This window comes from Manis javanica, chromosome 17, assembly GCF_040802235.1.
Source record: "Manis javanica isolate MJ-LG chromosome 17, MJ_LKY, whole genome shotgun sequence".
NCBI lineage: Eukaryota > Metazoa > Chordata > Mammalia > Pholidota > Manidae > Manis > Manis javanica.
In genome coordinates, this window is record NC_133172.1 from 11,051,028 (window position 1) to 11,158,290 (window position 107,263).

The following is a 107,263-nucleotide window of genomic DNA, read 5'->3' on the forward strand; positions in this document are numbered from 1 at the left end:
GGGCGAGACGGAGGCTGGGCGCCGCGCCCGAGTGGCACTCGGAGTCCAGGACGGCGCGACGGCGGGAGCTGCAGTCGGGCCGGGGGGCCGGCCGCTAGCCGGGGAGCCCCTGGAGCCCCCGGGCCCCCGCCGGGGCGCGGCACAGAGGACGGGCACGCGGGTGAGGACCGCGGCGTGTGGCCGCTGCCCCCAGCCCGCGCCCCGTCCGCGGGGCTTCTCTGACTTAGCCCTTTCCGGGCAACCGGGGCCAGCCCCGCAGGCTCGCCTGGTTAACCAGGTCAGAGCCCTGGCAGCTGCCAGCCCCGCTGGGGTCTCCTAAAAGAAAAAAACTGTGCCACCTGGAAAAGGAAACCGGCAGGGCCTCCAATCTCCGTCCTCCAGGGAAACGCGCCAGAACGTCTGATCCTCCAGCGGGGGCCCGGCCGCGGCTGCCCCTTTCGTTGTTAGTCTTTACATCCCACGTGTGTGCCTACAGATGTTGCAGATGTGTGTTTGACAAAGATGTTCTCTTTCTTCCATTCAATATTAGTAATACTGGATATATTAATGATAAAAAACTGATGCCTGGAGGCCACTCTGTCTCACACTCCCCTCAACTGGTTTATTGTCTGCTTTCTCAACTTTTTCCTGTGCTTTTTCGGAGCCATATATGACATAATATGATATGATGTGATATATTTATATAGCAATATAAATATATAAGTGTAACCAGTTTATTGAGGACTTGATGGGATATGAAAGTGAATACAGTAATCTTGTTTACCAAAGAAAAACACCTCGCTACAAAGTAGGTTATTTTTAAATCCTTATCTTTTAGAGATAAGGTTGGTTGAAGTGATAGGATATCTGAGTATGCACTCAAACTAACATGGGGCGTGAGTGGAAATGAAACAGAATTGGCCACGAATGGGTGATTATTGGAGTTGGGTGAAGGGTACATGGGAGCTTATTAAACTCTTCCCTCTTTTATTTATCTTTGACCTTCCCCAGAATACAAAAAAACTGAAATGTCAGCCTCACAGCATGGTCTGTAGTTGCCTCGTTTTGCCCCGAACTGGAGTGTACTTCCTCCCAGAGCCATGTTTGTGAGTCACTGTCCCACGCCCACCCCATGCACACACGCCCACACACGCCCACACGTAAGTACATCTCAATCATGTACGGCTCCCCTGAGGCCCCCAGAGGCCAACACACAGTCCACAGAAACACACCCACCCATCTTGTGCGCTGGCATACCACCCCTCCCAGGAACACACACACCTGCACACAGAACACTGAGCGTACAAATCCGAGTTCCCTGCACACCCGTTCCTGTACGATGACTAAGGAAGGCCTGTCCAGTTCCCCCAAACCTCACACAACCTAATGATCACAACCACTGACACTGCATTTTTATCAATTCTAAGACATACATCCTGCCCCCCACTATTTTAACATCTCTTGAGTAGACCTGTCTTCCCATCACTATCATCTAGGACTCGCTGAAATGCCTCACTTCCCTATGTTCTAGAAATAGGTCATTCAATACAGTAGCCACTAGCCACACGGGACTATGGAGCACTAGAGTTGTGGCTGGTTTGAACTGAAATGTGCTGTGAGTATAAAATCCACACCAGATTTCAAAGGCATAGCGGGAAAAAAATGACTGTAAGAGATCTCATTTATAATTTTTTATACTGGTTACGAGTTGAAACAATAACTCTTGGGTTAAAAAATATATTACTCAATTAATTTATTTTTAAACAATTTCTAATGGTTACTTTTCACTTTTTTAGTGTGGCTACTAGACATATTTAAGTTATACAGGTGGCTCACATTGTATTTCTTTTGGACAGCCCTCATCTAGAAGTTTCATGGATTATGTTATTTAATCCTTACAACAGTCTTATGAGTTAGAGACTATAATTACCCCCTTTCTCAGATGGGAAAATTGAGGCACAGAGAGGCAAAGTCACCCACCCGAGGTCACCCAGCTCATAGGCAGTAGGTCCAGGATTTGAATCCAGACAGCTGCCTGAGTGCTGCTTTATGCCTTCTACTCTATCACCTCTCTCATAAACTCACTTCATCCTCATAAAACCATGAGATGCGTGCTTCCACCATCCCTATTCACCAGAATAGAAAACTGAGGCTCAGAGAGATGAAGTCACTTATCTTAGACCACATTAACACAGAGTAAATGATGGAGGTTGACTCCAAACTCAAACATGATCATATACAAAACCAGCGTGCTGAGGCTCCCTCAGGCACATGCACACGCGCACGGACACACGCATCCACGCGCATTACCTTCTTCAGGCATCAGGTCCAGCTGGTCACCCTTGGTCTCCCTGCTGGGACACTGCATGTACGAGGTGGCATTACAGGGCCCCGGGTAGCCCCCAGGACATGTAGGACACAGGAATTTGCTCAGGCTCGTGAGGCTGGCGTACAGGGAAGCGTGACAGTCAGCCGGGAGGACTCTCGGGATCTCCCAGGCTTCTCTGTGCCCTCATAGGCTCTACCACAGGGGAGTGAACTTAGTGGGATTTTTCCCACTGAGTTGGGGTCAGGGTGCTTCAGGGCAGCCTGGTTGAGGAATGGGGGTTAGTGATGCTCCTGTCTGCCTACTTTCCTCAACCCAGGACAACTTCTCCTCCAAAGTCCCCTACCACTTCCTTGGCCACCATCTGACTGTTTTCTGGTGTCAGCGTACCAAGAGGAGTGGGCTCTTGGCAACTGCTTGGCAACAGGTGGTGTTGACCCAGAAGCCAAAGCTGATGTTGTAGGTCAAGGAAGAGATGGAGTTGTCATATTTACACTCCTCAGAGGCCACACAGGAACCATTTCTCCAGGCAAAAGAGTTATTTTCCCCTAAGGCTGGAGAGGGGCAGAGGGCAGGCTTCTGAGGAAAGGTGGTTATGAGCCACCACCCAGCCGAAGCCCCCAGACCCCCAGCTGTCGTTGCTGTCATTCACATTATGTACAAGACCCCCAAAACACTCAAAGTCTGTCACTGGTCATCATGACACAGAATTCAGAAGGACTTCCTGCCCCCGCCTTCTCCCTTTAGGATTCCAGTGAGCAGGAAGGCTCTGGACCTCTGATGTCTCCCCAGCCTGTCTGTGAGCACCTCGGGGACTTAGAAACTTTTCTAGGATCCCAGACAAGCCCAGCGCGGGCCTCGCACTCTAACCTTACTGTTCCTGTTTATGCGTTGGAAGACAGAGCAGAGCTGGTTTCTAGTTCAACTCCTCTCCCCGCTTCTCCCTTTATGGAGCAGACTGACAGGGGCCTTAGGGGACTCCTAGCCCAGCAAGTTGCAGTAGATACTAAGATGGTTGCAACTGCGTCTCCCATTTCACATGCTTTCTTGCAGCATGACCTTGCCATTTCCACATCAAGAGGTGGAACCTCTTTCCTCATCCCTTAAATCTGAGCTGGCCTTGTAACTTGCTCTGATCAATAGACTGTGGCAGGAGGGACACTGTGCCGGTTCTGGGCTCCTCTCTCCAAAAGTTACAGTTCCCATTTCTGCCTTCTCCAAAGCCAGCCCCCATGCTGTAAGGAAGCTCAACCAGTCTACTGACAATGAGAGACCACATCCTCAGAGGCCTGGGAGGGCACAAGAGACTGTATCGAACACTCCAACCCATCAAGTTCCCAGCCAAATGTGGCCCCATAAATAACCGCAGCCTTCATCCCTCAGGGCAGAAGAGCTGCCCAGCTGAGCTGGGTCAGCCTACAGAATGGTGCAAAATAATAAACCATTGTTGTTTTAAGCCATGACATTTTTTTATTGTGGTTAAAAAATGCATACAATAAAATTTACCCTCTTAACCATGTTTAAGTGTACAGTTCAGTAGTGTTAACTATATTCATATTGTGTAACGGATCTCTAGGACTGTTTCCTTTTTGTAAAATTGAAACTACCACCCTTCTTTCTTTTTCCATGATTTTGACTCCTCTGATACCTCATATAAGTGGAATCATACCATATCTGTCCTTCTGTGACTGGTTAAGCCACCACGTCTTGAGCTGATTTGTAAGTCAGCAATAAATAACTATAACAAAGGTGACAGCAGATCTTATGCTTGCATGCTTCGCTGCCACCCAGCTCTGTCCTCCATGGCCAGGGAAAGGCTGACGGGACTGGCGTCAAGGCAGCCGACCAGGAGGGTGAGGAGAGGTTCTGGTGTGCCTCAGGCCCCGTTTCTGCCTCTCCTACCCAATCCTGTCCCCAGGGGCGCTCACCCATGATGCCTGCCATCTGAAGGCAGCTGTTCCTATCTGCCAGGCAAGGGAGAGAGCCGCAGTGGCGGGAGTCTGAGCAGGTGAAACAGGTGATGACCTTAGCCTCGCTGTGGGTCATGGTGGTTTGGGGACCTGACGAGAGAGGAAGAGGAGCTGGCTGCAGGACAACCTGTGTGTGTGCGTGCAGCTCAGGGCACATCAGTGTGTGCGTGTGACTGGGCAAATGTGCTTGCTGCATGTGCACACTCCTGTGATGGCGCAGTTTGTGTGTACAAGCAGGCAGGCCTGTTTCTCTGCGTGCACACATGGTTGTGCATGCCTATGCTGAACTCTGTGCATTCTGGAACTGTCTCTGGAAGGGTGGGGGATGTTGTGTGTGCACCTCTGTGGGCCCCTGTGCGAGTAGGTGTCTCTGTGCATCTCTGTGCGGGCAGAGCACGTGTTTATGTGTATATGCATAAGGCTTATGCGTCTGGGTGTGCTTCTGTATCTTGATGTATCTGTGTTTCCAGCAACGTTTGGATGGTTTGAATGTGTACACTGGGATATAGATGTAAATATTTGTGGTTGTTAGTAAAATGTTTCAGCATGCCTGTGTATATTTTGTACTTCTGTATGTGTGTGAGTGTTTGTACCTGTCCCTTTCCCAGTCTGTGTGTATGCATCTGACAACTGATGTGTCCCTGCCCAGATATGTTATATGTCCATAGGGACAGTATATGCAAAAGGGACAGTATATGCAAAAATTCCACGTACCATGTTCCAGCTATTAATAATCCTACTTTGCCCTTTTTCCTTTCCATATTGTAAATTTTGAGCTCCTGGGTCCCCCTTTTTTTTCTTCATTGTGATCATTAATTTAAGCCACTGCTTAGTTTTGCAAAGTAAAACTCCTAGAAGCTGGTAATCTGAGGAAATCAAAGTGATAATGTTCTTGCTTTGCCTGCAGATTCAATGAACAGATCCTCTTCTGTATCACAGAACTGTCCTTGCTGTGTGGTTTCTAACAAAAGAGGTGCGTCCCCAGAGGCCAGAGAACGCTGCTCTGTCCGGGTTTGAAAATTGCCTTTCTCACCTCTGCAACATTCGCAATTCTGTTCAGTCGTCTCACTTAAAAAGCTGTTGCCCTGGTAAATCCTATCTCAATTAGCATCTCTCTTTTCTGGATGGCAAAAATTGTGTTGTCAACATTCTTTGTTAAGTCAAAAGAAGAGGGTTGGCAAATCTGTCTTCTTTCACAAGGAAGGAAGTGAAGAAAAGAAAGGAAAGAATTGTCAGATTTCTTATTTAAACTGAGTTTAGATCACTAATCTTACTTACATAACAGGATGTTCTTGTTTAGAAATGCATGTTCCTCTGGGGGTGTGTCTTGGATGCTAGAATATAAATGTCGACGTTTGTGGATGTGTGAATATGTGTCGGTGGGAATTTCTGCTTCTGGGCGTGTCAGATGGTGTGTGTGTGTTTTTGTGTGTGTGCATACAGATAATCGCACTCCTGGGGGCATTAATGGCAAGGGGCAGAGGATACCCTCAGAAAACATAAAATTGGGATAGGGATGCGGGACCGAGGAAAGGCGGGGAGGTTGGGGGGGGCAGCCGCAAGGAGTCAGCATTCAAGGCACCTGGCTGGGTGGGGAGAGCCGCATAGTTGCATTCAGGTGCAGTGGTGAGACGAAATCCAGATGCTTCCAGACCAAGGGTGGTGTTCACTTGCAGGTCACAAACATCTGGTGTAGCACATCCCTTCAGGATTTCGGGACCCCCCTGCAGAAATAGGGGAAGCTGCATGGTGAGACTCAGACCCCAACCTTGATGTCTGCTTTTCTCTATCTAGAAGTTCCTGTCTCTCTTGATAATTCTCTGTGATTCATTTTCAAATCTGCCTGATCATTTCTCACAACCTCTTTTTGCCCACTCATTTTTGGATTCTAACTTTATTCCTCTAAAATGTATCACTTATAGTTATGTTACTCAGTGACTGGTAATTACAACAGTTGAGTTCCTAAGGGTCTACATCTTTCGTTCATTGCTTCTGCTATCAGAAGTCAGAAACAAGCCACTATCACAATCAAGCCACTATCCCTCATGGTGGCTTAATTCCTTGTACATTTCCTGAGCTCTGATTGTGAGTTTATATTTGATACATGTTGGTTTCTGGGAGTCCTGGAGGCCTTTCCCTGGAGAGAATTCGCATTTGCCTATACTGAGAGCCAGGAGGCGCTACCAACCCGGGATCATTCCCGTCTCCTCCCAAGGTCCTTGGTTTATGCGAGAGTCTAAGGATCGGCTCTCCAACTGCTGTGGACCCAAGACCCAGTCACCCATAGCAGGCTGTTATCAGCACTTACGTCAGGGTCGTTGTGCCTTTCATGTTTGCTCACTTCACTGCTCTGGTTCTGATTTCTGCTCACATTTTTTATTTTGTTTGGGAATTCTTAGAAATTTCCCAAACTTCCTATAATCCCCCAAAAGCACAGAACATATTTTTGTATAGCATCTAGTTCATCTATAAATAGTGGCATACCAAGGGGCGTAGGGGGGGTAGTGGCAGAAATCCATCCTGAGTCAGGCTATAAGGGGTGTAGAGCATTTAACACAATAATAAAACCAACTGAAAGTCAGTTTATCACCATATTTATCACTGCTATTTACCACCATATTCCAGCACTTCAAAGCAATGGCAGTGATAAAATACTGTCCCCTGCCAGGGTGCACCTCTCCCACCACTCCTGCACTCCTCCCCAGCTCTCTGGTATCCACTGTTTGAAGCAGGAAGATACTTCAGAGGATCTAGTCCACCAGACTGCCTGGCACAGAAGCCCAAATTTCTCTCTGTCACTTTGTTGGCTTCATAGTTAGTCTGTCCTCTGGTCAGTGTAGTTCTATTCTAAACCTTTTTCCCCAAATCTCTGCTTGAACCGTTTTCAAACAAATAGTGGTGATTGTTAAATATGTCTGCACATTCTCCGATACATCAAGAGGTAAAGGGATTTGCCTCTTTCCCTTGAAACCAGATGGACTTCTGTGACCGTTTCCACCAATACAGCATGACACAGTGATACTATATGACGTCCAGGGCTAGGTCAGAAAAGACCATGCATGCAGCTGTCACCTTGCTTGCTGGGACACTCACTCTGGAAGTCTTTAGCCGCCACGTAAAGATTGTGGCAGCCATGTTGTGAGGAAGCCCAATGTAACCAGGGTGGAGAGGCACAGGGACAGGCCTGGAATCTCCATGTATGAGCTGCTCAGCAAGCTCCTGGTTTCTCTCAGCCCTGCAGATCCAGCTCTGGCCTCCTGCTAATGGCAACCAGGTGAAACACCCAGAACTGTAGGCTGAGCTCTTCCTGAATTCCCAACCCACAGAAACCGGGAGACTTAATAAAATGGCTGCTGTAGCTTTAAGCCCCTATAAGAGGGAGTGACTTGTTAAGTAGCAACAGGAACACCCATGAGGAGGAACCGCAACACTTACCTGTGCAGGTGGGCAGGAGGCCCGCCATGCAAATGACCTCCTGAAGGGAACCCTTATCTCCGTGCCACGTCCCGTGGAGGGTGAGACACACGGTCTGCTTCCCAGTGCAGTTCATGACCAAAAGGGAGTCACACAGGACTGACGTGTTCCCGGAGCAGTAGTGACACTTCGCTCCACTGAACTGTGCTTCAGGCTCTGCGTCTAGGGGGACAAGGTGTAGTCAGGGCAGGATGGAGGCTGAGGAACACCCCCTGCCTCCTCCCCCCACCAGCCCTCTGTTCTTGCTCCCTGCCCCCCAACCAAACACCACAACCCAGAGCACTTTCCTCCCAAGTGGGACCAGCCTGATCTCAGCCACCTCCTTACGGTCCCTGTAGGCTCATTCTAGCCCCACACTCTTCATTTATTCTAAATGAACCTTCAGGCTGGATCCTAAGGGTTCTTTTATTCATTCCACGAACAGTTCTTGAACACCTACTGTAACAGGGTAAAAAAGCTCGCATCTCTGCCTTCTTATTGTACCTGCATCCCTGCTGCCTTAATCTCGGGGTCAAAGGCTCCTGCTCAGCCCTGGAGCCCTGCAGGTAGGCTTGTTAATCATCACAAGGAATTTTGCTCATGACTTAAGACTGATGCAACCAGCCCCTCACCCGAAACTTATCTCCCTGGAGCAGATAAAGAAGTATGTATAGAAACGATGACTCAATTGTCAAGGACTTACAGGAACATTGTAACTAGACTCATATCAAAGGGATCCAACCAAGAAAGGAAAGGACAAGTTTCACAACCTCTCAGACCTTTGCTGACGTCCAGATGTGTGAGGTCCATCTCCACCTCCTGACCTTAACCCCATCCTGTTCCCCTTCCCTCAGGTCACAGAACCTTAAAATCAAGTTCTTAAGGTAAGTCAGTGTTTAGGACACAAGACCGCCACCTCCGTCTGCTGGCTTCCTTACAAAGTCACTTTCCTTGCCCCAATACCTTGTCTCTTGACTTATTGGCATGTCACGCAGTCAGCGGCACGAGCTTGGACCCGGTAACACTGCTGTGTGCCAAGCCCTGTTCTGGAGACACAGCACTGAGTGCAGACAAAAGCCCTCCCTGAAAAACCTCGAATTCCAAGTGATTAAAAGGTGATCCTGTTACTTTAGGCTTTAAGATATTGTGGTGTTCTGCAAAAAAGGGGGGCCGAGGCTTCTGGGTTCTCCACCATCTGATTAAGTTTCAGAGCTGTCTTAGAAATCTGAAACATTTAAGAGGAAGTTGTTTAAGCATGTTTTTTCCCTGAGTCAAAACTAAATCATGAATTGTTTTAATGTGGATTTATATTGAGACATGGGCATATACAGAAAAGTAGACTTAAAAAAACCTGGCTATGGAACTGTGTTGGTTAACACGTGACTGCAGTCTACAGGGGGCTACTGAGCACACCAAGTGGCTGGTTCCTTCTGAGATGTGCTGTGAATGTAAAAAAACGCCCCAGATTTCAGAGGTTTCGTTTCAGAGAAAGAAAGCAAAAGATCTAATTAATAATTGTATATCAATTATATGCATGTTGAAATAATATCGCAGATATGTTACCTTAAATCAAAAATATTATTAAAGTGAATTTCACCTGTTTCTTTGTACTTTTTAATGTGGCTACTAGAGAGGTTTTCATTACATACATAGCTCACATTCTATTTCTACTGGACGGTGCTGCAACAGACTATCTATCAAAAGACAATTCCTGGAAGTAGTCTGAAAGTCCCTTCGATCTTTCTTTACACAGAGGGGTTTTGTTTGATGCCATTGTAATCATAACTGGTGTATCATTTACTGAATAGCACGTCCATCTCTCAGCTTGGACCTGGCTGTTTTGTGTGACTGATGTGCACAATTTGGCAGCAAGGAAAACCCGGTTGTTGGAAATGATGGTTAATAGCCCCACATGTGGAGCTGTCCCAGGTCTTCCCCATTGCTACACCTGTCAAGGCAAATTCCTTCTCTGGAAAAATAACCAAGCTAGAAAAGGTGATCTTTAAAGATCACCGTCCAGTGCCAAGTCTAGAGCGAGGCCAGCAAAGAGTCACTCACTCTCAAGGTCATGCCTGTGCAGAGTCAGCCCTGGAAGTGAATGCCTCCTTGAATTTTGCTCCCTGGCGCCTAGCCGGCCTCACCCTAGACCTGGGCCTCTTGCCACCCATAACACCTCTTGTTCTGCCTGCCTGGCCTTCAGGAGAGTTCCTCTCCTAAGGAGAAATGAGAGGTTGCAGCTTCTCTCTAGTCCCCCAATAACATGGCTACAAGTTTCGGAGAGCCTACTATATGCCAGCTGGACACACCCCTGCAACGTTTACTTCACACTCACTTTCCAGATGAGAAAACGGAGGTTCTGCTACTTGCCAAGGCAGCCAGGCAGAGCTGGAAATCGAGGCCGAGATCCCGTGACACCTCACCTGGGTGTGTGACCCCCAAATCCCGCCAACAAACCTTGTTGGGTAGCCCTGCTGCAATTGCTTTCACAACAGCCTGTGCTGACCTCAGAGGCGTTTGTTGGGGCTGTAGGTCAAGGTGTAGACGCGTTCCCGGCATTCCAGAGGGGCCACACACGACCCGTTCTTGATGAGAGTCCCATTTTCTGGGGATAGAGGTTGAAAAGGGGCGATGACAGATCCCCAAGCCCTCTTGGACCACTGCCCCCTCTGCAGCAACCCCCAGAGGTCAATGTCGTTGGGGTTGACACCACCCCAAACCCCACCCCAGCAGCACCAAGCTGAGCTATGAGGCAAAGCCTGGAACCTCCAGTCCCAGGATGGCTCATCTGCGTGTCTCCTCTCCACCCCTGCCCACCCGCTTAGCTCATCCCTGTGCCCAGTCCCCGCCCGGACACCCACCCGGCTGCATCTGGCTGATCAGGCAGGACTCCTGGATGGAAGGACAAGTTGTCTCCGTGCAGTTTCCCCCGCAAAGAGCAGGCTGGACATGTCCTGGAGGTCCCTGTGGGGAGAGAGGAGCAATCAGGCAATCAGACCTTGCAATCTGAGAAGGAGAAAGAGGAGAAAGACTGCACACACACTCACACACAGGATTCAAGAGGACTGAGGGCCGGGGTGGGAGGGCTGCCGGGAGAAGCCCAAGGAACGCTTCCCTGGAGGTGTGCGACCGGCATTCTCGGGGCTGACACAGTGTGGGCCGGGGCTTGGAGGTGGCACCCAGTGCCTCCCAACCGGCGCTGCTGGCAGGCTGCATCTCATCTACCCATTCTCAGCACGGAACCCCTTCTCGGAGCAACATTGCCCAGAATGTAACAGATAAAAGCGGAATTTCTCTTTTTTAGGCTGAGCTGAGGAGAAGCACGTCTGTCCAGCCAGTCTTCCTCTTGTCCTCTTTATAAAAGAGGCCCCTGGGGCTCCTCCAGGAAATCGCAAGGCTCTCAGAAGCAGTCTGAAAACTGCTAATCTTGCCTTGTACCTTCCTCTTATAGATGAGGAAGCTAGAGGCAGATGGGCTTAGAGCCGCCCCCAGATCGAGCAGAGAGATCCTGGTGGGTTTCTAGGCCACTTAATTCCCAACCTGGGCCAACAGTGGCAGAATTAGAGCCAAAGGGGAGATAGGCAGGCCAGGGAAGGGAATAATAACAACTCTTGCTGGCTATCAGTAAGAGCTCCCTTCAGACAGGGCTGTCTGTGGCCTGAGACTGTTCTAAGCTCTTAGAAAGCCTCTCAAACATATTGATTCAATGAATGCCCCCAACAGCCTCTGACACAGGGTCATTAGCACCCTTATTTCATAGATGGCAAATGGCACAGAGAGGTTAAGTGGCTTGCAGAATATCACACAGCTAAGAAGTAGCAGAGCTGGGATCTGAGGCCAGGCAGCCTGGCCCAAGAACTATGCTCTTAAACACTCGCTGCAGCTGCCTCTGCTAGGAAAAAAGCTGAGGCAGGAAGGGCTGGGACTCAGATGCTGCAGCCTGGTCCCCACCACCTGTGTGGCCACAGGCCCACCCTCCCACTCTCCCAGTGATCACACATGGGTACCTACCCACTGGGGCAGCCAGCGCTCGCAGGAGCACCCGAGCAGGGAGGAGCCGGAGCATGATCCAGGCCAGACAGGAGGAAGTGGAGCACACGTGCCCTGGCCTTTTATTCAAGGGCCTTGGCTAGGGTGGCAGTTCCGAAAGATGGAGAGCAAATACGCTGGGGAGATAGCGGCCCCTCCTGCCATCCCAGCCACTAGAACACCAAGGTGGGGAAGAGGGCTGAGGGGGCATGGAGATGGGGTAACTGAGTCCCGGGAGGCATGTGCGAAAGCCTGAGGCTACACAGCAAAGCCAAGAAGGACATATGGCCACATTATTATTATTATTATTGTCGCTCCATAGACATGTCAACTCATCAGATCGTTACAACAGTCTTACAACCCCTTATCATTAGTCCCAGGAGGGTTGTTCAAAATATCTGCCCATCAGTCCATATAAGCCAGGCTACGCAGCAGTGACAACTCTGCCCAATTGCTAGAGCAGTGATCTGGTGGCCTCCATGGACATGGGGTTTCCCTTTTAGTTGCTGGGACATTGGGTGTCTGGGAGGATGCAGACATGTCCTGGGGGGCACACGGGATCTCAGGGTAGTGGCCTTTTACCAACCAAATCTGGAGGTCTTTCAGTATTGTGACAACTTTTACCGTTGACATCAACTGAGCTTCTCTGTTTTAAGAGAGGGAAACTGAGGCTCAGAGCTGTTAAGGCCCTTGTCCAAAGCCACAAAATGAGGACATGTATACAACCAGGATGTGAACCCGGGCCTCTATGACCTGACATCCGGGCTCCCCCAACAGGGGAGAGGGAAGGCAGTCTTCCACCCTCACCTGGAAACCGGCCTGCCCCAGCCGGGCGAGGTCTGCCTCTGATTGGGCAGCCTCGATTTACACATTTGTTAGGTGGGAATAAGATCGACGTCAACCATGCAACAAGCAGCCTTCCAGCCCCAAAGCCTGAGACCTCTTCGCGAGCTGGGACTCCCCACTTTCCTCTCCTTTAAGGTATAACTCAGGATGTCCCTTCCCCTATTTTGGGCCTCAGCGTGTTCGCCCACTAAATTGGCACATCCAGGGTGTATGGTGTGTGCTTGATAAATGGTGGTTATGTTAGTGTTGGGGGGATTCATGCTGGTGATGCTCAGGGTTCAAGGAAACCACACACCCATCCAGAAAGCAATGAGCACCTCGGAGCCAGACAGCCTAGGTTCAAGTTCCAGTTCTGCCACTTTAAGCTGGGTGGCCTTGGACAAGATATTCCACCTGCCTGGGCCTCAGTTTCCTCATTTGTCAAACAGGGAAATGAGGGAGGAAGGCATACGTCAAAAGGCCGCCACGAGGATTAAATGAGTTGATGTGTGCAGAGCGCCGAGAGGAGCAGGCGTCGCAGATCAGCACCGTCCTCAAGCAGCGCGCCAGGCAAGTCTGTGGTTGGCCTTGGCTCAGAGGAGATCCCAGGCAAGGGAAAGGACTGATCCAAGGTCAGTCTGCAGGCCTGCCAGGCTCTGAGGCGAGGCCCTTAATCAGCAAGTACAATCAAGGAGCTTGTTCCCAAGGGGGAAAGACAGGAGCCAGGGGGTGGCTTTTCCTGATGGCTGCTGTGGCAGGAAAAAGTTTAGGGAGGGGGCCCACTTTCTTCCCAGGGAGACCCAGAACCCCTTGGTCTGGGAAGCATGGGAAGAAGGGAGAGTGGGTCCCCTAGCTTGGAGTCTGGAGCAGGGAGAGGCCCCTGGTGCTACGGAACTAGAAGCCTGTCTCCTCACAGGTGAGTTGATGACTTGGGCTGGGTCAACAGGCCAGGAGCTGCACAAACATGAGGCCTGCAGGGTAAGAGTGGGAAGGGCAGGCAGGCAGGGGAAGGACGTGTCCTGCCTTAATTTGAAACCAGGAGGCAAAAGGACATCAGAGGAGACGTTTTTATGCTTGTACAAGCAAATGCGGGCACACATCCACCTTTACTGCACCAATTAAAGACTGTGCCCCTTGTTTTGTCCACTCATCAATAAAGTAACAATAAAACAATAAATCGTTTCTGCTTTCTTTTTTCCGGTGAAGTTGCCTTTTTTACAGTTAGGTTATCTTCCCGTCACTGGGTGTCAAGTCCCAGGCTCCAGTGGAGAACTCAGGGCCTCTATCATTTCATACAGTCACCTAGTTGCCCGAAGTGGTAAGTGGTTTTGCTATGTCAAAAGGTTTTCCTACATCTGTAATTTTCAGAGCAATTGCAAAATGGCCTACCATGGGGCTGTGCCAGTTTACACTCACACCAACAGGGTAGGGGAGTGTCTGCTTGCCTACAGGCTCCCCAGCTCCGTTCAGTCTCACCAAATGTATCACCAGACTGTTCTGTTGTCAGCCTGGGGAAAGGTGACAGGGGTGTGAGTGGGATGCTAATGGTGAAGAATTCTACTGCTCCTTCCTTCAAGACATGGAGTCTGATGTTCCCCCTCCCTCCCTCTCAGCCCATCTGGGCACTTGCTCTGACCAGTAGAATATGGCACGAGTACTGTCCTGGCTGTTCTGAGCCTCGGCCTCCAGGGTCCTTGCAGCTTCCGTTGTTTCTTTCTCGCTGCTGGAAACCCTTTGCCACTGTGGGGGCGAGCTTGCCTCCTGCAGGATGGGCAGCCACTCAGAGAGGCAGCCCAGCCATCCCAGCTGAGGGCCTAGAGTGAGGCCAGGCAAGACCGCCCTGGCCTGGCCGAGCCAGCCCAGGCCAGAGGGGCCCAGCCAATGCAGCCTCTTGAAGCGTGTGTTTGTGGTTTTAAGTGGCTACATTTGGGGGTGGTGACACAGCAAAAGCTAAGTGATGTCCATGGAAAGTGAGTGTCATTTTTATAAGAACCATGTGCGCTTCCCCTTTTGTCCTTTGCTAATTTTTCTGTTGACTCATGGGAGCTCTATTACGTCCTGGTGGCTGCCGCAACCAACTACCACCACAAAGCAAGTGGTTTAAAACAACAGAAATGTATGGTTTCACAATCTGGAGGCCAGACGACCCAAATCAAGGTCTTGGGAGGACTGTGCTCTCTCTGAAGCCAGGAGGGGAATCCTCTCCTGCCTCTTGCCAGCGTCTAGAGATTTGCTGGCAATCTTTGGCCCTCTCGCGTCACTCCACGCTCTGCTTTCCTCATCACCTGGCTCCCTCCCTGTGTCTCTCTTCACGTGGTCCTCTTCTTATAAAGTCACCTGACACATTAGGTTGGGAACTACCTGCTCACACTATGACCTCATCTAATTACGTCAGCAATAACCCTATTTCGAAATCAGGTCAAATTCTGAGTTCTGGGAGTGAACCCTACAACATGTCTCTTTTTTTTTTTTGGATGGGGTTGAGGGTGGGGAGGGGACACAATTCAGCCCCAACAGGGGCTCTTTATATTTGCAATATCAGCCCTTGAGTTGCAATGGTTATTTCCGCCATTGCAGATGAGTGGTGGCGCTTGAGCTACAAAATGCTAGAGGCAGGGTTGCCTTTCCTCTTTGCATAAAGTCAGCACAGTTTTTGCTTCTGTGGATCCCCTCTTCCCCCAGGCACCCCCTAAACCCATGAAGCTAGAGAGTGAGCTGTGGCACAGCAGATTGGTGGAGGGAGGGATGGACAGAGGCTGGGGCTTCGAGCTCCTGGTTCTTGTCCCACCAGGGCAGCAACAGTCAGGGTGGTGGTTATGAGCCTGGGCCGTAGAGCCAGTGAGTGTTGGGTCCGAGTCCCAGCTCTGGGGGTACAGGTCACCACAGGCAAGTGCCTTAACCTCGTGCATTAGTTTGCTTTTGTTGCTGTTAACAAATTACCACCAATGTAGTGGCTTAACACAAAAATTCATCCTCTTAATGGCACCGGAGATCAGAAACCCAAAATGAGGTGCTGGCAGGGCCGTGCTCCTGCGGGAGGCGGTAGAAGCCCAGGACCTCTACCTGCAGAGGCCTTTTTCAGTAGCGAGAGCCCAGCATCTTTGTTCTCAGCCCCTGCCTCCATCCTCAAAGTCAGCAGCAAAGCTTCCCCTCGCTGGGAGCCTGTACTCTCTGCCCCTGTCTACACTCACGTGCCCACTTGCCTCCCTCTGCAAGTATACTTGTGACCAAACGGGGCCCACTCAGACCGTCAGGGTCGTGCTCCCACCTTAAGATCCTTGGCTTAATCGCATCTACAGAGACCCCCTTTTCACACAGAATAACATCCCCAGGTTGCAGGGCTTAGGAGCTGGTTGTCTTTGGGGGCCATTATTCAGCTGGCCACACCTCTGGAAGCCTGTTTCCTCAACCAGCCAGCAGGCTGCTGTGAGGACTCCCCCCGCTGGTTACATCGCTAAAGCCTCAGAGCAGTGCCAGCCGGGCACAGCACCCAGTGAAGTTGAGAGGGACAGCCTCATTTTTAAAGTCTTCCCTTTGGGCCTTAGTTTCTCTGCCTGGGAAATGGGGGTGGTGGTGTGGATTTCAGGGATTCCCCAGCTCTTCCACTCCAGGGCGATTCCTCTTCTGTCCCCCGTTTCTGCAGAGGGAAAGCAGAGGCCTTGGCAGGCGCTGTGCCGCACCCAGGAGGTGGCTGGGCCAGGGTTGGGAAAGCCACCTCAGTGTCGGCGGTGAGACCCCCTGGCCTGGGGAGCCTACACCTCCCGCAGGCGGGCAGCACGGCGCAGAGGGGGTCCCAGCCAGGCGCGCCCCCATGCGTCTGAAGCACTGCCTCTCTGGGTCTCTACTTTCTCACTTTGAAAGCAGTTGGGTGTCGGTCTGACTCCCTCTGTAAACCTCTCTCTCCATCCTTGTCCCTCTGTTTCGCTGTCTCTGTCCTGGGCTCTCAGTTGCTGTGTTCTCAGCCCCCACCTCTCTACCTCTCTGGTTGTCCCTGAGCAGGTCTCCCCTCCCCTCCTCCCATCTCTAGCTTCAGCTTCTCTCTCCTCCCTCATCTGTCTCTCCCCTCTCTGCTCTGTGTCTCTCTCAATCTCTCTCCATCTCTGTCTCTGCATGAAGCTCTCCCCTCCTCAGCCCTGGGAAGCCCCCGAAACCTGTGGGCCTCACCCAGGACCCGGCATGCAGGTAGGAGCCGGGCCAGGCCCAGGTGAGTCACAAGGAGGAAGGAGCTGACATTCCTGCTGTTTTTCTGGTGCGCGGGCCCAGCCCCCTGCCTGCCCCCTCCTGTAACACGTCACTGGGCCTCGCAGGAGTGTGTCACTTGGGGCAGAGACAGAGAGGACAAGTCACAGAGAAGCAGAGGCACAGAAACGGAAAGAGAAAGCTAGGAAGATGGGTGTAGAGGGACAGGAAAGAGAGAAGCAGAGATAGAGACACAAAAAAGATACAGAGACACAAGAAAAGAGAGAAGACACAGAGAGACAGAGTCAGCGAGAGACAGAGACAATGAAACAAGATAATAAAACAGAGAACTAGAAAAGGACAAAGACAGAGAAACACGGAAGGGGAGAGACAGATAGAGATTTCGGGAAACCACTAAAGTGAGGATGGGTGAGCTCCAAGATAATTCCTCCATTCCGTAAATAAAAGAGAAAATTGAAACTATGGCCCTGTGGTTTATGACAATGTGGTCATCCTGCTAGGACGTGGTAGCGCCAGACAACACAGCTCCAGGTGACCCCCAAACCTGGGCTTTCCTTTCACTGAGAGATGTCTCCCCTGATGCCCCAGCCCATTTCACAGCTGCGAAAAGCAAGGATCAGTGGAGTGAAGCCACCTGCCGGGGGCACCCGGGAGCAAGCAGCTGCCTGGACCAACACCTCATCTTTCTGTTTTCCCAGCTCATGTGCGTTAACATCTTGTTCAGTCAACCCCAAAAGGGGCTGTATTTTCCACACAGGGAAACCGAGGCTTGGAAAGGCGGATATCTGCCGGCCCAGGATGACCCAGCCAGGGAAGGAGTAGTCCAGTCCCACAGTCATCATCATATGACCTCAACTGCTGACCTCAAGCCATGACACGTCTCCACCTCCCTTCCCACCCCATGGAGAGGAAACACAGGGCCAGTGCCTAGGGTTCAGCACAACAATCACAGCAGTTTGCTTTTTATTGAGCACTTTCTATGTACCAGGCACTATGGCAAGCACTTTGCCTGTGTTTCTTTTTGTCTCTTGAATGCCAGTCCTGGGAGGCAGGCACTTTTTCCCTCTACTTCCAGATAAGAAGCTTGAGGCACAGGGAGGTTAAGTAACCTGCCCAAAGCCACACAGCTAACAAGTAGCTGGAATTTGAGCCCTCACAGTCTGCTGCTAGCCCCACACTCTTACCCCCAGGCTCTACTGCCTCTTTGAAGAGAGAATTTAGAGGGATTTTTCTTAACCTTATCTTAAAATTCCCTGTTTTGGCCAACCCCTCCTAAGCCCTCCTGTGGGCTAGTGGCTGTTTCAGGCATTTCACCTGCATTAAACTGCTCTGATTGATCAGAAGCCTCCTGAAAGGGAGAGACTATTTTATTTTGTTAAAAAAAACCAGAACATTATGCACCTTTGCAAACACACAGAAAAGGAGACAGAATGGCATGTGAGTTACCCTGATATAATTGGTACAAATACTTTGCTATTTGGCCTTTCTGTTTTCCTAAGGTATTTTAAAGTAAATACAGACGTCAAGGCTTCAGTGAATGAGTAAGAACAATGATGTATCATGATTAGCGTGGCAGAGGTAGCTGCTACTGCTTATTGCCTGTTACTCTCTCCCTCCCTCTTCTGTTCCAGCCACACTGGCCTCTCTGCTGTTCCTAGATCTCAGCAGGTACCTTGGGGGAGAAACAGAGAGAGATTTCAGGAGCCTGGCACTGACTCAGGGCCTTTGCACTGGCTGTTTCCTCTTCCTCAGACTCTTCCCAGACCATGTGCCCTACTTTTTCCCTGATCACATTTCCCCTCTGCTCAAATGCCACCTGCTCAGGGAAGCCCTCCTAGATCACCCCACCTAAGACTGAGCACACTCCACTTGTAACCTGTTACCTCCTCCAACCTGGTTTGTTACTCTCAATTTTACTTATTGCATGACAGCCACAGATTAAATAACGCTTATTTACTCCCTGCTGTCACAGGGCAGAGACTTCCCTTTGTTTTCTGCCATGGCCTCAGCTCCTGGACCTGTGCCCAGCACAAAGTTGAAGGAATTTGTTGAACCCTCCTTGTGGGCCAGCGGCTGTTTCAGGCATTTCACCTGGTTTGACTGCTCTGATTGATCAGCAGCCTCCTGAAAGGGAAAGACTATTTTATTTTTTTGTATTTTATTTTATTTTAAAAAAGAAAGCTCATTCTGGAACTTTTACAAACACACAGAAGAAACAGAACGGCATATAAGTTACCCTGATGTAAGTGAGACAAATATTTTGCTAATTGGCCTTTTTTCCTAAAGTACTTTAAAGTAAATGCAGACATCAGTGACATTCACCTCTAAACATTTCAATGAGCATTTGTAAAAAGTAAGAATAATTTTCCCCTCATAACCACAAAACCATTTCATACCAGCAGAATCTACTTTTTGGCTAAAGTGTTTTAAGGTAAATTAGAGATATTATAGTATTTCACCCCCAAATATTTCCGCGTGCATCTCTAAGTGATAGAACATTTTTTCCACAATATCGTTATTCCTCCTGACAAAAGGAACACAAATCCTATTATTTAATAATAAATAAAAGCCACAAATTTCCCATGGGGACAAATTTAATCGCAGAAGTGAGGTCCCTCGCCCAAGGCGCCGGACCGTAGCAGGAAGGAGAATTGAAATCTGCATCCCGGCAGCCTGGAGACAGCTGTGACCACAGCCACATGAGTCAGAGCACAGCCAGCCCCCCTACTCTCGGCCGCGCCCTGGAAAAGGAAGTTTTTGAGGAGGGAAGGTGACGTGGGGGAGGAGGGTGAGGCACACACGCATCTGGGGCTGACTCGCTCTTTGCAAAACCTCTGGGAGGAGCCCACGGGGCCACAAAACTCTCTTCTTTCCCCGGCCAGCCTGAAAGGTGCAGGGAGGCCCCGAATAGGAGCCGCTGCGCGATATGGGTCGCCTGCCACTGCTGTCCGTGCTTCTTCTGGCTCACGCGTGCGTTCCAGGTAGGGGCTGGCGCCGGGTCCACCTGCGCTGGCAGCCGGGTCTGATCGCGGGGAGGAGAGTGGAGAGAGCGGATTCAGGGTGTGATGAGTTGGATGAGGAGGGCTCAGCCCCTAGTCCCGCCACTCAAACAATTGTCTTGCTATCTGCAGCCCGATGCTGCACGGCACCTAGTACACAGTAGGTGCTCAGGAAATAGTTGAGCAAAGGCATTTAACAGCAGCTACGTTTCAATGGTGCACCCTTTACCCCTGGCGCTCTTCTAAGCACCTTCCTTGCGATTTCAAACTGGGAGGGTAGAACTATTTTACTCTCCTTGCACAGAGAAGGAACTGAGGCACAGAGAGGTTAAGTAACTGGTCCAGCTCACACAGCCAGGCCTGGAATCAGTGGGCTTCCGACCGCGCAGGGGTGTCCCACAGCGCTCTCCACTGTCGGTTGCTCGCTGTCCCACGGAAAACAGGACAGCGCCTCATTTTACGAAAGGTCTAAAGAGAGGCCGAGCGCCGCAGAGCCGGGGGCTGGGGATCCAGGCCTGGCCCTTGAGGAGCCTTCCCCTTTCACTGCTACTCGCCGACGCGGCACTCTCGCCTCACTTTCCTGAAAATGTACGGGAAAGGGTTGGAAAGGAGAGGAAGTTGAGAAGGAATTGAGTCAGGGAGGGGGTAACAGGGGAGGGTTTGCGGGGTGGCTTGGCAATGAATAACCCGGAAAGCTCTCCGGACCGTTTGACGCCGAGAATGAGTAGCGGCTCCCAAGGCTTCCGAATTTGGGGTTGGAACAGGGAGATCTGTGTGGTCTAGTGGGCAGGGACACGCTTTGGGGCGGAGCTAACGGGCGGGGCTAGAGCCTAGGAGGAGCCGGTAGGCGGGGACATGGCTTAAGGGCGGAGCTAGTGGGGAATGAGAGCCCTACTGGGGCGGGGCTGGGGCGGGGATAGAATTTCAGGGGCGGAGCCGGTGGGAGGAGAGCACCTCAGGGGCGGGGCTCAGGGGAGGACTTCAAGGAAGAGGACTTAGAGGACGGGGACAGCGGGCGGGGGAAAGGACTTCGGGGGCGGAGCTAGTGGATGGACCCTGGACCTCAGAGGAGGAGCAGGTGGGCGGGGAGAGAGACTAGGGGAGGAGCTAGTGGGCGGTAGAGAACTCCAGGGGAGGCTGGCTCCGGAGGGCTGGTGGGCGGAGTTAGAACTTAGGCCTGAACTGCGCGTGGATGGAGAGGCGGTGGAGGGAAGCAGAACGTGGAGGCGTCCGTGGGGGGTGTTAGTGGGGGGCGCGGGGAACCCGAGTAGGATGTAGATCAGCTGCAGTCGGTGGGGACGGAACGTCCTTAGGAGAGCTGGCGAGGCGGAGTAGACCGAGGGCCGGAGCGGTGGGGAGAAGGACCTAAATGGGTGCAAGGCTAAACGCCCAGATGCACAGAGAAGGTGAGGATTGGACTTTCTCGGCACCGTGGGAAGCGAGCGAGGGCAGGACTTTAGGGAAGGACTTGTGGGCGGGGATGGAACGTTGAGTAGGGGGCGGAGATAGAACGGCGGGCTAGAGAGATCCTGGAAGTACCGCGGGTCGGAACCCAGCGTGGAAGCCGAAGAGCGGGCCCAGCTGGGAGCACGAGCCGGACTGGGGGAGCGCAGGGCCTGAACACTTGGTCCTGGTATTGGGGCATGAGATGCCGAGAGCGGGATCCCGGCGTGGAGCTGTAACAACCTCTCCTCTCCTCTCCTCTCCCCCCAGCCTCCTGGGGCCTGCAGTGCATGCTATGTGGGAGTACAGGGAAATGCCACGTGCAAGAGTGTGCCCAAGGCCAGGACCTCTGCAGGACCACGGTCATGCGCATATGGGAAGGTGAGCTCCACTCTAGCGCGACAGGGCATACAGTGACCAGAAACTTATCTTACCAGTAATCAGGGGAATGCAAACGAAAAAGACAGGGAGACCCCATTTCACACTCACTAGATGACAAGCCTTCGAGAATCTGACAATACCAGGGTGGATGAGGATGTGGAGCTGCGCACCCTGCTGGTAGGGGTGTGAATTGGTGCTTCTGCACATGAGGATTAGCACACCCTGCAGCCTAAGCTCCTAAGTAGAAACCCCAAAGAACCCTGGCCACATGCACCCAGGGACACATGATGAGAATGTTTTTAGCAGTCATGTTCATATGGAAAATTGGAAACAACCTAAAGTCGGTCGTCAGCAGAGCCGGGGAGACGTTACGGTATAACCACACGACCCAGGCCTCCTCAGTAGTTTGAACGAAGAAATTAGAGTTGTAGGTGTTAACAAGGATACATCTCAGGTTGAGAGGAAAAAAAGCATGTTGCAGCATATGATACCTTTTAACATAAAGAGTATAAAACAATATGCCATAAGCAAATAAACAATACCCAAATATACAAATAAACAGTAGTATATATCGTTATGCATGCCTATGTAGTGTGAGAATTACCTACACCAGTGTTTGCTTCTGGACAGGGCATAAGGGGAATGGGTTTGGGGGTGTCAGCAGGAGGCTTTAACTATATGTTTTTAAATTTAGTTTCTTTTTAAAAACATCTGAAACAAATCTAATCGCAAAATGCTAATATCTTATAAAGTGGGGTGATGAACACACAGTATTTATTACATCACTCTTGTGCTTTTTGGTAAGCTTGAAGCATATGCCTTTATAAATTCCTATTAGAGGCATCTCCCTGCTAAAATCCCCAGGCTGGGATGGGAAGGAGGGGTGGATGGATCCAGAACGGAGGGAGTAAGCTCCCCGAGGGGGAGGAGGGGGAGGGGATAACTTGAGGAAAGACCGTTGGACCCAAACAAGAGGGAAGTCCTGGCAGGGATCAGCCCTGGGAGTGGAGGGCCTTCTGACCAGAGGTCTCAGAGGCAGGTTGGGCCCAGGGGAGCTTCTGGGGTGACAAACATACATTCGTCACAAGGAGGTGAAGAGCTGGAGGTGGTGGAGAGGGGCTGTGCTCACCCGGAGAAGACCAACAGGACCATGAGCTATCGAATAGGCATGCAGATCATCAGCCTGACAGAGACCGTGTGTGAGTCAAACATGTGCAACCAGCCCAGACCTGGTGAGTGAAACATCCCCAACCCCAGCCCCAAACCATCCCAGCTCAGCCTCATCACCATCCTGCTTCTCCCCAGTCCTATGGCACACCAGCCCCAACTCCGTGCCTTACCCCAGTGCCAACCCCAGCTCTCAATTCCTCCCTGATTGCAAACACATCTCCAGCCCAGCCTCCTCCCCACCCCCATTCCCAACTCAACCTCACCTTCAACCCCATCTCCAATGTCATTTTACCCCCAACACTTTCCAACTCAGACCTCTCCTTCTTCCAAACACCCCGCTGACCCCATCCCCAAATCAACCGCATCTCTCATCAAGCTGTCCACAATCCCACCCCCAGCTGCAAACTCATCCCCCTCTATACGTATGTTTGTTTCATGGTTGTTCTATGTAAGATGCCACACCTGCCCTAAGAAGTTACATGCCCATACACCCACTCGAGGGGTAGGGGAGGGATCTCACTGATGTTTTGCCATCTAATTTTTTCCATGGGACAGGAGATGCTTCAGGCAATAGATGCTAAGGGACCAAGATACAAAGCCCAGAGATACCAGACTCAAAGTTCTTAAGGGAAGTCAAAAGAGGAGGGGTTCAGATGGACTGCAGTGAACTTAGAAAGTTCCCTGAACAGATGGTCCTTGACTTGGCCAGTGAAAAAGAATGTGAAAAAACTTCCATAAGCCCTTTTGTTGAGCCTCATGGCTTTAGGCGCTGGTCAGTTTTAAGAAAAAGACTTAGAAAGGCTTTTTAGGGCCCTTGGAAAGGCTCAAATCCCCCCAGTTTCCACAGGAGGGGAAAGGAGGGGAGAAGTGGGTCCACGTTGCACGATCAGGCAGAGGTTCCTCTTTCTGGCCCCGGTGGGGAAGGAAAGTGGCTAAGGCTAGCCCAGTCATAATGACGTCAGCAAGCAGAGCATCTGTGTTTGGTTTTTGTTTTTTTTCCTTCTTCTTCATCCATCCTGATGCTGTTTGATCGTCATCCATCCTGACCTCAGACTTTCATCTGTGGCAGTGACTGCATCGGATGTTTATTTTCGAGGAAGTGACAAGAGAGAGGACATTGCTTCCTCTCTGTTAGATGTGCTTAAGGGAAGCACTAATGATTAATTAATACTTCTCATCAGAGATCATATTCAAAATGTTTAACAGTATCGGTCAGAGAAAAAGGCATTGACTCATCAGAGCAGACGCCTGGAGGCCCCTTGCTGGGCCTGGAATTCTGCCTTTAGCTGACGGAGCTTGAGGACAGGGGGATTCTAAAGAGAGAGTTGGACATGGTCAAGGGTCCACACCAGGGATCTTAGGGCAGCAGCTGCAATTCAGTAACTTAATAACTGGTAAACCTATGTCAGGCCCATTGCTCACGCCATTTTACCCTGCTGTGGTGACTACAATAGCTGGTTCAACTACATCCTGTACTTATGTAATACTGGGGACACAGCAGTGACCAAGACAGCCTCAGGCCCTGCTCCCCCTGGGGCTCGCCGTCCAGTGAGGGGCGGGGGAGTGGTGGTGGCGGCTACATGGTGACTTCCCAAATTATTCAGAGCCACAACCCTTCAGCACCTGCAGAAGGGTCAGAGCTGTCACAGGGAAGCACAGTCTCAAATTTTGGGGGCTGAGATAGGGACAGCAGAGGCCAGAGTGATCAGAGCTGGGATGAGTGAAGAAGAGGGCTTGGGGGACCCTAGAGGAGACCACCTGATTCAGCCCAGGGAAGGTTTCCTGCAGGAAGCAACAGTCAAGCTGGATCTGGAGCGATGAGTAGGAATCAGACTGTTGAAAAGACAGTGGAAAAGGTTTTCCAGACAAGGAGCAACAGATACAAAGGCCCATTGGTGGGTGAGGGTAGCATGGCTGGAGCTGGTGAAACTGGCAGGGTCATATTACACAGCGCCTTCTAGGCTGTGGAGAGGAATGTAGGCTTCATCTGGGGACCAGTGGGAGGTCATGAAAGGGTGATTTTTTTTTTTTTTGCTTGTTTTTGTTTTTGGTCAGAAGAGAATTTTAAGCAGGGAGTGTCATGATCAGATTTCTATTTTTAAACAAATTAATTCTGACCACAGAGTAGAAGATAGATGGGAGGGGAGACTAACTTGGAGGTAGGTGAGGTAGTCCAGATAAAAAAGAGGGTGGCTGGATTGGAGTCGGCCCTGAAAATGAGGAGAAGTGGGTGGATTTAAGAGCCAGTTAGCAGGTAGATGAGGAAGACTGAGGATGAATTAGGTGTTGGGGGTGGGTTTGCAGTTCTGGTCTCGATGGAGTCACTTGTGTCAGACTAACCTACCCATCCCCCCAACCCAACCGCCATGACAGCTATAAAAGCTGGATAAATTATAAACAGTTCCTTGAAGTCAGTGGAAACAGCAAAGGAAGAGAGGAACTTAAGGTGCTGTAGTCTTCGGAATAAGGGAAGCACAGAAGTTGAGCTCCACAGACAAGCCAGCTTTTTCCTCAAGTGCACTTTCCAAGTCACTGCTGTGGAAGGAAACTAGAAGCCAAACCGAGGAGATGACTGCTAGACTGAGAAGATGGAAGCTGGAGTCTGGGGCTGGCAGAGCGTCTGGAAATTGAGAGGTAAAATCCTGGAATGCACTGAACCACAGAAAAGGAAGTCCCCAAATCTGCAAATTTTCTTCAATTCATTGGCAAGCTGTACACGCACAGGGTGAGACTCCAAGAAACTCAGCAGAAAATAGTATCTGGGAAGCTACAGAACTAAGCAAGGATTCCAGCAGGCATGTGATGCTGGGGAGACTGAAGTTGCCCACTTAGAGAGAGGGGCCTTGGTAAGCACCTCCGGCTTGCCTCTGAGACCACAGCCTAGGGGTAAGAGCAGAATTGAAATGGACCAACTCGAAAATGCCTACATCTAACTTTAATAGGAAGGAAACCTAACCCTCTTTGGAGGAAGATAAGATCATTTAAATTCTCATCTATGATGTCTGACATCTAATAAAAACTTACCAAGTATCCTGAAAAAAATTAACAGGACCAGTTGACCGGAAACCAAGAAAGAATCCAACCAAAGAAACAGACTTGTAATGATTCAGATTTTGGAGTATTAGGGTCCTTTCAAAAACTACGATCACTGTATTCAAGGAAACAGAGGAAAGGATAAGTTTCAGCAGAAATATGGGATCTATTTTTTAAAAAGAGTCCAATGGAAAATATAGAAGAGTGGCTGAAATGACGAACTCAAGATGTTCTTAAGAGACCAGAAGCAGTGAGCAACAGGACTAAGGAACTAGAAGCAGGGCAGTAGAAGTACCCAGACTGATGCCTTGATGTGCAGGATCGAGGAACCTGCTGCATTTCTGCCCTGGGGAACTGGCTGGGGCCACCTCAGAGATGAGAGATTTGGGAGAAGGGGCAGTTCGGAGACAGTGGAGAAGATAGAGGGCTTCATTTGGGGCATGTAGAGCTTCAGGTGTTTGAGGGATAGACAGAGGCCTCCTGGAGGCAGGTGGGGAGCTCAGAGAGAAGTCCTGCCTAGGGAGAGATTTGTGAGTTCCCAGCAGATAGGTGGGAATGAGGCCACATCAATGGATAACACCCCCACGGGAGAGGGTGTGTACCGGGACAAGGGAAAGAGCCTCGGGCAGAACCCTGAAGGTCACCCACGGTTAGAAGAGTGACAGAGGAAGACTTCACAAAGGAGACCCACAGGTGGTACGAGACAGTCATTTTGGCAATGACGGCGACTCGTGTTTTCATTTTCCTGGAAGTTCATGTGAGAAAGCGTGGGTTGTTGGGTGGCCTTGTAGACTTTTTTCTTTGTGGGGAGGGAAGATTTAGCTCTGGATGTAAATGGTTCACCTAATGACAGCTGCTGGCCTGCCAGCTGAGCCTTGGCTGAGACAGCCTTCTGCCTTACCAAAGACTTGGCCCAAACTCAGCTTGGGTGTCTGGGGTTAGGAAGGGACGGCTGTGCCAGGCTGGGGAGTGGCGTGAGCCAGTGCCTGGGCAGAGAGGTGACTGTGTTCCCAGGAAACAGTAACTCATGCACTTGGCCTGGACCAGGAGGTGCGTGTGAAAGCCAACGTCATCACAGATCAATCAAAGGAAGCTTTGACCTGTGACCCAGTTGTCAATTGCGGCATTACGGATTGCCCCCAAAGCTTAAAACTAAAATCAGCACGTATTATTTCATGAAGCTTCTGAAGGTGAAGAATCTAGGAGTGGCTTACCTAGTCATTCTAGGTCTTTCTGGAAGTTATAGTCAAGATGACATCTGGCCTGCAGTCATCTGAAGGCTCTCAAGGTAGCATCAGTCACATAGATGACCCGCCCCCATGGCTTCGGCAAAGGTCCCAAGGTTCCTCACCATATGGAGCTCGCTGTGGGGCAGCTTGAGTGTCCCCACAACACGGCTGTTGGCTTCCCCCAGAGCAAGTGATCTGAGAGAAAGCCAGGAGGAAACTGCAATGTCTTTTATGATCTAGCACAGAAGTCACACACCATCACTTCCACAATATCCTACTGATTGCATGGGTCAGCCCTATTCTTTATGGGAAGGGGCCACAAAAGGGCATGAATGACTACCAGGAAGCAGGGCTCACTGGGGGCATCTTGGAGACTGGCTACCTTCTACAAGGAACAATAGAAGAGCTCTAAGTAACTGTTCATTCATTCATTCATTTAACAAATACTTACTGAATATCATCTCTGGCCCTGGCCCTATGCTGGGTGATGTTGTGACACAGTAGTGACCAAGTTAACCCTGACCCTACCCTTCTGGGGCTCAGAGTCCAGTAAGGGAAATAGACCTGTCCCCAGACAGGGACAACCCACAGTGAGAGGGCTGGGAATGGGGACCCCAGAGGGTCCTGTCCCCAGACAGGGACAACCCACAGTGGGAGGGCTTCTTGGAGGAGGTAAAATTGGAGAAGATGCTGAAGAAGAAGTAGGGAGCAAGGGAAAGCGTTCTAGGCAAAGATGACAGCAGGTGGAAAAGCTGGATGTCAGTCAGCCTGTACATTTGGGGGCTGGGGGAGGTCATGTGCAGTATGAGGGGCTAGTGGAGGGAGATGAGGCAAGAGAGGCAGCCAGAATCCAGTCTTTGATGGACCTTGAACGCCATGCTGAGGATCTTGGATTTTATTCTGAAGGCACCCGGGAGCCATGGAGGGGTTTTGAGCAGAGGAGAGGCAGGGTCAACTTTGAGTATTAGAAACATTCTTCTAGGGCCAAGTGGGGTTACACTGGGTGGGGTTGGGTGGGGGAAGAATGGAAACTGGAAAGCCAGGGAAGAAGCTGGTATTGAAGGAGGTCTGACCTGGTTATAAGACTGGAAAAGGGGATGGATTCTAAAAACATTCAGGAAGAAAGAGAAACAGGACTTGCTGATTGGCTAAAGGGTGGGCTAAGGAAGAATTGATGCTGAGGGGAGTCCTCAAGGAAGCTTGATCTCCAGAGCTCTCCCATGGAGTCTCACCCTTCTGCCCCTCCCCAAACAGGCCGGGCCCCCGTCTTTCCCCGAAGCCGCTACCTCGAATGTGTGTCCTGTGCCTCATCAGACCTGAGCTGTGAGAGGGGTCTGGACCACAGCCTGCAGTGCCGCAACCCTGGAGACCAGTGCCTGGAGGTGGTGACCCACCAGAACCTGCAAGGTGAGCCCCGGCGCTCAGCAAGTCCTCTTTCCTGCTTTGCTCCTCCACAAGGCTGCATTGAACAATCCCAAAATAACAGGGATTTCAGTAAGGTAGTAAGTTTGTTCTCTCACACACAAAATGTCCAGTGATAGGAAGTCCAGGTCTACTAAGCCACTTCCACAGTCACCAGGAACCCAGATGTCTTCTCATTTCTTAGATATTGCTTCAGTTTTTAAGATTGCCTCATGGTCCAAGAGGGCTGCCAGAGCTCCAGAGCTCATGTCCAAGTTACAAGAAGGATGAAGGAGAAAAGAAAGGGCAGAAAAGAGGCATGCCTCCTTTTGCAAGGTTCTCTTTTGTGGAAGTCCCGTAAAGTTTTTCTCCTTTATGACATTGGCCAGAACTTAGCCTCATGACTATACCTATAGAGGCTGGAAAATGTATCTTTTGACTAGATACATAGCTGCCCCAAATAAAATGAGAGTCCTATAATGAAAAGTGAAGCGGAAAGTGGATGGATGACTGATAGGTGGGCAAATCCAGTCTCAGCCCCTTATCAACAATCTGACCTCTCCCCTCCTCTGACCCCGACAGAGAGTCCAGGCGATGAGCACCACTCCCGAGGCTGTGGCAACCTTCCTGGCTGTCCAGGCCCCATCGGCTTCCACAACAACCACAGCTTCCACTTCCTGCAGTGCTGCAACACCACCAAATGCAACCAGGGCCCAGGTAAGGGGCAGGGGACCTGATGTGAGGCCTGGGTTGGAAGCAGGGAGGTGCATTCAGGCTGACTGCCACCTACTCACAAGCAAACCCCTCCTCTGGAAAAATGGACTTAGCTAGCCCTTTCTCAAAGACGCATTTATGGGAATTCAATGAGACTACCAAACCTTTGCCAAGACCCACGCTTTATGCTTCCTACATCCCATTGCACCCTTTCAGTGCTCCGCACTCTGGCCCAAGCCACCAGGACCTCTTGCCTAGATTGTTGCTGTAACCTCCTCCCTGGTCCACCTGCTTCTGCTCCTGCCGTCCTACAACCAATGTTCAACACATCAGCAAGTGTGATTTTTTTTTTTATGCCAATCAGATCATGTCACTGTCCCTCCTCAAGTACTCTGATGACTTCCCCTTGCTCTCAGAATAAAACCCGAAGGCCATACTATGCCCTGTATAATCAGGAATCTGTCTGCCTCATGGTCTTCATTTGTTTCTGCAGCTCCAAACTCCATCCTGCCTCATGGCCTTTGCACATGCAGTACCCTCCACCAGGAACATGTCTCCCCCAAGAGTTCACCCCGCTGGCCGGGTCTCATTTGTTAGGTCTCAGCTTTGAAGTTCAGTCCTCAGGGAAACTTTCACTGTCCCTTCCCTCCAACGGGACCTAGATCTTTAGTGTTATTCTGTCTCTGTAATCAGTACTGTCCAACAGAACTTTCTGCGGTGATGGAAATGTTTTATATCTGTGCTGTCCAACATGGTAGCCATGACCACAGATGGCTGTTGAGCTCTTGACATGTGCACTGAAATTTTGAATTTGAACTAGTATTTAATATTGATGAATTTCTATGTAAATGTAAATGACCACATGTGGCTTGTGGCTGCTGTGGGACGACGTAGCTCTGCATTGTTAAGTTCCGTGAAGACAGGGACTGTTTCCTCTTACACAGCAGCTTACCCAGTCCCTGGTCAGATAGGGGCTCAGGGGGAGCTGGGAGTTGAGAATTCTCTCCTGGGTCCTAGAGAAGCCCCCTGGAAGGAGAGTGCCATTCGGAGGCCTGACCACAAGGTGGCTCCACGACACCTCAGGCTGGGAGCCTGAGCCCTGGTCGACAATGAAGGCAAGGAAGAAAGCCCGCCGCCTCTCTAACCCCCTGCCCCGACCCTCCTACTCATTTCCTTGTTTCTGTGTCACTTGTTTTCTCCCAAGTCCTGGAGCTTCAAAACCTGCCCCTGAATGGCTTCCAGTGTTACAGCTGTGAGGGCAACAGCACCCACGGATGTTCCTCCGAGGAGACTTCCCTCGCCGCCTGCCGAGGCCCCATGAATCAATGTCTGGAAGCCACAGGCACCCATGGTGAGCCCTTTAGGAGGCTGGGAAAGGATACTTTGGGGAGCGGCTTAGAGGGTCTGCAGGCTTATGGTTAAGCTGGACCTAATTGAAATGGACCTTCCTGTGGGAAAGAAACGAGACTGGATTCAGGAGGGTGCCAAGTATAGTAAGGAATGAGGATTTGGGAATTAGGAATGGATATTCCAGCAACAGAAATGTGGACTTCTTTAGGGGTGGGATTTCCTGTGGACATCACAGGCTTCCATCCTGAGAGTCCTGCGAAAATCAGTCTATTCCAGTGGATCTCCAACTTTCTGGTCTCAAAATTCCTTCATGCTCTTAAAAACTGTGTATGTCAGTTATATCTATAGATATTTACCACATTAGAAATTAAAATTTTTGAAGATGTATTTATTAACTCATTCTGAAATAACAATTCAAAATTTATTCCATGTGAACCTAACATATTTTTATGAAAAAAGAAAACCAAACATTTTCCAAAATGAAGAAATTTAACAAGAGGATTGGCATTGTTCTTCCGTTTTGCAAATCTCTCTAATGTCTGGCTGAATAGAAAACAGCTGGATCCTCATCTGCTTCTGCATTCAGTGTATTGCAAGATCACACGTCCTGGGGTTTCTGGAAAACCTCACTATACTTATGAGAAAGAAGAGGCCAAAGGGTGTTTTTGCATTATAATGAGAACTAATTTTGATGTCACAGATCCCCTGGAAGTGTCCGACGGGCCCTCGGGTCAGAACTGCTACTTTCTTTAGGTGGCATCTCACGTCACCCAGTGAGACTTGCAGGCCTGGGCCTGAGGGCTGGGGTCCTCACACAGCTTCCTTCTCTCCTCAGGGCTGGGGGACCCAAACTACACAGTCAAAGGCTGTGCAACTGCCTCGTGGTGCCAAAGCCTCCACGTGGCTGAAGCCTTCCGCCTGACTCATGTCAACGTCTCGTGCTGTAGTGGAAATGGCTGTAACTACCCAGTCGTGGACAGCCAGCACCATGCGGGTGGTGCCCCTGCACCTGGCCCTGCCCACCTCAGCCTCACCATCACCCTGCTTATGACTGCTAAACTATGGGGAGGCACTCTCCTCTGGACCTGACCCCTGCACCTCCCGTGCCCTGGCTGGATCCAGGGGACCCTTTCGTCCTTCCCTTGGCTCCCAGTCCTGCAGACTTGCTGTGTGACTTCAGGCCAGTGTGCTGCCCTCTCTGGGCCTCAGTTTCCCCAACTGTCAAAATGCGTATCTCTCAGTGTTGTGAGAACCAGAGGAAGAAAAATGGAGAAAGGCTGCAGGCCAGCAAGAGAGCTCTTGTTATTAATATTGTTGCCGCTATTGTTATTGTTAATATTTGTTTTATTTAATATTTTATACCTAAATAAAGATTTTTGTACCAGTGAACCAGGCAAGAACTGCCCTTCTCCATAACCTCTGTCTTTGGGAAGATGAATGGGGGTTACCTTTCCTCAGGTTCCTGGAATTAAAAGTCACATCGCAGGACCCAGTATTCGAGGCCCCAGCCAGCCATAGGAGCAGTCCTGCATCAGCTTCCACTGTAAGCCACCCCCACATCTATTTCTGGGCTCCAAATGCAACCTTCCAACTCACCCAGACACTTACTCTCCAAGCTCCTCTCCCAAACTCCACAGGTCAAGCCTATTTCGTTTTTCTAAGGAGACCTGTCTGCATTTCCTAGGTGGCCCCAAAACAGGAGATGAATTGGAGATAACCTGATGGCCACAACTGATGCACTACAGTGAGGCATGGGGACAGGGCTACATTTCTCCTGGTCCTGGGGCCAGGAGACAAAGGCTGGGCTGTACTTCGTAGGATGCCCTCAGACTGACTGAAGAAAAGACAGAATACCGTTCCAGTGACACTCCTGGAGCACAACACGGAAGAATTCATGTCTCCCATGGTTCCCTGAGGTGAACCCACAGAGAGAAAATTACATTCTCATGGGGCCCTGTGGCTAATGAAAAAGATAGGACGTATGCCATGGTACTAGGGGTCAGTAAGGGACGGTTTCTTTTTATGGCGTCCTCAAAGCACATTTCACCAACTGCTGCTGTGGTAGCTTAAAGTGGGGGGGTCACTATCTCCACCTTTTGAACATGAGTGGCTCTGTAACTGCTTTGACCAATAAAATATGGTGGAAGCTGACAAAAAGGGTGTGAAGCCAGTGTTAGCATGATAGGTCCTTCAGCCTGAAACAAAACAAAACAAAACAGTTGAGAGCTCCCTGTCTGAGGGCTCTGCTGTTTATGGAAATGGCCCCTTGTTTACGAAGAGCTTTTGGGGCACCCTGAGCAAACAAATGGAACTTGCAATGTTTGCTATGAGGCCAGCCAAATAAAAGACAAATACCCTGCTCACCCTTTTCTCCTTCTTAAACCCTCTCTCCCAGACTCCAGGTGGGACGCTTTTCAGTGTTACGCTGGACTGTGTCTCCATTGTTTGCAAACCTTACAAAATAAAGCCCACTTCTAAACCTTCTCTTAAAGGTTTTCTCTCTTAACAAAGTTATCCCATGCCATGTTCTGAGCCCAGGTTCTAAGAAACTGGCTCTGGGGAAGCCCGCTGCCAGGTAAAAGTCCTCCAGCATGGTGACTGTCATGCTGTGAGGACACCCAAGCTACTCATACATGGATGCCAGAGGGGGAGAGAACCCCAGATATTCCAGCTCTCAGCCCAGGCACCAGCCAAGTGGGCAAAGGAGCTACCTGGGTGCGCAGTCCCAGCGGACGCAATGTGCAGGAGCACCAGACGCCCAGCTGTTTTCCTTTCCCAGGGCTGCCATCATCAATAGCTACAAACTTGCAAACTGGACGCCTTCAAACAACAGAAATTTACTCTCTCGGCATGCTGGATGCTAGAAGTCCCTAAGCAAGGTGTCACACAGCCACGCTCCTTAAGTCTCTGGGGAAGCATCCCTCCTGGCCTCTTCCTAGCTTCTGGGAGTTGGTTGCCTACAATCCTTGGTGTTCCTTGGCGTGTGGCTGCATCACTCCAACCTCTGCCTCTGTTGTCTGTGGCCTTCCTCTATGAATGTAGCTGTGCATCTCCAAATCCCTCTCTCTCTTTCCTTACAAGGACACCAGTTGTTGGATTTAGGGGCCACCCTCATCCAGGATGACCTCATCTGAACTTAACCATATCTGCAAAGACCCTATTTCCAAATAAGGTCACAGTTATAGGTCATGGAGATTAGGACTTCAACAATATTTTGGGGGGATACAATTCCACCCACAACACCAGACAACAGCCAGAGCCAAGGTTTCAGATATAAAGGCCCAAATGAACCACCCCATCCCTCTCCAGCCATTCAAGCCAACCCAGTTTGGCCTTGGTCCATTCTGGAGCGGATACCCATTGATCCTGCCATGCTTTGCTCAAATTCCTGATCCACAGAATCATAAAATTAAAAGGTTGTGGTTTTACACCACTGAGTTTTGGGGTACTTTGTTAGGCTGTAATGGTTAACTGGACCAGTCTTTGGTTTTTTGCTACCTCACCCTAGGATAACCACCTTTTGTTCACTCCTGTATTCCTACCTAGAATAGTGCCCAGGACATGGTAGGTGAGGAAGAAAGGGAGGGAAGGAAGGAAGGGAAAACAGCATTGTCCATGGTATCTTACAACGCTGGGCTAGGACTGTATCTCCCAGGATGCCCTATAGCAGAGAAGAGGCTGAGATGACATTTTCTGAGATGCTCTATAATTAAAACTGAGGGTAATTTCACCTTTCCCATGATTCCCTACATCAGAGATTGGAGACTAGGAGTACATTTCCCATGATGCCTTGGCAGCAGGATTTGAGGCTAGGACTGCATCTCCCATGAGACCCTATGGCAGAAATTGGAGGCTGGGATTACATCTGCCATGGATTCCCTGCAGTGGGGACCAGGGGCTAGAAATACATGTCCCACAATGCCCCACAGTTGATATTGAGGCTAGGGATGAAATTCTCATAATATTCTTCACCAGAACTTACGATCAGGACCTCATCATTAATGGCTCCCCAGTTTTTGTTCGGGGATCTCAGTTGCAAGAAAACCTGTTTAGGCTGACAAGTAAAAATGACAATGCTATTGAAAGTTTAGAATCCAAACAAGAGCTAGGTCTCCAGGCCTCACTGGGGTCCCAGAACTGAAAACCTGTGTGAATTCAAGGCTGTCTCCCTTTTGCAAAATCTGTGTGTGTGTGTTTCTCTCTCTCTGAATGTGTGGTTTCCCTTGTGGGCTTCCACTTTATTTTTCTGTCTCTCCACAGCCTACCTTATTCTGCTTCACACATAGTAAGCAAATCTGCCCTTGAAATGTCAAGTAGTAAGATCCACTTGTGTCCTGGTTCTAAAATTTTAGTGGACAGACTCTGATGGGGTCCAGCTTGGGTCAGAGCTCTGCTTATGACCCTCTCTACTATGGCCAGGAAAGTTCACATCAAAGCCACCATGGACAGTTGTTCAAGCTGTAAGTGGACATCACCTACTCCTGAGTGAGGGGGTATGCAGCCCACTTGATTAGAGCTGCGAAAACAACCTCTGTGAGAGAGATCCTACCACAAGAATGGGGAGCAACTGAAAATGAAAACTATCATTTAGCATGTTTTCATCTGCAAGCAGAACTGTCTCCAGTATCCTATGGGAATCACAGGCAGTATAGTGGCTAGGGCTATATGTAACAGGACACCTAGTTCAAAGTGGTTGAAACAAAGAGGAAATTGATTATTTCACATAACAAGAGATCATGAGTTAGGGCAGTCCCTGGGTTGACTAACTGAATGTTTCTGCTAAGTCCTAAAGGACCCATTCAGGCTTGTCCACCTCGTGGCCTCAAGATGGCCACTGCAGTTCCAGACATCACACCCACATTCAGAGGCAATTACAATGGGCATCTCTTCTTGGGTCTCTTTTTTTAAAACAAAGAAAGCTTATCCCAAGACTTCCTGACCAACATGCCTCACGTTTTATTCTCCTAACTTGTTTCATATGCCCATGCCTACAGCAATCACTAGAAGCGGGCATGGAGCCACAATAATTGGCATAAGTATATTCATACCCCAACTCCTGGGGCTTCCCCCACATCATCCAGCTGTTAAAGAAAGGTGGATGCCTGGACAAAGTCAGGATTCTCTTAGAAAGGAACAAAGGCGGGGAGGGAATGTGTTTTAGGAAAAAATGTACCCATTCTTCCTCCCATATAGGGGAAAAATCCAGCTCTTCTCTGCTGTGTCTTTTTTCACTTTCACACTACAACCACACTCACAACAACTTCTGGTCACCAAATGTGTGGGGCTTTTTTCTCCATACCAAGCAATTCTCTGTGACACTAGCTGAGTGCTCCATAATTTAACTCAATTCTGACACTGTTTATCTGGAGGTAGCATCAGATCCCACAAGCTCAGTCCCACAAGCCCAGGCACCACTCCAAATGCCAATCACAAGTCCAGGTTGTCACCTGTGTTTCTGACCTATTGGCTATAAATCAGAGGTCCCCATGACCTCCTCTTTGGGTTCAGTTAACTGGCTAGAGGACTCAGGAAAATAATTTACTGTTTACCAGTTCATTAAAGGATATGATACAGGATATAGATGAACACCCAGATAAGAGATGCATGTGGGAAGGGGTGTGGTGCTCCCACGCCTCTTCTGGACACACCACTCTCCCCACTCCTGCACCGGTTCACCAAACCAGAATCTCCCCAAACACCAGACTATTGGGATGTTTGTGGAAGCTTCATCATGGAGGCATGATAGGTCATTCACTCCATTTTCAGCCTTTCTCCCTTCTCAAGAGAAAGGGGGGTGGGACTGAAGTTTCCAAGCTTCCGATCATGGCTTGGTCTTTCCCGTGACCAGCTCTCATCCAGCAGCCCACCCAGAGTTGCCTCATTAGAACAAAAGACACTCCTACCACCCAGGAAATTAATCATAATGGTCTCAGGAGCCCCATTTTAGGAAGCAGGGTCAAAGAGCAAATATTATAGCAAAAAATGCTTCTAATGCTCTCATCACTTAGGAAATGTCAGGGTTTGGGGAGCTCTGTGCCGGGAACTGGGGGCAGAGACCAACCTGTATTTCTGTTATCTTGCAGAATGATACGGAGAAAACAACTAATGAAGTCTGCACCATCCCAAGACTTCAAAAACTCAAGATTGGTCAAGTGATGGCATGCAGCCCATTCCCTCGTCCCCTCCCCGAATAGCAGGCACAGCCCTGTCTCCCCAGAAGCCATGTCTGAGAAAGCTGATTTCACTTCTGACCTGGGTTCATGCCTAATTAAATCAGCGCATTCTCATATGCTGGCCATTGATATTGACTCAGTGACAGGCAGGTGGCGTCTTCCAGACCAGTGAAAACACAATGAGAGGTTTTCTAGGGGCTTCTCGGTGATGCTATTTCCCCATGCTGCTGAAGGAGCTTCTTATAGTCTTGCTCTGTCTCCTTCAGTCTGGTTCTCTCAGTCTGTCTTTTTCTCTCTCTGTCCCTCTCCAAATGTGAAGGACAGGTGCAGCGCCAGGGGTCCTTGCCAGTCATCTTGCAACGTGAAGGGAGCCTTAGGACAGAGAGAGAGACCATGCTGAAGCCAACTATACCCAGGGCTTTTCTATATGTCACCTAATTCTCTTTCTCTTAAGCCAGTTGGGTTGGATTTGCTGTCACTCGCATGAAAACCCTCATGGATGAAGTATGCTGGAGTAGGACAGGAACAGGACCACCACTCTTGTGCTGTTCTCAGGTGGAAACATGGTGGGACCCAAAGAGGACAGCTGAGAAGCAAACCAGTATCTCCCAGGGTGCCCTGCAGCAGGAGCAGGAGACATTGGTTAGAGCTGTGGGCAAGAGGACCTATCGATTCTTGAAAATGACAACTATTAGCTACCTCCCCTGTTCTAACACAGAATGTGAGCTTTGGAAAGAAGATTAGAGATGATCCAGTCTGACGACCCCTAGTTTACAACTGAGACTGGAAAAAAAAGTTTTAGAGCTATGGTCCTGAGGACATAGAGGTAGATGGAAGATTTGGTCCCAAGGATAGAGTGGAGGCTGGGATGCAGGGTCCTGAGGATACAGGAGTCAATGGGAGCTTCAGTCCTGAGGACAGAGAGGATGCCGGGAGCTGGGTGCTGAGGACAAAATGTCGGAGCTGATGTCCCCTGGTGGACCTAAACGTAGAATATTTGGGTAGTGATGGAAATAAAGAATGAGGATTTTCCCAGTTGGCCTATCCCAGTTTACCAGCATGGGAGAGGTTGAGGTCGCCTACTTGCCATGGTTTCTCACTCTCTCTTGCATGGGTCCTAAGGGTGATAATGCTGCACTGGGTCTACAATGTCCAATGGAAGGTAGCTCAGGGAGACCCACTCTCCAGGAGGGACAAGGGCCCAAAGTCTGGAGAGTAAGCCCGCCCCAACGACGGGAGAGGAGTGGGAACTGCACATAGACGGGGACGCAGAGAGACGGACAGGAAAAGCAGAGGTGGGTGGGGACGCTGGGCTCTAGCGCCTGGGAGGCGGCCATAGGAGCCTCTCCCTCCTTAGAGCTTCCTTCCAGTTGGGACACTTTCAGGGGAGCCCCTCCCGGAGAATGATGCGGAAGCACAGGGTTTCGAGTCAAGACAGGAGGAGGGTGGACCTGACCCCAGCTCAGCCCAGCCCTGCCCTGGGCGATCCTGGGCCTCCCAGACACGGGCTGCTGCCTTCCCCCGCAGGTGGCTCAGCTCACGGCAGTCACGTGACACCTTCACCTTCACTCACCTGTCCACAGAACTGCTCTCACACTCAGCTGTCCCAGGAGCACCCCTTCCTCAATGTTCACATTCTCACACACACTTCCCCCTCCACGCACACACAGGCCTTCACACGCCCACCCCGCCACCCGGCACTAGCACCTGCGCACGCCCTTGCCCCCACAGTCTCACACACTCAGCCTCACACGACACACTCATCTCACACTCCCACCTCTTCACGCAACACAGCCATGCACGCCCCCCGCACCTCCCGACCTCTGCGCGCCCGCGCCCGCAGCTCCCCTCCTGCGAACCCTCTCCGCCCCCTTTGTCTCGGGGCCTCTCCGCGGCGCCCCGCCCCCCCGGGGCCTGCCCCGCCCCGCCCCCGTCGCCCCGCCCCCGGGCGGGCAGGGGGCGGGGAAGGGGGCGGGGCGGGCGACGCGGGCGGTGCAGGTGCCGGGCCGGGAGCGAGCGGCGGCGGCGGCGGCGGCGGCGGCGGCGGCGGCACCATGGGCCGGGCCCGGCGCTTCCAGTGGCCGCTGCTGCTGCTGTGGGCGGCCGCGGCGGGGCCAGGTAGGGCCGGGAGCCGGGGCCGGGGCCAGGGCGGGGGTCGTGCCGCGGCGACAGCCTGGCCGCCGCGGGGCCGCAGAGGCTAAACAATGCGCGCGGGGCCGGGCCGGGCCCCCTCCCCGGGACAAAGCGCAGCGCGGGCCGGGAGCCGGGATCCGCAAGCGGGGGAGGGGGCGCGGGCCCCGGCCGCTGTGCCGCAGCCCCCCCACCCCGCACAGGCCCCGATCCCGGCGGGGACAAAGGGACCGAAACCAGCCCCAAGCCCGCCTTCTCCCGGCCGGGTCCGCCGTCCTTCTGTCCCGTCTCTGCGTCGCCCTACTGTACGCCTGTCTCTGAGTCCCTCAGTCTCTCTCCTTGCCCCCTACCCTTGTCCTCTGTCCCTCAGTCTCCAAGTCCTAGCCCTCTGTCTGTCTGTCCCCCCTAACCTCTCGGTACTGTCTTTGTCCCCCACCTCTGCCCTTTTTACTGGGTCACTCTGTCCCCCATCATCCTCTCTATTCCCCCTTCTCTGCCCCTCTGTATCCTGCCCTCCCTTTCTACCCCCATTCTGCCTCCCTCTCCCTGTCTGTCACCCTTGTTTCTCTGTCCCCCATCTGTCCCATGCCCTGGCTCTGTCCCCTGTCTTTCTGTCATGCCCGTTTCTCTAGCCCCCTCTGTCACCTACCTCCCTCATCACGCCCCCCCCCCCACTACTGTCTGCCTGGCCCCTGGCCCTCTGCCTCTCCCCTCTCTACCCTTACAACCTCCATCCTGGGATCCCCCTCCTTTCCTTCATTTCTCCATCCCTCTATCCCTCTGTGCCCCGGAGAGGAATTAAGTCAGGGCATCCTAACGGGCCCTGAAGGGAAATGCGCGTGTGTAAGTGTGTGGGGAACCTCGGCATGTGGGCACACACGTGGATTCAGCAAATGCCTGGCAACTGTTGCCCCTCCCCACCCATTCACACACTGGGCCATAACTTACTGAGGAACCCCCTCCAGGACATGTGGGGAGCCCTCCACCTACCCTTATCACACGCTGTGAAAAGCTGGAGACTGCCAAGTTAGGGTGACCCTGAGGCCGGGACAAGGTCAGGAAATGTCACCCACACACTCACACTTCCACCCTATGTGTGCCTCAAACCCACCACAGGTCATCCCCTCCCCGGTGGGTAAAGCCACGCTTGGGAAGAATGGATGATTGGGAGGTGGCCAGGAACGGGAAAGCTGGGTGTTCTGTAGAGATTTGGGAGAGGAGCGTCACCAGGTGGCACAGGGCAGGGGGTCTGGCTTTAAATCCAGCCGCTGATGGCAAGCACCTTCCTCTGTGTGGGCCTCAGTTTCCCTTTCTGTAAAGTGCAGATATTGAACTTAGTGACCTCAGTGAGCTCCAGCTCCAACCTCTGAAGAGGTTTCTGGACAGTTGGGTGCAGCTACACCTTCCCCGCCCCCAGGGTTCGAGGCCGAGTCTCCCTCTCCTCAGGACGAGGAGTTAGGGTCAAAGCTGCCCTCTCCCAATCTGGCTTGCTTTCTTCCACAGCCTTCTGACATTGCTTCAGAACTTTCATCCTTACCTCCTCTCTTTGTGGCAGATGGGCCACAATTTCCCAGATGAGTGCTTTGGTACGTTAACTACATCTCCATCCAGTTTTATTTTTCTTTATTTTTTAGGCCCTAAAAAGAACAGGCTCATAGAATCCTAAAACCAATGAATCCCGTAAACAAAGAACCTGAGGGTGTTTTAGAACATTGACATCTTTAGAATTCTAGAAGCCCAGTCTTTAGAATCTTGGCACCTTTAATATTCTGGAACCTTGAGGGTATTAGCATTTTAGCCACTTAACACCTTTAAAATTCTGAAATCTTGACCTCTGGGAGATCCTGAATCTTGACACCTCTGACCTCTAGAATCTTGTCAGCGTAGAATCATGGGACTTTGGGTTTTCAGAATCACAAGATAGCCTAAGGTGACCACCCACCCAGTTCAGGAATCTTTTTCTCCAGTGCTTCTGGGAGGTAGTACTACAGGCTTGTCCCTTGTTTGATTTTAAAGTCACTGCTGCCTGGCACCCTAATCCCTTCTGTAAACTTTCTCTAAATTAAATGGCGCGGGGCTTTACAAGTTGGGAGGGAGCTAGGTATCACGGGAAGCAGTGTGGACTGGGAGCTGTAAACTAGGCCCCTCCAGTATTACTTTGTGTCTGAGAACCCCATCGTTCTGGGAGCCTCCCTTTCCCCTTCTATAAAGCATGGGCTAGGGAGCTGGGGCGCGTGGTGTCTGGTGTTTTCCTTTTCATTGGAGATTTTTGAATGACCTTGGCCACCAGATTTTACAGGGTGACCACAGTCCCCACATTTTCCTCTTAGTCACCCCCTTTCTCTCTCACTTTGCCCAGCCAGCAGGAGTAGAGATGTGACATGGGGTCCATTTGTGCCTGTTCCAAATCATATTCTCTCTTCCTTGGCTCCCTCATCTGCAAGAATGTCAGGAAAGCGCGATGAGATTTATGCCAAAAGAAAGAAGGGTCCGTGGTGGGCAGGTGAGAGGAAGTGAGGGAGAGAGGGTTGGGTGATCTGCCCCCACGTACACCAGCAGAAAGAGTGAGCCACAGGCCAGGAACTAGATGGAACAGAAAGGAACGGAGGAAATGTATCCAGATACAAAGGAAAGACAGAGGGGCTGGTTAGAACTGGGGGGCTTTGTGTGAGGGGGTTCTTATTGATCCTGAATAATGTTTCCCTCCCAAGTGATTCACTTTTCTCTGCTAAAGTTCTGACTGGCCACTTTGAGATCAGGGGACCTTTCCCCCACTGTGAGTCACCCCAGGGTATAGGTCTCAGGAGGTTTCTGTCACTGACCCCCACCCACCCATGGGCCAGATGCCTGAGTCCCCAAAGTGGGGTCAGGCTCTGAAATGGATTCCCAGACCTTAGACACAGCAAGGCTGGGGCCTGCGGTGGGTTAATGTCGTGCGAGCCTGGACTGTCCCCATCTTGGGGAACACAAAGGCAGCTTTCTCTCTCTTTGGGGGGTGGGGGGGTGGTTGGAGACAGTCAGACTTGCCAGTGCCCAATGGCCTGTGGCACCAGGACCCAATCACCCACTGGTTCCTGCCTGTGCAGACCCCAGGCCCATAGGTCCTCTGGGAAACAGGCTCCCAGTCTCCTCCACAGGCACCCAGTGGGGCAAGAGGGCAGCAGGCTTTCCTGGGAGGGGTGAATAGAGGGCCCTGGGGGTGGAGGAGAGGACAGTGAACACTCAGTGTAGGCTAGCACTCTTCCCAGAGCAGGAATTCCTGCCCTGACCCCACACCCAGGGGAACCTCCGGAGGCCTCCCCCACCCCCTGGCTGGGCCTGGGGCCTGGAATCTGGGGAGTTCCGAGTATCCCAGGAACGTGGGGGCCACAGGCGGGACTTTGTGTATGAGGCTGCTGACTCACCCCTACGCCCCCACCTGATGCTTGGTCCCCAGACAGGGGGACAGAGGGCCAGGGGAAGGCAGGACTGAGGTTCTGGGGGTTGAAGACAGTAGCCCTTAAAGTCAAAAGTTTCCAGGAGAAGAGGGGGCTAGGGGTCTGGCCTCCTGGCTCTGAGGGAGGCAGGAGCTTGGGGCCTAGTTTCACAGGTCCAAGGGAGGCAGGACGGGGGGTCCTGGACTTGTGAGTCAGAGGAAGGAGGAGGCTGGGCTTCTGGACATCTGTGTCAGGGGAAGGAAGGGGCTGGGGTCTTGGACTCCTGGGTTTGAGGGAGGAGGGGACTGGGGGCTTGAACTCCTGGGTTCTGAGAGAGAAGGGGACTGGTAGTTCATACTCCTAGGTCTTGAGGGACGGAGAAGTGGGGGTACAGACTCCTGAGAGAGGAAGGGGTTGGGGGGGTCTCACTTCAGGTTTCTGAGGGAGGAGGGCTGGCTGGGACCCTGATGCTCAGGTCCTGCAAATACAGGCGCCTTCACAAGGCTGAGCTGGGAAGAATTGATGCTTTGTGCGAGGATGTTCGGACTCCGCCATTGATGGGGGGCTGAGGGGGGTTCAGTCAGGACGTAGGGATGTACCACCTCCCAGGGGAGGAAGTAGGGGAAGAAGGCAGGATGCCATAAGCCCCCCAGGGAGCGGATATGGAGGGGATAGCTGTGACCTTCCCGGGACCGTGACCTTGAGACTCCCTTGGTTATTCGCTGACTCAGGACCCAGGAAGTGCTCCCCCCACTCCGCTTGGTCTCCGTGGAAACATCCACCAGCTGTGTACTCTGGACCCCTGGCTCCTGGGTCCTGAAGGAGGAGGGGACTGGAAGCCCAGACGCCTGGGTTCGAAGGGGGAGAAGGCTGGGGGCTGGGGACTCCTGGGGTTGAGGGAGGAGCATGCCAAGAACCCAGACTCCTGGGTCCTGGTGGAGGAAGGGGCTAGGAACCTGGACTCCTGGGGACTAGGAAAGGTGGCATCTGGGGGCCGGATTCCTAGGTCTAAGGAGAGCACTGGATTCTGGGTATCTACATATCACCTGCTTGGCTACTCATTCCCAAGCCCTCCCCAGTCCCTTTTTTCAGGCACCATCCCCATGACGACTCTAGGCTGTCAACACAGTTTAAAGGGCCAGTGCCCCAGTCCCCAGAACTCAGCCCTTTTTGACCAGAAAGTCTGCCTCACCACCCTCCAGCCCTGAAACAAAAGCTCCTGGGACATTAGTATTCCAGGCACAGACACCGTTGGTTACTGACTCCTCAGGAGGGGGAGGGAATATGACAAAAGCCCCCCACCCTCACCCCATGTGCACCCTGAAGCAGACAGCAGGAGGTAAATTTTGGGAGTAGATCCAGAGTTCCTGATGGCCCCCAGGGGAGGCTGAGTTTCTACAACTCTCTTGCATGGGACCCCTGAGCCTCATTCTCCACATCTGTAAAATGGGGGCTAACATTAGGCTACCCCTGAAGTCCAAGACCCAAGGATAGGCTTCAAAATGTTTTTTACAAGAGCCAGAATGTGCAGGCAGGCCAGTTTTCATGTGCATGGGCATGTTTCCGGAGGCTATAACAACAGCAGCTCTGCAGGGAGGGCTCCCTAAACTGCAGGCACTGGGCTAATCCCTATGAGGCAGGCACTGGCATCATCCCCATCTTACAGACAAGACATCTGAGGCCCAGAAAGGTTAGGCCACTTGCCCCAAGTCACACAGAGAGCAAGTGGTGCAGCTGGGATTAGCTGGTTGCTTCAAATGAGAATAATGATGTCACGAAGTCCTTATGAGGCTGGAATGAGATCCTGCCTGACACATGCAATTCATCCATCAATCTGCCCAGACATTGATCAAGTGCCAGGCACATCTAGGCACCAGGGGTTCAGCAGTAAAACCAATGGATTACATCCCATCCTTAATGGGGATGTATATTCTAGTGATGGGGGACAGACAGACAATAAACAAGCAAATTAATAATACCTGTGAATTTTTCATAAAGGAAATAAAACAATAGGGATGAAATAGAAAGCTCTGGAGGTGAAGGGACAGGACGTGAGAGAAAGTCTCTCTGAGGAGGTGTCAATATGAGCAGAGGCCCGAGTGAGAGCAGGAGGCAGCCCTGGGGTGATCAGCGGGGGAGAACACCGATCTGATTCACCTTTATGAAAAGTCCATCTGACTGCTGTGCGGAGAGAGGCCTCCGGGGAGGTAAGCATGGAAGCAGAGGGACCCATGAAGTTCTTGAAGGCTCAGGTAGGATATGGCATTGTTGGACTAGGGTGATGGTAGAAGAAGCAGACAAAGATGAATAGATTTGGGTTATGTTTAAGAGGTAGAATGGATAGATCTTCCTGATGGAGTGGATGTTAGAGGTGAGAGAAAGGATGAGACTTGGATGATTTCTAGGTTTTTGGCCTGAGCAAGCAGGTGGATGGTTGTGACATTTACTGAAATTGAGAAAATATGGGGAGAAAAAACTATACTCAAACGTAAAAGAAGTCCACAAGTAGGCATCCAGGGCTTTTCTAGAGGCTCCACATCATCACCAGAAACTTGGGCAACTTCCAGCTCTTGGTTCCACCATCCCCTGCCCTTGTCCTCATGGTCCAGTATCGCTGCCAAAACTCCAGGCATCACATCCTAGTTCTGGGCTATGTAAAGGTAACGTGGTGGAAAATGGACTTGTCCCCTTTCTTTAGGAAGTCCTTCCCAAATTACCACATGACACTTTTCCTTATATCCAATTGGACAAAACTTTATCACATGGCCTCACTTCGCTGCAAGGGAGTCTGGGAAGTGTCTCTGCTGCATACAGGGCTACCATAAAATGCAATCAGGGTTCTTTTACTAAGGAGAAAAGGAAGGATGGATACTGGGTAGGAAGCCAGCTAATTCTGCCTCCATCCTCCAGAATTCATCTTTTGTACCCCTCAGCCCTCAAAACAGGTTACCTATCCCTCTTACAGAGAATATAAAAGTTTTAATGGAATATTACAGTGATTTGTGACTACTTCCTCACAAATCTTGGAGACCTTCCAGGGCAGAGTCCTCATGTTACTCATCTCTGAGCACCCAGCCCCTGAACACCCACCCACTGCTCGGGAAATACTTGAATGAATGAGGTAGAATGTATGAAATGAAGCAATAGTTATCTAGCATCTAAAGGTAAATAACCAGATCTGATCATGGCACTTTCCTGCCTCAAAACCTCCACTGGCCTTCAGGATTAAAAGCTCATCTCTTAGCTTGGTATCTGAGGGCCCTTCACTAGTGCATCTCACAACTGCTTACCAAGGCAGGACACTTGCCACCTGGCCAGCCAGGAGTGGGTGTGGATGCGGGATATGGAATCAGAGAAAACTGGATGCAGATCCTGACTCTGTTGCTCACAGGCTGTGACCTTGGGCCAGTCATTTCCTCCCTCTGGACCAATTTTTTCATCTTTGTCAAATGGGAATTGGGAAGAAACTGGGGATTGATAATTGTGCCTTCCTTAATTCAAGTATCATGCTGATTAAGTGGTAATTATATAGGTAATACCCTTAGCACAAAGCCTGGCATGGCAAGTGCCTAGTGAACAGGTAGCTGTTGTGGTTACTGTTACTTTGAAGATGACTGTGATGAAAATGATGGTGATGCCGCTGCTTGGCTTTGATCTTCACTCTCAGCTGTTTCCTCTGCTGGACACAACCCCTTACTAATCCCCTACCTTGCTCCTTTGATCGATTAATCAGGGTAGGTTCACTGCTGTAACAACAGCCCTGAAATCTCAACGGCTTAACAGAAAGGTGCATTTCTCACTCATATCACAGACCTGTGCAGGCAGGTCACAGGGCAGGCAGTCAGGATCCTGGCTCCTTCCAGCTTGTGACCTGTCCTCCTTGAAGGTCCTTGGAGTTCTCTCTATTTAGCCAGCAAGAAGGACTGTGAGCAAGATGAGCCAGGCTGGAAGATGTGTTTCTCTCTTCCATCTATATCCCATTAGCCAGAAATCAGTCACATGGCCCCACCTAAGAACAAGAAATCCTAGGATATGTAGCCTAATTGTGTATTGTATCAGTTAGCTTTAGCAGTATAACAGATACTCCAAAACTTTCTGGCTTTAAGCAAAGATCACATTATTAGCTCATGGCTCAAGGGGTCAGCAGTTTGGACTGGATCAGTTAGGCAGTTCTTCCCTTGGTCTCAACTGGCTTCACTTGTGTGGCTGCAGTCACCTGGTTGTGTAGCTGGGGCTGGATGGTCACATGGCTGGGAGTTGGTGCTGGCTGTTGGCTGAGCTTCTTTCTCCATGTGGTCCCTCATCCTCCAGGAAGCTAATCCAGGCATCTTCACCTGAGAGTCTGAGGGCATAAGTGGAAGCTATAAGGTCTCTTAAGGCCTAAGCTCCAAAACTCATACAGTGTCACTTCTAGCAAATTCTGTTGGTCAAGGCAAGTCACAGGGCCTGCCCAGATTCTTAGGGTCAGAGTGCATCCTTAACGGGAGGGGCAGCAAAGTCAACTTACAAGTGGTACGTACAAGGATGAGAATACTATGGCCATCTTGCAGACAAGCTACATGTATCCAGGTGCGAATGATGGGGTTTGGTGAACACATAGCAGTTTCCCACACCTGGTGAATTCCTGGTCACTCTTTAAACCCTGGATCCAATGGAGCTTTCTTCCTGAACCTTCTCTGGTCACCCATCTCCCTAGGCAGTCTTAGTCTCCCCTTCCTCTGGGCCCCCAGTATGCCCTATGCCACCTGGATAAAGCACATGCCCCTTGATCTTGGCTGCAACTTCTCTAGAGCGGGGAGCAGGTTTCCTCATCACCCCGACTCCAGCACTCAGGAAATGTTTGGGTATAATGAACTAATGGAGAGTGGGAGAGGGATTGAAGGTTTGGATGGGAGAGGAACAGAGGAAGAGAGAAAAGACTGAATTTCAGCCCTCAGTGAGACTCCTATCCTGCCTATCTTCTGGTCCAGGGGCAGGACAGGAAGTACAGACAGAGAATGTGACAGTGGCTGAGGGTGGGGTGGCCGAGATAACCTGCCGTCTGCACCAGTATGATGGGTCCATAGTTGTCATTCAGAACCCAGCCCGGCAGACCCTCTTCTTCAATGGCACCCGAGGTGAGTGCTGGGGTCTGCAATCCTAAGTCTTGAGGAAGAGGGCTGGAGCCTGACTTCTATCCTGAAAGAGGACAGAGCGGAGCCTGCATTCCTGGGTCTGGGGAAGGAAGGAGTTGGGGGTCTGGACTCATGGTCCTTTGGGTGGGAGGGCCTGAACCATTTTGAGTCCCCAAGGGAGGAACTAAGCGGGCACCTTAGATACATAGGTGTGGCTAGAATCAGAGGCAGAGGGCTGGACCCTAAGCTCCTGGAGGAAAGGGTGGGACTCCTGAGGGCAGGATTCCCCAAGTTCACTCCTTGTGTCTCATTCTCCCTAGCCCTGAAGGACGATCGTTTCCAGCTCGAGGAGTTCTCCCCGCGCCGGGTGCGAATCCGGCTCTCAGATGCCCGCCTGGAGGACGAGGGGGGCTATTTCTGCCAGCTCTACACGGAAGATACCCACCACCAGATTGCCACGCTCACTGTACTGGGTAACCGCCTCCCCCTCCTCATACCCAACACTTCTGCTTATCTCTTGTCTTGAGCTCTGCCCCTGGCTGTTTTTAACCTCCTGGATCTCTAGCCCCAATAAATACAGCTGGTCTTCCCGACCTCCCGCCTCTGTGTTTGACCCCTGCCACCTGGGACCCTTGTTTCCTTTGGTCCATGCGGTCCCGCAGCCTGGTTACTTTTAGCCTATCTGGGTGCCTGTCCTGACTGCCCCGCTTACGCCCTTCTCCCTGAGGCAGTGGCCCCGGAGAATCCCGTGGTGGAGGTCCGGGAGCAGGCGGTGGAGGGCGGCGAAGTGGAGGTCAGCTGCTTAGTTCCGCGGTCCCGCCCGGCTGCCACCCTGCGATGGTACCGGGACCGCAAAGAGCTGAAAGGTACTCCGAACACCTGGGGTGCGGGAGGTGCTGGCGAAGGGCAGGACCTGAGGGGAGGCGGGGCTTAGGGAACGGAGGGACATGCAGGCGGGTCTTGGAGAAGAGCTCACAGACACGGGCCGCTCAACATGCAGCTATTGAGTGAATAGACAGATGGGAGGGCTTGAGAGTGAAAGAGGGAGGAGCTTTGGGGTGAGGCCCGTGAGTTCGAGGGCTGGTTTGGGGGAACAGGAAATGAGACCTGTAAGTGAGGGGGTGGAGCTTGGCAAGTGGCCGCTTTGGGGTCGGCTGGGGGACTCCCTCGGGCGCGGATCCGGAATCCGGGCCTGACATTGTCGGGGGCGGGGCAGGAGTGAGCAGCGGCCAAGAAAATGGCAAAGTCTGGAGCGTGGCAAGCACAGTGCGGTTTCGTGTGGACCGCAAGGACGACGGTGGTATCGTCATCTGCGAGGCGCAGAATCAGGCGCTACCTTCTGGACACAGCAAGCAGACGCAGTACGTGCTGGACGTGCAGTGTAAGTGCCCGGCCCCCGGGGACGGATTGAAGGGGAGGGAAGGTCCCAGATCCGCAGCCCACCCCGGGAGGGTTCCTAGCCCCGCACGATCACCCGACAACCACTCTCTCATATCACTTCTGCCACAGACTCCCCCACGGCCAGGATCCATGCCTCCCAAGCTGTGGTGCGGGAGGGAGACACGTTGGTGCTGACCTGTGCGGTAACAGGGAACCCCAGGTGAGCTCTGGGGCCCGAGACTGCTGGGTCTTGAGAAGAGGATGGGGACCTGGACACCTGTGGCTCAAGAAAGAGGGGATGGGGCTAACAGAGGGTGCTGGGGCCCGGACTTCTGAATCCTGAGGGAGGAGGAGTCGGGTCTCGGGGCTTGGGCTTCTAGAGCTTGAGGAAGGTTGTGGGGCCCCGAACGCCTGGATTCTGAGGGCAGAAGTGGGCAGGAGATGGAGGGAAAGCCAGGATTCCAGAGACCCTGGTGATGGGTGAAAGCCAGCCCCGAGACTGTTGGTCTTCTAGGAAGGAAATGGTTAGTAGGGGCCTCTTACTGGGAAATACTGCATATTTAGATTCCTGAGAAGTCACAATTGGGTTCTGGCGTCGTCTCTAACTCTCAGTATACTTCACCCCTGCCCAGGCCAAACCAGATCCGCTGGAACCGGGGGAATGAATCTTTGCCAGAGCGGGCCGAGGCGGTCGGGGAGACGCTTACACTGCCGGGCCTGGTCTCCGCGGATAATGGCACCTACACTTGCGAGGCGTCGAACAAGCACGGCCACGCGAGGGCGCTCTATGTGCTCGTGGTCTACGGTGAGAGCAGGCTGCTGCAGTCCTGGGGGCGGAGCTCAGGGCAGGGGCGGGGCCTTAGGAATGGACGGACTGGATTGGAATGGACCAGGTGTTGTGCTGTTTGAGGGCGGGGCCTGGGCATAATTCCGGGGATTCAACCACTTGCAGAGTTCTTAACGGTTCTGGAGCCAGGCTGACGATCTGGGTTCAAGTTCGGCTCTGCAGCGTCCTATTCCGGGTAACTTTGAGCCTTACTTTCCTCATCGTTAAAGTGGAAATAAACAATAACACTTCATAGGGTTGTTGTGAAGATTATGTGAGTTAAATACATAAAGTGGGTTGAACGGTCCCTAGCGCAAAGTAAGTGTTAAGTGTTTAGCTCTTATGACAGTGGGACAGGAATTTTGGACGTTGCTGAGCCCCAGCTCAGCATTTTAAATACTTGGAGCGTTTTAGACACATGGGAAGGGAACTGGACCTGAGGTTCCGTGGAGAAAGAAAACAGAGCCCAAAGAAAAGGAATGTGCTGTTTCTGTTCGCTGGGAGTTGGAGGGAGGAGGCAGGGTACGTATTGGCAACATGACTCAGGGGCCGAGTGGGGCACTATACAAACCAACACGCGTTCCTTGTGGAAGTGGAGCCCTGAGAAGGGGCCATCAGGTGGCAGTAATTTGAGGGGCGTGGCAGGTAAAGGGGTGCAGTCAGAAGAGGTGTGCGAAATGGTTTCAGAGATTGGCATCCATGGGGCGGGCTGGGACCGTCCTCTGATGACCTGGTGCTGCACCTTGTCCCTCTGGCAGACCCTGGTGCGGTGGTAGAGGCTCAGACGTCGGTGCCCTACGCCATTGTGGGCGGCATCCTGGCGCTACTGGTATTTCTGATCATTTGTGTGCTGGTGGGCATGGTCTGGTGCTCAGTACGGCAGAAGGGTGAGTGGAGGCGGGGTTTGAATTCAACCTGGGGTGTGGTTTGGCTATGGGATTTGGAAAGGGGTGGGCACAGAATTTAGAGTTCTAAATCCAGGATTTGAAACCCAGCGGGACCTGAAACCAAAATTACAAAAAGCATGGGCCTTTTGGAGTCTAAAAGGGTATAAATGTTGAAGGTGAATTAAGGCCATGGTTTTGAAACAACTTAACTTCTTAATTGCGAGGTTCGGTGGGTGCAGAGTAAGGGGATACCACCAAGAGAACGGGTAACGGTTGATCCTTCCGTGAACTTTTGGAGTCTTCTAATTCTGCTTTTACCTTTCTCTGCCCCTCTTTTGCTGTTCCCTGGATTTGATTCCTTTCCTCTTCGTGTACATTCTGTTTCTCCCTCTTCGTCTGTATGTCTTGTCTGTCTCCCTCTTCCCACATATTTCTGTCCAACTCCTGGGTCCACATATATGTTGCCTCTGCCTCGGGGGGTCTGCCACCCCTCAGGCTCCTATCTGACCCACGAGGCCAGTGGGCTGGATGAGCAGGGAGAAGCAAGAGAAGCCTTTCTCAATGGCAGCGATGGTCACAAGAGGAAAGAAGAATTCTTCATCTGACCCCACCTGTACCCCAGGCCTGGGCCTGGGCCTGGGCTGGGGTCCACCCCACTGCCAGCTGCAAAGACATTTACCAGAGTCTGGGATGGTGGGCTTCTCCCCCCACCACTAACACCTCAGACACTTGGGCAGGGATGAGGGTGTTGGATGCCTGGGTCTCTGTAAGGGCCCAGAGGTCTGGGTCCCCTGGGAAGTGGGGGCCAAAAGTCCAGATCCCCCAAGTCCATGGAGGGCAGTAGGGATTGGGTTGGGGTAAGAAAACTGGGGGAAAGCCAGGGCCCCTAGGCTGCAAATCCAGGTCTTGTGGGGAGGGCGTCAGATTCTGGGAAGGGTGGGGTGGGCAGGGAAGGGGAACAGATTTCTTTGGGGGTCCCAGACCCCATGCCAGCCATTGTAGGAGTTCCACAGAACTCTGGGCACCTCTTTGCAAAGCCATGTTTGCACGGTTGGGGGTATGGGTGGGGGGAGGGCAAGGAAACAGGGATTCTGTGTCTTTGTGTCATAATTTTGATGGGAGTGGTGAGGGAGATAGCCTCAACCCTTTTCTCCAGTCCCCAGGTTCCTGGGCTCCCTTTCCCTCCTCCCCCATCTACCCCACCCATATTTGTCTCTCTGTCTACCCACTCCTGGGGGGGCCTTCCCTATCTCTCCTCCAGGCCCCCCGGGGAGGGAAAAAGAAGTTGGGGAGGGTACATTGGTCTCTAAGGTTTTATATATAATATATTAAAAAAAAATTCAAAAATCTGTATGAAAATATCAGATTGTGCCCCCCTCCCCCTATTCCTGGCTTTTGCCCCCTTTTTCTTGTTAAAAAACAAAAAACAAAAAACACATTTTGTACGGGGCGGGGAGGGGATCAGGGAGGGGGTTTGGCAATCCCACTAACCACCATTAAACTGAGGAGAGAACAAGCGTTTGGGGTGTCTGTGTGTCTGTCCCTTTGCCCAGAGCTGCACCCTGTTGGGAGGTGAACTGAAGTAAGAAGGGAAGGGAGAGGAGTGTGATGGTAGCTGGTGGACAGTACAGACCAGCAAAGGGTCCTTATCTCTCCAGGAGTACCTGCATCTTTCCAAGAAGCCTGGATTTTTTTTCCTGGCCACTCCTTCAGCTAAAAGTCACAGAGTACTGTCTCTTCAATAGCCACTGAGATACCTCATCCCCAACAAAAGGCCTGGCCCTGTCCCTTGGCTAAACCCCACCCTTGACATTGGTCTCCAGCAGAGCTTTCAATTACATCCCGGCCTACTCCAAACCTTTCCCTAGTTCCCCATCACCTCTACATCAAGTCAAAGTGCCTGGCAATCCAGGCCCCTCATTCATTCACCTGAACTTCAGATGAGTGATTCTAATTTTAGATTCAAAAATATATTGACCTCTTATTTTGTGCCAGGTGCTGCTCAAAGGCCTGGAGATGCCATGGTGAATAAAATAGGCAAATGTTAAGTGTTCTAGACAGCTTAGCACTAATCAAAAGCTTGATCCTGTTCTAGGCACTGAGGACCCAAAGTGAAAAAGGGTGGCTTCTTTCTTACCTTCACTGAGCTTTATTGAGGAAGAGATTACAGCATGGAAGCAAAAAAACTTAATTTCAGATTGTCATAGGTACTATTAAGGTAAAATGCAGAGTAAAGGGATGTGGGGTACTATTTTCTTTTAACTTGTTATAGAACATTTCAAACTTACAGAAGTAAATGGACTAGGACAATGAAGGCCTTGCAGCCTTCACCCCAGCTTCAAGAATCATCAACTCACCACCCATCCAGCTTTATCACAGCTCTGCTCACTTCTCTAAAGCAAAACTGGAGGTGCTAATTTAGAAAGTTAAGGGAAAGCCTGTCAGATTGGCATCTGTGCCAAGATATGGATGGTGAGCACAACAGCAGCTATTTGAAGATCAGAGGGAATAGCATTTTCAGGCAAAGGGAACAGCAAGGGTAGAAGCCTGAGATGGTAAAGTGATGGAGGTGTTTGTTAGGAAGTGGAGCTAGACAGGAGTGGGTTAAGAGATGGGTGAAGTCAGATAAGCAGGGCCAGCCTGTGTATAGCTCCTGGGCCATGATAGAGTTTGGAGTTTTTATTAAGCATAATGGGATCTTGTTGGAGAGTTTTAAGATGGAATCTAAGTCACTTCCTGAAAGCCTAAAAAGCTCCAATAGCTTGCTAATTCTCAGCACAGTGTGAGCTCTTAAGGTCACCTGTAGAAAGCCTTTCCCCCTTCCAATTTTGTGTTCCAGGCAGCCTAAACTGCTTTCACTTATTCCATCAAAACACAGTTGTTTTGTTTTTTGCCTCTAGGCCTTTACCTTAATTGTCTCCTCTGCCAGAAAGACTCTCATTCAAGTTGGCTTCTATTAATCCTTGGCATAAAGATCACAACATCCTGGAAAACCTTCCAGGCAGGGTGTAGGGCCTTCCTCTGGCTCCCACAGCTTCCTATGCTTCAGTCATCTCGAACCTGACCACTCTAGATTGTGGTCCTGATTATTCGTGGATCTCCCGCTTTGGGGTGCCATGAAGAGATGGGTGTCTGGTTCACTGTGGAAAACATAGTGCTCACTAACGCGGGGCCTGACACATAAGAAAGTAATAAGTATTATCCTGGCTGTGGAGACAGAGTTATGAGGGTTGGTAAAGGTCTTGGGCCTTGTGCCACTTCTCAAATTGAAAACTGACGCTCCCTAGAACAAGGTTACCCTTTTCGTGCAAATCCGCAGTCCCTGTGCGCATGCGCTTTGCTCGCGCGCGCCCCCGCCTCCCGGCATATACTAATCACGACGCTCAGAAATACGGTCCCTCGGGGAATATGCAAATCACTCCTCCAGGGCCGGAGGCCTCCCATTGTCCCGGGCTAATATTATGCAAATTAAGCAGGCCTTAGGTCCTAGATCCAGACCTTGCAGGCGTCACCCACCCCCAGCGCATCCCATTTCTTATAAGGCGTCTTCCAGCTCGCTCAAGCAGGCGCGAGCCCTGAAGTTCCATGTTTCTTTGGGATGCGGACTATACCAAGTAAACCCGGAGAGCGAGGGGCACAGTCCGGAACCCCTTGCGCTGGCCTCGTCGACGGCCCGACCCGGATAGCCCCTCTTCCCAGTGGGCAACAGGAACGGTCCATCTCGGCGCGCAAGCGTCCTAGGATCTTCACGCCCCTTGCCCTCCCTCCTACCCCGCTTGCAGCGCAGGCGCAGAGCTCGGGCGTGCTGCTGCCGCCGCCGCCGAGCAGGAGCGGGCGGTCGTCAGCGCCGGTGAGTGTCCGGGAGAGATGTGCGCAGGGCATGCTGGGAAACGGGCGTTACGGCACCGCTGCATGACGGGAGTGATGGCTCCTGTTGCTGAGGAGCCAGCAGCGGTCTTGGGCCATGATGTCCTGAGGGCGAGACCCAGGCTCCCTTTCAACCCCCACGCGGCTCCGTGCCGCTCTAGGGCGTCCTGGGGAAACGGGACGCCCCGCCCTCAAACACCGTGGGGTCGGCTAGTCGCTATGGGCCTGGTGCATCCTGGGAAGGATTATCCTAGCTCCTTGTGGGGAACTGGTGCCTTTTGTCACACACCTTTCGCCGAACGTCTTGGAAGCTTGGAGTGCTTCGAGGCAGAGCACTTTGGAAGGTGATCTTTATAGGCCCGAGGCATCCTGGGAAGAATTGCCGCAGGGCATTTTGGGGACTGGTCTTTATTGTTCCTTATATATAAGGTTTTGCTTTGGCCTTCTTGCCCTAGCACTGTGGGAACGGGTGCCTATTATGTTCGCGCAGGGCATCCTGGGAGCTGGTAGTTATGGGCTCACGACACTGTGGGGTCTCGGGCACTGTGTTTGCCTTGTAATGAGGGAGTCACATTTTTGCCCCTTTAAGATTGTGGGAATCAGTTTGGCTGCCGTAGACATTGCAGGAATAGGACTTGTGCACTAAGGAATGCCTCCACCTGACACCTGGAATACTCTGGACGGGGCCACCATGTATGATAGGGGCTTGGGGAAGGGTGGGCTGGAGTTGTGAGCAGTGCCTCCTGGTAATCTCATGGGAAGTCCTGATTGTCTCTGGAATATGGTTACCAGTTAAAACACTGCATAGAAAGCGAGTTAAATTTGAATTTCAGAAAATAGTTTTTAGAAATACATCCCAAATACTGCACGGAACATACTCTATGTTATTTGTTGTTTATGTGAAATGTAAATTTAAATGGGCGTTATCTGCTTTTATTTACTAAATCTTTTGACCTTATCCAGGTATAAAGTGGAATTCCCAAAATAAATAGGGCCCTACAAGCAATAGGGTGTTATGAGAACTCTCCTCTGCCAATTATGAATCATCTCTGTCCCTAAAGCGTAGATTCAGGTGTCTTTGGAAAGCTTCCCTGCCACTGATGCCAGCCCTCCCATGCCCCAGCCTCTTCTAGGCTTCAAGCCTAATCTTACTCTTTTCAGTCACCAGCATTAAACTGACCTCCAGGTTTTGCAGTAGCTTGTGCTTTCCACCATTATATACCCATTGCCCATCACCAGCCTTGGCACATAAGAGGTGTAGCTGGGGCTTGCCCCAGCCCCTTCATTAACTCGGTCTGCCTGGCTCTCTGCTACCATGGTGTGCAATGAGTGACAAAAGTACTCGGTGTGTGTGTGTAGGGAGGTAATAGTGAAGAGGGAGAGAAAGTACAGAGGTTCTTGTGTTTGAGGTGGGCTTTAGAGGGTGAGTAGGAGTTCTCTAGGCAAACAAGGGGAAAGGAAGACATTCTAGACAGCAATAGTAGGATTTGCTAAAACCCAGAAATATGAAAAGTTGTGGCATGCACAAGGAGAGGTGAAAAGTCTGGAATGGTTTTATAGATGGTTGGAGGTGGCAGTAGTAGCAGCCACTGTTAATGGATTACCTGCTACATACCAACAATTTATATGAATAAGCCTACCGAATCTTCAAAAAATCTTCTCAGCCTAGGGATCATGTTACGAGGGGTAAGATGACGTGGTTTCAAATCCTAGTTCACCCACCTCAACATGATTATGAGGAGTACGAGAGTTAAGACCTGGAAGCCCTTTTTTTACTGAAAAGGAAACGGGCTAGAGAGTTAGTTATACAGTTAGATTTAGGATATAAATCTAATTTAAGATCTAATCTGTTGCTGAAGTAGGATTCCATCTAAATGGATACACATCATCTTGCCAAGGTGTAAATTGATATAGAATAGGACTGACATTGACCAATTCGTGCAGCCATACAACTTGTTCAAATACCAAAATACTTCTAGACTGGCTACTATAGCACTGCTCCACCAAGTAATCCCTACCCCCAACTGCCAACTTGGACCCTCCCCCCAACACAGGCTTTGTCCCACAGTCCAGCAACTAAAGAGTTATTGCCTGATACAGGACCAAGTTCCACTCTCAGTTCTGATTGGTGCCCATGTTACTACCTGCTATTAAACATTTGGAATGTTACCATTCCCCACCCCACTGATTAAGAACCACAGAAAGCTTTGTTGCCCACATGGGAAAATTAAGGCCTATGGAAGGTGCAGCGCCTGCAGCCAAGGCCCTGTAGGCAGTCAGGAACAGAGCTGGGACCATCTTCACCTTGCCCCCAGCACTGAGCCCATAGTTGGGTCTAGGAAGGCAGATGCTTTGTAAAAATTTATTAAGTCATCACAGGCCTTTCCTTCCCGTGTACAGCATTCCTCTCTACCTGCTGACATCTACATTAGAGAACTTGGGACTGAGGTGTGGTTGTGGAGAGCTGGCCAGGGAGGGACGCTGCCCAGCTGCTGCTCTGTTCCTGTCTCCTGTCACCTCCCCTGGCCATGACAGAGACCCGTGAGCCAGCTGAGACTGGGGGCTATGCCAGCTTGGAAGAAGATGATGAGGACCTCTCTCCAGGTGAGGCGGCCTTAGGGGTGCTGGTGTTGGCTTGAATATAATCCTGCTGTGGGATTGGGACTCCACTGAAAAATTTTGAGGGGGAATCGTTACTTGTCTTGCTGGGTGTTCTTTTCTGACTTGGACTCTGTGCCCTGCTAGTGGATCCCTTCCAGCTGAGACTTCCAGGGGTTGTAGATTGGCTGGGATTGCTCTCCTTGCCTGGGGTTCTAAATTGACTGTGCTCCCTGTCCTTCTGGGAAGTTCTAGATTGGCTCTGAGCTCTCTCCTTGCTGGGGCTCCTAGATTGGCTGTAATCTCTCTTGCTGGAGATTTTAGATTGGTCGCTACATCTCTCTCTTCTGGGGGTGCTAGATTGGCTGTGATGTCTTTCCTTGCTCGAGGTTCTAGATTGGCTGTGGTGTCTCTCCTCTCTGTGGATTCTAGATCAGCTATGATCTCTCTCTTCTGGGCGTTTTAGATCGACTGGGACCTTTTTCCTGGCTGGAGCTTCTAGATTGGCTGTGGTGTCTCTGCTTTTGGGAGTTTCTAAATTGGCTGTGATCTCTCTCCTTTCTAAGGGTTCTAGATCTGTGATCTCTTTCCTTGCTGGATACCATCTCTCTCCTTAATGGGGACCTTAGATCCTCTATGATCTCTCTCCTCGCTGGAGGTTCCAGAATGGATGTAGTTTCTCTTCTTGCTGGGAGTTCTAGATCGTCTGTGGCCTCTCTCCTTGCTGGGGATTCTAGATTGTCTGCGACCTCTCCCCTTGCTGGGGATCCTAGATTGTCTGTGATCTCTTCCCTTGCTGGGGCTTCTAGACTGGCTGTCACTTCTTTTCCTCCTGTGGGTTCTAGATTGGTTATAACTTTTCCCCTTGCTGCAGCTTCTAGACGGGCTATGTCTTCTCATCTTACTGGGAGCACAGAGATGGGTTAGACCCAGATCCTGCCTTACTGGGAGTTTCCCTCTGGGTACCACTTCTTGCCATACTATGATTTCTCTTCCAACTGTGACTTCTTACCCTGCTCTGGGCCCTCTTCCAACTGTGACTTCTTGCTCTTCTGAGTGTTCTAGACCGGCTGTGACTTCAGGTCCTGCTGGAGGTGATAGACCAGCTGAAATTTTGGGTCCTGCTAGGTGCACTATCCTGGGTGTAACTCTTGACCTTGCTGGACATTTCAGGTGGGCTGAAACTCTGTTCCCTGCTGGGGGTGATCATCTGACTATAACTCTTCACTCTCCTCAGTGATGATGGAGATCGGCTGTAACCTGTCTCCTTGAAGGGAGTCCTAGTGGGGCTGTATCTCTTTGCCCTACTGGGGTTACAGCCAGCTCAGAACTCTTCTCCATACTTGAGGCTCCTGGTGAGCTGTAACTCTTCTCTCTGCTCATCTCTCTAGGCCGGCTCTCACTCTTTCCTGGTTGGTGGTTCTAGGCTGGCTGTGACTCTTGCCCCGACTCTGTTTTTGCTGGGAAGTCGGAGTTCTCACCCTGCCGGCCATGCCTGGTCTGGTGCCGTGAGTTCTCATCCTGCTGCTAGTGCTGGCCCTGCTGGGTGACCTTTGGGAGCCATGGCTTCCCTTTCCACCAGAAGTTCTACCCCGGCTGTGTGTTCCCCTTGGCCGGTGGTGTTTCACCACACTCACTGTGCTGGTCCTGGTGTCCGTGCAGGCCTTGCTGGAGGTGCCTGTCCGGCTGTGGACTCGGGACTTGTTGCTGGGCTGGTTAAAAGGAGCTATCTTTGGTAGACTTGGAACTACTTGGGCTCATGACTGATTGGGGGGCTGTCGATTGCTTGGTGGGTGCTGAAGAGCTGATGGGCATTGCCGACTTGGTGGTCTTCATGGAGGCAGGAGACTTGGAAGACATTGTGGGCATTGAGAGTCCAGTGGATGCCAGAGACATACTGGACTTTGAGGGTCTCAGAGGTGGAGAAGGCATGGTGGGCACCAAAGGGCTTTTGATCCTGGAAGTCACAGTGGCTGTGAAAGACCTGGTAGCCGTAGATAGGGACCTGATAGCCTTTCACAGGGCAACTGCGTGAAGGCATAGTGGACATTGAAGACGCTGGAGGGTAGGTGGTATGAAGTTAGAAGTGGGAAGAGAAAGGGGCGGGGCCCCAGCCCTAGATCAGAGGTGCTTCGTCTGTGTTTTGCTGATGTGCCCCAAATGGTCTGAGGCTGACTTATGGTCAGCATTGCTGGGAGCACAGAGATGGGTGAGACCCAGATCCTGCTTTCCAGGAGTCTCTAGACCCAGGCTGTCACTGCCTAGATAGTCAGGATGTGTTATGGAGGTCCAGGGGAGCCCAGAGGAGAGAGACACTGACCACTGGGCAGTCAGGGAGGGCGTCACGGAAGAGGTGCCATGTGAGCTGGGGCCTTACAGAGGAGCGGGAGTTTGCTAGTAGAGAAGGAAAAGGTCACTCCATGTGGAGAAGAGCACAAAGGCCAAGGCCCAGAGGAGTGAGATCAGGGCCTTGGGGCCTCCCTTGTTCATTCGACCCACATGTCCTGTGCTGGGCAGCTCTCAGACCCAAGATGAGTCAGACCTGCCCTTGAGGGGTTCCTGGTCTGCTGGGGGAGACATGCTGGGGCCCAGACGGCAACAGCCTCTAGGACAGTGGGAGGGGAGATGCCGGGCCAGGGGGAGCCAGGGTGGAGGGAGCTGAGAGAGACCTCTGGGGGCATCAGGGGTGAATTCCTAGAGGTCAGAGCCTTTGCTGGGTCCTGAAGGATGAGTTAGGAGGTCACCCAGCAAACAGAGTGGGGAACTGGGTTCTAGGCAGAGGGACATTCAGTAAACATATATAACCTATTCTTCGAAGCTGGGTGATGTCAGGGACCCAGTGACGAGTCAGACCAGCACCCCTCCCCCATCCCCCTTTCTCAGTCTGGTGGGGAAAGAACTTTGGATGGGCACATCCCTGAAGGCTTGGGGGTAGAACAGCCAGAGGGGAAAAGAAAGTGACTGGCTGCCTGGGATGGGCCTACCCAGGAGGGACCTATTGGGTCCTAAAGGATGATGGGAAAAGCTAGGGCGAGATGTTCCCAGCAGAGGGAACAGCATGTGTGAAAACCTCAGAAGTTTGTCGAGTTGAATGCCAGGCATAAAGTGTTTGAGATGCTAGGGACACAGCAGTGAACCAGGTGAAGTCCCTGCTTTCAGGGACAGGCACTAAATATATGAATAGATGTTGTGTAGAATAAATCGAGGAGAAAAACACATCAGAGTTGGGGCATAGTGAGTGCTGTGGAAGGACTGCTGGTTAGACAGAGTGACCAGGGGTATCACTGTGAAGGTGACAGAGTGGAGGGAGCAAGCCTTAGCCCAGCTGAAGAAAGGGTAGCAAAGGCCCTGAGGCAGGCACATGCCTGGGCTGTTAAGGGACAGTGAGGAGCCCAGTGTGGCTGGCTCTGTTTACATGATCCCTCTGGGCTGCTGGAGTAAATGGAAGCCGGGGCCTGGACAGGCACGGGACAAGGCTGTGTAGGCCTAGGACATGCTCTTGGCAGGCTGCTACCACTGCGCCTGAAGTATTTCCCACACCACTGCTGTTGCCCTGGCTGACCGGTGCTCAAGTGCACAACCCAGTAACCACCACTGATGTCCCTTTTTCCTGTAGGTCAGCCTCAAACTCTTCTTTTAACCTAAACTTGTCCTAGGCATGTCCTTCAGACCCTGTATCTCACCTGAGGGGGGTTGCCCCCAGGCAGGTTCACTCTGTGTTTGGTGAGTAACAACAGCAGAACGGTTAGGGGCAAAAGGGTTTATACCAAGCTTTATTCTCTTGGTGGCAGTTTGAGCTCTGGAATCACATCTGCCCTTGGGGCAGTCTGCCTGCAGCAAGCCCATCACCATCTCTGTCTCCAGGCTTCCCTGCTGCCTGGCAGCCCCAGAGCACTTGGGTGGAGCTCTTTATATAGAGTCAGTAATAGCTCACTGCCAACACGAGAGCAAGCCTGCGCCTGAAAGCGTTGCACATGTGCAGTGGGCACGCAGACCAGGGTCAGGTGAGGATCCTGGCCACAGGAACTTCATTTTCCCTACACCCTGAAATCACAGTAATATACCTATACTTACAAGTAAATATTTTAGTTCACTTAACTTGGTATATATATAACCATGTATATCAAAGTACATATATGTGTATATGTTTTAATTGGCTTAAATACAAATTTGCTTCACATGTTCTAATGTTCAAATGTTTGTCTGCCTCCCTGAAATGATCCAGTATAGGCAGGCCATCAGCCCTGTTTAGCTTTCCCATAAAGCTGTGTGACTGGACGTAAGGGAGTTGCCTAACCATTCTGTGCTTCAGTTTCCACATTTGTCACCGAGGGTTAATAATAATACCTCCTTCGAAGGGTTGAAAGGATTAGGTGAGAGCGTAGAAGAACAGGGTTCTTAAAATAGCAACAGAAACTGCTATTTTTTAAATTATTCCTACTTCTTCTCCTGCTTTGTCCTTATTAAACCCCTAGGATGCAGTTCTTGCAAGATATTCATGTGCTTGACACAGATATACCGAACAGCTGCTGTGTGCCAGGCCCTCCTCTATGTGATGGGGAGTCATTTGTGGGGAAGGGCAGGGTTGTACCCAGGATACCCTTTCCACACTGACGTGAGTCTGAATGGGGCTCTGGGAGGGGGCAGCCCGGCATGGCCCTCCCCCCTGACCCCGCCGTCTTTCCCCATCCGCCCCGCTTCAGGCCCCGAGCATTCCTCTGACTCCGAATACACTCTCTCAGAACCGGACTCAGAAGAGGAGGAGGAGGAGGAGGAGGAGGAGGAGGAGGAGGCCACAGATGATCCTGAATATGACCCTGGCTACAAGGTGAAGCAGCGCCTGGGGGGGGGCCGGGGGGGCCCATCGCGCCGGGCCCCCCGCGCAGCCCAGCCCCCGGGCCCCCCAGCCCAGCCCTGCCAGCTCTGTGGCCGCTCACCCCTCGGGGAGGCCCCACCAAGCACCCCACCCTGCCGGCTCTGCGGCCCCGCCACAGCCCCCCAGGAAGCGCCAGTACCTGAAGGCAGGGCCCTCGGGGAGGAAGAGGAGGAGCCGCCTCGGGCTGGGGAGGGCCCAGCAGCTGGGAGGGGAGGGGAGGAGGACGAGGACGAGGGCGGCACCTACCACTGTACAGAATGCGAGGATTCCTTCGACAACCTTGGCGAGCTGCATGGGCACTTCATGCTGCATGCCCGGGGGGAGGTGTAGGCGGAGCCCGCCCCCCTGGGGAGCTTGGCGATGGGGTGGGAGGTGGGGGCCGAGGAAGCTGGGGCGGCTGCAGTAGTCACGGGGCATGGGGTTCCGCCGATCTGTGTTGTCTTAGCAGTAGATGTGTGAAGGCCAGAATAAAAGCTGATTTCTGTGTGTGTCGGTCCAGCATGTGTTTGGTGTTTGTGTGTGTGTACGTGTGTAGTGTGCTTGAGTGTGAGGCATGTGCGTGCCTGGGCATTCATCTCCCCATTTCACTGGGCTCCTCGGGGAAACCGTGGGATTGCTGTTGCCAAGGTAATTAATGTTTACTAAGTGCTTATGTTCAGGGTGCTTTACATGTATTAACTCTTGGACCCATTTTGTACAGGCTCAAACACAAAAGAGTGGTGTCGCTCAGTCATGTAATTCCAGGGTGGGTGTTATGGGCTGGCAAGCAACCCTTCACCATTCCTCAGTGTAGGGACCCAGGCCATCCCTTCAGCCTGTGGTTGTCCACATGATCACGGCTGGGTGGCCATGGCCTGGGTCCTGCCAATGGAAGAGGAAAGAGAGCTAGAGAGAATGAGTGTTCTCTTACGAGCCCTGCCCAGAAGTGGCACAGACTGCTTCCATTTATGTTCCGTTGCTGGGAATTTAGTGACATGGCCACCGCTCACTGCAAGGGAGTCTGGGAAAGGTGGTCGAGCCAAGTGCCCAGAAAGCAGAAAATGGTTTGTGGAGGACAGCTAGTGCTCTTTGCCACTTCGTCTAAGAACCTTCATGAAGAGGACTTCAGTTGTATTCATAGCTATGCCTCCTGACTGCTTGCTGGGTGCCAAATGCTGGTTCGGGAGCTTTATATATGTATTGACTCATGGGAGTTATGCATCTAGGAATTTACAGAAATAGAACCTGAATGATAATCACAGCTGCCATTCCCCAGCACTTGCAGAGCGCTGCATTTCATTTGCGTGAGATCATCAGGGCCTTAGCATGACTCTGTGAGGTAGGGACTGCGATCCAGTGATTCATTCAAGAAATATCTTGAGCATCTGCTGTGTGCTAAGCATTGGGAATGAAGTAAAATCCTTGTCCTCATGGAGCTTACATGGGGCGGGCAGGGGCCACTGGTGGGGACAAACACAGAAAATAAAGTACGAAGTAGCATATGCTGGATGGTGGTAAATGCTGTGGAGAAAAATAAAGCAGAGAGGGGTGAACAGTTCAGGAAAGGGTTGCCATTGTAAGTAGGGCAGCCCTCCCTGAGGAGGTGACAGAGACCTAAGCAGACACCTAAAGGAAGGAGGGACCAGGGGGCCAAGCACCTGGGTGGGAGGAGGAAGGGGTCCATGGGTGTCAGGGAAGCCAGAGTGGCCAGATCAAGTGAGGGATGGGTGAAGACAGGAGCAAAGGGCCAGCTCATTACAGCCATGTTGGAAACTGGCTCTTGTGCTGAGATGGGAAGTACTAATTCACAGAAGTTTGGCACTGAAGCTCCTTTGAAAATAGAAGCCTAATTGTAATGATAGCTACCATTTACTGAGCATTTACTGTGTGCCAAGCCCTGTTCTAAGGCGCTTTACGTGTGTTAACTCATAGAAGCTTGGCAACTAAGAACCTTCAAGAATAGAACCTGAATTACCATAATGGCCATCATTAAGTCAGCGCTCACAGAGGACCAGGCCCTGGGCTAAGCGCTTTATATGGACAATCACATCGGATCCTTATGAGGTAGGGACTGTTATTTATTTACTTATTCATTCAACCCTGGTTTATTGAGCACCTGTGAGATGGAGGCACTATTCTGGGGGTGGGGAAATGAGCAGTGAAAGGGATGAACAAAACTCCCTGCCTTTGTGGAGTTATAGTGGGAGAGACAGGTACGTAGATATTTAAGTAAAATGTATAAAATGTATACATGTTCAAAGGGAGTAAGTGCTGGGGAGGAAAGGGAAGGGGGCAGGGAGGCTTGTGTGTGTGAAGCAGTTTCAAATAGACTAGTCAGGAGGCTTTCCCGAGAGGGGGACTTCAGAGCAGAGACCTGGAGGGCCAGAAGGCCTGAGGCTCTGGGCCGTCTCTGGGAAGAGTAAGTCACTAGTGTGTTCTGCACAAGCACGCCAGCCACGAGGCTACTGGTGAGGACGCAGGGGGCAGACTGGTGGGAGGGCCAGGTCAGGGGGGCGGAAGGCTGGGCTGTGTACACCTTCGTACCGACTTGGGCTTTCTCTCTGAGTCAGTCTGGGTCATCAGGCGTTAGAGGCGTAGGGGCTATTATCATGACCACTTTACAGGTGCTATGACTGGCACACAGAGAAGCTGAGTTAACCATTAGAGTGCACACAGCTAGTAAGAAGCTCAGGTTTGATTCCATACAACTGAATGCAGGGCACACACTCTTAGCCACTAAACCGCACACCAGAAATTGGCACACAGCCGCCGTCTAACTTGTAAGTTGGGCTCCACAGAGTTATTCAGGTTTTTAATCATATTGGTTACCAACATTTCGAAATGGGCAGATTTCTTGTAAAAATGGAGGTTTCTGGCTTCTCTTGAAAGCTTATGAGACTGAACCCACAATCCCATGGGGCAGTAATGTGCTGGAGCTGAATGGGGGTCACCTTCTGTTAATGGTGCATTCCTAGTCCCCATCTGGCATCTAGACCCCTCATACCTTGCTGATTTATGGTACCTGCTTGGCCCCAAAGAGCATGTGCATTTTGACACTTGTTACGGGATCTTAGACCAAAACATCTTTTAAAATCCATATTTTTCATCCTAGAAGCTCAGAACCTGACATTTAAACATTCTTTGAACTGAGACTTTCATAACCACTATAGCTTAGCATCACTGAATCTCAGAATCATCAGAGCAGAAATTCACAGCTATTAACACAGATGGACTTCATTTCCTGGGCAGCACACCTAAGCCCTCTTTTGCCCTGAGACAGGGCTTTGTAGGCACGGATGTAGAGAATTATCCATTGTCAGCGAGAATTCCTAAGGATCACAAGAGACCTGGTCTGCTGCCTGCGGAGTCATTCAGATCCTCAGTACCCAGGCAGGATAAGAAAACTAAGCTAGGAATTCAACAGAGAGGATTTAATGTGGCATCAGTTACACAGGTGTTAGAAGGCTAAACTCGCAGGTATGGAAAAGTGAGGTAACTGAGAAATGAGTGTCATCAAGAAGCCCCTACCTCTAGGACTGGGATACAGAAAGAGAAGTGAGATCCCCAGAGCCCAATAGGAGCTTGGCGGGCAGGCCACATGTGGCTGGTGCAGGGACCAGTGACAGGGTGCCCCACGCTGGTTTAAGCAACCTCTGGAGGGGCACAGTGCCTTGTGCTGAGAGTCTAGAAAGGTAGTGGAGCCAGAGCTGCTGCTGGAGGGCTTCCAGCAGGAGCCCGCAGCAAAGGGAGACCCTTCCCTTCTCTTCCTACCTTCTTTCTGCCCAGAGCTGTTACGGGAAGAGCTTACAGCCAGCTGTCCAAGGAGTCTGGGAAATGTAGTTGCAGAAAGCCCGGCATCACAGAGCAGTGTGGAAGGGCGGGCTGGAGGCAGGAAACACCAGGTCAACAACAGGCACAGGCAGCAAGGAGTGGTAAGCGCAGTCCTGGGTGCTGAGGATGAGGCCGTATGGGAGACAACACTTGCCCCCAGGACCTTGGGTTCCAGCATAAGGATATGGATAGTGACATAAAAGTGTGACGATTCCAGATGCTGAAGAGTGCTAGGAAAAAATAACTCGGGGTGAGGGTTGGAGGTGCTACTTTAGTCAAGCAGGGCGAGGAAGACCTCTCTGAAGAGGTAGCATGTGTTGAGAGCTGAATAATGGGGAGGCTGCCTTGCAAAGTTCTGGGTAAGAGCACTCCAGGCAGAGGGAATAGCAAGTGCAAAGGCCCTCTGAGGCAGAAGCCAGCTAGCATGTGTGGCTGGGATGTAGTGAAGAAAGCAAGGGCATGGAGGGAGTTGAGATTGCTTAGTGGGCTGGGGTTCAGTCACTGTTGGGTTTTGGGGGCCTGAGTAAGGTTTTTGGATGTTATTTATGGGATGCCGTCAGAGGGTTTTTAATGAGGAGTGATGTAAGCTGATTTACATACAGTCTCTGTAGTAGAGACTAGAGGGGGGCAGTGATAGCAGTTAGGACTACAGGACTGGGTGAGAAGTCAGGCTCAGTAGTTTAGAAGCGGAGCGTGGCAGTTTCCTAATCTGATGGAGGCTATGGTGGAGGTGAGGGGCTGCAGGAGTCACACTGATCCATTTTAAGTTTGAGATTCCCATTCGTCATCCAAGTAGCTATATAGCTCATGGGGGGAAGTGTGGAGTTCGGGCTGAAGATAAAGATTTGGAAGTCACCGGTACCTATTTAAAGCCTTGGGAATCTGTGACATCTGGAGTGTAGAGAGAACAGGAAGCCAAGGGTGTACTTGGGCAGGCTGCTATCTTGGGAGAGCATGTGGGATTAGATCCTTAGTTTGGGATGGGGGAGCTGCTGTGGAGGTGGTGTGAAACATGTTGGTTGGAAAATTCTGTGCCTTGACCAGGTGCCTGAGGAAATACTAGGCTGCGGTGAAGTTGATACTTTGGAAAAAAGTGATGGCCAACTGGCTCCACCCCAGTTCCCCATAAGTCACCCAGCACCGAGATCCAGGCTAGCTAGCCCTGCCCCAGTTCATACACTCATGCATACACACACCTGCTAGAGGTAGTCTGGAGGTGGTATTTCCCAGGGCAGGCATCCCTGCTTCCAGGCTCAGAGTAGGTTGTATGTCAGTTACACGAGGAGTCAGCAAGCTTTTACTGCAAAGGGCCAGATGGTAACAATTTTTAGGCTTGGTGGGCCATATGGTCTCTGGTGCAACTACTCAGATCTGTTCTATGCCATTTATGTTGCTCTTATGGTCCAAGATGGCTGGATACCATGTCCATGTTCTTTCTGAGGTTTGAGGACTCTACCCAGGAATTGAGCAAGAACCCGGTCACATGGCCACACTGAGCCGCAAGAAGCTCTGGGAAGTACAGTCTTTGTAGCCACATATGCCTGACTACAAATTGGGAGACAGCTATCAGTCTCTACTACAGCTCATCGATTGGCTTTAAAAACATCCCTTGATTCAAACACAGTCTATGATTATTGTATTCATGGCATCAACCATTGTTATCTAGGGGCTGGGCAGGTAATGCAAGAAAGTAAAGCTGGGCTTTTCAAGAGCTGAAAATAGGATCTCAATGGGAAATCTCCCAGTGTTGGCCAAATACAAAAGGAAACAGAAGGTATCTCAGTGTGATTCCAAAGCAGTTTCCCTATAGGGCTGGGCTAACTCTGCCCTGAACTCCCCCCTCCCTGTGTCCTTCCTAAGTTCAGGAATTCTCTTTGAAAAGCCAGAACTCCTTGTTTAGACATTTTAATATAAACCTTCTCTGTTTACAGATACTATTTCTGTTACCATGCTATCTCACCTACACATATAAAAAATACTCCATGACCAGAATGGAACATAAAATTATGCAAACAGGCAATAAATTATCTGTGGGTGGGGGAGCTGAGGCCATCCAACAGCCATGGCCTCTTCTTAAGTGGGAAAGGCTGGCAGGGTGTGGGAGGAGACGAGGACTGAAATTGCAAACCCCACATGACTCAGAGTACAGCTCCCAACTTTGCTGCCCCTTCTGCAAAGACCCAAGTTGCTCCATGTCTGGGACCCACCCAGTGGCATTACAAGCCGGCAGTACTACCTTTCCTGCCCCCATTCAGGCACAAATCCAGGGAAATGTGCTTCTACAGTCCGTGGCATCCTTCTGGGGAGAATTAAAGGTGATTACACAGTCTGCAATTGTGATTTCAAACTATTTAATGGAAATGGCGGGGATACAAATAACAGTTTTTCCTCTTTTCTTGCTCTTTTTTTTTTAAACAAAAAGATCTCACTATTGTCTGATATCACTGTTTCTCTGAGGGCCTCTGTGTCCTCCAAAGACTGAAGCTTTAAATGAGCATCTTCTAGGTCCTGTATCTCAGGAGCCCTTTGCCTTTCCAGGGATGGAAGCAAATCCTGCCAAGGCCCCATCCTGTTGCAGAGGTGGATCTCACTAGCTACAGAGCTCCCATTGCCATGGGGAGGGCTAAAGCTGAACTCAGAGCTCCCCCCGTGCATGCCTGATGTAATGTTGATGCAGCCCAGCTTCCTGGGCAAAGTCCTGACCACACTCAGTGCAGGCGAAGGGGCCAGGAGGGGTTTGGGCCTCATGTGCCTGGCGGTGCCGCCTCAGAGAAGCAGCCTGCCCAAAGGTCTTGCCACAGTCAGGACAGGGGAAGGTGGTGGTCTGGGCAGTGGTGGGTGCAACTGGTGGGGAAGGTCTGGCGGCTGGACCATGGCTGCGCTGGTGGGCAATCAGGGCCTTGGAGGAGGGGAAGGAGCGAGCGCAGGTGAAGCAGATGAAGAGGGCCCCTTGTAGCTTCTGGGCCACGAAGTCCGCTGGGTGCTCCCGCTTCATGTGACGCTCCTGGAACTTGGAATCGGCGAAGGTGATGAGGCAGCGGGTGCACTGTGGGGACCCCAGGTGGCCTGAGGGATGTGGGGAGAGGTCGGGGGAAGCCAGCAGCGGTCTCCAGGACCTCTCCCAAGCCCCAGAGTCATGCCAACAATTAACACTGAGTGCTTACTATCTGCCAGGCTCTATGCCGGGGCAGACTGAGGCTCAGAAAGGTTAGGTACCTGCCCCCAGTCACGAGGCTAGGAAATGAAATGGACTGGAACCCAGGGAGTCTGCCCTTCCCACAGAGGTAGGGGATTAGAACACAGTCTCTGGAGCCAGGCTGCCCAGAATTGAATCCCAACTCTACTACTTCCTAGGCAAGTAATAACAGTTTCCTTTCTGATAACCATATTAGTATTTACCTTATCATAAGTTTGTTGGAAGGAATAAGTGAATTAATTTATTAAAGTGCTTAGAACAGTGCTACCGAGTGGTTTGTAGTTACTACTGGTGAGAAAGGGAAAAGCACCCCAGTGGCCGGGAGCTGGCTGGCGCTCAAAGCTAGGCCTTGGTTCTTCTGTTGAACAAAAGCAGTTTCCATGGAACATCATCAGGCAAGGCCACTCTGACTGAGGTGAATTAAGACAAGACAACATCTGAACACAGACAACGTGAATGTCCAAGCCACAAAAATAAACACCCTGCTATCCTGGCTAATACAGGCATCTGCTGCTTTACCAATCACAGCTTGTGCCTGGCTGTTTCTTCCCACCTTCTAAATAAGATGTATTAAGATAGCCAGCTTTGTACGGTTGCCCCTGCTTCCTGCCAGTATCCAGTCCAGAGCAAAATACCTCTTCCTTGAACCCTTTCCCAAATCACCTACTCTAAGCCCTTGCTGTGTAACTGAGATGCCCTCTAGTGCTCCCATTGTGTGTGTGCACTGCAGTGCTGTGGGCAGCAAACCCGACTTTCTCAACTACAGTGTGTTCCTGGTGGTCTTGGGCTGGAGAGCACTGGCATTGAGGTTCTCACTATTATAAATGCTTAAACTCTCTCGCCTTAGTTCCCTCATCTGGAAGTGGTAATAACCAATCTCATAGGGTCTCTTAGGAGGACTGAATGAGATAATGATGTTAAACTCTTAGAATGCACCTAGCATATAATAAGCATGCAGTGGAAACTGTTGCTGTTACTGTCTGTCAAACTGGCTACCTTAACATCAAGCTTTCCCTCTTTCTGCTTATAATCTCCACAACAGCCCTGTCAGACAACCCTTTTTGACAGAGAGGCCCAAGTCTTACTCAGAGGCTAGGGCACAGTTGGGAGTGGAACCTTGGCGCTCCTTTGCCCTTTCCCAGTCTCTGACCTCTCCCAGCCACATCTCCCACCCCAAGCCTCTCTGGATGCCACTGTCCCTCTGAACTGCGTCTCATACATGCTTATGTGGACAAAGCAGGGTGGGCATATTTGAGGGTAATATGGTTAAGGGTAGGGAGTGGAGTTGCTGGTATGACAGGGGCCATTATAGCCCCTTCTGAACAGGCAAGTCCCTGCAATTCCCTGGCCACCAAAGTGCTATAGAAATCCTTTCACAATCAGCTTCTGCGCCTAACTCACTTCTGGCCAGCAGTACTCACAGATGTCGCCTCCCGGACTTTGCAGACTCCTCTCCTTGGACGAATCCTGCTGCTCTATGGTCTCTTCAGGCTGTAGGTCGTCCATGATGACTGAGAAGACCCCCCTGTCAGGAGAGGAGCACATGATAGAGTAGTACATCAAGTAAAGTCCCTCATCTGTCGCCCCATCTTAGAGGGCTGGCTAGTCCTGTGACCTTTGACAAGGTCTTGCCAGACTTTGACTGCCACGGTACACCATCTCCGTGAACTCTAACATGATAGAGCTCTCCCTAGAGAAGTTTCAGACCTTCCGCAAGATTCGACTTTAAGGGGGTTTGTAACTCCCCTTAAAGCCATCTCACTGTGTGACACCTATGACTTACGATTTCGTACTTCAAACTAATTCCTTGAACTCAGCACGAGACCCTTGATATTTGGCACCAGCCTCACCCCAGTCTCTCCCACGTGTCTTGAGGCAGGTAGACGTACCCACACATTAGCCCGCCTTCCGGGAGACATCCTTCTCTGACATCCTGTAACTTGTTCCACCTAGAGTCCCCGCCCCCCACGCGCGCTTTCAGCCGCTGTGTTTCGCTGCCCAAGCACTGCCCTAGTCTCCTCCCGAGGTCGGGAGCCCAAGCCTCTCCTTTCTCCAGACAGCCCCGGACTGTCGTTCGTTGCGCCTGTCAGTCACTCGTCACAGCGCCGCCACCCGGAAGGAAGCGGAGTAGAGCCCACCAAGCCCTAAGGTCACGGTAGTTTCCACGCTCTTTCGCCTGATAAACCTCTCAAAGCCGGGTATTGGATTGCCATCCGGCAGTGATACAGTCGCTCAAACCGGGTCCTCAAAAATAACGGAGGGGTCCTTCATTGCGCTGGGTGCGGTATGATGACGTCGAAAGCCACCCGTGCCTTACAGATTTATTTTTTGCGCAAGCGTGTTAGGCCCTCATGGCGCGCAGGCGCTTTGGCTCCCTCATTGTTTTAAAAGTCTTGGTGCAGTCTCAGCTCGGGAACCGGCGCATGTAGGCTTTTGCGCAGGCGCTGCGAAGGGCTGTGCTTCCCCCCTACCCCGCAAATCACGCTTCCAAGACACCCCACCCTCTAAAAGGGGTGACGTCAGGTTAGAGCCCCCGGAACGTGTCTGGTGTCCCAGCCTCTTTGAGCTCGGTCCGCGGGGCCCCAGGGGAGGGGTTTCTCAGCGGCTGACTGGCCACCACCAACTGCGATCTCCGGTGCGCTGGCTGTTTGCTCGGTTGGTGATTTGGGAGGGAGGAGTGGAAAATAAAAACATGTACCTTTGAGGGTGGAGGGGCTGGAGGCCAGATTTCTGAGTTTCTGAAGCAGATAGGGAAACGCATCCAGAAGGAGGGCGGGCAGGACTCTGGGTCCCCGGAGAATAAGGGCCTGAGCGCTGGATTTCTAGGTCTCTTGGGAGTGATACCCGAGAATGGAAGAAGGGGACAGGGTGAAGGACGGAAGTCTGAGACCAGAGTGGAATGACTTGCAAAGAAAAAGGCTTGAGTGCTTCCTGACTCGCGTCTTCCCCACCCCTTGCTTTCCAGCTATGCCTCCGCCGCGGGGTGATGTGACCGCCCTGTTCCTGGGTCCTCCAGGCTCGGGGAAATCTGCGCTGATTGCAGCGCTGTGTGACAAGGATTTGGAGACTGTAGAGATACCCGAGAGACGGACGGATTCCGGGATCCCCAGTCTACGAGCTGCGGGCCCAGGCCTCTTCTTGGGCGAGCTGAGCTGCCCGCCCGCAGAGCCGGGGCCCTGGGCGGCGGAGGCCAACCTGCTGGTAGTGGTGCTGCCGGGACCCGAGGGAAACGCGGAGCCCTTGGCCCCAGCGCTGGGAGAGGCAGCGCGGGCAGCTCTGGCCCGAGGGACCCCGCTGCTGGCTGTGCGGAATCTACGTCCTGGGGATTCACAGAATGAAGAGCAGGCCCGAGATCAGACAGAGGCCCTGCTGAACAGCGCGGGATTGGGGGCCACATCTCTCTTCGTGCTGCAGGCTGACTGCAGTAACAGCGACAGTTGCGAGGAGCTGGAGCGCCTGCGGGTGGCGTTGCGGAGCCAGGCGGAGTCGCTGCAGAGGTGAGCGCGGAGTTTCAGGGTGATTTGGCAGTCTGGTGCTTTAGTTTTAGACCTCACACCCCTAAGATGCTCTTTGAGGTTCTAGGGAATATCATCCCCTGGGAGTCTGGGGCTAGTCTTAATGGGATAGCTGCTGGAGGCCCTCGTTCCTCATCCATGTGCTGCCCCTCCGCGCAGTTTTTTGAGGTCAGCGAGCATCCTGTGCTTGACCCTTTTCTGTTATCTAGGCTGCGACCCAGCCAAGGGCCAGCTAGCGGTCCTGACCTGTTATCCAGGTCCCGCTTCCTTGTAGGTTACAAGCCCAGCTCCCTAGCTAGAATTCTATGAGAGGCCAAGACTTGTTGCCTTAGATACTGCCCCCAGACAAAAGTTTGAAGGAGGGCTCACTCTCTACCATAAGCTTGTGATCCCCACAGATATTTTTCCCAGTCGTCACTGTCCAGTTCTGTCCCCCTATCCCAGCTCTCCAGCGCTTTGCCCTTCTGCCCTTGACCCCGTCTCTCCCTTTCTCCGCAGGCTTTTGCCACCGGCTCAGGATGGCTTCGAGGTACTGGGTGCAGCAGAGCTTGAGGCTGTACGGGAGGCCTTCGAGACTGGTGGCCTGGAAGCCGCGCTGTCGTGGGTTCGCGCTGGCCTGGAGCGACTGGGCAGCGCGAGGCTGGACCTGGCCGTAGCGGGCACAGCTGACGTGGGCCTTGTGATGGACACGCTACTCGGGTTGGACGCAGGTGCTGAGCCTGCTTCAGCCCCCGCGGGGCCCACGCCCTATCCCGCCCCAGAGCGTCCCAATGTGGTGCTCTGGGCTGTACCTCTGGGCTGCGTGGGTACTGCTGCTACCTCCCACCCTACCCACTACGACGCCCTCATCCTCGTCACCCCTGGGGCCCCCACTGAGAAGGACTGGGCCCAGGTCCGACCCTTAGTACAACCAGATGCGCCGCTGGTCTGCGTGCGAACAGACGGCGAGGGCAAGGATCCAGAGCCTCTGGAAGAGGAGGAAAAGGCGGAGAAGCCTAGCGGCGAGTGCTTAAAGAACGCAGGCGGAGGGGGGCTGGAGAATGCGCGCAGGGAGGGAAGCGAGAAATGTGGCCCTGGAGCACAGAAAGCAGGCAGCGGGAGTTTGCGGCAGGTTGGCGTTGGCGTGAAGAAACCGGGCAGCGGGGACTCCGAGAGTGCGGTAGCGCTGAGCCCGGAGGATGAGTCGTGGGAGGTGCTGGAGGAGGCGCCGCCTCCAGTGTTCCCGCTGCGGCCGGGCGGACTCCCCGGGCTCTGCGAGTGGCTGCGGCGAGCGCTCCCCGCGGCCCAGGCTGGTGCGCTGCTGCTGGCGTTGCCTCCCTCGTCGCCCTACGCGGCCCGAACCAAGGCTGCGGCGCTGCGGGCCGGGGCGTGGCGGCCGGCTCTGCTGGCTAGCCTGGCTGCGGCGGCAGCCCCCGTACCGGGGCTGGGCTGGGCATGCGACGTGGCGCTTCTGCGGGGGCAGCTGGCGGAGTGGCGGCGGGCGCTGGGGCTCGAACCCGCGGCGCTGGCTCGACGCGAGCGCGCGCTGGGCCTGGCTCCTGGGGAGCTGTCGGGGCGGACGCGCTTCCCCGGCCCGGTGACGCGCGCCGAAGTGGAGGCCAGGCTGGGCTCGTGGGCGGGCGAGGGCACGGCCGGCGGTGCGGCGCTGGGCGCGCTCTCCTTCCTGTGGCCGGCGGGCGGCGCGGCGGCCACCGGCGGCTTGGGCTACCGCGCGGCGCACGGCGTCCTTCTGCAGGCGCTGGAGGAGATGTGTGCCGACGCTGAGGCGGTGCTGGCGCCCCACCTGCCCGCGCAGTGAAGGGGGTGGGAGGAGGGGACGGGGCTTCCGGGGTGCCCAGCGTCCCGGCTGCTTGGCTCTGCCAGGGGCTAAGGACTCCAAGTCCCGGTTGGTAGGGGGTGGGAGGGGTGGGGGGCCCAGACTGAGGCCTGGGACGTCTGGGCCTCTGAGGTAACAGCGGGGGCCCGAAGGGGATGAGAGCTCTGACTACTGTTGGGATGTGTGACTTCCTGAAGGGGAATCGAGTCTGGGGGACAGGACTCCTGACTTCTCTGGGGACCACAGGGCATGATTCCCAGATTTGTGTCTGAGAGTTGAGGGACTAGACCCCTAGAAGGGGGCATGTATTGGTCTCCAAGGGAGTGGAAACTGGGTCTATTTACGTCTGCCTCTCCAGCGGTAGAGGGAGTGATAACCCTGATTTCCTGATGAGGGGGTTTCCATCACATGGTGGGTGGGTGGGGGTCCAATATGGAGGAGGTGGTTTGAGCATCCCCAGGGAGCTGGACTCCTTGGGCTTCTGAACCACCAAGGGGTATGGGGTCTAGGTTACCTGGGGGGTTAGGCCTGCACACAGCCTCCCAGTACCTTGAGAGGCAGTAAGCTTTGAATCTTCATGCAGGGGAGAGGGGTCTCTGAGGTCTCACAGTGGTGGCTCGCAAGAAGCAGTGCACATTGGTTCCTAATTCCTGGGTGGTGGGTACTATCCATCTAGAGGGGAAACAGGCTATGTAAAAAAGCTGGAGACCCTTTGTCCCCTTGAGTAGAGGGGTGTCTAATATTTGCTCCTCCAGTGGCCTGGTGACCCAAACTCTTCCAGCTCTTGTGGGGAGGATGGTCCCACAAAAACGAGGGAAGGAGGTCAGAGATCTAGGCTTGGTGGCTCTGGGATGGCCAGAGACCAGGCAGGAGGCCTTCTGGGTGTGGGAGGGCAGGAACCCATACCTCAGAGGTATCTCCCACAAGTCCCTAACAGATTTGGATCCTGGCAATAGCCTCTCCCTATGTGAGTTTGGGAAGGGATATTACTTCCCTTTTATAGGTTCTGAGTAATTCAGGGGAACTTTGAGGAGTCTGTTCCTCTGTTCTTTTCTCCTTTAGGGGTTTCTGTCTTCTTTTGGTCATGTTTCTTTCTGTCATTAAACCTTAACCCTTTCTGGCCTTGGTATTTTGTGCACCTGCCTTTTGTTGAAAAGCAGCTGTACCAATTCAGACGTTTCTGTGTTGGCTTCCTCAGGTATCCCCAAGAGGCTCTGCCTTCTGATGTGCACAGAGTGTGTGCAGTGAGCAAGAGACCCACAGAACAGGTAGGTAGTGGTCCAGACCGTGGGAATGTGCCACTCGTGAGGCAAAGGCAGAAACCACAGTGCCTGGAATGTTCTAGAGTGCCAACTACATGTAGAGAAGACATCACAGGTCACAGAATTCTTCTGTCAAATACAGGAAGGGGGAACCTGAGAAACCATCCAGTAGAATCTCTTTTGTGACAGATAAGGGAAAGCAAAGCCCAGAGAGGGCAGGCTCTACGCCTAACAGCACACAGCAAGGCCCTGTGTGGTCTGGCCCCTGCCTATTCTCATTCCCTGCCCTGCCGCATCCCTAACCAGCCTGATAGATCTACCTTTTGGTGCTTGGGTTCTGCATCAGGACCTTTGCACTTGCTGTTCTGCCTAGCATGCTCGGCCCCCAGATCTAACCATGCCTCTTTCTTTCAATGAGGTCTCAGCTCAAATGTCCTCTCAGAGAGGCCTTCTGTGACCACTCTAACTGAAGTAGCTCACATGCCTCTATTATTTATCTCAGTTGGTTGATTTTCCTTGTAGAATTATTACTATAGAAATATTACCTTATTTATTTATTTATTTACCTGTTTATTGGCTATCATCTCCTTGCCTGTCCATTCTCTGCTGTATCCCAGGCACCGAGGAGATTGCTTGATATCTAGCAGGCACTGAGTAAGTATTTTAATTCAATCAGTGGCAGACCTAAGGCTGGAATTTAGATTGTCGGCCTTTACAGGGCAGGGAAAAGGAGTGAGATAGAGTGAAAACAAGCATCTAAGGTCAAGTCCCTTAGGTCCCTAAAGGTCAAGGGACCTGGGAATCAAGTGTAGTTTTACTGCTGTCACTCCAGGTGACTTGGACCAGTGCCTTATTTTCCATCTGTGAAATAAAAGGGCTGAATAAAACCCATAAATACTTCTGAGAGCCTGTTGCCTTTGACAGCTGGAGATAAGAGTGACTGATTTGAGGAGCAGACCCTTGAGCATCTCCAGCTTGAATGCCCACCACAGCTACAATCTGTCCCATCAAAACTGAGATGGCCAAAGTCGGGGGGAAATATTTGACTGTCTACAGAATGGCTCCATGAATAGTCTGAAAGCTCTTTCAACCCTAGGGAAATATTATTCATCCGTATCTTTAATACCGAGTACAACACTGTCTACCCCTCTCCTCAGACCAGTATTCACACCTCTTGGTCAAGCAGGCCAGCCATGTGAGAGAGCAGGGGAGGTGCAGAGCTGCGCTAATAGCAGTAGAATATGAGCCACGTATGTAATTGTAAATTTTCTAGTGCCACATTTTTAAAAAAACAGGTGGAACTAATTTCAATGTTTTACTTAACCCAGTATATCCAAAGTATGATTATTTCAACAGGTAATCAATATAGAAAAGTTTTAGTGAGATATTTTACATTCTTTTAAGCTAAGTCCTTGAAGTCTGGTGTGTATTTTACATCTAACAGCACATCTGGTTCAGATGATAACACTTGCATCAGAAATACTTGACCTTGATTTGGCTTTCAGGAAATTGGTAATTGGAGAAGTAGATTTATATACCCAAGTTGTCCCAAATATAGTGAACAGTTTTCCAATAACTGAGATACATATCAGTTTTTAAATTAATTAAAAGTAAAAAATAAAATTCCACCTTCCATCTTGTGCTCAGTAGCCAGGGGTGGTGAGAGGCTCCAGCACTGAACAGCACCAACCTAGAGCACTACCATCACCGCAGGGCCTTCTCCTAGCATAGCTCTGGGTCAGACTGCCCTTCGGACTTCGGGGGTGACCTTGGGCAAGTCACTCAGCAAATGGCATCTGCCTCACAGGGCTATTGTGAGAATTCGGTGTGTGCGTGTGTGTACACACGTTCTCCCTCACGCGTGCCAATGTACTGCGGCCCTGAGAAGCCCAGCACACTGGGAGCCCCGCCATTCGTCGCCTTGCTCTTGCCGTTTGCCCTCAGCCCCAGGCAGCACCCAGACAACTCCAGTCTGGGTACCTTCTGTCTCACCCCCATGCCTTCATGCCATTTTGACGCCATCTCAGATTTGGGCCTGGGTCGTATCTCTGCTTCCCTGTTCCAGATTCCCTCTGCCCTCACACCAATGAGAATTACAACAGAGATCATATCTGAGAAAGCAAGACCCAGTTTTGTTTGCACGTGTCTCTGTATGTTTGGAAGTGCTGATCGTGTGTACATGGTTATGCACGGTCACGCTTGGGTGTTGTAAGTCTGGGGAAAGGAAATCCCAGGGCAAAATACCTCTAAAACTGAAATCAGTCAAAGGGAGAAATAAAGTTTAGAATCCGTTTATTGGTTACAAGCTGCAGTCGGGGGTCGTCTCTCTCTCCTGCTCCAGCAGAAGCAAAACCCCCCTCCCCTCCCCTCTCAGGTACAGATAAGCCCTCCCTGGCCCAGGTCATTACCCACTGATAGGGAGATGACCTCTCCACCCCTGAAAAATGATGCAAATGCACTAAAGCCATACTTCTCTCCACCCTTGAGCGCCTGTTGATATGCAGATATACTAGAGGTAGGTGAGATATTTTGGAAATATTACAATTTTACCCACAGGTGTCAAGACTACTTTTTGGGTGATTATTTTGTAAATCATGACTTTCGATAGGATTGAATTTTATCCTCTGTGGAGGCATGAGGTTCCTAGTGAGGCATCTGTCTCTGGGAACATCCAAGTAGAAAAAGACTATAACTCCCTTGTGGCTGCCATCAGGGTGTGTCTACGTGGCACCTGAAGGGGCTGAAAGACCCTTGAAGGCAAGAACTCAAGGAAATATATGATAAATCTAGGCATTGCCATCGCCAGAAGCCGAATAATCACAAAAAACATGAGTGGGTGAGACAGTCTCGCTGCCTGAGCTTGAGTTTCATACATTTCTGGAGAATGATAATGGCATTGGTGTCCCTCAAGGGTGTGGTCAGCCTGTGGTGGTTCTTGGAGTGAATAAAATGAGTAGAAATCACATTATGTGTCTGTTCTTTTGTAGTTTGAAGGGGAAAAAACATGCTTGGGATTTTGAAAAGCTAGAAGCCTGGACTCCTGGGTTGAGGGAGGAGGAGCAGTGGGGGGTGTATAGGAAAGAAACTTGGGCAGGAATCTAGAGACTTTATCTGTGTCAGTTTTGGGGGGCAGGGATGCAGGTGGGCCAGTGACTATTTAGACCTTGGGGTGTCCCGACCTGCAGGACTATCAACGGGGGTCGACGACCTGGAGGAGAGAATTGAAAAAAAAAAGAATGGGGCAAGGGACACAAAGAACGACCAGCAAGACAGGATGTCCGATCAAGCTGGCACAGTTTATTGTTTGCAGGCTCAATTTATACAGGTTAGCAAGTAAGGGGTGGGTCAGGAGATAATTGGACCTTAGGTGGCGCCGGCGGGGAGGTGTAGAGGGGTGATTGGGTCTTGGATTGGGAAGGTGCTCCTGCCTTAGGGCTTCCTCTCTCGCTGCCCTTGGGACCCCTGCCATCACTGCCAAGTCAAGCTCCAGCTAACTTGCTCGGTGATTAGAGACATATGGCCCAGTCAGTCTTGACACCTCAACCAACAGCCAGCCAACCCTCTGCAACAGCTGCCTAGCAGACAGGCAGCTGAGACCGGAAAAAGCTGAGACCAACTGCAGACCCAATTGCCCACCTGCAGAATCACAGGCCAAATAAAAGTTGAGGGTTCTAAGCAATTACATTTTGGTGTGGTTTGTTAAGTAGCAAAAGATAACTAACAGAGGCTCGTTCCCTCTCTGATGTGGTCCTTTCTTCCCCTCAACGTGACCCCATGATCAGAATCTTAAGCCCTGCCACTTTTTAGCTGTGTGACCTTCAATATGACATTCCTTCACTGAGCTTCCAATTCTCCTGAAAACGGGTGAGGGGAATAAAAGTGCTGACTACAGGACGTTGCTGTGAAGATAAAGTGAGAAACAGTCCCTGGCAGGTCACAGTACTGTTTATGAAACATGGGCATGTCATGGGACACGACTACTTCCTGGCGCCTATGGGGTTTGGTGGGGCCATGTGACTAGCTCCATATGATGAGCTGTGTCAAGCCACCTTTGGGTCACAGCATTTAATCACCCACATGAGACTTCCCTGGCCTCTTTTCTGGGCACAGGAATTGTCAATGTTCAAGTTTCAGTCCGTGCTCTGATTGTGACAAGCAGAACACCCTGTGGACAGTGCTAGACATGTAGGGTGAAGGAAGTGTCAACCTCTGTGAATGGGCACCTGATCATTTCAGCAAATACCAGTCCTCTCCCTCGCACTGGAGGGGGAGTACACTTTCCTGCTTCGTTGGTGTTGGCTTTGACTGCGTGATTTACTTTACTCAACGGAATGTTAGCACACCTGACCTCAGCAGGAGGGCCTTTAGTGCACCTGCTTTTTGTGTTTCTATCATCTGCCATGAGGAGAGCATTAGCCAGAGAGCCAGTGATCCTCAAAGATTGTGGAACCCCGTGGAGGAGAACTTGAATCCTCCTCCCAGACTGGAGCCAAGCCAGCCAATGCACGGCCAGAAGCAGAAACACTCCAGCCCCCAGCCAACCCTTAGAGAGAAGAACGCTGCTTGTTACCTCTGTTCGGGGCTGGTTTGTGACCCAGCACTACAGCAGCATTCGTTGACTAATATGACTTTGTTGTTTTAAACAACTGAGATTAGGAACTTCATTACTGTGGCCTGTTCTCATCTGCCCTGGTTGATGACAAGGTTTAGCACCTGCCAACTAATAGTCAATAAGTGGCAGCTATTAATGACGATTGCTATTTACTCAAATATATTGTCTCTAGAACCTAGCACAGCCTTAAAGGTGCTGGGCACAGCCCTAAGCACTTTCTTAGCTTGGTGGGTGGGTGGGTGGTTTTCCACTTAACTCTTAACAACCTAGTGAGGTTATAATGATTAATATCCATATTCTGCAGACATGAAAACGGAGGCAAGAAGAAGGAGATGGTTCATCAGGAGAGGTGATTATAGACTCTGGAGTCTGAGCCTCACTTGCAGTTTGACCCAAGGCAATAGTGACCACAATCTGTACCTGTTCATTCATTTGTAAAATGGGGACAGTAATTCAATTTCATGGTTGGGATCATGAAATGAGGTACAGCATGGAAAACAATTAGTATGTGGGCCCAGCAGGGAGTAATCCCTTAATAAAAGGCAGGGTATTCCCTTCCCTCTCTTCCTTGCAAAAAGGGGGTTCCCAAGGGTTGAAACCCCTGCTTTCTGCATCCCACCTACCCGAGATGTATCACATTATCAGGACTCAGGTCTGCTTTGTTAGCCTGTTTAATTTATAAGCACGTGGGGAGCTGCAGGCTGAGGCCACGTGGAAACCTCAAGCCACATATTCCTCGGTTCTTCACTCAGCCCTGTCAGGGGACTGGGGGGCTGGAAGACAGTCTGCTCGGCGGAGGAAGTAGAGATAGGAGGCTGAGGGCACCTGGGCCCCAGCCTGAGCGAGGCAGGCACTCTCTGTAGCACAGCCCCGAGTGGCAAATTTGGTGTTGATGATACCTGGCAGGGGGGTTTCAGAATGGAGTCATGGCCTTCCTCGTGCCCTAGAGGTCTTGTCCCCTCCCACCTCCTCACCCAGTTCCCTGGAGCCACCATCTCCCCTAGAACCTGGAAGTATGGGTTCTGGGGCCCCAGCCCCCTCCTCCAGAGATCCAGGTGCCCCCCCCTCACCAGCCTGCACATTGCCAGCGAAGTAGATGCAGCGGGTTTCCTGGCCAACACAGCGGGCGGCCTGGGTCCCCTGACATGTCTCCTGGAAGGGCACGATACAGGCAGGGCACTGCAGGCCATTCTCAGTACGATTGTTCTGGGGAGCTGGTAATGAGGGCGAAGCATAAGGTGCAAAGGATCTTTTAAACCTTTCCCCAACCGCACAACGTCAGATGCTAATGGATACTGCACTTTAGAGGTGAGAAAACAGGTTCCGGGCAAGCAGGATGCTTGCCCACCATTGCATCAGTGGCGTGCATCAGTGCAGGCCAGTGTACCCAGAGTGGGCTCTTGGGGTGGGCCGGAGGGGCCCCCGATGCGGGCTGAACTGGCACTTACGGGGCACAGAGTCATGGTTACAGCCATCACTCTGGCAGCAGCGTGTGTTGGACACCATGTAGTCCTTGGGCCCCATGGTGGTGGATACGAAACCCGAGTAGCAGTCACGGAATTTCATGCAGGCCTTGTGGGTGTTTACTGCGTGGTGGCCCTCTACAAATGAGGGACAGGAGGGAAGGACTCAGGAGGAGCTGGCCAACCTCACCCTGGCATTGACCCTGGCCTTAGGGTCTTTCCCAACCCTACACCACCCCTGCCTCACCACCACAGGACCGTCTAGGGTGGTCTCTCCCAGCCTCCCAAAGCCATGCCCCCTTACCAGCCTAGGGTACAGTCTGGAGTGGTTTATTAGGTAGCCTCCCACCCCCACTTCCATAGCCCAGTCAGCCTTTGGTGGTCTCTTGCAGTTCCCCATTGTCAAGCTCAGGTGCCCAGACTCGGTCCCTTCAACCCCACGGCACTGCCATCCTCTGAGTCCTGCTGGGAGCAATCTCTTTCAGGACGCCTATGGCTCCCCACATGCCTGTGTGAAATGGTCTCTTCCATTCTCCCCTCTCCCCACCTTGTGGTGGGCTCTTCCAACCCAATCCTAGGGTTCCCTTCTTCACCCTCCCAAAAGCTGTTTTTACCCAGCTTCCTCTACTCCACTCCCAGGATCCAGATCTCCCCACTAAATGCCTGGGGTGGTCTCGTCAAGCCTTTCAAATCCTTCCCCCAAGCTGCCAATGCTTGCTAGGTGGGCCAGGGAACGTGCAATCCTCTCTGCGGCCTTCCTTACACACCTTGTCCTGCCAGGATGGTTTCTTCCACACTCAAGGTTACCTTTCCTCTCCTGCTACACCTTCACTCCCGCAGCATGCCCAACATCTCTTCTGTGACTAAGGGTCTCTTTGAGCTTCGAATGAGCGCACCCCTCCCCAGGCCTGAGGCCACACCCACATACTTGTGCTTGACTCCCCCACGACGACCACGCATGTGTCCTTGCCGGCCTCACAGGTCTTCATTTTCCCGCTGCACGTGGGCCCGGAGCCCTTGCACACCTCACAGCTCAGTGGGCATCCTGCAGCAGAGAGTGCAGTGGTCAGGAGTGCTGTGGTCTGTGGACCACAACTTCGACTTCGGAGTCCAGAAGGGAAGGGGAGAAAAGGGGGCTGGACTTTTGGGTCCTGAGGGAGGAGGGACAGGTGTCTGCCTACTTGCTTGTGGGTGGAGCATTGACAGCTGTCTAGGGAACTGTCAAAGCCCTGACAGGGACGCAGTGGTGATGCCATCACAGCTGCTTCCAGGGGCGGGAAGTGACTCCACTAGGCAGCCTGTTTACCTAATTACAAGGCTGGAGACTTTGGACGCGAGGGTCCTCTGAGAAAGCCTGGAAACAGGAAGGGTCTTGCGAAGGTTTCTACAAAAAGGACTTTTGTGAAGCTTCAGGCCCAGTGGGTTTTGGGATGTGAGACCCTCCTCCTTGTAGGTACAGCATGAAGGTCTTGTAAACAGCAGACACTCAGACAAGGGCGTCTGGGACTGGGATTTCATCCCGGGTCAAGTAGGGAGAGCCAGGATGAGGAGGGCTGAGGCATGGACTCCTTGGTCCTGAGAGAGGAGGCAACTGGGGGCTCAGACACCTGGGTCCTGGGGAAGGTGGTGCTTGCCTGAACTCCTGCCTCTCAGGGAGGAGGGGGCTGGGCATCAGCACTCTGGAGAGTCCAGGGTGAAAGCAAATCTCTTCCCCTATTCCAGATTTTTTTTTTTTTAGATCTCCTTTTCCAGTTATGCTTTAGTCTGATTGCCTGAGGGACAGAGGATTCAGAGCCCAGCAAGTGCTCTTTTTTTCTCAGGGTTCCAATCACAGGAGCTTTTGAGCTTTTCCTCCCGTGGGCCCCAGGCTTTCTCTTCATTTAGCCTCTGCCTCTGCCATAACCTGAATTCCCAGGACACCTTCTTTCTCCCCCTTAAGGACCTTACTGAATGCTCTTTCAGAGTCCTTTTTCCTCGGAGTCCCAGGAGTCCAGGCCCTTAGTCACTTACCCAGACCCAGGAGGATGCAGAGCAGTGTGAGGGCCAGCAGGAAGGACCCGGGGCTCATGCAGGGCCTCATCGTGTGTGAGCCTGCCCTCCCGGGTCCCCAGCCCTTATAGGAAGCTGAGAAGGGGCGGGTCTGGATCCACCTTCACTCTAGGGTGAGAAATAGCTGAGGTAAGATGTCAGGGCAGTCGTCTGTTGCGGAGGCGGAACCAGAACGCAAAAAGGTACATGGGCATCCGTGCCCAGCACCCTGCTCTGCAGGGACCCCAGGAGTCTGGGCTTCCAGCCCCCTCTTCCATCAGGATCCAGGAGGTCACTTTCCTGTTTTCTTACATTCCCTCCCCCCCCTTTTTTTCTGGCCTGAAGCCCAAGGTCGGAGTCGGGTCATTAGATTCCCTGTAGGTGTAGAGTAGCTGCAATAACTGAGAGCCTCTTTCTCATCTCTCTCTTCCCAAGGAGGCGCTCAGCGTGGGTGGGGCCCTACCCCGGAGCGCCCAGCATGTTCAGGCTCGTTCTGCGGGGGTTCAGGCGCCCTGTCTCCCATGCCTTCTTCACGTGTTTGGCTCATAAACCCTGTTCTGTGTTCGGCTGTCTCCAGCTCCAACACCGCCTGGGGCTGCACCCCAGGATCTCACGGGAACCGAAGAGAGGGGTGCCTATGAGCAGGCAGGGGCAGGCGTGGTGGGAGACAGATGCCCACAGGTCACAGATTGGGAAACTGAGGTATGAATGGAAGCACTTAGGCTGGGCTTGTATACCTGGTTTGGGCGCATGCTTTGTATTTTATTTACGTCACTGACCCACGTTCTCTTGACCTCAGGCATAACTCTGAGAGCGATTAGAAAGTTTTTCGTGTATGTGCGGTTGGGGACGTGGGATAGAGGGGAAGAGTGCAGCTCCAGGAACCGACGGTGGGGATCCTATCGCGGTAAGCTCCGGGCTCCCTGCAAAAACCCACTGAGGTTCAGATCCTTCTGCTTTCTAGGCTACAGTTTGGGAGGTGACTGCATCGTCCAATGAGAATTGCTAATTTCTTCTAGGGACCAATCCCGGAAGGTGCTCCTGTTGCTAGGTGCCCAGAAAGCACAGACCAGAGAAAGGCGGGGCTAGAGGAAAAGCTTGTTGCTAGGGTACTCAGCGCCTCTTTCCGGAGCGCCACGATTGCGCTTGCGCAATGTCGACGCGCGCGCCGGCGCGCCGCTGTTTGAAAGGCCCACAGCCTCGCGCGCTTGCGCACTGAAGTGTGCGCGGGGAGCAGGGGAGCCGCCCACTCTGGGAGCAACCCACTCCTCGCCCCACAAACTCGAGCCTTCATGCTTTGGGCCAGGCGAAGCGCACGACATTGACATGCCGGAGATCCGCTTCCGCCATGTGGTGTCCTGCAATAGCCAGGACTCGGTGAGGGACTGGCGTGGGGGAGGTTGGAAGACGTAAGGGAATTCAAGAAGGGGCTTTATACGAACTTTGGGAGTGAAATAGGGAACTTCACGGAATTCTGTAGAGGGTCATGGGGAATTTCCAGGAGGGCATAAGGGAATTCTGGGAGAGATGTGGAATACGGGAGTCTGTGGAGCTTTCAGAGAGAAAAGGAGGAAGAGGGGAGCTTCCATGGAGAGCCCATAGGTGAACTTCCAGGGGAAAATGTAGGGGACTCAAGGCAGCGTGTGGTGGGTTAACGGGGACTTTTAAATCTGGGGGATGGAGGAGGGCCCAGGAGCACTCAGGAATAATCTGAGAGCTGGGGACCTAGCTTTCTCTCCCCCTACCCTAACTTTTCTCTTCCCACTGTTATTTCCAGACACACTGTGCAGAAAACCTTCTCAAGGCGGACACTTACAGAAAATGGCGGGCAGCCAAGGCAGGCGAGAAGACCATCTCTGTGGTGCTCCAGGTGATCCTGCTCTCCCCCTAGCTCCTTAATAGGAATCTGCAGACTCAGGGTCCAGACACTGCTCCTGGCCCAACTGGCAGTGGTTTAGGGCAGTTTCTCTACTGGAATTTAGCTTCCTTACGTGGAAAATGGGTAGCGTGATCGCTGTGCCCCTTAGCAGAGGAGAAAGGTAATCCAAGGACTAGATCAGGGATGACCAGAGGAGTCAGTGTGCAGCCTGGATAGGTTGCTTCTACCTTCTGGGCCTGAGTTTTCTTGACTGAACCCAACTGAAACATTGCCATGGATCCTGTCTCCTAAAATCAGTGTGCTCAGGGCTAGAAGGTGTCTCTGAAGATCAACTAAGTCAATCAACCTTGTTTTAAAGGTGGGGAAACTGAAGTATAGGGAAGAGAAGTGAAGTGGCAGGTCTAAGCTACCGTTTCTGCAATGCCTGCCGTTTCTGCGTGTCGTACTGCTCTCACCCAATCTGCACCATGGCCTGTGTAGTTGGAGGGAGGCAAAGAGGAAAGGGTGGTCTGACCCCAGATAGTTACAGAATTCCAAACAGGCTGTTTCTATGAGGGGCAAGAAACTGGTGGGAGAAGATAGCTATATGTGTCTTAGGCATCTGCTCTTTGCCAGGTACCATTTTACCTGCACAGTCTTATTGTACTGGCCTGTTCTACCTGCACAATCTAACAGTCTTCACAGGAGCCATGTGATGATGGGGCCATTGTCATCGTTAATAAATGGCAGTGCTAAGACTCTCCCATTGTTGGTGCTCTTAACCACTTTGCATACTGTTTTGTGTTTGCATGCTGGTTTGCTTGATTTTGGCCATATTCCTTACTTCTGAATATAGGAGTCTTTGGAGAGGGATATTGGGGGGCAAGGCTTACATGATCGTGTTGAACGTATTCTTGGTCTCTCGCCTGCTGGTTCTGGAAAAGTTTTGGGTCATAGAGCTTTTTGAGAATTAGAGAGAAGCTGAGGTTCTCTTCCCAGGAAAAATATACAGACCTATGAGTCTCTGAATGATTTAAGAAGTTTAAACATCTCCTGAGTCCCTGATATAGTAATAATAATGAGAGCTAACATTTATTTAACATTACAGCTGCCAGTCATTTTTCTAAACACCTCACATGGATTAACTCATTGAATCCTCATAAAAACCCTATGACCCGGAGTCTGTTATTATCCCTATTTCACAGATGAGAAGCTGAGGTCCAGAGAGATTATGCAATTTGCCCAGAGCTGATGTTTTAAACTGAGGGGGAGACAGGTTGCTGAAGATTTAGTCTTGGAGCCTGGATTCAAGTCCGTATCTCTCCTTTCTATTCACTCTGTGACCTCAGGCAAATTTTTCATTTCTTTGAATGTGTTTTCTTCTTCTGTTCATTGGGAATGATGAGCTCTAAGCCTGGGGTTATTGTGAACATTTGGTGACATAATGTCTGCAGAAGTGCTCTGTCAACACGCAGGTGTTTGTGCAAAGGGAGGGATTCATGTTTTTATTATGTTTTTGTTATTCATGTTCTTATTATGGGTGACGATTCTGCCGGGCTCTCATCTGATCAGGTGACCCCAGGAGAATCACATTCCGTTCTCTACCCCATTTGCAATGGGAACAGAGGGACGAGAGGCAGAAGAGACAGGCCATGGGGCTGAGAGAGCCCGAGGGGCCAGAGCGGCATAGTGTCTCTGGGAGATGCTGCAGGGAGATTTGCAGCTGTCACTAAAATGGGAGAGGATGGATGAGACATTCTGTCGGGATGGCCAGGCTTGATGTGACATCAGAGGTTTGGGGATCCAAGGGGTGGCATCTAAGAGGTGGGGATTGGCGTTGGGGACAGAGGTGTGGACGTTGTCAGCACAGAGACAGGACTGTAGGCTTAGGAGTGGGTGGAGTCATAGGTTCATTCACTCATTTTAATAATTATTTATGAAGCATCCTTTCTAGGCAGGCACTGTTCTGGGTCCTGGAGCTAAATGGCAATGGACACCTCAAGACAAAAATGCCAGTCCCGTGGAGCATGAATGTGTTAGTAGGGAGAGACTGGGAAATCTACATAAAGCATACATCAGCTGATGAGTACTGTGGAGGAGAATGAAACAGTTACGAGCAGTAGGGGATGCCTCAGCTGGGGGAGGAGGCAGTGGCAAAAGGCTTGTATCTAAATGGATCTGGGGAGACCTCCCCGAGACTATGACATTTGAGCAGTGAACTAAGCAAATTAAAGAAAAAAAACATCTAGGGAGGAAAACCAAACTCCAAGACAGGCAGGTGCCTGGAGTGCTGGAGGAGCAGCAAGGAGGCCATTGGGGGTGGAGGGGAGCTGGCCAGGGGAGAGGGGTAGGAGCCGAGTTACTGGGATCAGGGTGGAGGGCCCCCAGCACACTGAGGCCCAAAGACCATTATACGGATTTAAGCTTTGACTCTGGTTGAGCCGGAAATCACAGAAGGGCTCTGAGCAGACAAAGAACAGAATCTGACTTAGGTTCTCACAGAATGCTTCTGCTTCCACATTGAGAATAGACTGTAGGGAGCAAGTATAGGACCAAGCAGCATGGTGGCGGTTGTTAATTTACTCCACGTTAGAGACCCTTCGGAAAATCAGATTGCACCTGGTGGTTGCCCATATGCAGGGTGACCCCAAATTCACCCAATTCTAATTTTGATTCTTTTGAAGCAAGTGATAAGGCAGAAAATCTGGACACCAAGACACGTAGACTAATCTGTGGGTTTTTCTACTACCCTGTAGTTTTTCCTCCAAACACTATTACGCAGCACCTGGATAGTACCACAAGGATAATACCTCTCCTGTGACAACCCCACACACCTGGTTTCCTTGTGGTAGCCAGAGGAGGCTGTGGCACAAGCCCAACACCTGCTCCCAGGAGGGGAGTTCCAACCTCTTTGCTAACCACTCCTGGGCTGGAGGGGATGGATGGGACCTGGTGCCCCGCTGGAGGTGTGTTCTTTAGAAGAAACGTTCAACAGCAAGGTGGCACAGTTTCCTCTTTGTATTTCAGTGGTTTCTAATCACCGAGTTTGCCATCATGGTGTGTCAGAATTTTTTTTACCTTCTTTTGATGTGTAACGTGGGCACAGTGATGTGCGTAGTTGATTGAACCCTCAGACGCCACACCAGATCAAGTAACAGAACGTGCCCAGCCCCTCCCTGTGCTCCTTTCTGTCACTACCCGCCACCAGGGCAACCACGATCGTGACTTTTAACATCCAAGACTGGTTGTGCCTGCTTTTGAATTTTATATACATGGAATCATGCAGTATATACTTTTGGGTCTGGCTGCTCTCATTCAGTGTTCTGTGTCTTATTTTTATCTTCATTTCTGTATAGTATTCCATTGTGGGAGATACCATTATGTGTTGTTAACTTTCCTTTTTGAATGGGCATTACATGCATATGATACAAAATTCAAAAGAGGATACACTGGAAAGAGAGTCCGCTCCCCCGTGCTCCCATGCCCTCACGCTCCCTCCCAAGACTCCTGCCACCCAGTTCTTCTCCTGAAGCAGCTACTGTTACTAGTTTATCATGTGGTCCTCCTGGGTCCCTCTGTACACATGGAAACACATCTATCCACCCCCTCCACCCCTTTTAAAAAGTACAGAGTATACACACTTTTCCCCCTCTTGCTTTTTTCCAAATAGTATTTCTTGGAGACCCACTGTCTTTGCATAAATTCTGCCTTGTTCTCTTAAAGAGTGCATAACATTGCCTTTCACGGATGTGGAGCGATTTTTTACCAAGATGTCTTTCAGGAACTTTGCAGGCCTTCTGGGTCCTATTTGTTTCATTGTTGTGAATCGTGTCTTCCTGAGAAATCGTGTCAACTCGGCCACACATGACAGTCATCTTGTGCTTACGTCCTCTCCTAACATCTGACACATACTGAACACTCTCCCTTTTTTTTGAGATAAAATTTATGTAACACAGTTCACCATTTTAACCACTTAAAGTATACGAATCAGTGGTTCTAGTCTATTGACAGTGTTCTGTAGTTGTCACCACTGATTTAGAATCTTTTTATCACCCCCCACAAAAAACCCACAACCATTGACCGGTCACTCCCCGTGCCCGCTCCCCGCTGTGCTCCTGGCAACCACTGATCTGCTTTCCGTCCCATTGGATTTGTCTATTCTGGGTGTTTCATATGAATAGGATCGTCCAATATGTGGCCTTTTGTGATTGGCTTCTTGCACTTAGCATGTTTTGAGGTTCTTCCATGTTGCACATGCATCAGTATTTCATTCCTTTTCACAGCCAGATACTGTCCTCCTGTACGGGTGTGCCATCCAGCATGTATCCATTCCCATGGTGGTGGACGTTTGAGTTGTTTCCATGTATACTTTTATCACAACCAATTTATCAGAAAGAAGAAACACAGGGAATATTAGTGTACATTTAAAGTAGAAATAGTTACACATGCAAAAAGAATAATTTAAAATACAAATATGGACATCCCACTAGATGTAGGGGCTTGTACTTTATAATGTGGGAGAGGTGAAGATGTTGAGTTTTTATCTCAAGGACTGAAACAGGAGAGTTGAGAAGGAGTGTTGGTTTATAGTCTGAATTTCTCTGCCAGTCCTTAGCTGTGTGTCGTGATCTGAGCCTCAGTTTCTCCATCTGTAAAACTTGGATAGTAACAGACCCTTCCTCCTAAGGTGGTTGTGAGGATTCAGTGATGCCTGGCCCAGGAAGAGCTTGGCCAACTGTGGTAGATAGATAGAACAATGGCCCCAGAAAAGATGTCCATGTCCTAATCCCCAGAACCTGTGAACATGTCACTTTACCTGGCAAAGGGAACAATTCAGATATGATGAACCTAAGAATTTTAAGATGGTGAGATTAGCCTGGATTAGCTGGGGTGGGGGCAGAGTGACCACAAGTCTCCTTACAAGGGAAAAAGGAGGCCGGAGAACCAGAGTCACTGCAGCAGACGTGACCGTGGAAGCAGAGGCTGCAGCGATGCCTGGGCTGGCTTTCGAGGTGGAAGAAAGGGCTTCTAGAGCTGGAACCCTGGCAGCTTCTAGAAGCTGGAAACGAGGCAAGGAGACAGTCTCCCCCAGAGCCTCCAGAAGGAACACAGCCCTCCTGACACTGACTTTAGACCAAATTTTAGACTTCTGATCTCCAGGTCTGTAAGGTGTGTTGTTTTGGGCCAGTACGTCTGTAGTGGTTGTTACAGCAGCAGTGGGAAGCTAATACACTGAGCACTGGGCACACAGCGAGCATTTGAGGGTGTTAACCCGGATGATCCCTTTGTGACAGAAGGCGACACCGAGGGGATGACTCACCAAAGCCACTTGCCCAGGAAAGGCAGAGCCGAGTTACAGCTCAGGGGGCATCTGTTCCTTTGGCAGATGGTTACTGGGGACTCGCTGCCTGTCTGTCCATCCATCCATCAGGAATGTACTTGAAGGACTTCCATGATAATAGTATCAGCTGACATTCTGGAGTGTTGGCTCTGTGGTAGGCACTCTTCAAGGGCTTTGTGTGTATTGCTTGTTTGAATCTTAACAATACCTCTGTGAGGTAGAAGTTGTTACTATCCCTGTTTTACTGGTGAGGAAACTGAGGCACAAGGGGTGAACTGAACCCATTTGCTCCAGGATCACACAGCACTAAGTCAGCAGACCTGGAAAGGACCAGACACTTCTGGGTGTTCAGGACATTATAAGGAATGACTTAGATATTATTTTAAGCCTGTTCTCACAGAGCTTAAAAGTCTGGTGGGGAAGACAAATGCTAGACAAATACAAATAAAAAATGGAATGATGTAATATATATCAACTGGTGAGACTGAAGACACATAAAGCAGAATTAGGAGATAGGGAGGCTATTTTGGTTGGTCTGAAGAGGTGATATCAGAACAGACCTGAATGACGGAAGGAAGCCGTGGGAAGGCTGGGGGGAAGGGTAGTCTCAGCAGGAGGAATGGCAGGTGCAAAGGCCCTGTGGTGGGGGAAGACCTGGCTTTTTCTCAGGACAGAGGGAAAGCCACTTTGACTGGAGGAGAGCCATCAAGTATGGCAGGAGGCTGAGAAGTCAGACTAGGACTTCTTGTAGCCTGGACAGCAGCACACACTGTCCCTGGTGCCGAGAGCTGGAAGCAGCAGTGGAGGCGGGAGTCGCCAGGAGGCCAGCCTGGCTCAGCCTTGGGAAGGCCCTTCCCTTAGCACCACCTCTTTCTCCAGCACACCCGCAGTGGGTGGAGGAGCACACGTGGCCTCTAGCCAGCCTACCTGGGCTCCAGGCCCAGCTCTGCCACTCACCAGCTGTGTGATCTTGGGGAAGTTACGTAACCGCTTCCTGCCTCCATTTGCTCATGTGTTAAACAGAGATAATAATAGCCTCTGCCTGGCAGAGCCGTTGTGAGGAGAGAAGACACAGGTGTCACGCATCCGGCACGACGGGAGCGCTCAGGTGTTTGCTGCAGCTGTGGTGTTATTCTGTCATCTCAACTCCCTGTAGAAGGAGGGTTATTATGACAAGCCTCCTCTTTCACACCAGAGGAAACTGCTGCTCAGGGAGCTTATACTTCAGGGGTGCACAGCTTGGACATGGCAGGGATGGATTTGAACCTGAGCTTGCTCGCCCCAAATCCAGGCTTCTTCCTCCCACATGGGATGGTCCTTTTGTAGCCATGTGCAGGTGCTGTCGGGGCGACCTCCTGACTGGGAGGTGACAGGGCAGATCGGAGCATCAGATCATCCCAGGGGCAGTGTGCGGTGGTGGACTAGGTATCTTTGAGGCCAGTGGTAACTTGTCATTCTAGGGTCCGAGTGAAAGAGCCCCACATTGAGAAGCAGGGCTCTTGCCCAGCCATTCCTGACTGCCTCCCACTCCCATTCGGTTTTCTTCCTGTGCCTTTAACTGTCAGCAGGATGGCAGTACCTTTGAAGGAAGCCTTCCTGCAAATGGCTCTTTTCTTCTTTTGACAAATAATTATTGAGCACCTCCTAACTGACAGTGGTAGAGTGCCTGCTACAAGCCATGTCCTATGGCCCTAGTATTTATGTGCCTAATCCTAGATCTGATTATCCCTGTTTACAGGTGAGGAAACTGAGGCTCCAGGTGGTTAGCTCACAAGGCCATAGAGCTCGAGTGTGGCTGAGCTGGGATTCAAACCTAGGAGTCAGTGGTACAAAAACCTAGACCAGGCCCCCACCCTCAGGGAGCTCCCATGGAGGCTGGTGTAACAGGGGGTGGGGGTGACAGGTGTGCCACTTGTCTGCATGGGCATTTTGATTAACTCTGGCCCATGGCCTGTGCTGTGTGCAGGAGACTCAGTAGCACCACTCCAGCCTGGCGCCCAGTCACAGAGTTGACACTGCAAGGAGACATGGCAGCCCAGGAGGGGCTCCTCTGGCTCCTGAGGTCCCACACTGAGCCTAGGGGCAGAGCAGGCACTGACAGTGGGTGTTCTCTCTCCTGCAGCTGGAGAAGGAGGAGCAGATACACAGTGTGCACATTGGGAATGACGGCTCGGCGTTCGTGGAGGTGCTGGTGGGGAGCTCAGCCGGAGGGACAGGGGAGCAAGACTATGAGGTAAGCCGGGCCTTCAGATGGGCCCCCTGCTGATGCCCACCCCAGATGCCCCCAACACTGCTTCCCCCTGGGCCTCCCGGGTGCCAGGCGGGGGTGGAGATGAGTCACACTGGCCGCTGTCCTCTGGAGGAGCCCAGTGTACAGAGGAGGCAAAGAGCAGACAGATGATAAACTGCATGGGCCAGGGGAGAGACCAAGTTTGCATCATGGCTGCATAAACAACCAGAGGTACTTGTTTATTCCAAGATTCAGGCACTGCTTGGGGGCAAAACTGTTTTTCTCTGGTCCCAGAGGTTCTCACAGATGCCCTGGCAAATTGAGATTCCGCAGTGTTTGGGACGCTTGTGTTAGTCACTTTATTTGTGACAGATATTTACAAGAAGGAATGCCTTTTGCTCTATTATGAATATTTAAAAGGCATCATTCTTTTTATACTGGTTGAATTAGAGCCGGATGGGTGTGATCATAGTTAGTCAGCTGGTTAATCAATGAACTGTTTCTGGGTAAAAATAAACCTACTATAAAAAAGAGAGTTTACCAGTTTTCTACAAGATAGGCTTTTTTTTTCCTTGCAGTGAGAGATTGTTTTTAATTGAGGTATATTTTGCATACAGTAAATGCACAGATTTTAGTGTACAGGTTTTGAGTTTTGACAAATGTACACACCTGTGGAGCCATCCCCCAAATCAAGACGTAGAACCTTGCCAGCATCCCTGAGAAGTCCCCCATTCATTTATCTTATTTTATGAAGAGTCTGTTTGAGTCTTTTGCTTACTTTTTATTGAGTTGTCTTTTAGTCATGGGTGTCAACCATGTGTGGTTTGTTTGTTTTTAGAAAAGTATTGAGCCTTCTGCCATCAAACACGATGTTAGCTGGAGATTTCCTTATAGATTATAGATGTTGTTTATCAGTTGGAGGGCATTTTGTTGAGACCCTTTTTTCTCATGCGTGTGTGTTGCATTTCATCAAGTACTTTTTCTGCTGTACAAGGTACATTTTTAACAGGTAAGGTTTTCCTGTAACAAACATTGTTACTCTCAAGGTTCTGTAAGTTGTGAAAAGGTAAACTGAAGCACATTCTATTTTGAAGAGTTTACTTAAGGAAACCATTTGAATCAGGCAGCCCACACTGAAAATGATCAGGGGTGCTTGGTGGGCAGACTCAGGCAGAGGATTTTATAGAGAAGACACAGAAGCAAAGCAAAGCAATGACTGAATTGGCTATACCTTAAAAGGTTGCCTTATTTGGGCAAATCTAGTTATTTGGCTGTTATGATAGTTGTTCTTGAATTTCATTTTCTCAGATTCAAGAATTTAGTTGGCTGTTTTATGATTAGTTCTTGCATTTCATTTTCTGAAATTCGAGTGCACTGACTCTGGCTTAGATTTCGGTTCTGCAGAGGCTACCTAGGCACTAGAGTCACTCAGTCTAATGACCTCCTGGTTTAACTATTTTAACAAAGTCAACAGTCTATTAAACAGGACTATTAAAAATTTTCCCCATCAGCAAACATTTAGATCAAAATTCTACTTTATAATGATGAAAATAGGATAAATTTAGCTAAACTTCCATCATCTCTGGTAGGTGAGTGCTTATGATTCACTCTTATCTGTCTAGCAAGACGGACCAGCTAGCACAGGGCTTTGTCTTTTTCAAGTCTGAAAATGCCTTATGCCAGTAGTCTCCAATTCTTTCAAGGCTTTTAATTAAACTTCTGCTGGAGTCTTGCGTTTCTGTTTTAACTTCTAGCCAAGACTGAATTAAAGACTCTGGGGCTTACAATGTTTGGTTTCCCCACCCAGACACTAGGCAGGGCTGGAGGAGCCAAGAACACAAAGGAAGAAGGGCAGAGCAGGCTGGGCAGTGCTGCTGCCATCTGTGCAAATCAAGTGTAAGGCACACATAGTAACTGATACCATTTTCTACAAAGTCAACAACTTCTTTTTTATTCCCCTCCAAATTCCATAGGGGAGATCTATATATAGGCTTTTGAGATTAACAAGCTCTAGAGAATAAAGGTTTGATTCTGGAGCCTCCAAGACACTGTTGGATAATAGAACAGTCTGATGACTGGAGTTATTTTCTCCTTAGTGAATAGGAGGAGAGTATGTTCAGAGGAAATCTGCCTCTTAGTGTGGGTAGCAGCTGCCAACCACAGTTTGTGCCTGCCCTTCATTTTAGTCACTAGATGATAAATTCAGCTCCCCTGTCAGCTCCAAGCAGGTCTTTCATGAGCAAGTCAAGGACAGGAAGATGGCTTCCCTTCTGTATAATTTTCTTGGTCTTTGTTTCCTTTTCGTAACCAGAGCTGAGCACAAAGAGACATATAGTTAAATTCTCTGTATTTCTCCACAAAATACTTTTGTTTTCTAATTTTGCAAATCTCACAGCACGTCAGTTAAAAAAGAGACTAAGTAAGTTACAGCACATACCCAATTAAAACTGGCTTAATGCATTAGAACATTTGTTGTGGGCTTCCCTTAAGAGAGAGGTCTAGGCAGACCCACAGCTGATTCAGTAGCTTGACAAAGTCAGTGTGCTTGGTTGGCACCCTTGATTCCTTTGGACTTGCCCTTGAGGTTACAAGAAGATTGCTGCTGCTCCATCCGTCACCCAGTAGCATCCAAAGCAGGAACTGGAGGAAGTGGAGTGGTAGAAATTCAGTAGCTCTCTTCTGCCCTCTGTTTCTCTTTAATGAAGAAGGAAAATCTTCCCCAGAAGCCTTCCTATTAATATTACATTGGCTGGAACTGGTCATGTGCCCTTGAACAAGCCATTGGCAGAGGGATTGGATTGATTAGACCAGTCCTGGTTGATCTCATAGTGCTGGGCACAACTCTGTTCAATTCTTTTAAAAAACTGCCTGATTATGATGAACACACATAATGTAGGAGGGTCATGGGGAAGGCAGTATAGCACAGGGAAGATAAGTAGTGACTCTGTAGCATCTTACTATGTTGTTGGACAGTGACTGCAATAGGGGGAGCACTGGATAATATGGGTGAATGTTGCTCTTGTGAAACCTTCGTAAGATTGTGTATCAATGATACCTTAATAAATAGATAAATAAAGCAAAATTCTATCAATTTTCTCCAAACCCCCCCCCCCAAACTGCCTGGTCAGTTTTGATTGCTGTTTGTTATGTTATCATACTGTCAGAATATGCTCTTATTTCTTTAAACTATCAAACATACTTTTATACTGTGTGTTTGATCATTTCAGTATACACAGCCTTTGTGTGTTTGAGTCTGCAGTTTGTGGTTTCTGTTGATGGGAAGTCATAGCAGCTTGTTTCCGTGGGCCTCATGGGGATGTGTGTGTGTGTTTTTAATTGTTAATTTCTGTTCTTTGGGAATGTATCTGTGGGAAATCTTTGAAGACTTGGTTTGAAGTACTTTCCTCCAAAAAGGATTTGGCCTGATGTCAGGTGATACTGTCTGTGTACATGGGACCAGTTAAAATGTTCACTGTGGGTTTTTCCGTGCAGATAGCTAGTATGAAATTTTGCTTCAAATCCTTGAGAGTACAGACTTAGGAGTAGGGGTTCTCCAGAATATTTCATCTTTTCTCTCCTGTCCTCCTGAGCTAACACCTCCCACTCTCTCCACAAGGCACATATATCCCCCTAATATTCCCATGGAGGGTGTTGCCCCCCCTTTTTTAATTAAAATGTCATTGATACGCAATCTTATGAAGGTTTCATATGAACAACATTGTGGTTTCAGCATTCACCCATATTGTCAAGTCACCCCCCTGCCCATCGTAGTCACTATCAGTGGAGTAAGATGCTATATAGTCATTACTTGTCTTCTCTGTGCTGGACTGCCTTCCCCGTGACCTACCTATACTGTGATTGCAAATTACAGTGCCCTTTAATGAGGGTGTTACCCTTTTGGGGGCCCAGCTCTAGGTGATTTGGTGATAGTCTCTGAGATAGTTCTTCCTTGCATGGAGCCCAGGCTTTGCCCTCTTTCCCCACTGCTGCCACCACCTAGGGCCCCTTAAAATCCAGCTCAGGGTCACCTGCTGTATCAGTCAGGGTCCCACCAGGATACTGAAACCACACTAGTTATTTTAGATTCATGGTTACCAAAGGTTCATGGTTAGCTTCTTTACTATCTTACAGTCTAACTTAACTGACTTAGTATGCTATTTCAAACACAATCTAAAGTGGTTTTTTTCCCCTTCATTCTCCATTCTTTATATATTAGGTATCATATTCTGTACTCTTTGTGTATCCCTTGACTGACTTTGGGGGTAGTTGATTTAATTTTGCAGTTGCTTAGTAATTAATTGGTCTACTTCCTTTACTGTGGTTTTATTTTCCCTGGTGACAGCTATTTAGCCTTAGGAACACTTCCATCTATAGCAGTCCCTCCAAAATACACTGTAGAGACGGTTTGTGGGAGGTACACACTAGTTATTTTAATAGAGAGAATTTAACATAAAGAATTCGTGACTAGGTATTAAACTAAAGAGGCCAGAAGACCAAGTCCCGACGAAGCAGCAGCTGCAGGGAGCGGCCCCACCCCTGGGGCTGAGGGAACAAAAGGATGAGGATGGAATTACTGAAACGCAGATGTTTAGAAACCTGGAGGTGGAGATTCGCTAAGCTGAAATTCAGACCCTAAGCTGGGGGACTCATTCCTGCTGGTGTCCCCGAGAGAAGCTGTTTCTGCAAGCATTAGGGGAGGTGCCAACTAGATTCATCAGCTGCTGCAGCGGAGGAAGCAGAAGCACGTGATGCTCAAACGAGCTGCGGGAAGGAGCACCTCCCTCCCTCCTGCAGCCCGTCGGCCTCTCTCTAGCTCCCCCTGTTGGCAGAGCCCGATAAGGAGCCGCTGGAGAAGCAGAATATGGCCAGACTTGGAAGAACCTGGAAGAATTTAGAGAAGGATCATTCAGATCTGGTAGTGGAAGGAGCCCCCTGGGGCCTGTGTCAGGGAAGAGCTGATGGAGGCCCAGAAGCAAGGGAAGAGCAGAGGCGTTAGGGCAGCTGAGGTGTGGGCTGGATCTGGCAACTCCCCACTCCCTGTAGGGGCCCCTCGGAGGTGTCAGTTAAACCAGCCAGCCCTGGGTTAATATTTAGTGTGCCTTGTTCCAGGTCCTGTTGGTCACCTCGTCTTTCATGTCCCCTTCTGAGAGCCGCAGTGGCTCAAACCTCAACCGCGTTCGCATGTTTGGGCCAGACAAGTTGGTCCGGGCAGCAGCTGAGAAGCGCTGGGATCGTGTCAAAATCGTTTGCAGCCAGCCCTACAGCAAGGTACCTAGGGTGGGAGCTGGGGGTTCCGGGTCCCTGGTCCTGGGCAGGGAGAGAGGTGGGGGGCGAATATCGAGTCCCAGCTGGCTGGGAGGACTGGACAGCCGGTCTCCGCTTGGGATTATGAGGAGGCTGGGTCCTGGCATTCCCAGAAATAGGTTGTGATCCTCCCTGTATGTGAGGCTTCTTTCCTGGAGGATGTGTAGGAAGGGTGAACGTCAAGATCTCAGGGGAATCGCAGGAGGGGGCAGCTGACTTGTTAGAAGTGGCCTAATCGAGTGGGCCTGGCGGCTGACATCGTGGGATCTGGAGTCATTCGCTGGGTTCAGAACTTGGCTCCACCACTTCCTGGCTGTGTGACCTTGGACAGGTGGTTTAACCTGGCCTCAGTTTCCTCATCCTTATAGGGTTGCCGTGAGTTAGGGATGCTAAGCTGTGGTAAAAAGGAGACCTGAGTGCATATGCCACCACCCAGGGTTGGTATGCTTCTGACCCATGGACTGTCCTGGGGGCTGTTCGGCCAGTCATCCGGGCACCCAGGCTCCTTCCGTCTTCTGGCTCTGCATCCAGCTGGCAGAGGGGGAAAGAGCCTGGAGCACTTCTGTGTCTCAGAAGTCGCACAGCACTGGGGCATGCAGGAGTGGATTCGCTTGGATGCCCAGCAGCCTCTGCCGGTTGCTATGAGGCAGAAGAAACTGATGCACGGAAAGGGTGTTGAGCTAAGCCTGGCCCAGAGTTAGGGCTTAATAGCAGCCCCACATTATTATCATCATTATCACCCAGGCACCTCCCTAGATGTGTGTGTCCCTAAGAGGGAAAGAGCCAGAAGGGGTTTTCCCCAAGTGAAAGGGTTTTTGGGCTGGGCCTCTGTTCTTGGCCAAACTCCCTGACTCCCACCCTCCTTTCCCAGGACGCCCCCTATGGCCTGAGTTTTGTACGCTTTCACAGCCCCCCAGACAAAGAGGAGGCAGAGGCCTCACCCCAGGTAAGCTGTACCCACCGCCCCCGAGAGCCTTCTCCCTATACCTCTTCACCCCTGCCTGCCAACAGCCCACCCATCGCACTGACCTTGTGGGACCTTAGAAGGTGACCAAGCTTGGCCAGTTCCGCGTGAAGGAGGAGGATGAGGGTGCCAGCTCCCTGAGACCGGGGGCCCTCTTCTTCAGCCGGATTAACAAGACACCCCTTGGTGAGTGCCGAAAACCCGAGTGCTGGGTGAGTACAGGTTGGGACGTGGGCGCCTGGGCCTCAAGGCGGAGGAGGCTGGGCCTGGACTTTTGCAGTGAACATTCTGTGTCCCGTAGGGTAGAAGCTGGAGGGCCTGAGGGCCCAGATCTCATCCTGGATCCACTTTCTCCCTCTGTAGCCACAGCCAGTGACCCAGCAGGACCCAGCTATGCAGCTGCTACACTGCAGGCCTCTAGTGCTGCCTCCTCAGCTGCGCCGGCCTCCAGGGCATTAGGCAGCATCTCCAAGGTGGGAGCAGCGGACCCTGGAGGGGTGGAAAAGGAGGAGAGAAGCTCGAGGACTCACCTCATCCCACCTTCTCAGCCTCCGGAGCCCCCCAAAGGGAAGAGGAAGTTGGATTTGAACCAGGAAGAAAGGAAGACCTCCAACAAACCGTCAGCCCAGCCCTCACCACCCGCCCTCAAGAGACCCAAACGTGAGCAAACTGGATTCCTCGTTACCGTGGGGGCCCCTGCTCCTGTGTCCTAGGGGAGGTCGGAGCTGGGGGCCTGGAGTCCTCAGTCTGAGGGAAGAGGGGTGGAGCCTGGGCCCCTGAGACAGGGAGTTGGGGCTGGGGGTGTAGTCCTAATGCCAACCGAATCTACTCTTTGGCTTCCCCAGTGCCAGTTCCCACCCGCACCCCAGCCACTGCCCCAGCACGGGGGGCAGTGCCGGGGAAGCCCCGAGGAGAAGGCACGGAGCCTAGGGGATCCCGAGCTGGCCCGCAGGAGCTGGGGAAGATCCTTCAGGGCGTGGTGGTGGTGCTGAGTGGCTTCCAGAACCCCTTCCGATCAGAGCTGCGGGACAAGGCCCTGGAGCTGGGGGCCAAGTATCGGCCGGATTGGACTGCAGACAGCACTCACCTCATGTAGGCCTGGGCCCTCCTCCCCACCCGCTCCCCCTGCTGCTGTGTCACCCTGTCTTCTCCGTCTTACTGTCTCTCTCCCTGTCTGCCTATCTCCCTCTTTCTGTCCCTGACTCTGTGTCCGCCTCTTTAGCTTCTGTATCCTCTGCCTCTTTTTCTTCTCTGATTCCTGCATTTCCCCTGATCTCCTATGTCTTTTTCTGCTTCTCCCATTTCCATCTCTTCTTTTCTTTCTTTTCCATTTCCATCTCTTTATCTCTTTCTCCTGTTCTCTGTTCCCCTTGCCTGTCTTTCCCCTTCACCCCCACATCACACTTAACTGACACCCTCCATCTGTCCCCTGCCAGCTGTGCCTTTGCCAACACCCCCAAGTACAGCCAGGTCCTAGGCCTCGGAGGCCGCATCGTGTGCAAAGAATGGGTGCTGGACTGTCACCGCATGCGTCGGCGGCTGCCCTCCCGGCGGTGAGACCTCTCTGCGCACGGGTGGAACACACATGTACACACATGCTCACACACCGACTCTGCCCCTCCCTCATGCTGGGCAATGCCAGGGGTCTGGAGAGAAACCAGACTAGGGCCTGCCAGTGGAGAACACAGGTGGGCCTGCCCAGACTTCCCAGAGGGAGGGCAGGGGCCAGGAGACTGCAGAGGGGGGAGGGAGGACTTGCGGGGTCCATGGAGGGCGTGCTGAAGCCTGCCTAGGGGAGAAGAAAAGGACACTGCAGGCTGGAGAAAGAGCATGTGCAAAGGCTTAGGAAACCCCTTTTAAGTGTTAGCTGCTCTTGTAGTTATAGAACTAGCAGGATTCTTTTCCTAGAGTCAGTGTCTGAAGAAACTATGAATGTAGTAGCAAAGTCTTTAAAAATGTATTTGCTTTTGTGAATTTTCCCTTGATTGGCAAGCATTCTCCAAATGAGAAACGGTAATTCTCAAAGGGGGAAATTATTTCTGATTTTCTTCCTTCCTGAAATGGGGCATTTCTTCCCCAGGAGGGGTGTGCTCAGTCGTCTAGTGTGGGTGGCTGGGGTGGCTGGGGTGACTGGGGGTCACCCTCTGGAGCTGGGAGGGCGGGCAGGCTGGGAGAGAGCCCATGGCTGCAGCCCTGAGTATTTAGTAAATGACAGCAGGGCCTGTTGCTTCCTGAGCCCCGCCCCCCACCCCCTGGGACTCCGCCATACACTGTTTAAGGACCAGTTCCTCTCCTAGGTACCTCATGGCAGGGCCAGGCTCCGGCAGCGAGGATGAGGGGGGCTCCCACAATGGCAGCAGCGGGGATGAAGCCCCCAAGCTTCCCCGAAAGGTCTGGAGCCCCCTTCCCGGGTGGGGGAGTGTGGATGGGGGCAGGACGTGGCTCTGCTGCGGTACCCACACTCTCCACTCCTGCCCTGCAGGCATACCCCCCACACATGCACAGCCATGCTGCCGCTTCCCTCCTGACTGACCTGCCCTGTCTCCTCAGCGCCCCCAGACCAAAACCAAGCCCCCTCAGGCAACAGGACCCAGCTCGCCTCAGAGACCCCCAAGCCCCGAAGAGACCAAACCAGCTTCACCAGGGCCCCAGAAAGATACCGACACTGAGGGGGAGCAGTCAGGTCAGAGCCTGAGGGAGGAGGGGGCTGTGGGCCTGGGCTCCGTTCTGGGCCTCTGCTGGGAGAAGGCTGGAGGCCCACATTCCTGTATCTCAGAAGGGAAGGAGCTCCAAGCGGGAACTCCTGGGTCTCAGGGAGGTGGGGCTGGGGCCCGGATGATGGATCTGGGGGACAGGGTGGGGGGCCCATAAGATCTGGAAGGTGACTGAGGCTGGGGGCTGGGATGCCTGCATCTGTGCTCCGGTGGGAGGGAGCGTCGTCAGTGTCCCCAGGAAACAAGGCAGGTGCCTCGCGTTGACTAAGCTTCTACTTGCAGAAGGACGGAACAATGGGGCGGAAGATTCTGGGGACACCGAAGATTCTGGGGACACCGAAGATGAGCTGAGAAGGTGGGGTTGGGGCTGGGGAACAGCGTGCCCCCGGCCTTGGGTGGAGGGGGATCTGGTCACACGCTCTTCCCCCGTCCCTCTTGGCTCTCCCAGGGTGGCTGAGCAGAGGGAACAAAGGCAGCCCCCAGGCCAGGGGGAGAATGGCGACGACCCGTATGCAGGGTCTACAGATGAGAACACAGACAGTGAGGGGCCCCCGGAGTCTCCCAGCCTGCCGGTTCCCGAGCTCCCAGGTGGGAATGCTCCCTCCCTCCTGAAGTGGGATTTGTCCCGCAGTTCTCTGCTGTGACTTGCCCCACCTGCCCTGGGATCGCTGCCACTCCTGTGACTTGTCCCCCGTCTCCTTCCCCTGTGCCCCCTGCCTTTGCTGCCACCTCATTCTCTTTGGCCCGTTCCCTTCCCTTGCACACCCTCTGTGACTTCCCTCTCTGTCCCTGTCTGGACCTGCTGTGACCCCCTCCCTCTACCCCAACCAGCACCAGGTGTGACCCTTTCTGCTTCCCATTCCAGGTGCAAACAGCAGCTCCCTCAGACAGGGCTTCACCCTCCCTGGGCCGCAGGATCACCTGGGGGGCCTTTAAAACCTGCGGGTGCCCAGGTCACACACCCCCAGATTGCATTTGTCAGTGGGGGTGGGGCTCTGATCGTTGTTGGGACCAGCCATTTCCACCTGGTTCCTTGCGAGTGATGGTCAGCAAAGTGCTTCGACCCTCCACAGCCCCTGATGGCCTGGAAAGCCATGTTAAAATAGAACGGGGGGCCTTCCTGAAGGTCAGAGCCAGAGAAGGAAAGGAGTGAGGCAGCCAAGGTGAAGTGACAGACTGTAAAGTTTCCAATTCAGGCCATTCCAGGCTAATTAAGTGGCACCAGCCCATCTGTGATTTACCTCATGAAAGTAAACACATTGCAATGATAATAATTGTGTCTTTCACCACTAAAGAAAATTTGAAAAGCTCTGGGGAAGGCTCTGATGGGCCCGGCTCGGGACCACGTGTGTCATCGATTTCCCTGCTGGGGTGTGCGTGAGCCTCTCCAGCTCTGCGCCGGCTTCCCTGTCTTGCCTCCAAGTGTTCTGTGGCTCCTGGCTGGTGCCTTGGAGCTCCAGGGGCCTCCCTCTGGGCTCTTCTGCCCTCTCTCCTGCAGACTTCTTCCAGGGCAAACACTTCTTCCTGTACGGGGAGTTCCCTGGGGAGGAGCGGCGGAAGCTCAGCCGATATGTCACAGCCTTCAGTGGGTCAGTCTCTGCGTGGGGCGAGGGGTGCCAGGCCCAGGGCAGGGGGTGTGGCAGGTTGTGGGAAGGAAGGCAATGGGAGGATGGGGAAGGGCATGTGGCTGTGGCAAGACGGTGCATGGGTGAACGGGGATCCACAGGCAGCCTGCAGGGGACACAGGTGGAGACACAGAGGACAGCCTTTGAGAATGGTTGGGGAGGAGATCAAGAGACAGGACAATGATTCTCTGCCTCTTTTCTTCTCCCACCAGCGAGCTTGAGGACTATATGAGCGACCGGGTCCAGTTTGTGATCACAGCACAAGAGTGGGACCCCAGCTTTGAGGAGGTAAGCCCCAGAGGGGCAGGGAGAGGGAGACCCAACCCACCCTTGCATCCACGCCACCCCCTCCTCACTCACGTGTCCCACATGCACGCCACCCCACCCTGCAGGCCTTGATGGACAACCCCTCCCTGGTGTTTGTCCGCCCACGATGGATCTACAGTTGCAACGAGAAGCAGAAGTTACTTCCCCACCAGCTCTATGGGGTGGTGCCCCAGGCCTGAGGGGTATGCTTACCACCTGTGTGCACACACCGTGCAGGAAGAGTTTAATAAAGGTGACTTGGTTTGGAGCAGCTGCCCCTGCCACTCAGGAGCTCCCAGAACCTCCAAATGGCTTTTTCAGTTTTCTGCCCTAAGTTTGATTTTTGCTTCCTTTCTGAGCGCCAGGTCTCTGGGCGGCCTTAGGACTTCTTTCCTGGGGTCCTGGGAAGAATGAAGGGCTCTCTGCCAGGAGTCTGGTAGGGAAGGAGCTCTTGAAATTTCTCCCTGGCATTTCTCCCGTATGGTGGCAGGTGGCAGGGAATTGGGGATCTGCCACTCAGCACTACCTCTCAGCTGGTTCTGACCCTCTGAGCCCATTCCTGTGTCTTGGTGGGTCTGTGGGTCCTGGCTGGAAGCCTGGATGCTCATGGGCTGTGCCTCTGTCTTGAAGACTTAGCTGCCCTGCGCCAGGAGCATCTCCCTTCTCTAGGGCTTTCAGAAGCTGTATAACTGTCACCAGCATGGCTTTATATCACCTCATTTGGAGGTAGAACGGGGAAAGGAGTATTTCAATCAGCCCGCCCGAATCCTGAGCCCCCTTCCAGGCTCCACCATGTTTAAGGTGGGAACTGAGCTGTTTGAGAGTCAGGGCAGAAGATGGGATGGTGTTCTAGGCTGGGGCTGGCATGGGCAAAGGTCAGGAAGTGGGCACTAGCCTAGTGCCTGGGAGCAGCTGAAGAAGCACTGCCACCTTTGGTGAAGAGGCTGGAAGGGCAGATCTAGCTGGATAGGTGGGCATAGTCCTTGAAGAAGTAGTCACTGGACATGGGTGGCTATTTAAATATTCAGTGAAATGGAAAATTCACTTGGTCACTCTGGCCACATTTCAAGTGCTCTGTGGCTACTGGAGTCTGTAGAGAATATTTCTATCTGTAGAAAGCAAAAGGATACTACCCTGAAGGGCTGTGAGCACCATACCGGGAAGCTTAGACTTTATCCCGGGGGTGGGAGGGCAGGAAGGGGTTTGCTTGAGTGGGGCAAAGGGCAGGGTCAGGGCTCTTTAAATTACCACAAATTTAAGTACCCTAAAACAATAGGAATTTTCAGTCTTCCAGGTCTAGAGGTCTGAAGTCCTAACGGTCTCACTGGGCTAAAACTCAAGGTGTTGGCAGTGCTGAGTTCCTTCTGGAGCCTCTGGGGGAGATTCTGCTTTCTTGCCTTTTCCAACTGCTAGCAGCTGCCCACATTCATTCCCTGGATATTCAAAGGCAGCAATGGCCAGTTGTGTCTTTCTCACACTGCATCACTCTGACACGTAAAGATATACTTGTGGTGACATTAAGCCCACCTGAATAATCTCTGTTTTAAGATCAGCAGATTAGCAAATGTAATTTCTTATGCTACATTAATTCTCCTTTGCCATGTAACTGGTCATTGGTTCTGGGGATTAGGGTGTAGACATCATTGGGAGAACGCTATTCTGCCTGCCACACCCACCATGTGTGAGTCACTGGGGCTGCAGTGCAAATAGGGGTCCTCACTCTTACGGGCCAGACAGTCTGCTTGGTAGAGAGACAGTGAGTGTATCCCAGTGAGTGTGTCATGCAGCACCGGGAAGTGACAAACGCCATAGAGCAGATAGAGCAGGGCAGTGTCATACACTGATCAGAGTGATAGGCAGGGTGGGGGTGGTTTAGATTGGGTCATTGGGAAAGGTGTCTGAGGGGACTTCGCCCTCTGCAGGAACTGGGCAGAAGTAAGGGAGTGTCTGGGGGAACCATTCCAGGCAGAGGAAGAGCAAGTGCAAAGGTCCTCAGGCAGGACATGTGAAAAGGTATCAAGAACCCCAGGATCCACTCTGACTCAGCACTGTCCCAGTGGTTGTGGGAAAATCCCATCTTTCCTTGCCTCAGTTTCCCCATTTGTACAAGGTTAGGCCAGATGAACACCTCTCAAAGGAGTCTGTGTCCTTGAAACATTTGTTGGTGGTGGTGTTGCTCTGGAGGAAGTATTCCAGTACAGCTCTGTTTGCAAACATGGATACAAGCCATACCGCAGGTTCGGAAGAGGGACTTGAATCCTTACCCTCCCTTCCCGTTCCCCTAAGGCCTTGCTGACCAGCAGTGGCCTGCTGATTTCCATTCGCCTGCTTGGCTCCACGCCTTATGTTGGAGATTCCACTAACCATCTCTTATGCCATCCTCCACGTTTCAGATCTCAGCTCAAACATTGCCTCCTCAAGAAGGCCTTGCCTACCCCTCTATGTAATAGTACATGCCAGGTGTACACTCTCATAGCACTGTGTTTCTGTCATAGTTGTAACTTGATTTGTTTATAGTGAAATTTACCAGTCTTTGCCTCCATGGTTTGTAGTTTTTGAGTCTTAAAGATACTTTCTCTACCTTGAGGTTACTAAGAATATTCTTTATTTCCCTCTAAATTTTTTAGTTTCGTGTTTCGAATTTAGATCTTTAATCACTAGAAACTTATTTTTGTGTATGGTGTGAGGTAGGGATTGATACTAGTTTCTACAATGCTATAATAAATTGCCACAAGATTAGTGTCTTTAAACCACATGTCTGTAGTCCAAAATCAGCCTTAGGGCTAAAATCATGTTGTTGACAGGACTGTTTCTTCTGGATGCTCCTGAGAAGAATTCATTTCCTTGCCTTTTCTAGTCTAGAGGCTGCTAGAATTCCTTGGCATTCCTTGCTCCCGGCCCCACATTACTCCAGTCTCTGCTTCCATTGTCACATCTCCTCATCTGACTCCTGCTTCCTTCTGTGATTACATTAGGCCCACTCCAGTAATCAGGTAACTGTCTCCATCTCAAGATCTTTAATCATAGCTGCAAAGTCCTTTTTGCCATGTATAAACTAACAGACAGGCTCTGGGGATTAGGAAGTTGACATCTTTGGGATACCATTGTTCTGCCTACCACCGGGCCCCATTTCATTTTTTTCCATATCTCTGCTCATTCACAGTTCAGCCTGTCCTTTCTGCACTCATCTACAGCAGGAGTTGCAGACTACAGCCTGTAGGCAAAATCTAGCCCACCTGTTATTTTTGTAGTTTCATTGGAACATAGTCACATTCACTCATTAACGTATCACAATGTGGCTGCTTTTGCTCTACAATGGCAGAGTTGGGAAGTTGTAGCACCCTCAAAATGTGAAAATATATACCATGTGGCCCTCTACAGAAAAAGTTTGCCAACCCTGATCTACAGGTGGGTATCGTCACATGGCAGGACCTCTGGTCTGTTCCAAGTGCT

General features: G+C 51.5%; 8 protein-coding genes and 1 long non-coding RNA gene across 26 annotated transcripts; 5 read left to right on the forward strand and 4 right to left on the reverse strand.

Moving 5' to 3' along the window:
• Positions 1-3,764: 3,764 nt before the first annotated feature.
• Positions 3,765-11,118, reverse strand: LOC118971331 (uncharacterized). Of its 2 annotated transcripts, XR_012126646.1 has the most exons (4): positions 10,587-11,118; positions 8,129-10,330; positions 7,711-7,911; positions 3,765-5,999 (listed from the first exon to the last, which is right to left on the reverse strand). It is a non-coding gene; the product is annotated as an uncharacterized lncRNA (long non-coding RNA). The 2 variants fall into 2 exon arrangements; XR_012126645.1 differs by having other exon boundaries at positions 7,711-10,330.
• An 8,445-nt stretch (positions 11,119-19,563) lies between these two features.
• Positions 19,564-31,888, forward strand: PLAUR (plasminogen activator, urokinase receptor). Of its 3 annotated transcripts, XM_017679121.3 has the most exons (7): positions 19,579-19,760; positions 21,492-21,602; positions 22,691-22,834; positions 28,289-28,441; positions 29,018-29,152; positions 30,354-30,500; positions 31,335-31,888. In XM_017679121.3, exons 1-7 carry the CDS (start codon positions 19,706-19,708, stop codon positions 31,586-31,588), a joined length of 999 nt encoding a protein of 332 aa, XP_017534610.1. In that variant the 5' UTR covers positions 19,579-19,705; the 3' UTR covers positions 31,589-31,888. The 3 variants fall into 3 exon arrangements, with proteins under 3 accessions (XP_036868332.1, XP_017534610.1, XP_036868334.1); XM_037012437.2 differs by lacking the exons at positions 30,354-30,500; positions 31,335-31,888 and adding an exon at positions 29,366-30,347 and having other exon boundaries at positions 19,564-19,760; XM_037012439.2 differs by lacking the exons at positions 19,579-19,760; positions 30,354-30,500; positions 31,335-31,888 and adding exons at positions 21,032-21,184; positions 29,366-30,347.
• A 6,775-nt stretch (positions 31,889-38,663) lies between these two features.
• Positions 38,664-51,942, forward strand: CADM4 (cell adhesion molecule 4). Of its 2 annotated transcripts, XM_037012430.2 has the most exons (9): positions 38,664-38,790; positions 47,189-47,335; positions 47,653-47,805; positions 48,064-48,198; positions 48,549-48,713; positions 48,842-48,932; positions 49,345-49,517; positions 50,297-50,425; positions 50,921-51,942. In XM_037012430.2, exons 1-9 carry the CDS (start codon positions 38,727-38,729, stop codon positions 51,028-51,030), a joined length of 1,167 nt encoding a protein of 388 aa, XP_036868325.2. In that variant the 5' UTR covers positions 38,664-38,726; the 3' UTR covers positions 51,031-51,942. The 2 variants fall into 2 exon arrangements, with proteins under 2 accessions (XP_036868325.2, XP_036868326.2); XM_037012431.2 differs by lacking the exons at positions 50,297-50,425; positions 50,921-51,942 and adding an exon at positions 49,665-49,791.
• Positions 51,943-53,946: 2,004 nt separating this feature from the next.
• On the forward strand, positions 53,947-62,254 carry ZNF428 (zinc finger protein 428). Of its 3 annotated transcripts, none has more exons than XM_073225939.1 (3): positions 53,947-54,275; positions 56,672-56,896; positions 61,594-62,254. In XM_073225939.1, the coding sequence occupies exons 2-3, from the start codon at positions 56,821-56,823 to the stop codon at positions 62,094-62,096; spliced, it is 579 nt and encodes a 192-aa protein (XP_073082040.1). In that variant the 5' UTR covers positions 53,947-54,275; positions 56,672-56,820; the 3' UTR covers positions 62,097-62,254. The 3 variants fall into 3 exon arrangements, with proteins under 3 accessions (XP_073082040.1, XP_036868328.2, XP_036868327.2); XM_037012433.2 differs by having other exon boundaries at positions 53,950-54,275; positions 56,693-56,896; XM_037012432.2 differs by lacking the exon at positions 53,947-54,275 and adding an exon at positions 54,323-54,636 and having other exon boundaries at positions 56,693-56,896.
• Positions 56,856-59,233, reverse strand: SRRM5 (serine/arginine repetitive matrix 5). Its single transcript, XM_073225940.1, is given in 7 exon segments — positions 56,856-57,345; positions 57,347-57,493; positions 57,495-57,785; positions 57,820-58,198; positions 58,201-58,293; positions 58,296-58,618; positions 58,620-59,233. Coding segments are annotated over 7 exon segments (1,926 nt in total). The 5' UTR covers positions 58,823-59,233.
• Positions 62,255-63,675: 1,421 nt separating the features above from the next.
• Positions 63,676-78,328, forward strand: IRGQ (immunity related GTPase Q). 4 transcript variants are annotated; one of them, XM_037012428.2, is made up of 3 exons: positions 63,676-63,809; positions 71,738-72,269; positions 72,786-78,328. In XM_037012428.2, the coding sequence occupies exons 2-3, from the start codon at positions 71,740-71,742 to the stop codon at positions 74,083-74,085; spliced, it is 1,830 nt and encodes a 609-aa protein (XP_036868323.1). In that variant the 5' UTR covers positions 63,676-63,809; positions 71,738-71,739; the 3' UTR covers positions 74,086-78,328. The 4 variants fall into 4 exon arrangements, with proteins under 4 accessions (XP_036868323.1, XP_036868318.1, XP_017534615.2 ...); XM_037012423.2 differs by lacking the exon at positions 63,676-63,809 and adding an exon at positions 71,141-71,295; XM_017679126.3 differs by lacking the exon at positions 63,676-63,809 and adding an exon at positions 71,179-71,407.
• ZNF576 (zinc finger protein 576) lies at positions 67,909-71,714 on the reverse strand. Of its 6 annotated transcripts, none has more exons than XM_017679134.3 (3): positions 71,471-71,714; positions 70,194-70,297; positions 67,909-68,642 (listed from the first exon to the last, which is right to left on the reverse strand). In XM_017679134.3, the coding sequence occupies exons 2-3, from the start codon at positions 70,276-70,278 to the stop codon at positions 68,212-68,214; spliced, it is 516 nt and encodes a 171-aa protein (XP_017534623.1). In that variant the 5' UTR covers positions 70,279-70,297; positions 71,471-71,714; the 3' UTR covers positions 67,909-68,211. The 6 variants fall into 6 exon arrangements, with proteins under 6 accessions (XP_017534623.1, XP_036868331.1, XP_036868329.1 ...); XM_037012436.2 differs by lacking the exon at positions 71,471-71,714 and adding an exon at positions 70,662-70,910 and having other exon boundaries at positions 67,909-68,586; positions 70,174-70,297; XM_037012434.2 differs by lacking the exon at positions 71,471-71,714 and adding an exon at positions 70,662-70,906 and having other exon boundaries at positions 67,909-68,622; positions 70,174-70,297.
• A 2,304-nt stretch (positions 78,329-80,632) lies between the features above and the next one.
• On the reverse strand, positions 80,633-83,602 carry PINLYP (phospholipase A2 inhibitor and LY6/PLAUR domain containing). The gene is made up of 5 exons (XM_017679127.3): positions 83,451-83,602; positions 82,369-82,485; positions 81,426-81,578; positions 81,048-81,191; positions 80,633-80,876 (listed from the first exon to the last, which is right to left on the reverse strand). Exons 1-5 carry the CDS (start codon positions 83,518-83,520, stop codon positions 80,722-80,724), a joined length of 639 nt encoding a protein of 212 aa, XP_017534616.2. The 5' UTR covers positions 83,521-83,602; the 3' UTR covers positions 80,633-80,721.
• A 1,062-nt stretch (positions 83,603-84,664) lies between these two features.
• Positions 84,665-104,130, forward strand: XRCC1 (X-ray repair cross complementing 1). 4 transcript variants are annotated; one of them, XR_005059739.2, is made up of 17 exons: positions 84,665-84,845; positions 85,246-85,338; positions 92,790-92,900; positions 98,007-98,165; positions 99,073-99,147; positions 99,246-99,351; positions 99,529-99,638; positions 99,714-99,825; positions 100,011-100,257; positions 100,602-100,718; positions 101,463-101,556; positions 101,716-101,848; positions 102,162-102,234; positions 102,328-102,467; positions 103,175-103,468; positions 103,717-103,792; positions 103,897-104,078. XR_005059739.2 is itself a non-coding variant. In XM_037012374.2 (17 exons), the coding sequence occupies exons 1-17, from the start codon at positions 84,795-84,797 to the stop codon at positions 104,008-104,010; spliced, it is 1,902 nt and encodes a 633-aa protein (XP_036868269.2). In that variant the 5' UTR covers positions 84,665-84,794; the 3' UTR covers positions 104,011-104,130. The 4 variants fall into 4 exon arrangements, 3 of the variants coding, with proteins under 3 accessions (XP_036868269.2, XP_036868267.2, XP_073081528.1); XM_037012374.2 differs by having other exon boundaries at positions 103,378-103,468; positions 103,897-104,130; XM_037012372.2 differs by lacking the exon at positions 92,790-92,900 and having other exon boundaries at positions 103,378-103,468; positions 103,897-104,130.
• Positions 104,131-107,263: the final 3,133 nt, after the last annotated feature.

What these genes read in the sequence shown, in the direction of transcription:
- PLAUR (XM_037012437.2), top strand. Translation starts at nt 19,706, where the DNA reads ATGGGTCGCCTGCCACTGCTGTCCGTGCTTCTTCTGGCTCACGCGTGC. An exon ending in GTGCAACCAGCCCAGACCTG is followed by an intron (nt 22,835 to 28,288) that starts GTGAGTGAAACA and finishes CTCCCCAAACAG; the next exon opens with GCCGGGCCCCCGTCTTTCCC. An exon ending in GACCCACCAGAACCTGCAAG is followed by an intron (nt 28,442 to 29,017) that starts GTGAGCCCCGGC and finishes TGACCCCGACAG; the next exon opens with AGAGTCCAGGCGATGAGCAC.
- CADM4 (XM_037012430.2), top strand. Translation starts at nt 38,727, where the DNA reads ATGGGCCGGGCCCGGCGCTTCCAGTGGCCGCTGCTGCTGCTGTGGGCG. An exon ending in GTACGTGCTGGACGTGCAGT is followed by an intron (nt 48,714 to 48,841) that starts GTAAGTGCCCGG and finishes CTTCTGCCACAG; the next exon opens with ACTCCCCCACGGCCAGGATC. An exon ending in GCGGTAACAGGGAACCCCAG is followed by an intron (nt 48,933 to 49,344) that starts GTGAGCTCTGGG and finishes ACCCCTGCCCAG; the next exon opens with GCCAAACCAGATCCGCTGGA.
- ZNF428 (XM_073225939.1), top strand. Translation starts at nt 56,821, where the DNA reads ATGACAGAGACCCGTGAGCCAGCTGAGACTGGGGGCTATGCCAGCTTG. An exon ending in TGATGAGGACCTCTCTCCAG is followed by an intron (nt 56,897 to 61,593) that starts GTGAGGCGGCCT and finishes GCCCCGCTTCAG; the next exon opens with GCCCCGAGCATTCCTCTGAC.
- ZNF576 (XM_037012434.2), bottom strand. An exon ending in GTGAGTACTGCTGGCCAGAA is followed by an intron (nt 68,623 to 70,173) that starts GTGAGTTAGGCG and finishes GGGTCCCCACAG; the next exon opens with TGCACCCGCTGCCTCATCAC.
- IRGQ (XM_037012428.2), top strand. Translation starts at nt 71,740, where the DNA reads ATGCCTCCGCCGCGGGGTGATGTGACCGCCCTGTTCCTGGGTCCTCCA. An exon ending in CAGGCGGAGTCGCTGCAGAG is followed by an intron (nt 72,270 to 72,785) that starts GTGAGCGCGGAG and finishes CTTTCTCCGCAG; the next exon opens with GCTTTTGCCACCGGCTCAGG.
- PINLYP (XM_017679127.3), bottom strand. Translation starts at nt 83,520, where the DNA reads ATGAGGCCCTGCATGAGCCCCGGGTCCTTCCTGCTGGCCCTCACACTG. An exon ending in CGTGGGGGAGTCAAGCACAA is followed by an intron (nt 81,579 to 82,368) that starts GTATGTGGGTGT and finishes CCTCATTTGTAG; the next exon opens with AGGGCCACCACGCAGTAAAC. An exon ending in TAACCATGACTCTGTGCCCC is followed by an intron (nt 81,192 to 81,425) that starts GTAAGTGCCAGT and finishes CCTCATTACCAG; the next exon opens with CTCCCCAGAACAATCGTACT.
- XRCC1 (XM_037012374.2), top strand. Translation starts at nt 84,795, where the DNA reads ATGCCGGAGATCCGCTTCCGCCATGTGGTGTCCTGCAATAGCCAGGAC. An exon ending in CCTGCAATAGCCAGGACTCG is followed by an intron (nt 84,846 to 85,245) that starts GTGAGGGACTGG and finishes TGTTATTTCCAG; the next exon opens with ACACACTGTGCAGAAAACCT. An exon ending in AGGCAGAGGCCTCACCCCAG is followed by an intron (nt 99,148 to 99,245) that starts GTAAGCTGTACC and finishes GTGGGACCTTAG; the next exon opens with AAGGTGACCAAGCTTGGCCA.